At 37.8% G+C, this 144,179-nt stretch overlaps 2 protein-coding genes and 1 long non-coding RNA gene across 4 annotated transcripts; all 3 read right to left on the bottom strand.

The window, feature by feature from the left end:
* Positions 1–21,862: 21,862 nt before the first annotated feature.
* LOC107803971 (F-box/FBD/LRR-repeat protein At1g13570) lies at positions 21,863–24,250 on the bottom strand. The gene is made up of 4 exons (XM_016627773.2): positions 24,115–24,250; positions 22,596–23,455; positions 22,343–22,507; positions 21,863–22,257 (listed from the first exon to the last, which is right to left on the bottom strand). Exons 2-4 carry the CDS (start codon positions 23,421–23,423, stop codon positions 21,958–21,960), a joined length of 1,293 nt encoding a protein of 430 aa, XP_016483259.1. The 5' UTR covers positions 23,424–23,455; positions 24,115–24,250; the 3' UTR covers positions 21,863–21,957.
* Positions 24,251–76,148: 51,898 nt separating this feature from the next.
* On the bottom strand, positions 76,149–81,993 carry LOC107776974 (3-hydroxyisobutyryl-CoA hydrolase-like protein 5). 2 transcript variants are annotated; one of them, XM_016596929.2, is made up of 16 exons: positions 81,857–81,993; positions 81,593–81,659; positions 81,408–81,491; positions 80,836–80,904; positions 80,606–80,669; positions 80,440–80,513; positions 80,265–80,348; positions 80,106–80,190; positions 79,923–80,008; positions 78,314–78,435; positions 78,181–78,241; positions 78,003–78,101; positions 77,025–77,126; positions 76,900–76,941; positions 76,530–76,636; positions 76,149–76,409 (listed from the first exon to the last, which is right to left on the bottom strand). In XM_016596929.2, the coding sequence occupies exons 2-16, from the start codon at positions 81,623–81,625 to the stop codon at positions 76,367–76,369; spliced, it is 1,155 nt and encodes a 384-aa protein (XP_016452415.1). In that variant the 5' UTR covers positions 81,626–81,659; positions 81,857–81,993; the 3' UTR covers positions 76,149–76,366. The 2 variants fall into 2 exon arrangements, with proteins under 2 accessions (XP_016452415.1, XP_016452416.1); XM_016596930.2 differs by having other exon boundaries at positions 81,749–81,880.
* A 10,871-nt stretch (positions 81,994–92,864) lies between these two features.
* On the bottom strand, positions 92,865–106,006 carry LOC142162884 (uncharacterized). Its single transcript, XR_012694372.1, has 2 exons — positions 105,419–106,006; positions 92,865–105,338 (listed from the first exon to the last, which is right to left on the bottom strand). It is a non-coding gene; the product is annotated as an uncharacterized LOC142162884 (long non-coding RNA).
* Between the last annotated feature and the right edge of the window lie 38,173 nt (positions 106,007–144,179).

Below are 144,179 nucleotides of genomic sequence, written 5' to 3'. Positions count from 1 at the left end.
AAAGGAAGATAAAAGGAAAAGTAATAAAAATCAGAACAAAAGAAAGAATAGGAAAGCAATGATGATTTTTTTTGTATATTTTCTTTGGAAAGTTGGAAGACAACAATGTTTACAACTATGAATTCAAAACAACAATTGAAAAGAAGAAAACGTTCAAGTTATGTCCCGGAGATAACTTGTGATACAGGAAAGATGGCAGGACAGGTCTACCCGGACTTCCGTCTAGTCGGGAATGGCGTGGCTTCCCAGTTTTGAAGTTGGGCGTTTGGTCCCATGTACAGCATCTCAGCAGTGCTTGTGCCTTCACCTAGTTGAACCATGTGGACCTCGTAGAGCATTTCTCTCATCGCCCCACATATTTCCTCGATTTCCTCAGCTGTGAAGACCTCATCATCTTCTTCTTCAGCGTACCTTGGCCTGACGAAAGTTGCATATAAATCTGGCAGTGGTTGAGGCAACTTCCAGCCCTCATTTCTCCTTTTCTTTGCCCATTCTTCGTTTGCTGGAGTAGGTTTGAAACCTAGTCCAAAAGGTTTCTTGATGATTGGCAAAGTAATGGGTTCTGTTATTCCCTGAAGGGTTTGTCCAAGTCCCTTCCCTGGCCTAAATCCGTGTCGGATCATTTCTTTGGCCACCATAACCGAAGCGTTAGACAAGAAAGGCTGGGGGCAGGGTATTCCCTCTTCGTGCTGCTTTGCCAGTACAATCTCGAAAGCTTGATAGACCGTATGTTCGCTTCCTTCTCTTGGTTCAAGGTACGGGATGGAGGGGTCCCGATAAATGGCATGCTCATCTTCCCCATGGACCTCGATCTCTCGGTCTTCGTACTCGAACTTCACCATCTGGTGAAGAGTGGAAGGCACGGCTCCTGCCGCATGGATCCAAGGTCTGCCAAGGAGAAAATTGTAGGATGTGTCCATGTCGATCACCTGGAAGGTTACTCGAAATTCGACTGGTCCTATGACCAACAACAGGTCTATTTCTCCCATGGTGTCTCTCTTGATGTCGTCGAAAGCTCTTACGCAGACATTGTTAGGTCGGATTCTTTCGGCCCCAATTTCCATTCTTTGCAGCGTGGAGAGTGGGCAAATGTCAACGCCTGAGCCTCCATCCAACATTACCCTCTTGACATAATAGTCTTCGCATTTAACTGTTAGATGCAAAGCCTTGTTGTGTGCCGCTCCTTCTGGGGGTAAATCATTCTTGCTGAAAGAGATTTGATTGACGGCGAAGAATCTTTCTGTCATCCGCTCTAGTTGCTCCACCGAGGTTTCAACCGGTACATATGCTTCATTCAGGGTTTTCAGCAGGATCTTTTGATGCTCGGTTGACCTCATTAATAATGACAGCATGGATACTTGCTCAGGGTGCTTGCGTAGCTGATCTATCACTTCGTAATCCGGCATCTTCATTTGTTGGAAGAACACTTCCGCTTCTTCAACACTCACGGGCTTCTTTGGAGGGAAGCGCCTTTGTGTGGCGTTGTTCAGTTCTTGGGTATTTGAGTACCCTCCAATGAAAGTATTTTCTGGAAGTTCTCTCATGACCTCTTTACCTTTGTACATTACAAAGTCTTTTGATAATTCCACGGCACTGTGGACGGGTTGGTCATTGGCTTTTATGGCACGCGTCCGATAACCACTGGCTCATTCAGCCGAGGTGGTTGAATCGTCCCCCGGACCACATAGGCCTCTTTTGGCACGTACATAGGTTTTGTCTTTTTGATCCCGAAGTTCTGCGTCTTCTTGGCTTGACCTCGCGGTATGTAAAGAACTCCACCCTTTGCTGGTACCACTTTCTTCTCCACCTTCTTTTCAGGCTTGCTCTCTGCAACCTTGGCCTCCTCCCCCTTTTCTGGTTTCTGGTCCATTTCGGGCCTCTTCCCCGTGTCGACAATGGCAATTATGGCTTTCAGAGCAGGGTCGAATTCCTTGTCTTCACAAATCATTCCGATCAGCGGCCCATTATTGTGAGCAGGTAGTGGATTGTTAGTTACATTCGGGATCTCCTCGTCCCTTAGCACTATCTTCCCTTGCTCTATCAAATTTTCGACCACTCTTTTCAATGACCAGCAGTCGTTTGTATCATGTCCCTCGGCTCCTGAATGATAGGCGCATCTGACTCCGGCTTTGTAAGAAGGCGATGTTGGGTTTTGCCTCGTTTGGGGAATTGGTTGCAAGAAACCCAACTGGACTAGCTTAGGGAACAAAGTAGAGTATTGTTCACCGATGGGCGTGAAAGTCCGCCGTCGAGATGGCTCTTGGGGGCGGTAGTTATTCTGCGGGGGTTGTGGGTTATAGTGGTTGCGGTAAGGAGGCTGATTTCGGGGAGGTGGAGCTGGGCCTCGGTTGGCTTGTTGTGGTGGATGGTTTTAAGGTTGGGCATTCATGACCATATAAGGTTGATGAGCATATGCCACATTTGAGTGGGGGTAGTAGTGTTGTGGGGCCCTTTCCGGAAAATGGGGCCTGGGATGACGATACTCCCTTGCTTCAGAGGCTGCCATAGCCATTTCTTCCTTCTTCTTCCCCCTTGTCGTTCCTCCAGACCCGCTTTGGACGGCCTGAGAGGTTGCCCTTATGGCTGCTTGACTCAAAATCCTTCCCGTTTTTAACCCATTTTCCACCATCTCTCCAATCTTGATCGCTTCCGCGAATGGCTTACCCATGGCCGACATCATGTTTTGGAAATAGTCAGACTCTTGAGCCTGGAGAAAAGTAGTGACCATTTCCACTTCATCCATGGGAGGCTTCACTCTCGACGCCTGTTCACGCCACTTGATAGCATATTCTCTGAAGCTTTCCGAAGGTTTCTTCTTTAAATTCGACAGAGAGTTTCGGTCTGGCGCAATGTCGATTTTATACTGGAATTGTTTTACGAAATCTCTGGCGAGATCATCCCATATATGCCATCGGGACATTTCCTGATCCATATACCATTCCGAAGCTATCCCTACTAGACTTTCCCCAAAATACGCCATCAGCAGTTCTTCTTTTCCGCCGGCTCCCCGTAATTGGTTGCAGTATTTCTTAAGATGTGCGATGGGGTCACCGTGCCCATTGTATTTCTCGAACTTGGGGGTCTTGAAACCCGTTGGCAGGTGCACGTGAGGGAACATGCACAGGTCGGCGTAAGAGACGCTCTTTTGTCCGCTCAATCCTTGCATATTCTTCAAACTTTGTTCAAGGCTTCTCATTCTCTTGGCAATCTCATTTTGCTCTGCAATTCTGGGGTTCTGATCCTGTCCCGGTGCAAGCTCGCACTGAGGCGGTAGAGGATTAGTACTGGTAGCGAACCTAGTTGGTTCCATTGAGAACGATGGTGCTTGGAATGTAAAAGAGGATGAGTCAAAGCTTGGCTTGTACGTGGTGGGATGTGCCGTAACCGGGCAAGGCGATGCAGTAAAGATGTTCATGCTTGCATCAGTGGATGACATTCGGGGATGAGGCTCAGAGGGCGATCCAGCAGAGAAGGCTGAGGTGGCTGGGTACCCGAATGGGGTAGCAGGATAGTTTATGGGGACATTAGACGTTCCACTTGACCTGGAGAATAATTCAGGGAATCCGGGGACGACACTTGGCGGCTCTTTCCCATTATTCCAGTCGTCCAGCATTTCCAACATGCGGAGCCGTAGGATTCTATTTTCTTCCGCAGTCGCGGATTCAGGTGTGAGGACGGCTGAGATCGAGCTTTCCTCAGAAACAGGGATTGTTTGCAATGGAATTTCTGAAGACATTTCCACACTTCCTTTTGACCTGGTGAAGTAAGTGTGAGTACTGCTTCTGGTCCTAACAACAGGTAGTTGAACACTTCTCCTTGACCTCGTGAAGTATGAGTGCGAGGCCAGACTTTCACCAAACCAACCGTCTTTCCAAAAACCCTGGAAACAACTCAATGACAAACGCACGGTTAATTTGCAGCAAATAACAGATAGTTAATCTCACGTTGGGCATGATGCACCTATACAGTTAAGTGGATTACTATATGTTTGCTACGAGAGCATGCGTCATTCCGGCATTTTTTCCTCTTATTAGTTTTTCCCCTTTTTTCTTTTCTTTTCTTTTTCTCCTTTGTTTTCCTTTTTTTTTTATTTTTTTTTATTTTCGTAGTAAAAGAAATGCGACCGGATCCGATGAGGATTGCCTACGTATCACGATGCCTACGTGAATCAGATCATTACGTAGTTCGAAAAACACAAATGAGCGTAAAAGAAACAACCTCTTTATTGTTGAAACGTTCTATTACAAGCTACATTTTGCAAAAGAAAGAGCAAACTTTGAAAATAAACCTAGACTCAAAATAGACTGAAAATCACCTTGATGAAAAAACAGGCAGAAGATGCTAAAATACAGATTTGACCTATGAATGCATTATGGTTTTAAAAATTGGTTTCCGCGGGGCATCGTTCGGCCTCGCCGCGGTCCTAGGCGTGAGATCCCTCTCAAGTTGCTCCAGCTCGTGCATAGTCTGCTTAACATAAACCATTACTGCCGAGAGGAAGGTAACACTGGACATGTTCTCACATCGCAGACATCGTCTGGTGATGGCATGGGCAATGGCTTTGATTCTATCTCTAGTTTGCTTCTTTTTTATGAGTAGGCGTTTTATCTGATCGCTGCATATCTCGAATACTTGAATATCCTGTATATGCTGATGCTCCAATCGTCGTACTTCCAACTTCATCTGGGCTATTGAGTCATACCAGTATCTGCTCTCAATTTGGAAATCCTTGGCCTGACTAGCTGCTTTGATCTCAAGTGCTGCCATCTCTCTCTTTATCTTAGCAACAGTCTTCTCGTGGTCGCCTTCCAATTGATTCAGGTATCTGCGATGCTTATCTGTTCTTGTATCCCACTGTGCTTTGAGCTCTGCTATGACGTTTTCAGATTTCTCCAAACCATCTCGCCACTCTCTGATCTCGCTTTTTAGCCTTTTTATCAGGTGCTCGTCTAATCGACGCCTTGGCTGTTTATCTGCATCCAACCTTATCTGTTTGATCTGGGCTCTGAGCTTTTCATTTTCTTGAATCAACCTATTCCGCTCTCCCAGATCGGTAGCAACTTGCACGTTGTGTTCATATTTCAAGTTTTCCACTTGTTGCTTTAACCTGCTGATTTCGGCGCAATAGCCTCTTTCTTTCGCTAACCAATCCCACTGCTTTTGTGATGATTCGGTAAAATTCCGGATGTGGGGTCTCTTAGCTGGCCTTTCATGCTCGAGTTCCCTTCTGTACCATGCAAGGTAACCTGGCGCCGTTTCTCCTTTGGCTTGATCCCGCACGCAAGTATCTGATTTCAAATATTGACCCTCATTCCAGATTTGGCGAATCTTTGCTTCTGGGAACTGTCCGTTAGGACTTATCTCAACTGCTTGAGTGCTTAGATCTTCCTCATGAGGTAATGTCTGGCATCTTCCGAACTGTCTTAAAACTCGGCAGGGTGCGTAAGGTTGAATGCTCTTAAGCCCCATCAGTAAGAAATGAATTTTAGTTGCAGACATATATAGGATCTCATTAACAGGCAACCATCCCAACGTCCATTGTATTTGGCTGGCGGTAAGAGCTTGAAAGAACGAGGTCCATGCCAGGACTCCTTTGGGCAAACTGATCTCCTTGGTTCTCGTGTAAGATTCTTCTATGCGGGTCTTTTCCGGGGAACCATGGCTCAAAATCTCGGAATGATGGCAGAGGTGCTCGGTCATCCATATCTGTAGGAGCAAGTTACAACTTTCGAAGAAATTTCCCCCAGCTTTACAAGCTGTGAGAGCTCGAAAGATGTCGGATACCACCATAGGCGCGAGAGTACTGTCACTTTGCGTGAGTAAAGTGCTGACGACCCCAGATATCTTCAAATCAATGTTTCCATCTTTCCTCGGAAATACCAGAAGATCCAGGAACATTATCATGAACGCTACCCGTCTGTGCTCGTCCCACTTCTGACGAACTCCTTTGCTGCACAGTTTGTTGATTGGATTATTGAATCCCCCCTTGTGACCGTATCTATCATATATGAAGCATGGAGTACAAAATCCAGCTGCCAGATCCGGGTTGTGGACTGTTCTAGGTATCTTCAATGAATCTAGGAATCGATGTACCGTGACGACTCTTGGGGCGACCAAGTATTTTTCCCTCAAAGGAAACTCAGTATTCCCGATGTATCCGGCCATTTCTTCCAAAGTCGGGGTGAGTTCAAAATCAGAGAAATGAAAAATATTGTGCGCCGGGTCCCAATAGGTAACCAAAGCTCTTATGATATCTCCCCGAGGCTGGATTTCCAACAGACCCACAAGACCTTTCAGATATTTCTTAACCTCATTTTGTCCTTCAACACCTAGATCATTCCACCATAGCCGTAACTTGATAGGGATTTTGGTCATTATTGAAAAATGTTCATTTTGCATCGTGCTCATCCTGCACATTTATTAAGGTGATTTTAACAAAATTGACTGACTCAAAAAATATTTTTACAGAGAGGATCAAGTTTTGAACACGGCTTTTAAACACTTCGGAGACGAAGATTTTAAGGCTGTGCGGGTCTATTGGATAAAAACGCTAAACAAGACCCAAAGGTGGCTGTTTATGCAAAGTCAGCCTTCCGGCGTCCCTTTCGGGAACATTCGGCTATTTATGATAAAACAACGTCACCTGACTTATTTACGACTCTTTTAAAAATTTGACACATCTTTTATTTATTTATTTACTGATTTTTGGCTATTTAGAAAAATGGGGTTGAACCCGACGAGGGTTGCCTACGTATCTCACATCCGGTGAGAATCAAACCGGCGTAGTTCGGGATATCGTAAAATAGGAAAAAATCGAATAAACCTAGAAATTAGGAATGCGTATTATTTACATTTTTTTTTGAAAAGAGATAAAGATTAAAGAAACTATTTATTTTTTATATTATTTTTTTTTAGGAAAAATTTGGACTATTAGCCTGAATTCATAAAAGGGGTACTACGAAAGAAACAACACATTTTTTGAATTATGAATTTTCGGTTTTTTTTTTACTTTTAAAATAAATACCTTTTCTTTTTTTTTATTTTGAAAGTGATAAAAGAAAATTTTTATATTTTTTTAATAACTCTCAATAAACAAGACAGTTTTTTTTAGAAAAATTCCGGCGAGGTTTTGACACTACTTGGACATTGGTTTTATTTTCCAAAAATAAGTAATTATCTCCCCTACGCTGCTATTTTCCCCCTTTTTTAGGAACCGGTCGACATGTGGAACCGAAGCAAATAAATGCACAACACAGATAGGAATGCAGCATGATGGTCTTTTCCATTTCAGGTTGCCTGTCCTAGACGGACCCAATCCCTGTGTTGAGTCCCCTAAGTCAAATGCAATATGATGCAAATAAGCGTTCCTACTAGGGATCCGGCATGAAGTTTCGTTATACTAGGTTTAAACCTTGGTATTTGTTCTAGACTGTGTACCCGAGCGGACAACTCGAGTCGAGGAGGGGGCTACGTACCGGGGACCCGCGAGATCGTCCAGCTTTGTAACTTGTCCGACCTCTTTCTTATTTCAGGTATTGACACTAACAGAATAGGGAGTCTCGACCAGCGAGCTTCTCCCCGGAGGTAAGAAAAGAAGGGTTTCGGCACAGTTTATATACAGTTCAGATAATATCAAAAGCGGTAAAAGACAACATTTAGCACTTTTATGCAAAACATGTAATAAAGATCAGATAATAAAGCCAAATATAACAATTATTCTAAGCTCGAATTCTTGGACCCTGAACCAGTGGTTCTGGGTCATAACGTCCCCAGCGGAGTCGCCAGAGCTGTCACACCTCCTTTTTGTGCGCCCGCCCCGAAGGATAAAGATGCGCGGGTGGAGTTTTTCCAATTTAAGTGACAATATTCGAAATGGGATTATTTATTTAATTCAGAGTCGCCACTTGGGAAAGGATTGGCTTTTGGTGTCCCAAGTCACCGGTTTATCTTAAATCCCAAATCGAGGAAATTTTCGACTTTTCCAAATGAAGTCTGCGAACCAGAATTCTAAGTAAGGAATTCTGTTGACCCGAGGGAAGGTGTTAGGCACCCTCGAATCACGTGGTTCTAGCACGGTCGCTTAAATTGTTATAATGGCTAAATATCTGATTTAAATACATGTTGTGACTTATGTGCCTTTTATTAAGTTCAAACCGCTTTTATTATTATCATTTATTTTTATAGAATTGCAACGTCGTGAAAATGCACCTCGAACCACGTCACAGTCAATGCGCCCGTAGTTGTTAACACATTTCGACTCCGTTGAGATTTGGATTCGGGTCACATCAATGTGCACCCAAGTTTAATAGTGTAATTTATTAAGGGCGCCTAAGGGGGGTCTAGCGCGTTATTATTTGTGGAAGGCCATGAAATTTATTAAATGGCCTATCCTGAATTCTAGATAATTATCATGGTTATTTATTGAGGGCCCCGCGATTTACATCTCATTTGGCGAGGCTCGTCTCATTATTTTAGAAGGAACATCCTAAAGCGATTACATTTCTAATGTGTTTATCTCTTAAAAATAGAAGAAAAGATGCGTGCTATTTTTAACTATGTGTTTGGCCCAAATCCAGATTTTAGCTAATCATCCGATTAATTATTTACGGAATAAAGAAACATTGTACCTCATGAAAACATGCTTTGAACTTGATAAAAGAAACGTATATGGGATTGATGAAATGCTATGACTGTTACGAGAGCTCCCTAACTTTAACTTATTCAGACAAGATTAATTAAAATTGCTTGTTAGGAAATGCGACTAATGGTATTTTAAACTCATCCTATAAACCGCTTCACGCAAACTGAAACTCAAGAGTTTGAAACTGCATTGTCTTTAGCTAGATCTAAACAAACATTTGCCCCTACACATTCGAAACATGCTGAAATGGCGAGTTTGAGTTAGCAATTGTATTAAAATGGCTGCACATTTCATGGATTGTATTTACATCTTATGTACTACTAAACGAATAAAATGTCACAGCTTCAGATGGGCATAAACTTTAATTAAGTACAACCTTACTAATGTGTCTCTATTAGGCTAACAGACCAAGAAACTGCATATCTTAACAACATTAAAAAAAGCAATTCGTAAGCAATACAACAGGTGATTATAACTCCTTCAAATCTTTTGATTCATGCTTTCATTGTTACATCAAATGCGAGTCTTAGTATGTACCTGGATATTGGATACAACAGGAGAAGCAAGGGGTCAGTAGGGCAATAGAAGCGATACCAAACAACAGCAGTAACAGCAGGTACCAAATAGAACAGAAATCCCAGTGCAAGAGACCAATAAAGCCAATGGAGGAGAGGCAGAATGAGACAAATTCCCAGTAGTAACGGAGTCAGAAGATCAAGCAATCCAATTCCGGGAGAAGCCAACAACACAAATCCAAACAATAGACTTAACTGACACTTGAAGGAAAACAGGACTAACTTGGACAGTTTGAACAAAATGAGAATCGAACAAAGAGTAGGGAGAAAACAATTCCTGATTTTTGTGATATCCCTTTCCCTATCTCCTTTCTTTTCAAGTTCTAATGTCAGTCCTCAATTTGAAATCTATTTGGATTATCAAAGAGAAAACTTTTCCAGTTTCTGTTTTCAGAATTCGAATTCTCAGATGTTCCCTCTCAGTGTCTCTCTCTATCTCTGTATGCTTTTTCTGTGTATCTCTATCAGCTCTCTCTTTCAAAACTCCTCACAGTCTGTTTTTCTTTTCCCTTTGATTCTGTCTTTTTCTTTTTTTTTTTTGTGTGTGTGTGTATCAAAATCTTTCTATCTATCAATCCCCCCTCTCTGTGTCTATGCCTAATATCAGATGGTCTACCCCCTTTTATAAGCCTCAATCCTACTCCTTTTAACAGCCTCTTTTTAATATCACAGTACCCCTCCCATGTGCCCTTTTCATTTTCAGATTCCAATTAGTTATTTAAGTATTAACCCCCATCAACATTCCCTGGCAGATTTATTCTTTAAAAGGCTTAATATTTCTTAAACTAAAGCAAGGTATGGGGCAGTAGGATACATCTGACAGCATATGCTGTCAAACCATTTTAAAATTAAAAGCCCCTTTATGCAGAAAAACAGGCTGTGCACAAAGCACATGAGGTACACCAATGCACATGCTGTGCATGAGTGCACATGCCCTCCAATTCAGAGTTTAAACCAAACATCCCTTTCAAATCAAACAGCTATAAGTAAGCAAAACTGGTTCTTAATTGATTCAGGCAAATGTTCAACAGAAGCAAATCGATTTAACTTTGTTCAAACAGTTGAAACTAATTGACAACACATTTCGACTCGACTATATTAATCATAACACATACAACCGTAACCAAAAATCAAACGTTCAATAGTATCGACATATGATTTGAATTGTACTGGCTAAACAAAGTGGTGCTCGAGAAGCCAATTGATCAGTTCAATGTTGAGAATCAGCTAATTGCACACCACTTGCATAAACATTATCAGGGCAAATAGAAAGACTCATTCAAACAAACAGAAGTTCAAGCAAAGTGGATGGGGCACAGTTGACAAAATTCAAAGACACAACATCAAAGCATGAACAGACTTTTAACACAATCAGATGGGCCAAAACAAATAAAGAAAAGAAAGAACTCACCTTAAACTTGAAAAGTTAAAAGTTTCAACCCGGATTTGGACAGACCTTTCTTAAGGCTGAACGGACTTTAATCGAAGTGTTTCTCATATGAGAAACACTTCGATTAAGGTCCATTAGACCTTAATCTCTTTGGCTCGGACGAGCATGGGCCAGTGATGAAGAACTACAAAGTTCCAAAAACTCAGATCCGGGATTCATGTCTCCCTGGTTAGATTCGAACCAAACCAAGTATGGTTTGGTCACGAGGGGGTTGTGGGGAGTGTCTGGTATGAATTTAGGGCAGATCGGTGTAGATTGGGTCCCGACTCGAATCTTCAAATGAAGATTCGAGAAGGTGGGATAGGATTCGAGGTGTGTGGTTGATAGATTTGGGTTCAGGACGTCAAGGGGGTTCTATGGTGTTAGGGGCGAGGTCACCGGCGTCCGTGCCGCCGGTTTCCATGGTGAGGGGTACAGGGGCGGCTCTAGGGTTTGGGGGTTATGGTGAAGACGATGAAGGCTGGGGTTTGGATAGGGGGGGCAGGGTAGTGTTAGGAGTTTATATAGTTAGTGAGCAAATGGATCCTGGCCGTTGGATGAGATGAGATGAAGGGCCAGGATCCTTTGGCTAACAAGGGACGACACCGTTTCAAGGATAAAGGTTTGGGGTCGGTTCGGGTGAGACGGGTCGGGTTTGTTGGTGGGTTACGGGGAATTGATCTTGGCCGTTGATCAATTTGAGATCAACGGCCCAGATCAGCCTGTACCAAAACGACGTCGTTTGGATTCTCTGGGCATCAGGTGGTCTGGACCGGGCAAGCCTGGGTCTTGGGCTGTTTGTTTGGGCCAATTTTGTTAAATTGGCCCAAGTCCGGAAGGGAAGGGGTCCTTTCTTTATTTTTTTTTATTTTTTTCCTTTTTTATTATTTATTTTAAAACAAAACTAAGCCAAAAAATCAAATTAAAATTAAATACACGCTAAATACAATTATTTGCACAAACACTAAAATATTTCAAAACAGGTAAAGTCAAACAAAATAAAATCACGGACGAAGATGCCTATTCATGATTTTCTATTTAACGACCGGATTACGGTTCGAATTATGCAGGACACATATATTTTGAATTTTGTTTTAATAAAGTAAATAAATAAAAATGGGCCGAAGTCACAAATAAATCAACAAGGTGCCGCACAGAAATCCAAAAATTGTACAGCAGGGCCAATTATTATTTTTTATTTCTTTTTGGAGCGATTGTCGTGCGAAACAAAAATCATGTGCTCACATACACAAATTATGAAGATAATACAACTTGTCTTTATAGTATTCCTGCTCACAGGGTTCATCAATCCATACCTCAAAATTGCATGTAGGTTTTTTCGGGTTGCCTATAAAACTTGTTCATACACGCCCAGTAGCGGCGTCCAGCTTCTTCCTAACAATCGTGCATCATGCATTTTTTGCCGCACTCGCACCTTGGGACATAAAGGGGTTGTTGAGACATTTGTTAAAGTATAAAGAGAAACCTTGGTTTTATGGAAATATTTGCTATTGGTTATTGTTAAGCGCAGAAAATAACTAGAATTCGCCTATTATTTATAGGCAAGATTTCACACAAAATGTAGTATTATACCTCGCTTTACATATTAAATTTTTCTGAAACGAAACAGCTTTTGCGCAGTCGGTTCAGCTTTTTTCAGACCGACAAGACAACACATAAAACGTAGTATTATACAATGTTTTACATAGTAAATTTTTCTAAAACGAAACAGCTCTTGCGCAGTCGATTCAACTTTTTCAGACTGACAAGACAACACACAAAACGTAGTATTATACCACGTTTACATATTAAATTTTAACAAGGATAATAAAGGATGTTTTGATTTTATAGGGTTTTTTTTTAATTTTAAGATTGGTCTTCTTTACTAACACCAATAACTTGAATATTTGAACTACCATATCAACCTCCTAATTCAAAAAGATCATGTTAAGAAATAAGATATAACAAGATTGTGGAGCATAATTTTATTTGATAGATATTGCAACATACACAAGTACAGACACGTATTACAAAAAATAATACGAAAACAAATGACTAGGTGTATCTTTGATAGTTGGGTACATTCGACGAACTTGCACCGGGAGCTGGATTACCACTGCCACGCATACCAAATGAAGGACATTTACGACGGTCGGGTCCTATTTGCGAGCATATGCCACGTTTACGCGTATAAACGGTGTCACCAACATCCATTTGGTTCCGTATACGCGTTCTTTTTTGCACTTGCAGCTTGCGCAAATAGTCCTTGTTACATACCATTTTAAAAGGTTTCAGCGGCCAATAATGCTCAGCACCCAATGGCTGCAACTGCCCACTATACGTGTCTACGTATGTAGCAACACTGTATTGCCTATCAATATAGTTGGTTGCCCCTAAACCAACTTGTTGAAAGCACTTCAAAGCATGTGTGTAGGGCATGTGATAGATGGTCCATTTCTTACAAGAACACAACTTGTTGACTTCATTCACCATCTGTAGATTATTCCCCCGGTGTCCGCGGATAGCGGTCTTAACTTCAAAAACGCCCCGGTCGTGATCGTACTGTAAAAATGAATGCCAATGTGCTCGCCTCTTGTACTTTTCAAATCTTCTCATTGGTATTGGCATAAATTGAACATTCACGTCCATCAATGCCGATGCAGCTTCATGCCTTTCAACAAACCTCTCTACAATCTGTTTGAATGTCATGCGGACCATGGCAGTGACATGCAATCCACGGGCAGACTTCAACAAGCCGTTGAATGACTCCGACACATTTGTAGTCAGGGCTCCCCACCGTCTGCCGCCATCAGCATGCAATGTCCACATGTGAAGATCATGTCCTATCAGCCAAGTATAGGCTCGTGGATCTAACTTCCGGATCTCTTCCATGCGCCTCGTGAATTTGCACTGCTGGTACTTAGTAGCAGCCATCCACATTAAATCATGCAAGGTCTTGTCGTGATATTTCTTCTGGAAATTGGCCTTTAGGTGACTCACACAGTAACGGTGGTATAGATAGGGTTCATGTCATTCAAGCAAATGCCGTACAGAACTTAAAATACCACTATGTCGATTAGATATTAGACAAATACCTAAACACTGTTTGACAACGTGCTGCTTCAAGTGGTTCAAAAAAAACGTCCACGTCTCTTCGCTTTCATTGGCACAAATGGCAAAGGCTAGTGGAAAGATTTGTCCGTTGGCATCTACTGCAACTACAATCAAAAGCTTAATATCATACTTTCCATAGACATGAGTACCGTCTATGAAAATTACAGGACGACAATGTACAAAACCATCAATTACCGGTTTAAATGACCAGAACACATAGTTGAAGATATATTCCGTTATGTCCAGACTCCGCTCATGCCTCCATTCAACAATAGTCCTGGAGATAAAGTATTGCAGTGTGGCCATGTACCTAGGCAGAGATGAAAAAGACTTATTTCAGTCACCATAAATAAGTTCAAAAGCACGTTTGCGCTCGAGATATGCCTTTCTTTTGGTTATAGTACAACCATACTCCTGGTGGACGGCTGTAATACACTTTTTAATCTTGAACCTAATGGACACTTCCAAATATGGAATCAAGACAAGAGAAATCAAGTCTACATTCAGGTTGAAGTGATTCTTATTGAATGTGTCCATTTCACATTTGTGGGTGCTAATATACTTACCCACTTTCCACAACCCTGATTTCTTCTTGCTGGCACGCAACATCCAGTGATAACCCATAAAGTCTCTACGGCATACAGCCTTGTACACCTCCGTAGTTGACTCCCTTATCGTCATCTCACGGCACTCTCTTACGCTGTAGATTTTTACAGCCCTGATTAGGCGAGCTTTATCGGGGAAATACATGCCCTTTTCCAGCACCGCTGGTCTTGACTCATCCCACATTGCTGACCGTCCGGCATACTTGGCAAATTATCAAGGTAGGGAATATTTCGCTCATGAAACAGCACGTGGGACTCGTACACTCTTGGTCTAACGAGAGGTGGAGGAGTATGTTCCCTCGTCAGCTTAGGGTCGGCATCCACTTCCTCCTCGTCATCACCCTCATCAGGAAAGGGTGTGTCATCTCCAGACTCATCGGCATTGTTGTCATAATCACTATCATCTTCCTGACTCTGCACATCTGCCAAATCACGAGTCAATACGTCGTCTATGGGCAATTATGTGAGGTCAGGAACATCAAGTTGATCGTTTTCACTACGCAAAAAGAACAAAATGATAAGCTACTCAACTAGATAAATAATTTACATATAGCTATATCACTTTATTTACAAGTCGTACTATGTTGATGTTCCATGATGGACATTTTCTTGTTGGTGATGACTCCCGGATGGACCACCATGGTCCAACATGCCAGAACTACGCATATTCCAACTAGGAGCGGGGTCATAATTTGTAAAATTCATATTCGGACGGTACCCCCTATGAAAAATATGAGTGTTAATACAAATCCAATTCAAAAGACTTAAAATAAACATCACTAAAGCGTAAAAAAATTGAAATTTACCAGTGATCTTGTGGATTATATAAAGTCGAAGTGGCTGCTCATTCGCCGGTAGTGACAAGTTTAAATCAAGGCAAGCTCTTTCATCAAGAATCTGTCCGGCAAAAACTGCTCCAGAATAACCACCCGATGACTGGGGGTTATCCCTACTATGCACACCCTCATTATTGGGAACGTCTTCAACCTTGACGTACATTTCCAACAATTTTATTACAATAAATTCCTTGTATTCATCTGAAATCCGCAAAAAATCTCTAAGAGTTTCATCATCTTCGATGTTAAACTCATAATAATAAGCAAACCCCTGAGGAGTCACAGAATACGGAAATCTACTGGTTACTTTAAGGTTCACCGAACGTTTCCTCACACTCATTTTTTTACGTAACAACGATACCAATTTATCATACTCCATTATAAGCGGCAATTTAACATGACACTGTGGAGATGAACTATACCTCACAGAGTTATTCTCCATTACAACCTCACCCCTTCCTTACAACCTCACTCCTCCCCCCTCCCCAATATAATGAAACCCTTATTTTTGGCTCTTCAGACATTATAAAAAATGCTTGATAAGAAGAAGAGAAGTATGAACAGAAGTTTGAAGGAAAGTTTTGAATGGATTTCATAAAATCCTAGGCCTTTAAATAAGGCAAGTCCTAGCTTGGGGTGCAGAATTTTTTATGAAAAATGCAGTATAATACCACGTTTTATGTATTTGAATTATTGTTATGCCACTTATCCGCAAAACACTTATTAGCGGGCCCAAATATTAGTGTAAAATGCAGTATACTATACTACGTTTTACACTAAAAAATAATTATTTATGTTAGTCATGCAGAACACTTATTATTGGTGGGTCCAAATAGAAGTAAAACGCAGTATTATACTGCTTTTTCCTAAAACGTAGTACTATACTGCGTTTCCTTATAAAAAATTAATTTTTTAGTAAAACGCAGTATAATACTGCATTTTACTTTAACGGCTAACTTTTCGTTAAACTAAAACGCAGTATAAAACTGCGTTTTAGTTAGAAATGTAACTCTTTTTTTAACTGTATAAACGTGTTTTGAGTCCAAAAATCCATTATTTTAGTTTCGAACTCTAAATTATTCGGTGTCCCCAAAACACCCCCCCCCGGAACTATATTGTCCTTCGTATTAAAACCCCCTCATCGCTGACCTGGCATAACGTGTGCAAACACTCGCTTGGGAGCGCGTGACAGCTGGAAAAAACCATCAAAATGGCTCATATGACATAAAATAATGGCTAATTAGCCTAATCCTCTTTCACATTTATTTTTTTAATAAATATTCTCCATATTTCAGTTATATCCACCTTTCTTCCTCATTTTTAAAATATTTTTACATTTTTTTTACATTTCTTCTTTATTTTTCACCTTCTTCTTCTTCATTTTTAACCTTTTTTCTTCAGTTCACCATATGGATTTCCTCTGGGGGAAAAATTCCCTCTCTTATTTCCTCTGAAATGATTTATTCTCTTTTTTGTTTTAGTCTTCTTTCATTTCTTACACATATTGTCGAAAGAATACCAATTTAAATATTCTTATTAAACTCAACACCTTGTAGAGAATAAAGTTGAATATCTTGAACCTTCTTTATGTAATCTGGAATTAGAGAATGTAATTTTATTTGTTGGTCAATTGATTTTTTATTTGCGAAATTTTATTTTGTGTATTCTTTTTTATGTAATATAAGATGATTTTTAAGAAACCCTATATGCCTTTATTTATATTTTTCTGTGCAACAAAGTGAATATAAATGACTTATTCAATTGAAGTTTAACATAAAGCACAATCACAATTAAACTTAAAATTAACACAGTGCCAACAACAACAACAACAACCCAGTATAATTCTACTAGTGGGGTCTGAGAAGGATAGTGTGTACGCAGACCTTACCCCTACCCTAGGGTAGAGAGGCTGTTTCCAATAGACCCTCGGCATCCTTCCCTCCAAGAACTCCCCACCTTGCTCTTGGGGTGATCGAACACACAACCTCTTGGTTGGAAGTGAATGGTGCTTATCATTAGAGCAACCCACCTTGTCCAATAAAATTAACACAGTGCATTAAATATTATTTTGGCCAAAACTCATAAAATTAATCAATCACCCCAGGGTAATAATACATCATGAGTAAACTGTACAAAAAAACTCTTTAAAAACCATAAGTTAATATAGTTAGACAGACGCAACATGGGTTTTAATATATAGAAGAATGTAATTCAGGTGGGTTTTGGGGACACCAGATAGTTTAAGTAGGTAACTAACAAAATGGTAAAAGTTTAGGCGGGTTTTAGGCTGAGTTGAATAGCTACGTGTAGTGCTACATGACACGTTTTTTAAATAATTAGCAGAGTGTACTACACGCACCTCTAAGAAGGGGTGTACATAGGTCGAGTTGGTTCGGATTTTACAATTACCAAACCAAGCCAATTGTGTTGGGTTATTAAATCTAAAGACCAAACCAAACAATAAAACTCGGGTTTTTCACTCTAGGTTTTTCTCAGGTTTTCTCGGATTTTCGGGTTATTCGGATTTTTTCGGTTTTTTTTCCCGGTAAAATCTTCGTAGAACAAAACATATAAATTGTGCTCAAAATATTTCTTTAGTCCTAGTAGGATACAACTATATAAAGTATTTTCCAAGAAAATAATACAAAATATGAAATATGTCACGGCATTATCCTAAAATATTCAACAATAAAATTATGTAATATAAATATTGCTAATTAAAAAGCCATAATAAAAAAATATAATCTAAAAGTACTAAGTCATGCTAAAATAAGTAGACTAATAAGGGAGTATTAATTACAAGACTAAACGCTAAAGAAAAAATAAAAATAGGTTATGCATTTTATCTAAATTAATACAAAACAAAAAATAGATATTCAATACATTCTCGTTCGTAGTATTGAATTGAATGTCTTTTATTAGCATTAGTATTGATTTGATTTTGGTTTGGGCTTTGTTAGCACTATTTAATTTACTAATGTTAATGGCTATAAAACTTATTGGAACATTCAAAAGTTCTAGGTCCAATCTTAAAATAATACCTCAAAAGATAAAATTATGAATTCTTTTAAGAAATATTTATAAATTACATCACAATAAGTGTATTTATATATTAAATATATCTAAAATTTCTATATATATAATAGTTTGGTTTCGGTTTGGTTTCGGTTTGACTTTCTTTAGTTAAAACCAAACCAAACCAATTATGGTCGGGTTTTTTTTTTCCAACACCAAACCAAATCAAATCAAACCATAGTCGGGTTTTTTTTCTCGGTTTGACTCGGATTATCGGGTTGGTGCGATTTGTCGGTTTCCTTTGTACACCCCTACCTCTAAGAATGCAATGAGGGGTTTTTAATACGAAGGGCAATATAGTTCAGGGGAGTTTTGAGGACACTGAATAGTTTAAGTAGGAAATTGACAAAAACATAATAGTTTAGGGGGATTTTAGGATATTAACTCTATTTTTTTTATTATTGTTATTTGACTGACTATTATGTATCTTTTCTAAGTATTGTTTAAGCTCGAAAGCAAGCAGAGGTGTAAACATAATTAATAGTATCATCTTATTGGTGATCGTGACCGAAATATCATGATCATGAACGAAATATCATGACTATCTACCTAGTAGTCATGGGCAGAGGCAGAGAAATGAACCCATTTCATCGGAAAATTATAATACTATATAAATGGGATAAAATAAAATTTTAAATATATATAAGCTGTTAAATCCCGGGCACGATAGTAGTAGCCTAGTAGGTGCCCATGTCCCTTCGGTTCAAGAACAAGGTGTCTGTTTATGACTATACTTATGATTATCGATCCAGTGTTTTTTTTATATTGGCTCCTTATCCCGTGCATATTAAGTGTAAAATATTGATCCATGGTGCACATTTTTGTATAAATATAAGACAGTTAATTGAGCTACAAAACAATCTTGGTAAGATCTCAATCAGAAACATTCCAAGCTTTAATATTAGCTAGTGTCATAACATTTCTTTTGGCATATTATGTCTAAAGAAATGGAATTCATTGTTTTATTATAGAGGTTAAAATCTCGCATGCTGGGTTAATATCACTAAGAGCTTATATAATGTTGTGTTGGATGACTCGACCGAGGATTTAAACTTCTATAGTACACCCTACTCTTTCTTATTAATTACTGTTACATTACTTGGTTGAGTGCTATATATGTATGTACTGTTTCATGGTTTAATCTCCAAATTAGCGAGTAATAATGTGAAGAAGAAATAAATAGTATTCTCTTGAGTTAGATCTTGGTGAAAATATTTGAACTATTTTACCTTGTGGAAATGCTCATATAACTCATGATGGATTTTTAATTATTATTCTAAGTGAGAGATTGCAGTGTTGATGGGAGAAATTCAAAAATAGCCAGATTTACAACTGGTCGTTCAAAAATAGCCAAATTTCAAAAGTAATCGAAATTTAGCCACTTTTCATGTAAAGATAAATCTGAGCGAAAACACTTCAGAACCTGGAAAATACGCCAGTATATTATACTGGAGTTCCAGCATAAATATGCTTGAACTCCAGCATATTATACTGGAGTTCCAGGATAAGTATGCTGGAAGTCCAGCATAATATGACGGAGTTCCAGCAAAACTACACTGGAACTCCAGCATAATATACTGGAGTTCCAGCAAGTATAATTGTCCAGTATAATATACTGGAGTTTGGAGCACCGGTGCTTCAATCTCCAGTATATTATACTGGAGTCAGCAAAGTATACCGATCCAGCATAATATGCTGGAGTTCATACACAGGTGCACCGAACTCCAGTATATTATGTTGGACCGGTCTCTCTTACAGCAAAATAGAGGCTATTTTTCATTGACTTCGTAAACGCTGGCTATTTTTGAATGACCAATCCGAAAACTGACCATACCGTGCTATTTGTACGTGTTGATGACGTTGTCAGAACAATTATTAGTGTTTTATTGGGCTGATCTTCTTTCCCCACCTCATGTACAAATAGTATCCTTTGATCTGCTGATCATAATAGGTGAGCTTGTTGCATCAAGTTCTCTTCTTCTCTAATTCTGATGTCACAGCTCACAAGAAATTTTAAAAACCTATTAATTTGATATTTCCAAAATACCATATAATTTCTGAGCAAGTTTACAGATGGTCACTCAATTGTTGCTTTATTGCTCAAAGTAAGTAAACTATTATTTGTAACAAAAAAATTACTTAACTTTGCCTAAATATTACAAAAGTCATTCAACTTTGCATAAGTATCATAAAAATGTCTATTTTGTTTCCTCTTAGTAACTTTTATGATATACTAAGAGAGCAAGTTAACAGAAATGACACTTCTATTTTCTAACGTAAAATCATTCACTAAAAACAATAGGCACCAAGCGGAGAAATCGCATCTATTGACACCCTTACAAATCTTTACTAGGAACATGACTAGAGCTATATATATATCTCAAACCCAAGCATTACCAAACTACAACACTCTTTATAACAATTACTATATCCTTAGTTTCACTTATAAAACTATAATAGGTTTTGGACATCAGGTTATAACTGTATATACACTGGTTTGAAGTCACCCTTGAATGGTTCAGTATTTTGAACTTAAACAAGTCACTTTGCTCAAAGACTGGCAACTGAAATACAAAATAAACATATGAAACAACCAAAAATGAAGGAGAGACTAAGAATTCAAATCAGAAATGTCAGTCTTCTACTCTTCTTGTGAGCTATAGTATATGCATGACTTGACAAGGAAATTCTTTTCTTCTGCACATAACTATAAGGACCTATAAAAGAGAAAGAATCTGATTTCGTTTAAATTCCTTAGTTTAGCAAACCAAAAGAGTTGGAATGACAACAAAAACCAGAACAAGTCCTGCACTAAGAATACTTAAAAGTTAGAATAATTCTGTTACCAATGCCAGTTCCCAGTACTAATACTGTGAGTGATGAAACTTATTGCCACAAGTGATGGCGAGCTAAAGAGAGGGGACCGGATAAACTCAAACTCTGGATCGAAACCTAAGACTTTCTGGTTTATGCTTATTGTCACAAGTGATGGCAGAGCTAAGGAGAAGGAACCGGATAAACTCAAAGTCTCAAAGTCAGGATTGAAACCTAAGACTTTCTGGTTTATGCTTATCTAGACCATTTCTTATAGTTCAGGAGCAAATTTGGCACTTTTCCCTAGTTTTTAAGATGAAAGGATTTTAACTTAATTACATCTGGGCGAAAAGCTAACAGATGTGAGTACTCTGCTCTAGTTACAAACCGTTGAGGGATTATTCTCTAAATTGAATGCTTCACACATGCAGCCTAATCCAAAGTAAATACTAAGTGACTCTTTATTTGATAAAAGTAAAATAAAATATATGACTTTGAAGTGGAACAAAATACAATGGCAATTGCCACTCCAGCAGAAAAAGGAGATTAGGTAAACAAAATATTAAATACCATAGTGAATAACAATAATAAAGGAAAGATCCATATCATTATTAGTACTAGCTAGGTGACAATTAAGAGTATCAAATCTCCATGGCTGGCTCCACCTTATAGACATAAAACACTTGAGAAAAGGCTTCAGGTTTGCGATAGGTATGTGAGCAAGTTGAGGATTAACACAGAGCAACTCGTTGAAATACACAACCACATAATAATTGAAATCATAATTTGCATTGCACAGATTAGTCAAGAACATGCATTAAGTGTAAAATCCCTTACCATTGTAGTAGCATATTCTTAACGAAACAGACTAGTCATAATAACAATTATAATCAATTTCTACTTCAGGTGATGCACGCTGAAATGAGTTTAGTTTTCTGGAAATACTGACTGTTTTGTAAGCGTCATCATTAACTTCTAGACATGGCTCAATTAGCATTTTCACCAGTATGGGAGACTTAGCTAATAGAAGCTTGATAAGTTGCATCTCAGGCTCTGAGCCTATAGTATATATTAGCTTAACTTCCCTGAGGTGATTAAATGTCATATCTGAGAAAGCTTCCACTTCAAGATATTCTAGTGCTGGAATACCAGCATCTTCATCACCAACCTAAATGAGATTATCAAAGACCCAACTCTTTAAACTTATTGCGAATAGAAAGTAAGAAAATAAGAAAGAGAAGTAAGAGTCTAACCTCGATTTCCAAATATTGTAAATATGGGAAGCTTCTTATCAAGCAAAGAGCACACGAGACCACATCCGATCCACCCAGATAAATATTAGCTAGGCGAAGACGTTTGACACAATTAAGATTAAAGGGAAGCCGTTTTGGCAATTCACCTGCTCCTGCAGCCAAGAACTAGGAAGAAAATAGAGAACGACTCAAGACCCAAAAGAGATTACATCTATGAAAATGCATAACAACTAAGTGTTGAAAGCAGATGTACCCTCAAACTATCTTGATTTAACTGCAGATGCTCGAGAGCAGAAAGAGACTCAAAAAACTTGGCAATATCACATTCTCGTAGCCCCTCATAATCTTCCGTATCCGCAAGAGACAATTGTGTCAGAAGAGGGGTATACTTTAAACTAATAGAACTTATTTCGCCAGTGAAGTTAAAAGATCTCAACATAGGAGCATTAATTTCAATGATGCCACTTAAACCTACAATGTCCAGTACCAACCGCTCGAGCAACTGGCTACAAGAGATTAACCTTTCAAGGAATTTTGGTGAAATTGTGACGCTACGTAATTCCAAGCTAATTAACAGCTCAAATCCTTTGCAGGCCGGTGGAGGAAGCATTAAACAATTTTGGAGAGTCAAATACCTCAATTGAAAACATGTGAAAAATGAAGAAGGTAATTTGTAAAGGTCGCCCCTGCCCGAAAGTTTAAGATCAAGATGCTGAATTCCATTTCTAGAGAGAAAGTAAATTAAGTTGTCAATGGTAGGACACGGCATCAGATCAGAATTAAAGGAGAGGGCAAACTTAGTAATTGGTCCGGTATGATGGGTCAAAAGGTGGTAGATAATGTTGGTAAATTTAAATGTAGGGGGTACCGAGTCCTTCGTTGATATCAAATTTTTTAGATCAAGTGTCAATTCTGGAAGTCTACACCACTTATACCTCCATTTCTGTGACAAGATGCTTGTCCTCACAGCTTCTCGTAAAGGCAAACGCATAAGAATACCATCTATTACGTTCTCAGGAAAGCTGCAAAGTATGTCCAAAGGTGCAGTTTGACAACCATGCTTTTTTCCCTTAGGAGGCATCGTGAAACAATAAATCAATCGCAAATTAAAATCTGCAGAAAGTAAACAAGAATATGAAGATAAGGAACATCCAACAATAAAAAAGTGGCCTCGACATGCTACAACTGAAAGAAGTAAACGAAATGACTGCTAGCAATAATACATATAGTACATAAATACTTCAATAATCAAACGATACCCAACAAAAATGGAAAATCAAAAAGAACAAAAACAACCATTTTTATCCTTTTGCTCGTTTATGCTTTCTCGGAAGGATAAATTATTTTATTATAAATCTCTGAATGATTTCTACAAGTTCTCCACCAATCTCCACACACTTCTCCACAAATCTTCGCCCCATAAAATAACCTAACAATACCCTTACCTATTTTAACTAGAACAGGAAAAACTATTCCTATATAATTTTGACTACAAATCCTATTTAAACATGAATTAAATAAACTAACAAATATCAAATCCTAAAAATTTAAGATTCTCAACTATAACTTTGAATTAGTTTTCCAACAAACTCACGTTTACATGAAGATTAGGAGAAAACAAAAATACCCAATATTTGGTATATTTCTAACACAGGATCAGCTTAACCTAATAGTTTTAGTATTACTAAAATTTGAAGAACTAAAAAAGCATAGCATAGCTTAATCGAAACTGCAAGAAACCGAAGGAATAAAGTTGACAAAATTAAACTTACTGGACGGCTATATACGAGAGATGGTGCCTCTGTGTCACCGCTGTTGAAAGATTTCTCTCGGAACTTGGAAACCACCAAAATTCCTCTGCTTCTCTTGTCCTATTGGCTTATGCGTTCTCTGTCGATATAAAATAATCCCTCGTGTCTATGTGGCAAAGTTTGGAGTTTAAGAGAAAAATAATAATTATCCGTCCTAATTTATTTTGACTTTTGAGAGTCAAATAATTTTTTATATCCCTTTTAAATATTTTAAATTATAGTATTTTTTAGAAGAAATTATATCATATATCACTTGGGTCATACCGTCCATCCAAAAATAGCCCACATTTGAAACTCTAACCTGGTTTAGCCCAAGTTGTATATGTTTTGAAATTTTGCTTACACCTGGTAGCCCACAAATATTATTAACGGTTTTTTCTTTTAAATTTTTCTCTCTCTCTTTCTTCTCACGCATATTTTAGAGAAGTACGAAGGCAATTGTCCCCCATTGTTGGGTCTCAAGTAATTTTTCGAGCTTTCACTCTTATTTTCAGGTAATTTTCGTTTCATTGCTTTTACCACAGTTTTGGTTTTAAATTTTGTTTTATTTTTAATTTTTTTGCTTTTCTGATTTTGAATATTTTTTTTACAATGTTGTTGTGTTTTCTGTTCGATTTTGTGTTCCTTCTATCTTTGTTCTGTGCCTAAACTTGGTGTTTCAGTTTGTATGCTTTATTATTTCGAATTTTACGGTAGAATTTATTTTTTGAGTTTTGTTACAATTTGGGAAAATTGGCCTCTGCTTTGTGTTCATGGCCTTTGTTTTTTATTTGATTTTTGTGTTTTCCTTCACTTGTCTTCACTTTTGTTAAAGCTTTGTTTGTTTTATTGTAGAAAATGTGTTCGAAAATGTCTGCTTCTAAAAGTCGTACGAAGGTTGCTCGAAAAGGTGTTAAACTCGATTTTACGAAAACATTGAGGGACTTTCCCTCAAGCCCTGATTCTGAAGCGAATGGGCATATCCAGGCCCCCAATGATGATGATTTTGAGTCTCCTGCTCCTTCAAAAAAGCTGCAACAAGAGAGCAGTCGAATGACTTGTTCGCAAACGAAGAATACTCCTACTCCAGTTAAAACATTGAGGGACTTGCCCTCAACCCCTGATTCTGAAGCGAATGCGCATGTCCAGGCCCCCCATGATGATGATTTTGAGTCTCCTGCTCCTACAAAAAAGTCGCAACAAGAGAACAGTCGAATGACTCATTCGCAAATGAAGAATACTCATACTCCGGTTAACATTGTTAGAATAAGGAGTAAGAAATGTGGGAGACATGAAAAATCCAAAGAAAAGCTGAAATTTGATTTGGTTGATGAAGATGATGTAGGCCCAGTGTTAAACCGAAAGGGATAAAGATCAAGGACGTTAAGCATAAAAAGAGCAAGATCGAGGACGTTAAGCATAAAAAAAGCAAAATCGAGGACGATGGTGAGAGTGATCTTGATTGCATATCCAAAGAACAAAGGATTGTTACTCGCCGCAAATTGAAGGAGAGAAAAGCTAAGTTGAAGGTATTCCCTGTGTTGCTATTAATTTTATGCATCCTTATACAATTTCATACAAAGTTATACAGCTGTTTATATATCTTTATCCAAGTACTGTTACACTGATTTATACATGTTTATACAATATTTTAGTATAGTTTTTGTTCCAGATTTCTTTCTTGTTATTTTTTCATATGCAAGGTTGGAGACCTTCTATATATAATCAGTTGATCATTTTCACAACAGGATTAGTTCCTATACTGAGACTGATATTGTCAGCATTTTGAAGCAATATTTGACTGACACGCAACTTCAAATGTTCCGTGCTAGCTGCTTTGGCTACTTCTTGGACCTGCCTCAATTTAAAATTCAAAATCAACTTATATACTATTGAAGAAAGTCGTCCCAGGGCGAGAAATGAAGTTGTGGGTTAAAATTAATGGTTGTTTGATGCGTTTTAGCATTGGAGAGTTTGTTGTTATTACTGGTTTGAAGTGTGTAGAAGAAGACGTCACTGTCTATGACAAACCAGATGTCAATAGGTTGCTAAAAGAGTATTTTCCAGGAGATGTGGAAAAGGCTATAACGAGGGGCAGCTTCTTGATCGCTTCAAGAAAAAGGACTGGAAGTCGGACGGAGATGCGTTCAAGATGGCCTTGATGGTATTTGTCCATCATTTCGTATTCTCAGATGCCAATAATTATGGTATCAATAAGATGATTTTGATATCATTGAAAGTGGTCAATATCAGACGTATGCTTGGGGAAAAAAGTCATTTGAAGATATTTTAAAGACAATGAGGGACAGATAGTGTGACTATTTGACAATGTATAGGCTCGGAGGTTTGCCACTTGCGTTACAAATATGATTTTTTGAGTGTTGCTCTATGGTTGACAAGCATCTAGCTATTCGCATTGGCACAAATGTGCCACACATTCTTAATTGAAAAGTCACTGAAACTCCAACATATGCGGATTTGACTGGCGGGGTAATCATGTCTAGTATGGACAAGGTAAACATTTTGTACCATAATACTTCTTCATATATTATTTCAGTTTTTCTGTAAGTATGTATAATTATGAATATGTCACAATTTCCTTTTTCTACTACTGTAATCCAATTTTTCTTATTGTAATTGAACTATAGGAACACTTCCCCTACTCGTCAAGAGATGTCAACTCTGAACATCACCACGCTTTTTGAAGTTAATGCCAATAATGTTGCATCAGGGGAGGTGCCTGCCTTTCACACTGATAATTCTGTCTTTGCATCTCTACCTTGTCCTCAGAATATGGAGCAACAGTCTAAACGACCTTATCCTCAGAATACGGAGCAACAGCCTAACCCGAGTTATGATCCTTCGGCGCGCATTGATCTGTTGAATGCTGAAGTTGAGAAGTTCAGGAGTGTTGTTGGAAAGGTACTGCAGCTTTAGCTTTTCTATAGTTTATCGATACTTTTTGTATATATATGATTTTTTTGTTATAAACATGGTTGTTGATTTACTTTTGTTGTTTTTATTATTTTTTGTTGTAGTTGACTGATACAGTTATGACACTCAACAGTTATGTAGTTTCTTCCTTTGAAAAAGTGTTCAGTTTTCTGAATATGAAGGAAACCAAGCAAACGAGGGAGGAGGTTCCTTATTCTAAGGTAATGTTTTACTGATAAAACCAAATCACTCAACAGTTATGCCTTCTTTGAATCATCACTCAAAAGTTATGCCTTCTCTTTCTATTATTTTTTATTAGATTCGTCAGTGTGTGTCTGATGACAATACATCTGGTCTCAGCGAATATGATGGCTATCAATATGATGTTGTTCCTGACTTTGTCGAGCAAGTGAATCAAGATAACACACTAGCTGACCAAATAGATTTAGGTGTCAAAGCAAACGAAGGAGTTATTGATGGTGTTGATCATGGTATTCGTTCTGCATTTTATCTTTTTTGTCTGATTTTTCTTTTCTTCATTTTGAAAGTTTTTTATTATTAGTTTTCTCTGTCTAAGGGGCAACATGTGATGTCAAGGGTGATATATTTTGGGATAACATTGGCGATGAAGATTTAGCTATGCTACAGATGTCCCAAATTGTGCTTAACAGACCACCCATCATAGACTTAGAAGAGGATTACATTTCTCCTAAACAGTCGGTTTGACATAAAATACTAGGAAAATATGCCAAATCTCTGTATTTGACAGTTTTTGATTCGGGGGCATCAGGATCGGCGCACAAACTCATTTTTATATCAAGCATCATTTCACAATCGAAATTGATGATTTTGATCCCTTGTCGCCATTGGCCAAAGAGTTTTACACGTTTGTTGATAATAGGATGGATACGAGGCGAAGGTATCTTAACTTTCTTTAAGCTTTCATGTTCTGATTTTATACTTGTCAATGAATGTAGTTCTGATAACTTTTTATTTTTTGTGATTTGAAGTGCCAAAAATATTTATACTGCTGAAGTAAATAAGCTTGCGAAAGCTTTTACTTTTGGCTCGTGTCACGTGACCACGAAGGATTGGTTCCACTCACTTGCGTATTGTGGTCGACCTTTGATTGGCACGGTATTTAATAACCTCCTGTCCTAATGCCTTTTTTTATTTGTTGCGTATCTTTATTGTTTGAGACCTCTATAGTGTATACATAACTTTGTATAATCACAGTATAAGATCGTATAAGATTATATAACCTTGTATAAATATGTATAACTCTGTATAATAGTGTATAAATTTGTATATTTAAAAAATATGCATCATATATTGATTTTTTGTAGTACTTTGAATCATTTAGTAGTGATGGTTGTTTTTATTTTATTTTCTTGTCTCAACACTTGGATGTCCTCTTTTACTATTTGAGGAAGAGGGGAAAATATTGGCCGAATGTTACCATGCAGTTTACTACAATCGACTTTGCCTTTGGTAACAAAATCAACTCCTTGTATAAAGATTTCAAAGTGAATCAAGATTTAGAGGGTATTATTGTGATGCAAATGTAGCGTGGCACACTGTTGACCCCGTCTTATTCCCTATCTATGTCAAGCGCGAAAGAGCAAAATTGGGTCATTGGATTTTGGGGTTGTTTACGTTCATAGATAGGTGCATCCACATCTATGACTCTAATTGTGGAGCTATTAATAATAGACTTTCTTTGGATGCTGCATTACCTTAGGCAATTTTCATACCTTACTTCTTGAAGAGTTCTGATTTTTATGTCGAGAAGAAGGGCATTGATTGGAACAATGGTGCATATACCGATAAATCCCATTCTGATGCTTTGCAAATTAATCTGGTTAATAATGTGCCACAACAGATCAAATAGTATGTTAATCTAAGTTGTTTTACTATTTTACTATTAGTGTACCTATTTACAGTAACGTACAGAGAATCTGATTTTTTTAATTATAGTAATTGTGGTGCTTTTGTTGCTGGCTTTGCTGAGTATTTCATCCTGGGTAAGAAAATTCGAAAAGATAATTTTGACATTGAGACACTTCGCACCAGGTGGGGATCTCTGTTATGGGATTATAGAAGGAAAAAATAACAGTCCGGTGTAATTAGTGGTGATGAAATCACATGGAGACTTTTCAGGAAGAGGGGACGACGAGAAAGTAGTTCTATTTTTTCCATTTTAATGTAGTTTTGCTATGTATCAGGAGTTGTTGCCTAGTTTTTTCTAAGTACTATTTTGCTACTTGTGAGATAACCTTAAAGGATATTATAGATGTTTTTATTTTTGTGTAATATGTGGTAGTCATTACACATTGTGGCTCACTACTAGAAATCCTGAAAAAAGCGACCAAATATTAGCGACCAAATTTGGTCTGTCAAGAAAAGCGACCAAAGTTGGTCGCCAAACTGCCGAAAATAATAAAAAAAATATTTGAAATACTTTAGCGACCAAAGTTGGTCGCTATTTGGCCGCAAATTTAGTCAAATTGTTGACTGGACTGGTCAGACTTGCTTGGTCAAATATATACTGAGATAGCGACCAATATTGGTCGCTAAAGTGGGACCCACATTAAATTTGTTAATAATTTTATTATTATTTTATAAAACTTATAAAATATAAATATATATAATTTAAAACTTGCGACCAACGTTGGTCGCTAATTGAAGGATAAGTTGATAGCGACCAACATTGGTCGCTAACATGGGACCCAGTTATAATATTTTAATAAATATATATTTATTTAAAAAAAATTAAAATATAAATAAATATAATTCAAAAGCTAGCGACCAAAGTTGGTCGCTTAATGAAATAGAGACCAACGTTGGTCGCCAATGTGGGACCCAGTTCTAACGTTTAACAATTTTTATTATTAATTTAAATATTATATAAAATATAAATAAATCTGATTAAAATTTAGTGACCAAATTTGGTCGCTAAATTAAATTCATGTACTGTTAGTGACCAACTTTGGTCGCTAAATTAAATTCATTTACAGTTAGCGACCAAAGTTGGTCTCTATATGGTCAAAATTAAAAATCACTTTTGTATTTACTATGTAAATAATATAAATGTAAGTCGTTAACACTTTTGTAATACAAGGGATGAATAGTACTACGAAGCGGGCGTGTGTGTCTATATATATAATATATATATATACTTACGCTATATACTATGCACTAAGTATAAATGTATTAGGTAATTCCTTTATCGAATATAGCTTATATATATAATATATGTACTTACGCTATACTATGCACTAAGTATAAGTGTATTAGGTAATACTATATCGAATACAGCTTATATATATATAATATATGTATTTACGCTATACTATGCACTAAGTATAAGTGTATTAGGTAATACTGTATCGAATACAGCTTATATATATAATATATGTACTTACGCTATACTATGCACTAAGTATAAGTGTATTAGGTAATACTGTATCGAATACAGCTTATATATATATATATATATATATATATATATATATATATATATAATATATGTACTTACGCTATACTATGCACTAAGTATAAGTGTATGAGGTAATACTGTATCGAATATAGCTTATATATATATATATATAATATATGTACTTACGCTATACTATGCACTAAGTATAAGTGTATTAGGTAATACTGTATCGAATATAGCTTATATATATATAATATATGTACTTACGCTATACTATGCACTAAGTATAAGTGTATTAGGTAATACTGTATCGAATACAGCTTATATATATATATAATATATGTACTTACGCTATACTATGCACTAAGTATAAGTGTATTAGGTAATACTGTATCGAATACAACTAATACAGCTTATATATATAATATATGTACTTACGCTATACTATGCACTAAGTATAAGTGTATTAGGTAATACTATATCGAATACAGCTTATATATATAATATATGTATTTACGCTATACTATGCACTAAGTATAAGTGTATTAGGTAATACTGTATCGAATATAGCTTATATATATATAATATATGTACTTACGCTATATACTATGCACTAAGTATAAGTGTATTAGGTAATATTGTATCGAATACAGCTTATATATATAATATATGTACTTACGCTATACTATGCACTAAGTATAAGTGTATTAGGTAATACTGTATCGAATATAGCTTATATATATATATATAATATATGTACTTACGCTATACTATGCACTAAGTATAAGTGTATTAGGTAATACTGTATCGAATATAGCTTATATATATATATATATATATATATATATATATAATATGTACTTACGCTATACTATGCACTAAGTATAAGTGTATTAGGTAATACTGTATCGAATATAGCTTATATATATAATATGTACTTACGCTATACTATGCACTAAGTATAAGTGTATTAGGTAATACTGTATCGAATACAGCTTATATATATAATATATGTATTTACGCTATACTATGCACTAAGTATAAGTGTATTAGGTAATACTGTATCGAATACAGCTTATATATATATATAATATATGTACTTACGCTATACTATGCACTAAGTATAAGTGTATTAGGTAATACTGTATCGAATACAACTTATATATATATAATATATGTATTTACGCTATATATATATATATATATATATATATAATATGTACTTACGCTATACTATGCACTAAGTATAAGTGTATTATGTAATACTGTATCGAATACAGCTTATATATATATATAATATATGTACTTACGCTATACTATGCACTAAGTATAAGTGTATTAGGTAATACTGTATCGAATACAACATATATATATATATATATATATATATATATATATATATATATATATATATATATATATATATATATATATATATATATATATATATGTACTTACGCTATACTATACACTAAGTATAAGTGTATTAGGTAATACTCTATCGAATACAGCTTATATATATATATATATAATATATGTATTTACGCTATACTATGCACTAAGTATAAGTGTATTAGGTAATACTGTATCGAATATAGCTTATATATATATATATATATATATACTATGCACTAAGTATAAGTGTATTAGGTAATACTATATCGAATACAGCTTATATATATATAATATATGTACTTACGCTATACTATGCACTAAGTATAAGTGTATTAGGTAATACTGTATCGAATATAGCTTATATATATATATATATATATATATATATATATATATAATATGTACTTACGCTATACTATGCACTAAGTATAAGTGTATTAGGTAATACTGTATCGAATATAGCTTTTATATATATATATATATATATATATATATATATGCATTCATTGGGGAATTGTCACGACCCAAAATCCCAACCCGGTCGTGATGGCGCCTCTCGTGAGGACAAGGCCAGCCAATCAACAAAACAGTACATCTCTTTATAATTACTTAGCAGGAATAAGTCTAAATCATGGGCAATATAATCTTAAATGCGAAATAAACGTGATAGAACAAGGAAAACCCTCCCAACTCAGCCCACAACATCAGCCCCTCAGGCTCACTCCCAACTCACCACACACAAGCAACGGTCTCTCGGGCCCACTCCCAACTCACCTGGGTACTCTGCGCTCACTGGGGGTATGTACAGACTCCGGAGGGGCTCCTACAGCCCAAACGCAATATCAATAGACCTGAAAGCCTTCACACATCACACACGAGGCCTGAAAGCCTCCTCATATAATACTCGAGGCCTGAAAACCTCCTCACATCACTCAACATATCCTCACGTATGGCCCTCAGCCTCAATCAGTCCAGAAAATAATCATAAGCCTCTTGAGCATCAGTAAAACAATATTGCTCAGCTCAACAACATTATAAATATCATTCAATCTCGAGTTGAGTATAAATATAGTTGAGTTCAAAAAATAATATAATTCAATTGGATTGAGTTCAAATAATATTTCAATTTGTGAGGAAAATAGTGATGTAAATTCACAAAAGATTTCAGATAATTGGCACGAAGCCCAAATATGGCAATAAGCCCAATCATAGTGAAAAACAATAAATCTTTATCAATTACGCGGTAAAAATATCAACTGGGATGGACCAAGTCACAATCCCCAATAGTAAATGACCCCGCGCTCGTCATACAACGCGTGTCTCATCTCAACATAGCAGTATGTTGTGCAATCCGGGGTTTCAAACCCTCAGTGCATCATTTAAAATCATTACTCACTTCAAGACGGTCCAATGTCTACTCCGTTATACCCTTGCCTCTCGAATTTACCTCTTCGCGCGTCGAATCTGGTCAAAACCATAACGAATACATTACAATAGGCTAAGGGAATATAACCAAATCGAAAAGATTCGAAAATATCGAAATTCACGAAATTCGCAAAACCCGAACCCTGGGCCCACTTCTTGAAAAATTACGAAAGTCACATCACCAGATTCCTCGTCTCGCCACGAGTCCGTACATATAAAATTTACCAAAATCGGAGTTCAAATGACCCCTCAAATCTTCAAATCTTATTTTCAAATCCCTAGGCCTAAATCTTCAATTTACTCCTCAAAAACATGTAATCTAGTCGGATTATTCGATGATAATTCAATATTATGGAGTAGAAATAATCACAAGTGACTTACCTCAAGATTTCCCAAGATTTCTTGCTAAAAATCGCCCAAAATCCGAGCTTGGAAGTCAAAAAAAAATGACCAAACTCGGACTGCTGGACATTAAATCTGTCCAGAAATTTTCGGTACTGTTAACGCGGGGGCACTGTTCATGCGCGTGAGGTCACTGTTCACCCGCGCGGTTACTATACACGCGCGGGGTACTGTTCACTGCTGCAGAAAATACAACAGTTTTTAAGAAATTTGTAGCACAGCCATTTTTCACTAAAATGGCTCTAACTCCATCATACGAACTCGAAATTAGACGATTCTTGTTCCTATGAGTCACAAATAATAATACAAACACAACCCTTTAATCAAAACTCAATTCGGATATCGTTTGCCCAGTTCAATACCCATTTCTCTCGTTAAACAATTAACTCACATTTCACGTCAAAAACCCAATCGCGACTTGATAAAATTAAACCAAAATTTCCAGATCAGTCCTATAATTCATGATTTAAATTCTGGAAGTCTCGAGTCAAATTTGGATCTCTAGAACTAAAAATGAACCTTTAGATCATTACATTTATGCTCAAAACGGCAAAAATCTTCCAAAAATGACCCGTTGGGCATCCGAAACACACCCGAGGCCCCCGGGACCCCGACCAATAATACCAACCAGTCCCAAATACATTACGGACTTTCTTGAGGCCTCAAATCACATCAAACAACGCTAAAATCATGAATCAACCTCCAATCCAAGTTTTATGAACTTTAGAATTTCCAACTTCTATTTCCGATGCCGAAACCTATCAAATCACGTCCAATTGACTTCAAATTTTGCACAAAAGTCCAAAATGATAAAATGAAGCTACAGAAATTCTCGGAATTCCATTCTGACCATCGGATCAAAATTTTACCTATCAACCGGAAATCGCCAAAATACTAACTTCGCCAAAATGAGCTAATTTCTTCACCGGACCTCCAAAATTAATTCCGATTGCGCTCCTAGGCCTTAAATCATCCCCCGAAACTAACCGAATCATCAGAATTCAATTCCGAGCCCTCTAACTCACAACTCAACGTCCGGTTGACTTTTCCAAACTAATTCTTCCTTAAAGAGACTAATTGTCCCATTTCTTACCAAACTCGATCCGAATTGACTCAAATTCACCAAGTACACATATTGAAACATGAATAAGCATTTAACGGGGAATACGGTATGAAAGTACAGGAAACAACGGTTCGGGTCGTTACATTCTCCCCAACTAAAACAAACGCTCGTCCTCGAGCGAGTTAAGAAACATACCTGGAGTTTCAAATAGGTGCGGGTACCTGCTCCGCATCTCCTGCTCGGTCTCCCAAGTAGCCTCCTCCACGGGCCGACCTCTACACTGTACTTTCACTGATGCTATATCTTTTGATCTCAATTTTTGAACCTGTCGACTCAAAATAGCCACTGGCTCCACATTATAAGTCAAACTTTCATCTAACTGTACTGTACTGAAATCTAAAATATGAGATGGGCCCCCAATGTACTTCCGGAGCATGGACACATGGAATACCGGATGAACACCCGACAATCTAGGCGGCAAAGCAAGCTCGTAAGCCACCTCTCCAATCCTCCTAAGTACCTCAAATGGTCCAATAAACCGCGGACTCAACTTCCCTTTCTTTCCGAACCTCATAACACCCTTCATCGGCGAAACCTTCAGCAAAACCTTCTCGCCCTCCATAAATGACACATCTCGGACCTTCCGGTCCGCATAACTCTTCTGACGCGACTGAGCTGTGCGAAGTCTTTCCTGTATCATCTTCACCTTTTCTAAGGCATCCTGGACCAAATCTGTCCCCAACAACCTAGCCTCACCGGGCTCAAACCAACCCACTGGAGTTCTACACCGCCTCCCATATAAGGCCTCATACGGTGCCATCTGAATACTGGACTGATAGCTATTGTTGTAGGCAAACTCTGCAAGTGGTAAAAATTCAACCCAAGAACCTCCAAAATCAATCACGCAGGCACGCAACATATCCTCCAATATCTGAATAGTGCGCTCGTCCATCTGAGGATGAAATGCTGAACTCAACTTCACCTAAGTGCCCAACTCGTGCTGAAAAGTCCTCAAAACTGAGAAGGGAACTGAGTACCTCTATCCGAAATAATAGTAACTGGAACATCATGCAACCGCACAATCTCCTGAATAAAGATCCTAGCCAGTCGCTCCGCAGAATATGTGGTACACACCGGAATGAAATGCGCTGACTTGGTCAGCCTATCCACAACGACCCAAATCGAATCAAATTCTTCAAAGTCCGAAGAAGGCCACTCACAAAATCCATAGTAACTCTCACCCATTTCTACTCAGGAATAATCATCTGCTGAAGCAAACCGCCCGGTATCTGATGCTCATATTTCACCTGCTGATAGTTGAGACACCGAGCCATATATCCCACAATGTCTTTCCTCATTCTCCTCCACCAGTAATGCTGTCTCAAGTCCTGATACATCTTCGCAACACCCAGATGGATGGAATACTGCGAACTGTGGGCCTCCTCAAGAATCAAATCTCTAAGCCCATCAACATCGGGCACACAAATACGGCCCTGCATCCTCAATACGCCATCATCACCTATAGTCACATCTTTGGCATTATCATGCTGAACTCTGTCCTTAAGGACAAGCAAATGCGGATCATCATACTGGTGCTCTCTGATGCGATCATATAAGGAAGATCGAGAAACCACACTAGCCAATACCCGGCTAGGCTCAGAAATATCTAACCGCACCAACTGATTGGCCAAGGTCTGAACACCAATTGCAAGAGGCCTCTCCCCAATTGGGATGTAAGCCAAACTCCCCATACTGACTGTCTTTCGGCTCAACGCATCAGCCACTACATTGGCCTTTCCCGGATGATATAGAATGGTAATATCATAGTCTTTAAGTAACTCAAGCCATCTCCGCTGCCTCAAATTAAGATCTTTTTGTTTAAATAAATGCTGAAGACTACGATGATCAGTGAATACCTCACAAGATACGCCGTATAAATAGTGCCTCCAAATTTTTAAGGCATGAACTATAGCAGCCAACTCTAAATCATGAACAGGGTAGTTCTTCTCATGGGGCTTCAACTGACGAGAAGCATAAGCAATAACTCTACCCTCCTGCATTAGCACACAACTAATCCCAACTCTGGAAGCATCACAATATACCGTGTATGAACCTGTAGCTGATGGTAACACTAACACTGGAGCTGTGGTTAGAAATGCCTTGAGCTTCTGAAAGCTCTCCTCACACTCGCCGGACCATACAAATGGGACACCTTTCTGAGTCAACTTGGTCAAAGGCGATGCAATAGAAGAAAACCCCTGAACAAATCGGCGATAATAGCCTGCTAGCCCAAGAAAACTTCAAATCTCTATGACTGAGGACGGTCTAGACCAACTCTGCACTGCTTCTATCTTCCTTGGATCAACCTGTATACCCTCGCTGGACACTATGTGTCCCAATAATGCCACAGAACTTAGCCAAAATTCACATTTGGAGAATTTTGCATAAAGTTTCTCCTCTCTCAATCTCTGCAACACTACACGCAAATGTTGAGCATGCTCCTCCTGGCTACGCGAGTACACCAGGATATCATCAATGAATACAATAACAAATGCATCCAGATAAGGATGAAATACACTGTTCATCAAATGCATGAACGTTGCTGGGGCATTGGTCAGCCCGAAAGACATAACCAAAAATTCATAGTGACCATATCTAGTCCTGAAGGCAGTCTTGGGAATATCTGACTCCCTGATTTTCAACTGGTGATAGCCCGAACGGAGATCAATCATAGAAAATACCCTCGCTCCCTGAAGCTGATCAAATAAGTCATCAATGCGAGGCAAAGGATACTTGTTCTTCACTGTTACCTTATTCAACTGCCTATAATCAATGCACATTCTCATTGTGACATCTTTCTTCTTCACAAATAAAACAGGTGCACCCCACGGGGACACGCTAGGCCGAATGAACCCCTTATCGAGGAGTTCCTGAAGCTGCTCCTTCAATTCTTTCAGCTCTGCTGGTGCCATATGATATGGCGGAATAGAAATGGGCTGAGCGCCCGGCACAAAGTCAATGCCAAAATCAATATCCCTGTCCGGCGGCATGCCCGACAGGTCTGCAGGAAATACATCAGGAAAGTCCCTCACAACTGGGACAGAATCAATACTAGGAGTCTCAGCTCCAACATCCCGCACAAAAACCAGATATGATAGATAACCCTTCCCAACCATACGCTGGGCTTTCAAGAAAGAAATTACTCTGCTAGAGACATAATCAGTCATGCCACGCCACTCGATCCTCAGAACACCCAGAATAGCCAAAGTAACTCTCTTAGCATGATAGTCTAGAATAGCATGATATGGAGATAACCAATCCATGCCCATAATAATATCAAAATCTACCATGCTCAACAACAATAGATCAACTCGGGTCTCCAGACCCCCAATAATCACAGCACATAATCGATACACACGGTCCATAATAATAGTATCGCCCACCGGGGTAGACACATGAACAGGTAAAGTAAGAGACTCCCGGGGCATACTCAAATGACGAGAAAAATATGAAGACACATAAGAATAGGTGGATCCCGGATCAAATAAGATAGAGGCATCTGTGTGGTAGACTGAGATAATACCTGTAATAACAGCATCTGATGCAAGAGCATCTGCCCGGAGGATGGGACTGAAAAGAACCCCTCGCACCGGAGTGACTAGCTGGTGTACTCGGTGCAGAAGGACCCTGAACTGACGGGGCACATGAAGAACTCTAAGCTGGAAGGGCACTGAGTGATGACTGGCCCTGCTGAAATCCCTGATGACCACGGCCTGAAGATGGCCCGCGGTACTCTGGATGAGCTGACTGATGAGGCCTGTAAGAACGACCTCTACTCTGCTGAAACTGGCCCCTAGATGGAGCACCACTATGACTAGCTGATCCACGAGGCCTCTTAGCCTCCCGCTCCTCTCTCTCTAGACGACGATCCGTCTCAATGTCGCGAGCAACATCTACTGCATCCTCAAAAGTATGGCTCAGAATCCTTTCTCGAGCCATCAGAATACGAATGGGATAATTAAGCCCATCCACGAACCTCCTAATCCTTTCCCGATCAGTCGGGACCATCCATGGAGCATAACGAGCCAGCTCCGAGAACCTCACCTCATACTGAGATACGGTCATATCTCCCTGACGAAGATACTCAAACTACCTGTGCATCTCCTCTCTCTAAGATCGCGGTACCCACTTCTCCAGAAAGAGAGTGGAGAACTCCTGCCAGGACAAGGGCACTGAACCTACCGGCCTACGCCGCTCATATGCCTCCCACCAAGTGAAAGTTGCACCTGAGAACTGAAAAGTAGTAAAGGATACACCGCTAGCCTCCAAGATCCCTGCTGTCCTCAGCATACGTCTACACTTGTCAAGAAAACCTTGGGCATCCTCGCCCTGAGCACCACTGGAAGTAGGAGGTGCAAGTCTGTTGAATCTCTCAAGACGACGCTGCTCATCGTCTGGCATAACTGGGACCATATTATCCTGAACCGGTGCAACCGGCTGAACTGGGGCAACCTGTTGTACTGGTGGTGCCTCTGGTGTCTGTAATCCCTGCACTACTGGCTCAGATGTACGAGCAATGGGGGTCTGATTGCCTCCCCCTGCCTGCGAAGTAGCTGCTGCAGTGGTGGCTGAAACTGCCTGAGCCAGGCCAGTGCAAACTGTCAGAATCTGAGCCAGGGCCTCCTGAAGACCCGGAATAACAATAGGCACAGCTGGTGCCTGAGTAGGTGCTGCTGGAGTCTCTACAGTTGGAGCCTGATCCAAAGCCGGGGCAACTGGTGGGTCTACAGATGCTGCCCCTGCGGCTCTACCTCGACCTCGACCACGACCGCGTCCACGGCCTCTGGTGGCCTCAGTAGGTGGCAATGGTGGTCGTCCGTCCTGTCCATTAGCACGTGTTCTCGCCATCTGCGAGAGAATAGAACAACAAAAATTAGTTTTCGGACCAACAAAGTCGCACGACAAGAATTTCCAAGAATATGAAATTTTCCTAAAGATTCTGCAGCCTCTCGAGGATAAATACAGACGCCTCCGTACCGATCCGCAAGACTCTACTAAACCAGCTCATGACTCGCGAAACCTAGTAACCTAGGCTTTGATACCAACTTATCACGACCCAAAATCCCAACCCGGTCGTGATGGCGCCTCTCGTAAGGACAAGGCCAGCCAATCAGCACAACAGTACATCTCTTTATAATCACTTAGCAGGAATAAGTCTAAATCATGGGCAATATAATCTTAAATGCGAAATAAATGTGATAGAACAAGGAAAACCCTCCCAACTCAGCCCACAACATCAGCCCCCAGGCTCACTCCCAACTCACCACACACAAGCAACGGCCTCTCGGGCCCACTCCCAACTCACCTGGGTACCCTACGCTCACTGAGGGTGTGTACAGACATCGGAAGGGCTCCTACAGCCCAAGCGCAATATCAATAGGCCTGAAAGCCTTCACACATCACACACGAGGCCTGAAAGCCTCCTCATATAACACTCGAGGCCTGAAAGCCTCCTCACATCACTCAACATATCCTCACGTATGGCCCTCGGCCTCAATCAGTCCAGAAAATAATCATAAGCCTCTTGGGCATCAGTAAAACAATAGTGCTCAGCTCAACAACATTATAAATATCATTAAATCTCGAGTTGAGTATAAATGTAGCTGAGTTCACAAAATAATATAATTCAATTGGACTGAGTTCAAATAATATTTCAATTCGTGAGGAAAATAGTGATGTAAATTCACAAAAGATTTCAAATAATTGGCACGAAGCCCAAATATGGCAATAAACCCAATCATAGTGAAAAACAATAAATCTTTATCAATTACGCGGTAAAAATATCAACTGGGATGGACCAAGTCACAATCGCCAATAGTAAATGACCCCGCGCTCGTCATACAACGCGTGTCTCATCTCAACATAGCAGTATGTTGTGCAATCCGGGGTTTCAAACCCTCAGTGCATCACTTAAAATCATTACTCACTTCAAGACGGTCCAATGTCTACTCCGCTATTCCCTTGCCTCTCGAATTTACCTCTTCGCGCGTCGAATCTGGTCAAAACCACAACGAATACATTACAATAGGCTAAGGGAATATAACCCAATCGAAAAGACTCGAAAAATATCGAAATTCACGAAATTCGCAAAACCCGAGCTCCAGGCCCACTTCTCGAAAAATTACGAAAGTCACATCACCGGATTCCTCATCTCGCCACGAGTCCGTACATATAAAATTTACCAAAATCGGAGTTTAAATGGCCCCTCAAATCTTCAAATCTTATTTTCAAATCCCTAAGCCTAAATCTTCAATTTACTCCTCAAAAACATGTAATCTAGTCGGATTATTCGATGATAATTCAATATTATGGAGTATACAAGTGACTTACCTCAAGATTTCCCAAGATTTCTTGCTAAAAATCGCCCAAAATCCGAGCTTGGAAGTTAAAAAAAATGACCAAACTCGGACTGCTGGACATTAAATCTGTCCAGAAATTTTCGGTACTGTTCACGCAGGGTCACTGTACATGCACGTGAGGTCACTGTTCACTGTTCACCCGCGTGGTTACTGTTCACGCGCGGGTACTGTTCACTACTGCAGAAAATACAGCAGCTTTTAAGAAATTTGCAGCACAGCCATTTTTCACTAAAATGGCTCTAACTCCATCATACGAACTCGAAATTAGACGATTCTTGTTCCTATGAGTCACAAATAATAATACTAACACAACCCTTCAATCAAAACTCAATTCAGAGCTCGTTTTCCCAGTTCAATACCCATTTCGCTCGTTAAACAATTAACTCACATTTCACGTCAAAAACCCAATCGCGACTTTATAAAATTAAACCAAAATTTCCAGATCAGTCCTATAATTCATGATTTAAATTCTGGAAGTCTTGAAATCAAATTTGGATCTCTAGAACTAAAAATGAATCTTTATATCATTACATTTATGCTCAAAACGACAAAAATCTTCCAAAAATAACCCGTTGGGCATCCGAAACACACCAGAGGCCCCCGGGACCCCGACCAATAATACCAACCAGTCCCAAAATACATTACGAACTTGCTCGAAGCCTCAAATCACATCAAACAACGCTAAAATCATGAATAAACCTCCAATCCAAGTTTTATGAACTTTAGAATTTCCAACTTTTATTTCCGATGCCGAAACCTATCAAATCACGTCCGATTGACTTCAAATTTTGAACACAAGTCCAAAATGACATAACGAAGCTACAGAAATTCTCGGAATTCCATTCCGATCTGTCGGATCAAAATTTCACCTATCAACCGGAAATCGCCAAAATACTAACTTCGCCAAAATGAGCTAATTTCTTCACCGGACCTCCAAAATTAATTCCGATTGCGCTAATAGGCCTTAAATCATCCCCCAAAACTAACCGAATCATCAGAATTCAATTCCGAGCCCTCTAGCTCACAAGTCAATGTCCGGTTGACTTTTCCAAACTAATTCTTCCTTAAAGAGACTAATTGTCCCATTTCATACCAAACTCTATCCGAATTGACTCAAATTCACCAAGTACACATATTGAAACATGAATAAGCATTTAACGGGGAATACGGGACGAAAATACAGGAAACAAAGGTTCGGGTCGTTACAATAATATATGTACTTACGCTATACTATGCACTAAGTATAAGTGTATTAGGTAATACTGTATCAAATATAACTTATATATATATATATATATATATATATATATAATATATGTACTTACGCTATACTATGCACTAAGTATAAGTGTATTAGGTAATACTGTATCGAATACAGCTTATATATATATAATATGTACTTACGCTATACTATGCACTAAGTATAAGTGTATTAGGTAATACTGTATCAAATACAGCTTATATATATAATATATATGTATTTACGCTATACTATGCACTAAGTATAAGTGTATTAGGTAATACTGTATCTAATACAGCTTATATATATATATAATATGTACTTACGCTATACTATGCACTAAGTATAAGTGTATTAGGTAATACTGTATCAAATACAGCTTATATATATATATATATATATATATATATATTGAATACATCTTATATATATATATATATATGTATTTACGCTATACTATGCACTAAGTATAAGTGTATTAGGTAATACTGTATCGAATACAGCTTATATATATATATATATATAATATATGTATTTACGCTATACTATGCACTAAGTATAAGTGTATTAGGTAATACTATATCGAATACAGCTTATATATATATAATATATGTATTTACGCTATACTATGCACTAAGTATAAGTGTATTAGGTAATACTGTATCGAATACAGCTTATATATATAATATATGTACTTACGCTATACTATGCACTAAGTATAAGTGTATTAGGTAATACTGTATCGAATACAGCTTATATATATATAATATATGTACTTACGCTATACTATGCACTAAGTATAAGTGTATTAGGTAATACTGTATCGAATATAGCTTATATATATATAATATATGTACTTATATATATATATATATATAATATATGTACTTATATATATATAATATGTACTTACGCTATACTATGCACTAAGTATAAGTGTATTAGGTAATACTGTATCGAATATAGCTTATATATATATATATATATATAATATATATAATATATATACTTACGCTATACTATGCACTAAGTATAGACTGTTTGACCAAAATAGCGACCAACGTTGGTCGCCATTTTTGACCGTTTGACCAAAAGGCGACCAAAGTTGGTCGCTTTTGTAGGATATAAATATATATATATATATAAGAGGAAAATAATTATTTTATTTATTTATTTTCAAATATAGCGACCAAAGTTGGTCGCCATTTTGGTCAAACGGTCAAAGATAGCGACCAACTTTGGTCAAACAGTCAAAAATAATTTGGCTACCAAAATAGCGACCAAGTTTGGTCGCTATTTTTTTTTAACAGGAGCCAAAACGGTTTTCAGGTCCATTCTTTCAAAATTATTCCCCAAATTAAAATCTTTCTCCTCTAACACTCAAAACCCCTTCCCCCCTCCGACTTCCAGCAGCAGCGACGCCCCCGCCACCGGCGACTCCTGACGACAGCAGCAAATTCCGGCGACCTCCACTCCCAAGGTTAGTTTCTCTCTCCTTTCTTTTATTTTTCCGAAAAACAGTGATTTTAGGGGTTCAATTCTAATATATTAGGGTTCAAAGTTATATATTATTTTTTCAACTATGTTTAGTTCAAAGTTAATTCCATGTTAGGGTTTAATTTCTCCATGTTAGGGTTTAATTTCTCCATGTTATATATTATTTGCAATTTTTAGGGTTCTTATTAATACTTTTAGGGTTCAAATAAATTAACTATTTAGGTAGACTAATTTATATATGGGGTTAAATTTCATTTTATGAAGCAACAATAATAGGATATGAATTGGACTTTTAGTTAACTAAAAAAAGATTAGGCTATGAATTAACTAATTAATTTGTTCTTGCTTTATTTAAATAGATGGAACATCGTTCTTGGATGTACAATAGGAATTATCCTAATCGGCGGGGATTGCGGGAGGATTTTGTAGAAGGGGTTGAGGACTTTATTAGACATGCAATGTCACTTCCGTCATACATAAAAGAAGGAGTAATTAGGTGCCTTTGTGTTAAGTGCGACTGTATGAAGTTTGGAAAACCGGAGGAAGTTAAGGTTCATCTTTATATGGTGGGGTTTATAGCGAATTACTTTGTGTGGACTAATTATGGAGAGATGGATGGTAGCCATGGGATATTTCATAACATGGTTGTTGGTGAAAGTAGTAGGTCAAGGGAGAATAGAAATAGTGATTCCAAAATTCATGATATGGTTGCGAATGCTTTTGGAATGCACTTTGGGGGTGAGCCCAACGAAAATGTTGAACAAACTCCTAATGATGAAGCAAGACATTTTTATGAACAGTTAGAGGAAGTTAGTCGTCCACTACGTGAAGGACGTCCGCACTCTGAGTTGTCTGTTGCAGTTAGATTACTAAGTATCAAATCTGATTGGAATATTTCTCAAGCAGCCATGGATTCTTTCATTGACCTTATGCGTGAACTAGTTGACGAGGAAATCGAATTACCTGGTGATTTCTATAAGGCAAAGAGATTAGTTTCTAAGTTAGGACTTTCATCAATGAGAATTGATTGTTGTGAAGATGGTTGCATGTTATATTATAAAGATGATGCAAATTTAAGCAGTTGTAAATTTTGCGGAAAGTCTCGTTTCAAGAGGCTTTCCAGCGGGAAGATGGTCGCTATCAAGGCGATGCATTATTTACCTCTTATACCTAGGCTAAAAAGGTTATATGCATCGATGAGTTCTGCTCCTCATATGAGATGGCACTTTGAAAATTGAAGACCACCTGGTGTTATGTGCCATCTTTCATATGGAGAAGCTTGGAAGCACTTTGATAGGACATATCCATGTTTTGCTAGTGAACCAAGGAACATTCGGTTAGGTCTGTGTGCGGATGGCTTCACGCCTTTTTCTGTATCTGCGACACTGTATTCATGTTGACCTGTCTTTCTTACATCTTATAATCTACCACCCGAGTTGTGCATGACTAGTCCATATATATTCTTAAATTGTATTATCCCCGGTCCACGTAATCCGAAAAGTTTGATAGATGTATATTTGCAACCTTTTATTGATGAGCTAAAACAATTGTGATACGATGGTGTTGAAACATATGACATATCAACCAAGCAGAATTTTAATTTGCGTGCTAATTTAATGTGGACAATTAATGATTTTCCTGCGTATGGAATGTTGTCTGGGTGGATGACTGCTGGGAAGCTAGCTTGTCCTTACTGCATGAAAAATAGTAAAGCGTTCACTTTGAAACATGGCCGAAAGCAATCATGGTTTGATTGTCATCGTCAATTCTTGCCTGAGGGTCATGAGTTTAGAAGGATGAAAAATGCTTTCAAAAAGAATAACTGGAATATGATTATCCACCTCCAATAATTTCAGGTGATGAAATTTGGGAGAGGGTCCAGAACTTCAGTAAAGTTACTAAAGTTCCACCGCATAGATTCCTCGGATACGGTGTTACTCATAATTGGACCAAACAGAGTATATTTTGAGAGTTGCCTTATTGGAAGGATAATCTTCTCCATCACAACCTTGATGTCATGCATATTGAGAAGAATTATTTTGACAATTTGTTCAACACAGTGATGGATGTTAAAGGTAAGACAAAGGATAACCCGAAGGCTAGAATGGACTTACAAGAATATTGCAGGCGGCCTGAATTACACTTGCAGACAACAAACAATGGTAAGTTATTCAAGCCCAAAGCAAGTTACACATTCACTTTAGAGGAAAGACGGCAGATTTGTGATTGGGTAACGAAATTGAAGATGTCTAAGGGTTATGCGTCGAATTTTGAGAAAAAAGTTGATATGGAGGTAGGGAAGTTGAGCCATTTGAAAAGTCATGACTGTCATGTTTTCATGGAGACCTTAGTGCCTATTGCGTTTTCTGGTTTGCCTGAAAGAATCTGGAAACCCATCACTGAGATTAGTTTGTTTTTCAAAGACTTGTGTTCTTCCACATTAAGGGAAGAAAACCTACGCCAGATGGATCAGAACATTCGTGTAACTTCGGGTAAGATGGAAAAGATATTTCCATGTGGGTTTTTTGATGTGATGGAACACCTTCCAATCCACCTTGTACACGAGGCACGACTTGGAGGGCCTGTTCAATGCAGATGGATGTATCCATTTGAGAGGTAATATTATAGTCCATATATAATTTTCTGTTTTATTTGAATGTTCTTGGCTAACCTGAAATTATGTAGGACAATTGGAAAATGCAATCAATTTGCTAAGCAGAGGAATAGAATTGAAGGATCTATATGCGAAGCTTATCTTGCAAAGGAAACTGCTCATTTTTGTTCTTATTATTTTGAGAGCAACGTGCCATGTGCTAGGAATAGGCCCAACAAGCACATGGTCGACCTTACGAATGATCCATTATATCCGCCTATGTCCATATTCAATCAACCAGGCCGATGTTCTAAGGATGGTAGAAAGAGAAATTTGAGTGATATGGAGTTCAAGTCAGCTACACTTCATGTGTTGCTAAATTGTCCCGAAGTAGTACCATTTCTCAAGTAAGTATTGATTTAATAGTTATCAAAATATAAAATTTACTGTGATTACATCTCAATGCAACTACTAAAAATATTTGATGTGTCACAGTCACTTCGTGGGTCAATTTGGCCAAGATGCTGTATATACGACATTTCATAGGTGGTTCAAACAATTTGTAAGTATATCCTTAAAATATTCTAACATTATGTAGGTAAACAATGTTTGAAAGTTATGCTAACTTATGAATTTTGTTAACAATATGTAGGTAAATGATCCAAATAATGGTGTAAATCAATTTTTGAAAGATATATCTTGGGGACCTGGGGTTGAGGTCACAACATATTCCAAGTACGTTGTGAATGGTTATAAGTTTCATACAGAGGGTTGCTCTAAAAATAAAAAAAGCAACAACAGTGGGGTGTGGGTTCAAGGTGGTGATGGAAACCAAGTTGGAGATATTGATTATTATGGTGTGCTCAAAGAAATAATAGAACTAGAATATTCAGGTAGGCCATTTAAGAAAATTATTCTCTTTAGATGCAAGTGGTTTGACCCAAATCCAACAAGAGGTACGAGAGTACACAATCAATACAACATAATTGAGGTTAATCATACGAGGGAGTATGATCGCTATGATCCTTTCATAATTGCACATAATGTTAGGCAAGTGTATTATGCTCCTTGTCACACCTCCTTTTTACATACCCCGAGAGGGTACAAGGAGTTTTTTCCAATTAAAGGACAATCGAAAGGGGATTTATTTGTTTATTTCAGAGTCGCCACTTGGAGATTTAGGGTGTCCCAAGTCACCAATTTTAATCCCGAATCGAGGAAAAGAATGACTCCATATTACAGTCTGCGTACCAGAAATCCGGATAAGGAATTCTGTTAACCCGGGAGAAGGTGTTAGGCATTCCCGAGTTCCGTGGTTCTAGCACGGTCGCTCAACTGTTATATTCGGCTTGATTATCTGATTTTATACAAATATGAACTTATGTGCAAATTTTAACTTTTTACCGCTTTCATAATTATTATTATTATTTTTTACAAGGAATTGCAACGTTGTGAAAATGTATCTCGAACCGCGTTACAATCAATGTACCCGTGGTCGTCGACACACTTTGACTCCGTTGAGATTTGGATTTGGGTCACATCAATGTGCACCCGAGATTAAGAAAATTAAATTATTAAAGGCGCGCCTAAAGCGACTAGCGTATTATCTACTTTGGGTAGGGCCGTGGAATTTTGCTAAACGGTTCATCCCGAAGTCTAAGCAATTTAAAGCAAGTATTTATTGAGCGCCCCACAATTTTGTATTTTTATTTGGCGAGGCTCATCTCATTCTTATTTTTAAGGATAAACCTATAGTGACTACATTTCTTCTATTAAGTTTGTCTCTAAAAATAAAAGAAAATTTCTCAAAAAAAAAAACATAACTTATTAGTTATTATTTTACGGCTAATGTGAATGGAAAATTGCGATCGAGTTTGTACAAAGAAAAATTGATTTCATTCTACATTCTATTATTCAATAATACTGGAACATGAGATTGACACACCATAATATCAAAACAAATTAACTAGTATTTGATTAATTTAAACTAACATTATTAGATGAAGAAGTTATACATATGCAACCCCATTACTCATTAATTAGTCAACTACATTTTTATACAAAGAAAGAAAAAATTCTATTCAAACACGAATCTAAACAGGAGGAATTCAACAGGAACAAAGCCTGATTAATATTTCATTTCTCTTCAAGCCGAGAGTATACAAATGTGTACCTGGAAATGGCAGTACAAGAACAAAAGAAGGAGGAGTCAGCATCAGTAATAACACATCAACAACAGATTCAGCAACAAAATCCCACAGCAAATAACATCAACAAAACCCAGCAATAACCAGTGTAACAATGGTCAGAACCAAACTGAAAAACCCCGGAAAGCCTGACTGAAAAATTCAATAGCACTAAACGCAATCCACAGAAAGCAATAACAAAGTTCTGATTTCAATAATAAAGAAAAGGACCTCACTTTCAATTTTTAGCTCTCAAAGACTGACTTTTAATTCTGAAAAATTAGCTTATTTCTCACTTTGAAGTTCTGAAAATTTTTCTTCTCTCAAAATTCCAGTCCCCTTCTCTATTTCAACTCCCCTTATTTATAGGCTAGAACTAAACATTATTTATTCAAAGCTTTTCACTTTCAGCCTGTATATTCCCTCCCATGTGCATCTGTACACTTCTATCATTAATCTCATGCTTATTTTCTAATTTTCCACCCTTATAGATACCAGACAGGGTGTATTCTGCACTACTAATTCCCTTTTCATTAAATAATTCATTAATTATACACTGAATATTAACTGGCAGACTACTAACACTAATCATTTTAAATCTTTTAACACCCAAAAATACCCCTAAAAATCCCCTATTATTATTGCCTTGCCCTCACTCTTAGCAATATGTATTTAAACCTCTCTGATTTACAACTACACCAAATCACTACACAGCTACAACCAATCCTTAAGTCAAATTCACACAAAATGATTCAAGCATCAAAACATACCAACGAAGTGATTCATGCTGTATTCGTCCAAACAAAGCAGTCATAAACTAACTATTCGACGAAGTTGTTCAAATCGAATGTAGCTTATAACGCACACTCAAACAAACAGAAGAAAAATCTTGACCAAATAAAAAGGTCTTGAAGAAGAAGGAGAACTAATGAACAAAACAAGATTACAAAATAACACTTTAAACAAAGAATCAATAATTCGAAAAATAGAATAATAAAAAAAACACAAGATTAGGAACAACATTTAAAACCAAAGCCGTAACAGAAAATAAATAAAAATGAACTAAATAATCTTGAAAGAAAATCCTAAAACTTGAACGAACCCAAGTCGAGCTCGGAGTTGAACTATTGGAGGTTGAACGGACTGTTTTGTAGACGTTGAAAAAGAACGAAGCAGCAGCTGGACGTTTGGACTATGGCGGATTAGCATGGAGGGACGAGGGTGTCGTGGCGTCGAGGAGTAGAAGCGGCAGCACTGGACTCGCTGCTGCCATGGTCGACGGGGAGCAGCAGCGGCAGGTGGGTGTTGGGCAGTGGAGGTGGTCGACGACGCAGCTGGAGGTGGTAAGGAGCAGTTGCGGCAGTGAGGTGGCAGTTTCGAAGGGGTGGCGATGGTTATGGCGTGAGGTCGTTTTGGACGTGAAAGAAAAAGGAACCATGGCCAAGCTTTACATTTCTCTCTTCGTTTTTCTTCAGTTTCAAATGAGGAAGAAAGTTACTTTTCACTTACTTTTCAAATGAGGAAGAAATTTCCTCCACGTTACTTTTCACTTTTTCCTTTCTTTTTGTTTTAAAACCCACCCCTTTTCACGTTTTTTTCTTTTTCTTTTCCCAAAAAAATTTCTTTTAAAATTTTCAATCCCCCCCTTTCTCACCCGTTCTGTCCCCTTTTCCCTTTCCCAAAAGTTTTTGCTTTTTTGATTTTCCAATCCCCCCCTCCTTCACGTTTTGTCCCTTCCCTTTTCCAAATTTTCCAACTTTTCAATTTTTTAAATCCCCCATGTGTTTTGTCCTTGTTCAAAGGACATGGACCCCACGTGTGTAGGGTTCCAAGACATGTGTCCCCCATGCGCGGTGGAGTTCGGATTATTATGGGTCAGGTCCGAAAATTAGGCCTAAAAACGGGTAGTTTAAACCCAAATATTATTCTTTGCACGGACCCGAGAATAAAAGCACGATGTTATTCATTTAGTCCTATGTAAGCAAAATACTACCAAATAAGACTATTTAAAACAAACTTTTTTTTTCTTTTTTTTCTTTTAGTATTTTTTCAAGATTAAAATAGCCACAAAGCATAAATAAAGTACTATTTTTGTATTTTTCAAGATTAAAATGGCTACAAAACGTTAATAACTTTTTTTTTTTTATAATTTTCGAAATTATACAACGATAAAAATATAAAGTACTATTTCTATATTTTTAAAGTTTAAAATGACTACAAAATATTAATAAAACTACATATTTTATAATTTTCGAAATTATATAAAGTATAAAAAAATAAGGTACTATTTTTGTATTTTTTCAAGTTTATGAGAAATACATAAGCTAAAATTTACATATATATTTTTTGTAATTTTTCTTTTGCGACGAAATAAGGTAAAATAGTCAAAATAGCTATATTAGACTCAATTCAAATATTAACGTTTTGTAGCCCTCTTTTTTTCTTTTTTTTTTTGATAAAACTAAAATTCTAAATTGAGATACCAACTAAATTTAAAAAATACTAATTAAACTCCTAACAAAAATTATCATACACAATTAAACACCAATTAAAATAAAATTGCATAATTTGACATTAAATGCTAACAATGCAAAATATTCCTATTTTTGTGACTTTTATTTTTTTGTAAAACAAACTTAATTAAATACTAAATGAAAATGTGATATATTTTATTTTTTTATTAATTAAAACAAATAAATATGCACTCATAAAAATACAAATAATTATACAAAAATACCACAAAAATAACAAAAATTGCACACAAAGGAAAATTATTTTATTTTGAATTTTTTGGGAGTAATTCTTTCATAGGGCAAAAATCACGTGCTTACACTCCTTATCCATTTCGGCAGAATAAGTCCGATTGGTGGGTTATAATAAAAAATAAGCCTGTAGGTAGGGTCGAAGTCGAGAATGTGTTGGATGTTGAATATCAAAACGATATCTCCAGTGCTCACCAAATAGTGGACGAACTTTTAGAAAATAATTTGGAACATCCTGAACACATATTGGAAGAAGTTGATATAAATGAAGTAATAATTATAGAAAACGAGGAAGAAGAATCAACTGATGAAGCTCAAACTAGTGAGGAAGAAGAATTCTCCGACGAGGAAGAAGAATTCTCTGACGAGGAAGAATACGTCGATGAGCTTTAAAAAGTTGGTTTCTTCGATAACTATCGTTTATAGATAGTTTCCTTATATGTTTCAATCTAAATATGTATTATATTATGCAGATGACAGGCAAGGGTCGAGGTAACAATGAAGGTAGTGGTTCTCGGGGTCGAGAAAAGGCTAGGAAGCAAAAGAGGAGGGTAGAAGATACTACTCATCAATCTTTTCCACCATCTTCTGATTTGCCTATCACTATGCCACAGCCTCTACCCCATGGCTATACTGAGCTGCCACAACATCACCAGCCCTACACCTTCGTGCAGACCCCGGGCGTTTCTTCACAGGGCCATCGGACTGTGCGTCCGACATACAGTCCACCTGCCTCACTACCACGTGGATCCCACCCAACAACATCACATGGATCGCATCGATCCATATCACAACCACATGGATCACAACCATCAGTGTCACAGCCATTCGGGTCACAGCAGTCAGTATCACAGCCACTTGCGATCCGTGCAGCTATGTCGCAGTCACAGGGATCACATCTATCGTCATCAGCGACTCCACCTATTGGAGGCCTTCGCTTGCGGGATAGTAGCTCTGACCCCTACTCCTTACACACATGCCTCTGATACACATGTTTCGGACGATGATGTTGATGCTGTTACTGCTTCTGACGAGGAGGTGCATTATGATCAGTATGGTAGGATCATCATAGTCCCTGAGGGTGATGGGTAAGAGTTATTTGTTATTTTTATGTTTATTTTTTTGTACAGTTTTTACTAAGATATTAATTTGTTTTATTTATTAAATTGCAGGTTCCTCCCGAGTAATATTACTACGAGGATAATCACCAAAGCAACCAGAAAGCTTTATGATGCCCCTTATGCGTCTTGGCGTGAATTCTCATTCTCACTGAAGGAGGTAATTTTCAATGAATTTAAGGTATAAATGTTCTTTTAAGCAGTATAATTATTTATATTTATGATATTTCCATATAATATTTAACTTTGAAATACAGAGCAAGTGTGTATGGGAACACCAGTATAGCGCGGACGTGGCTGCAAATTTTAATCTCAAAGCTCGCAAACGGTTGTCGCATTCTTTCTCCATAGCTAGACAGCTGAACCAGAAGCCTGGCTGGTTGCTTCAGGAGTTTTGGGATGATTTGCAAAGGCAATGGCTTACTGCAGAGTTCTTACAGAAGAGCAAAAAGGGAAAGAAAGCTCGCACATCTGAGAAGGGAGGATCATTGCACACTGGAGGTGCGGTCAGCCAGGGGACAATAAAAAGAAGAATGGTACGTAATTGCTTAATTTATTTTAATTTTCAAAGTATATCTATTCTATTTATTAATTAAAATTTATGAGTTTTCAGGAAAAGAAGTTGGATCGTCCGATGAACCAAGATGAGCTATTCAGGGAGACTCATATTGTGAAGAAGAAGAAAGAGACGGATCAAGAAAGGTGGGTCGAGAGACGTGCCTCGACTGTACATGTAAGTTTTTACTTTTCATTAAGTATTTTCATTTACTTTTATATAAATTTTGAAATACTAATTCAATTTACTTTTTCTTATAGGATCGCTTCAGAGTTGAAGTTGAGGAATTCATACGCAGCCAGCCACCTAATGAGTCGGGCGCGCCATTCCAACTTTCGGCCGAGGATGTTGAAAGACTATGGACGCGGGCTGCAGGCGGTCCAAAATGGGGGAATGTATACGACCTTCCTACTAAGACATTCCATCGCTATAGGTGTGGAATGCAAGGAATAGGGACTTCCTCGCAAGCCGAGCAACTTGATGGGGAGAGCCTCTCCGCTATGCGGGAGACTGTGACAAAGATCACATCCGAGCTAGAAGCATCCAAGGAAAGAGAAAAGCTTAGAGATGCTCAGTATATTGGCGTGGTCGCTCAGTGCCAGAGCATGCAAGAGCAGATCAAAAATCTCCTAGCTGGATCTTTTTCGATTCCCCGGTCTCAGCCATCATCGCCAGAGGCTGCCCGTCCCCGTGCTCGTTCGTCCCATCCTCCAAGTGGCCGTTCCTCCCGTCCTCCCCGTGATCATTCTTCCCGTCATCGACAAGTATACCCTTCTCAATACCGAGATGATGATGAAACTTCATCAGACGGTGATGATAATGATGTACCAAACAATGAATGAATTTTAGACAATTTGAACTAGACAAATACAATTTGTTTTCCATTGGGTTGTAATAAGAGTTAACTTAGTTTGGTAGTTCTATTGATATTTACACTTTCTTAGTTTTAATATAGCTTTTAATGTTGTTTTTGTGTTGTTGTTGTTTTTGTTGTTGGGTTGTTGTTTGGTATTGTTATTGGAATTGTTGTTGTTGTTGCTTGTTAGAGTTTTGGTATGACTGACAGGTGGTGTAGCTGCCAAAACAGGCAGTTTCTGCCAAAATAATATACAGAAAAGCGACCAAAGTTGGTCTCTATTTGGTCGCTTTTCATGTTAAAAAAATAATTTTCTGGAGAATAGCGACCAACGTTGGTCGCTATTTACCCAGATTTCTACAAAAAGCGACCAAACTTGGTCGCTATTTCATTAAAAAAATAAAATTTCTGGTGATATAGCGACCAAAGTTGGTCGCTAATATTTAAAAAATAAATTAAATTCATGTATTTAGGGACCAAAGTTGGTCGCTAGTTTAATAAAATAAATAAATAATTGAATAAAAAAGCGACCAACATTGGTCTCTAGTTTCCAGATTTTAAAATATAATATTTGGATTAGAGACCAAAGTTGGTCGCTTTTTAATGATTAATAATAAATAAATAAATAACGTATTTTATATTTAGAGACCAACTTTGGTCGCCAAATTTATATTATTAAATTAATAAAGCGACCAAAGTTGGTCTCTATAGTCAATATCCGGAAAAATTGGTCCATTTAGCTTAGAGACCAAAGTTGGTCGCTAATTTGGTCCCTAAATAAAAGGGACCATCAATATAGCTACCAGGCCCTTTTGATCGCTTTTTAGCCCAATAGCGACCAACTCTGGTTGCTTTTTGCGGTCGCTTTTTCCCGGATTTCTAGTAGTGGCTGTGAATGAATTACATTTTAATGAATATTTCAGTTGTTTTTGTCCTTTAACAAAGTATGTATTTTTGTTATTGTTGCATTTTTGTTAATGTTGCAGGGTTTATACATATGTATTCAATAATATACATAGTTATACAATTTTATACAAACTTATACTTTCATTTATACATCTGTATACATATAATAACATTGATTGTTTGCAGTTCTGTTTTGCATTTGTACAATCTATCAATATATTTAGCACCATTAAAAATAGCAATACACTATTATTGAATAATTAAAACATTTATAATGAAACATATTTAACATAATTGCAACATATAGTGTAAATTGTAATTCTTTATTGACATTTGTAACTCAATTGCTTGTGAAACTTAACTACTCAATATTTGTAACTCTATTATTTGTGAAACTTAACTACTCAACATGACAACATATGTAATAGGAAGTGTAATGTTTCTAACTATTTATTTTGGTCGATTCATACATATTTTTCTATTGTGACCACTTTGTCCACACACAGAACATGAAAACGTCTTCTTAGACTCTTTCTTTGAAGGAGGTTTGAGTCTTTCCTTTTTTGGCCTTCCTGCATTTCTTCTCCCTTTAGGTGGTAGGACCACATCTTCCAGCACCTCTGTTGGGATTACCCATAAACTCTCATCTAGCATCAGATTTACTAGAAATGTATAAGTTCTAAAGAGGTTATCCTTCTTGTAGAAAAAAGAGCAATACTGGCCAGGTTTTAGCTGTTGGTTCTTCAAAACCGCCCAAGCATACGAACATGGAAGTTCATCCATTTGAAATTTGCCGCAACTGCATGTTCCTTCTTCAAGGCACACTATGTTTCGCCTTACCCCTTCAAGCACAGTATATAACTGCTCTGTAGCAGGCCTCACCCCCAAAAGTTTTTTTTAAAAAAAAAAGTTAAAGCACATTATACATTATCATATAGAGTTATACATTCTTATATAAACAGTAAAATGCAAGTCAGCAGTGCCATGCATCATTATATTTGATTAGTTTTACCGTCACTTGCTCTGATGCAATCAAATTTTCCCGAAGGAGTTTGTCGTACTTTTCTCCAAGCTCTGTAGATGTCTCCATTGCACTTTTTCTATTTTTGTTGTTCCACTGTTGTAGTAAATTTGTCATGTACTCCCGTAATCGCATTACTGGTAACTCTCTAGCATCTTTGTTTGTTGCATTAATTGACTCTACAATATTGGAAGTCATTACCATGGACCTTTTCACTTTGGAGTATGCCCTAGACCACCTTTCGTAGCCAATTTCAAACAAGTAAGGCTACACCCTCGGATCAATTTTGCACATCTCTGTCATATGGTAGTCAAACTTCTCTATCGTGTAAGCTCTAGCCAAAGCGAAGAAGATATCCTTCAATTGTTTGTGATATTTCTTAAATGTGTGCTTGACATTCTGCCACAAGTGAAACATGCAAATACAATGTGGTACTTCTGGGTACACAGCTTTTGTGGCATTCAAGATGCTTTCATTTCTATCTGAAACTATACGCATCCCTTCCCTAACACCAAAAGTACCCTTTATCTGGACGAAGAACCACTCCCAAGATTTATTATTCTTTGAATCTACAATTGCATATGCAAATGGAAGGATTTTTCCTGTTTATACAAAATAGATATTAGGATTCAGACAATTATACAAATCTTATACACAGTTATACACGATTATACAACTTTATACATACTGCAAATTTATAAAAACAACAGCTATGAAATCCTATACACGTTTATACATGAAACTACAACATTATACAAGCTGTAAAAACAAGGTAGATGCAGTCAACTCACCATCTCCATCCTGTGTGCAAGCAGTCAATATGGTACCCTTATATGTTGCTTTAAGGAAACTTCCGTCAACAACCATTATCGGTCTGCAATGCTCCCAACCCTTGATAGATGCATATAGTGAAACATATACATAAAGAAAGCATCCATCTTGTAATTTGTGCAACTTTGTAACCGTTCCTGGATTTGTATGCTCCAACATATACAAATACCTCGGCAACTCCTTATATGAATCGTTTGGATTCCCTCTTATTATTGTCATTGCTATCTCTTTAGCTCTCCATGCTTTCATGTAGCTCACTTCAACCCCGTGTTGCTTTTGTATGTCCTCTATTATATCATTTGCGATGTAAATTTTTTTTGGATTAATATACTTGTCCTTGACTATACTAGCAATTACACCCGAAGTAGCTTGACGTTGTGTTAAGTATCTTTCACCATAGCCGCATGTGTGATTATTATTGTAACTTCTCACCTTGAATATGTTTGCCTTGTAAATGGCAGAAGATTTGAAACTCCAAGCATAATTGTCATCCACACACATAAGGTGATACCTAGGATTAAAGATCATTCAACTTCTAAATACACTTGTATACAAAAACATAACTAGATATATACTAATTTTAGTACCTATATACAAATATATACTACTTTATACATATATATAACAGAATATACAACTATTGCAATACCTTGTTGCGCTTGATCTCTTCACCTTGAATTGGGACCTCATGCGTACAGCCAAGTTCTTCATCATACTAACAAATGTCTTTTTATCTTTATAAACTTGATCCTCCTCAGCAAATTCGTTCAACATATTATCTATTATACCCGTGGTTTCACTAATTTTTGTGATTTCAATAAATTCGATACCAGGCATAATCTTTGTGCTATCAATTCTGGATACATCTATACAATTGGAACTTGTAGTAACCAAACAACTAGAACTTGTAGCAACCAAACAACTGAAACTTGTAGCAACCAAACGATTATCATAAATCTCTTTCATAGTCACATACAACGGGTATTCAGAGAAATTTAAGTTTTTCTTCTTTAATTCGATATACACCTTAACACCTGTATCATTGTAAATCAGGATCAGTGGCAAACCATCCTTTGGAAGAAAGTTAATCTCTAATGTGTTTAACTCACAATCGATTCTAATTTGTTCCAGAATAGTTGCAACTAAATTGTTGTAGCTGAATGTCGACTCTATTATTACACAATCGCTGACGAAATTGATAAACTTGTTTTCTTCCCATTCACCACTATGAAGAACGTAAACTGAAAAAAGCTCCATCGAACAAAAAGTTGAAATCAAAATTGCAGCAAAAATAAAAATTGCGCTGATTGCAGCAAAAAAAATTCACTTTTCGTGTTTGATTAGCTGTTAATTCGAGATGAAGAAGAATTTCTAGGGTTTTTGGAGTTGCATTGACTGCAAGATCGCATTTTTGTAGATTTGGGAAGAAGAATGGAAAGAATGAGAGAAAATACTGCTGAAAGATACAAAATTCCGCTTCTGAATCCCAAAAAATGGAAGGAATTTTTACCTCCTATAGCAAAGGTTAACACCTTATTTATTGTAAATAAATACCATTTAAAAAAATTATATTCTATAGATACCTTTTGTCACACCTTCTTTTTTCCTACACCCCGTAAAGGGTATAAGAGAGTTTTTTCCAACTTAAAGTGACAATCGAAACGAGATTCATTTATTATTAAAAATTCAGAGTCGCCACTTGGGATAATTTATGGTGTCCCAAGTCACCGGTTCAAATCCCGAATCAAGGAAAAGATTGACTCTGTTTTACAGTCCGCGAACACAGAAATCCGGGTAAGGAATTCTGTTAATCCGGGAGAAGGTGTTAGGCATTCCCGGGTTCCGTGGTTCTAACACGGTCTCTCAACTGTTATAATTGGCCTATTATCTTATTTTAATACATGTTTTAGCCTATGGTTCAATTTTAACTTATTAACCGCTCTTATTCATTTTTAGGAAGATTGCAACGTCATTTAAAATATGTCTTGAATCACGTCACATAAATGCACCGGCGGTCCACGACACAATTTATTTAACGTTGTTGGGATTTGGATTTGGGTCACATGAAATGCACACCCGAGTTTAGGAAGGTAATTTCAAATTACGCGCCTAAAGTAACTACGCATTTTTTCAACTTTGCGAGGGCCATAGAAAATTCGCTAAATGGCATGCCTCGAATTCTAAGGATTTAAAATTAATTAAATGAGGGCCATGAGTTTTGATGTTTTGTTGTGGATGGAGTGGTATAAATTGATAAGTACAAAAGGCCTAAAGAAATGGGTTAGCTACATGTATATTACTAGAACCTTTTGTTATAGCATACTACAATTCAGAAAGGTGGAGTTGGCATTTATGTGAAAATAACAAAAGACAGGTGCCAACTTTGGGTTCATCTCCATATCATCTTCAAAAGACCGACTTTCGTTTTCAAATTCTAGAAAGAAACTAACAAAATTTTATAACAAAATAATGAATCTTAAATGACCATATGATCACAAAAAAAAACCATGCTGAGAACTATTCGGATGAACCAGAAGGAACAAAACAAACATGGACATACAAAAATGCATTTTAAACTTGATTATAACAAAGAACACTTAAAGTAGTTAATTTATTTAACACTATGCTAAAGAGAAAGTTGTAGTATCACCACTATAACTTCTACAGTACCATTTTGAAGCAGAGGAAGTAGAATCTTCACATGGTTAATTTAAGAAAATATGCAGCCAATAACATAAACTGAAGATAAGATCCTTCCACTAACGCAATCTATTTTTTTTTACATCTTAATGTTGACAAATTGTTCAACTTCACATACTTCTTTAAATTTCAAAATATGAACATGGTGCTACATGAGCTTGAAATTTAAATGTAAACAAAACAATACCTGCTGGTTACAAGTCATGAGCCAAGAAAAATAAAAATAAAAAGTAAAATAAAAAAAGAAAAAAAAACGAGACAGAGTCATGAACATACTAAAATAACGTTAACATTTGCAAATCTCAATTCACTCAATCAAAGAAACATCATTCATGCGAACAGATTAAATACGAAAGAAACTTTATCAAAAGAACCAAATCAATTTGCTTCTACTTCAATAAAGATGCTCCGACATTTTTTTTTAACTCAAGAGCTTGAATTACATACCTACAAGAGAGTGAATTCAAATGAATAAAATCTGAAAGTTGTAGAGTCAATACAGCAGCAACAACAAAATCTCTATCAACTCTTCTTCAAACCCAAGATTCAAGGCCCGAAATATTGAAAGAAAAATTTAATGAAAATTTTCAACCTAAATTTCTCTCCTCCCCCTCTCTTCTTTTTTTTCCTTCCTCTCAAATTTTTTCTTCTATTTATAGCAAAATTTTCGAGATTTTTCAGATTTTTTTTTTAAAAATATTTTATAATTTTATTATTTTTTAATTAAAAAAATCCCACTTACAAATTGCTTTTATTTTTTTTATAAAAAGAAATCTCACCTTTCTTTACTTTTATTTTTTAAATTCCAACTTTAATTACTTTTATCTTATTTAAAATCCCACTTTTTTTTACTTTTTAAAAGAGAATTCCACTTATTTAACTTTTCTTAAAAAAACAATCCACTTTCTTTTGCTTTTCTTTTAAAAATGCTAATTTCTTTTAATTTAAATTTTTTTAATTTTTAGATACCTTTATTTTATTTTTTTTAATTCCAACTTTCTTTCACTTTTTATTTTTTAAAAATTTCCACAAAACTTTACTTTTATTTTTTAATTTTCTACTTTCTTTTACTTTTTAAAAGAGAATTCCACCTACTTTTACTTTTATTTTTTATTCAATACTTCCCTTTTTCTTATTTTTAAATCACTACTGAAAATTAAAAAAAAATTAATATTTTTTCGGAATTTTTTATTATTTTAAAATAAAAATAAAATAATATTAATAGTAATAATTCACCTTTTAAATTTTGTATTTTTACCCTATAATAAAAAGTGTAACAAAGCTAAAAATTGTAGGTTAAAACCCCTAAAATATTTACATAGAAGAAGTGATAAAAAATTAAATATTATCAAAAATTAGGTGCTCACAGCTGCCCCTCTTTGTTTGGAAACATGAAGAGTTTTCAAGCAAAGATAAGGTGAGCCATGTGACTAATTTTTGAACATATTTTTATTCAAAAGGGAAGAAATAAGGATAAGAGAAAGGAGAAAGGGTGCAACCGAGTCTTGGTTTTGGACAGCCTACATATCCTAGGTTATAGGGGAATTAGGTTGCGTGTAGTTCAAGAAGTTTTGGTAGCTGGTATTACCGAAGAGCTGTGATTTTGCTGCTATTGTTGCTGCTTCTTCTTACCGAACTCCTTATTACACCGTGACAAAATAAAAGAAGCTAGACTAAACTATGATATACGAATTACAAGAATCCTATCTATATCTTGAACTTGCAGTTTCTGCTGCCCTGCTGGCTTGTACTCTCTGAGTGAGATTCCTTTGTTGCTGACTTGAATTGCATTCTGAGATGCTTTCCCTTTGTTCTTCAAATGGGCTCCTGATTGTTGTCTTCCTTTAAACCTTGCTGCTTCCCTTCGTTCTCCAGGTGGGCTCCTAATTACCAACACTTGCGCTGCTTTTCCTCGAAACTTGAACTGCTTCCCTTTGTTTTTCAGGTGGTTTCCTGATTGCTGAACTCCTTTGAACCTTGTTGCTTCCCTTCGTTCTTCAGGTGGGCTCCTGATTGCCAATACTTGCACTGCTTTTCCTCGAAACTTGAACTGCTTCCCTTCGTTCTTCAGGTGGGGCTCCTGATTACCAACACTTGACTTGCTGCTTCCCTTCGTTCTTCAGGTGTGCTCCTGATTACCAATACTTGAACTGTATTCCCTTGCTCTCCAGGTGGGTGCCTGATTGCCAAAACTTGAATTGTATCCCCTTGCTCTCCAGATGGGCGTCTGATTGCCAAAACTTGAATTGTATTCCCTTGCTCTCCAGGTGGACGCCTAATTGCCAAAATGGAATTGTATTCCCTTGCTCTCCAGGTAGGCTCCTGACTGCTAAAACTCGAATGTATTCCCTTGTTCTCCAGGTGGGCTCCTGACTGCTAAAACTTGAAATGTATTCTCTTGTTCTCCAGGTAGGTTCCTGATTGCTGAACTCGAAATGTATTCCCCTGCTCTCCAGGTGGGCTCCTGACTGCTAAAACTCGAATTTATTCCCTTGTTCTCCAGGTGGGATCTTGACTGCTGAAATTTCAACCGTCTTTCCTTGTTCTCCAGGTGGACGCTTGATTTCTGAAACCCGGTCCATCTTCTTCTTGAAACTGCTTTTCTTTGACTTATTCTCCGTCGTTCCTCCAGGTGGGCGCCTGATTACCAATACTTATGCCAATCTTCTTTGAAACCTGATTTGTTTTCCCTTGTTCTCCAGGTGGGCTCCTGATTGCCGAAACTCGAACTGTTGTTCCTTGTTCTCCAGGTGGACGCCTGATTACTGATACTTCAACTGTTGTTCCTTGTTCTCCAGGTGGACGCCTGATTGCTAGTACTTCAACTGTTGTTCCTTGTTCTCCAGGTGGACGCCTGATTGCTAGTACTTGGTCATGCTCTTATCTTTAACATCCGTGTTACTCTCCCTGTTCTTCAGACAGGCACTTGATTTCAACAAAAATAGACAAAACAAAAGAAAATTTTCTGCCCCAGTTTGGTAGTTGGGCGCATCTGTGAGTGTTAAACTGAATCATATCACCAAATATTACTAAGAATTTGAAAGTTAGGTCCCATTATCAAGGGGGGGGGGTCCTGACAACTCTTAACTAAACGACGATTTTAAATCTAAGCTATATCATGTTATTTAAGGAGGTCTTAAACTACTCCCCATCATCCAGGAGGGTCCTGCCAATTCTTAATTAAACAACAATTTTAGAGCTAAATTATATCTACTGAAGGGTATGTCTTATGCTAAATCTTGTTATTCAAACCAGTTTTAAACTACGTCCCATTATCTAGGCGGGCCCTGACAACTCTTAAATCAAGTCTTATCTTAAGAGTGACAATTCTACGGCTAAATTATATTACCCTACAACAAGAACTTATGCTAAACCTTGTTATCTAATGGAGATCTCAAAGCTAGGTCCCATTATCCAGGAGGGTCCTGAAAACTCCTAATTGAATCATATCTTAAACATGCGAACTTTAAAACCATCTTATTCCTTGGGATACATTTATGCTAGATTTTACTACTCATAACTGTTTTAAATTTTAAACTAGGTCCTATTTTCCAGGAGGGTCCTGACAACTCCTAACTAAATTCTATCTCCAGAATGAAAATTTTAAAACCAACTTATATTCTTTTGGGGTACATTTATGTCAGATCTTGCTACTCAGTCGTGTATTTTGAATTTTAAACTAAGTCTCATTTTCTAGGAGGGTACTGAAAACTTCTAATTGCGTCCTATCTCGAACATGCAAACTTCTAAACCGACTTATATTCCTTTGGGATATATTTATGCTAGATTATGCTATTTCTGAACTTTGAACTAGGTCCCATTTTTCAGGAGGGTCCTGAAAATCAAAAATCAAACCTGTTTGGTGACTGCCTTTCTCCACGGAGGGTTTCTCCGAAACAAACAAACTTTTCTGGCCCTGTTTCAATCAAAGAAAAATCTTGTTAGTTTAAAATGTGGTGGTTGGTTTGTGGCCTTGACTTTGAGGGCGATTGCTCCTTCACTTCCTATGATAACTGATTTCCCCTCGAGGACCTTGCTTGCTTATGGACTAGCTACTTTCTCTGTCATCCTTATCACAGAACATGCCCCTTCTCTGTTCAGACCCAATTCCTTCTATCTGTTACATTGCTCATGAACTGACATTTACCAACCTTTGGGTTTTACCGAAAATACCTTTGATCCGTCCACCTAACACCCTCCATCTGTTGCATCGTGCTCTTGTGTTGACATGTACTGCACCTTTATATTTCTCATGAATTCCAAAGCACGTTAATTTCCATCCACTTAGTGTGCATGATGTTCTTTCCTGACTTAAATCACTGACCTTGGCCTTGAAGTCTATTGTTCCCTCACTCGTCACGATAACTTTGATTTCTGCTTGGAAGACCTCGCTTGTCATTGGTTAACCACTTTCTTTGTTGATCTCATCACAGAGAATACCTTTGAGGCTTTGACTCATTCACCCAACATCCTCTATCTGTTGCACTGTTCACGAATTGAAATATACCAAACCTTTGTATTCCTCGTGGACCCCAAAGCATGTTGATTGATACCAACTCAGTGCGCTTGTTGTTATTTCCTAACTTATGCCACTTTGTTGTGCTGGCCAGATCCCGTTTTGTGCGATTGGGAAGCTGGTGGCAAATTTTAAAGTCATTTCTCACTTATTTTGACCAAACAGACTCAAGAGGAGGAAGTAAACAAGACAAAAGGAACAGAGTAAAGGACAAAGGAAAGAGATGACTCCTAACAAGAAAACTACAAAGTAGAAACCTATCAGATGTGGATACCAACTCTAATGACCATGACATGCACCTGTAGCCTATTCTGTTGAGCAAGTCTGATGTTCGACTCTTGTTGTACCTTTAAACCGTGAAACTGGGCTTCAATGCTCCAATTATCCAATCTGATTCACAATCCTTATTCGACTTGTAGTGCCCTGAGAGTTTTCACCATCAAGCCTCTCTTATTTGTTCTTTCTCTCAACTCACTGTCGCCTCAAGGTGCCCGCGAAGGTTTTCACCAATAAGACTTTCTTATTTTTTATTTCTCTCAGCTATCGTCGCCTTACGGTGCCCCTGAGGGTTTTCACCAATAAGACTCTCTCATTTTCAATATTTTTTGCTTGGACCAGAGTGTTGCCCTTGATATGAATCCTCCACTTCTTTGACTTGGCATCTCTCGAAGACTGATCGGAAGGTCTTTCTTTGGACCGTAATGTGGGCTTTTGGATAGGGTTAGAAAGAAAGGATATCAAAGGCTTAAAACAATTTGAATGGGTTCAAAATTACAACTTTCAGAATCAGATTTCCTACCACAACCACCACTTCTGCCCCAGTTTCTTTGCTTGGGGACTTTTGGATTTTTATTTTGATGAGACCGAACCGTGAGGCTGCCTACGTATCCTTAAAAGGAATCAGGTCGAACATAGTTCATGACATAGGAATTGCTCTGTTGTTGTGATTTTTCTTTTCTTTTTCTTCTTTTCTTTTCTTTTCTTTCTTCCTTTTTCTCTTTTTGTTGTTTTGTTGTTTTTTCTTTCTTCTTTTCTCTTTTGCTTTTCTCTTTTCTTTTTATTGTTCTTCTTCTTCTTTTCTCTTTCCTTCTTTTTTCTTTTTTTTTCTTTTTCTTTCTTCCTTTCTCTTTCCTTTTCTTTCTCTCTTTCTTTCTTCCTTTTCTTATCTTTCATGCTTGTTTTTCTGATATTCGCTACTGATTCCGAAAGAGGGGTATGAAAGAAAATAAATAAGGCTCAAAAGGGGTGACGAGGGATAGAGTGTTTAGATAGCGGAACAAAATGCCTTCGTCATTCCAACCTTCAAAACCTGCCAAGTACAAACAACACAATTAAATAAATCAAGAAAAACATTCGTAACATCTTTTGGCTGCGCCAGACTTGATGACCATACCTACACATTCGCCTTCTACATTTGTTATATATAAAACACCATTGGACAACACTCTCACTCTCATTACCGTGAATGGCCCCCTACAAATTTGAGGCAAACTTGCTTTTATCTTCAAATTGATGCGGCAGTATGCATTTCAATAGGGGTTCTTTATGTTCTATCTGCCCCAGTTTCACACAATTCGGGCTTGAAGTGATCTCAAAATGCCTTTACTTATTTCCCTCAAAGGTCCTTATATCTTCAACATTGTTTCATTGCTTCGTGATTAAACTGACTTTTAAAACCAGGCTGAGAATTATGCGTGCATGTCACGTCACTAGAGTCAACAGAAAAAGGACTATAAAAGGAAAAGAGAACTAAACAAAAATGACTAGAAATAACAGAAAACAGAAACTTGCATTAGACAGATGGTGAAAGGGTTTAGACAACAAAACAGACAAACTAGACTGGTGTTACAAACCTAGAACAAACCTAGAAAATACTAAGCAGGCTACTAGACTAAACAAACTAGGCAAAATAAGAGGATAGAATGGTTTGAGTCACAAGACAATATCTGGATTACAACCTTGAAATAACCCGGACAACAGAAATGACAACAAAATAAACCACCAAAACTCCCCCTGGCTAACCAAGACAGGAGCGTCTTTCCAATTGCCAAGCTCGGCATCTTAGCCACTGAATTCTGCATCAACATTACTAGGACCTTCACAAACTTCCATCACATTGTTCTTAACAAATTGCTTTTGGGTTCCCTTTGCTGGCTCGTTCTTAAGATCAGCCTCTGATAGCACTGAAAACTTTGCAGTGCGTGGACCTTCGAGGATATCAGAAGAATTTTCATATTCCTTTTCAAAACAAATCATACTCACCATATGCGTCTCATTGCGAGCAGGCGATGGACTTTGGCTAGTGTCTGCTGCATCTGGATTTTGCACGACAATGTCACCTGCATCAATAAGCTTCTGAATTGCTTTCTTCAGATTCCAACACTTCTCTATGTCATGCCCCGGGGCATCTGAGCAATATGCGCACCTTTGAGAAAAATCAAACTTCTTTGATAGAGGGTTTGGCATTTTTATATGAATCGACTTCAACATGTCCAATTGCTTCAACTTTTGGAACAAACTGGCATATGACACTCCCAATGGGGTGAAAGCCTTTTCTTTTTTTAGCAACCTCTCATTCTTAAATGCTTGATTGGGCCGGAAACCTGATCCAGGAGGTTTTCGATAGGCTCATGGGGGTGGATAGGCATTTTGTGGAGCTGGGTAATGAGAGAGTGATGTACGATTTTGGAAGTTCCGTGGAGAGAAGTGGCATTGGTGAGGATCATATGGTGCATCAGGATATCCCCGGGGACGATGTCGAGGCTGGAAGTGTTGATCGGGAAAGCCCATCGGATCACTTTTCGGTTTCTCTTTCTTCCACCCGAGCTTACTGGGATGTTCTGAATGTCTTTCGAACAGCTCATGATTTTACCTGATTTGATTCCCTCTTCTACCATCTCCCTCATTTTTAACACATCATTGAAAGGCTTTCCCAAGGCCGGGATCAAATGACTGAAGTAGGTGGGGCCCTGGGCTTTTAGGAAGAGCTCAGCCATTTCTTCTTCCCCAATCGGGGTATTGACTTGAGCAGCCTGCTCCCTCCATCTGAGTCCAAATTCTCTAAAGCTTTCCTTCGGCTTCTTTTCCATTTTAGATAGGGAGGAGTGGTCTAGGTAACACCTGATCTGTATTGAAAGTATCGAACAAAATCTTGAGCCATGTCACCCAATGTAGACCACTTACCAACATCTTGACGAGTATGCCAGTCCAAAGCTTCCCCAGTCAGGTTCTTACTGAAATATGTCATCAACAAGTCATCTTTCTCTCCAACGCTTCTCATTTCACTGCAATAAACCCTCATGTGGGCTACCGGATCTCCACACCCATCATACAAGTTAAATCTTGACACTTTGAACCTCCCGCGGGCAGACGAACGTCAGGGGACACAGACAGTTCTTTATAAGCCATGCTACCCTGGTCTCCCATTCCTTGCTTGTTCTTTAAGGACTGTTCTATGCCTTTCAGCCTCCTGGGTATCCCATCTCGCCCTTTTCTTCCTGTGAACTTTTCATTTTCAACACGAGGCTCATCTCGCGGGCCCTGTTTGTATGAGTTGGGAACCTTGTAGGCAACCTCTGAGGGGTAATATTGGGCATCGTGAGCTTTGAGTGGGTGTTCATTATTGGGGATGGTGGATAAGACAGGAGGGAAATTTTTGGAAAAGGTAATTGGAAGATGAGTGATGGAGTTACTAGGGTGGTTGGGAAAGCCATGATAAGCGGGTGGATCTGGAGAGTATGGGGGATCATCTGCCACTATGACCGGTGTTTGGGTAAGGGTAGTATTTAAGAAGCTAGGTGGTGGCGGAGGTGGTGCCTTCCCAGTCATCCAGGCCTGATGCATGTCCTCCATATGTTGTCTTAACATCTTCACCTCTTCAACCAACCCATTGTCATGTTCAACCAATTTCTTTTGGGCACCTGTATCAACCAACTCAGTTTTGTTGTTGTCTGCCATTGCCTTTTGACTTTATGCTTTGGAGCGGAGTTACTACTTCGAGAACCACAAACCAACCACATTTCTGCTATGAAGATATCAAAAGGAACAAAATGGGGTCATCCCGTTAGCGTTAGGGCATTTAACAACAAAAATATCACATTGCGTGCAACACACCTATCAACAATTAATGATTCTAGAATGACTTCGAAGGTCATAAGGTCACTTAGCATCATCCCAATTTGTCCATTTGAATCTTCTCTTTTGTTTTCTTTCCTCGCACTTCTTAGCTCGCTCATTTTCCTTCCCCTTTTTCTTTCTGATTATCACTCTTTTTCTTCCTTCTCATTTCTCATATCCCATGACTTCACCTTTTTTTCGTTTCCCCTTTTTTCCTTTTTTTTCCTCTTTTTCTTTTAATAATGATAAAAAAAATGATTCGATCGAACCCTATGTAGGTTGCCTACGTATCATGACCCTGCATAAATCAGATCTTTGCATAGTTCTGGGAAGATCGGGAATAAAGTAAACAAACTAACGCTTCCATTTTTCTTTTCTTTTCTTTCTTTTTTTTCTTTTCTTTTTTTAAAACATGTACTCTATGAGAAATTATCAAGGAAAAACCCTAAAAGAGAAAAATATTTTTTGGTTCTTTTTTTTTTTAAGGAAATCTAAGGAATAAACCACAGAAAGACATTTTGAATTCTCATTTGATATCCTGACGCAAGATCTCGAAGCAAGCAATGAAAAAGATAAAACAGAATGTTTTTGGATTTCAATTTTGATTGCCTAAAGGAAAAATTTCAATGATAAACAAAAGATAAAGTATTTTTTTTATGTACAATATCCTAAAGTTCTAATGAAAATAAAAGATTTTTTTTTCATTTTTCACTAATTTCCCGAAGAAACACCTCAAAAGAAAATCTTTTTGGATTTTGAAATTAACACCTTAAAGAAAGCTTTTAAAGAAGTATTAAAAGAAATTTTTTTTCATTTCTAGAATTAGTATTCTAAAGAAAATTTATAACGAAATATAAAATGCAACATCTCTTTTTTTTTGGATTTTTACTTGTAACACATTTCCAAATGCAAAATAAGAAATACAGTAACAAAAGACTATACAAACTTAACTAGACAATACAAACTCTAACATCACCTAAAAGACTAAATACTACTATACAGGACTAGAAAAATAAACAAAAATAATTGACTCAAAAACATAAAATGGCTCCTCGAGCAGCTCCTAAATGCAGTGATCCTGGGGTATCTGTCATGTTCAAACTTCGGTAAATAAATCCACACATGTATGAGAAAACTTTAAATCAACACTATGTGAGACAATAACACTCCCTACTGGACACATGGAAGACATGGTTGAGGCTATTTTTGCAAACTGACTTATTTGGCCAAAAGGTGGCTAGAAGTGCAAAATTTGGCTATGACCCCGCAAAGCCAAGAACCTAAGATTTACTAGGAAGACCGGACCCTATGTGGGTTGCCTACGTATCCCGCCCCGAAAGACGAGAATCAGGTTTGCGTAGTTCGGGCAAATTGGATACGGGCGAGAATTAAAACAAAAACAACTAATTTAGAGAATATATTTTTTTTTCTTTTCCCTGAAAATGATGAAACATGCAACATCTTTTTTTGGATTTTCTTTTTCCTTCTTTTTTTTTGATTTTTCGGAAAATAATGAAAAAAGTGCAAAATCTTTTTTTTTTTCAATTTTCAAGCTCTCTTTTTTTCTTAACAAAAATGTGACAGAAAACATAATTAGGCCCCACTCGCTTTATCTTCACACTTCACCCTCTCTTTTTCTTTTTCTTTTTCTTTTTTCTTTTTTTTTCATATGCCCTCAACTATCATTGGTCCGCCAAATGACCCTTTTACCCCTGAATAGATGCAACATGTAGCACATAGAATGCATCAAGATGGTCTGTTATTTTGGGTATACCTGTCCTAGACGGACTCAACCCCTGTGTTGAGTCCCCAAAGTCAAAATGCACATGATGCAAACAAGTGTTCCTACTAGGGATCCGGCATGAGGCTGAGGTATTCTAGGTTCAAAACCTGGGTATGTGTTCTAGACTGTGTACCCGAGCGGACAACTAGAGCCGAGGAGGGGGCTACGTACCGGGAACCAAAAGGCCATCCGGCTTAGTAACTTGTCTGAGCCTCTTTCTTATTTCAAGGTATGACACTAACAGAATAGGGAGTCTCGACCAGCGAGCACATCCCCGAAGATGAGAAGAGAAGGGTTTCGTAACAGTTTATATAAAATTCAACCAAATATCAAAGCGGTAAAAGCAACATTTAGCACATCAGGCCCAAACATGTGAATAAAATCAGATAATAAATAAAGTCAAATATAACAATTCATCTAAGCTCGAATTCTGAACCCTGAACAAAAGATTCTGGGTTCTCGTCCCCAGCAGAGTCGCCAGAGTTGTCACACCTCCTTTTTTCCTACACCCCGGAAAGGGTATAAGGGAGTTTTTTCCAACTTAAAGTGACAATCGAAACGGGATTCATTTATTAATAAAAATTTAGAGTCGCCACTTGGGATAATTTATGGTGTCCCAAGTCACCAGTTCAAATCCCGAATCGAGGAAAAGATTGACTCTGTTTTATAGTCCGCGAACACAGAAATCCGGGTAAGGAATTCTGTTAACCCGGGAGAAGGTGTTAGGCATTCTCGGGTTCCGTGGTTCTAACACGGTCGCTCAATTGTTATAATTGGCCTATTATCTGATTTTAAAACATGTTTTAGCCTATGGTTCAATTTTAACTTATTAACCGCTCTTATTCATTTTTAGGAAGATTGCAACGTCATTTAAAATATGTCTTGAACCACATCACATAAATGCACCCGCAGTCCATGACACATTTTATTTAACGTTGTTGGGATTTGAATTTGGGTCACATGAAATGCACACCCGAGTTTAGGAAAGTAATTTCAAATTATGCGCCTAAAGCAACTACACATTTTTTCAACTTTGCGAGGGCCATAGAAAATTTGCTAAATGGCATGCCTCGAATTCTAAGGATTTAAAATTAATTAAATGAGGGCCATGAGTTTTGATGTTTTGTTGTGGATGAAGTGGTATAAATTGATAAGTACAAAAAGCCTAAAGAAATGGGTTAGTTACATGTATATCACTGGAGCCTTTTGTTATAGCATACTACAATTCAGAAAGGTGGAGTTGGCATTTATGTGAAAATAACAAAAGACAGGTGCCAGCTTTGGGTTCATCTCCATATCATCTTCAAAAGACCGACTTTCGTTTTCAAATTCTAGAAAGAAACTAACAAAATTTTATAACAAAATAATGAATCTTAAATGTCCATATGAGCACACAAAAAAACCATGCTGAGAACTATTCAGATGAACCAGAAGGACCAAAACAAACATGGACATACAAAAATGCATTTTAAACTTGATTATAACAAAGAACACTTAAAGTAATTAATTTATTTAACACTATGCTAAAGAGAAAGTTGTAGTATCACCACTATAACTTCTACAGTACCATTTTGAAGTAGAGGAAGTTGAATCTTCACATGGTTAATTTAAGAAAATATGCAGCCAATAACATAAACTAAAGATAAGATCCTTCCACTAACGCAATCTATTTTTTTTACATCTTAATGTTGACAAATTGTTCAACTTCACATACTTCTTTAAATTTCAAAATATGAACATGGTGCTACATGAGCTTGAAATCTAAATGTAAACAAAACAATACCTGCTGGTTACAAGTCATGAGCCAAGAAAAATAAAATAAAAAAGAAAAAAACGAGACAGAGTCATGAACATACTAAAATAACGTTAACATTTGCAAATCTGAATTCACTCAATCAAAGAAACATCATTCATGCGAACAGATTAAATAAGAAAGAAACTTTATCAAAAGAACCAAATCAATTTGCTTCTGCTTCAATAAAGATGCTCCGACATTTTTTTTAACTCAAGAGCTTGAATTACATACCTACAAGAGAGTGAATTCAAATGAATAAAATCTGAAAGTTGTAGAGTCAATACAGCAGCAACAACAAAATCTCTATCAACTCTTCTTCAAACCCAAGATTCAAGGCCCAAAATATTGAAAGAAAAATTTAATGAAAATTTTCAACCTAAATTTCTCTCCTCCCCCTCTCTTCTTTTTTTTTTTCTTTCCTCTCAAATTTTCTCTTCTATTTATAGCAAATTTTTCGAGATTTTTCGGATTTGTTTTTTTTTAAAATAATATTTTATTATTTTATTATTTTTTAATTAAAAAGAAATCCCACTTATAAATTGCTTTTATTTTTTTTATAAAAAGAAATCCCACATTTTTTTACTTTTATTTTTTAAATTCCAACTTTAATTACTTTTATCTTATTTAAAATCTCACTTTTTTTTACTTTTTAAAAGAGAATTCCACTTATTTAATTTTTCTTAAAAAAAACAATCCACTTTCTTTTGCTTTTCTTTTAAAAATGCTACTTTCTTTTACTTTAAATTTTTTTAATTTTCAGATACCTTTATATTTATTTTTTAATTCCAACTTTCTTATACTTTTTATTTTTTAAAATTTCCACAAAACTTTACTTTTATTTTTTTAATTTTCTACTTTCTTTTACTTTTTAAAACAGAATTCCACCTACTTTTACTTTTATTTTTTTTTATTCAATACTTCCATTTTTATTATTTTTTAAATCACTCCCGAAAATTAAAAAAACTAATATTTTTTCGGAATTTTTTATTATTTTAAAATAAAAATAAAAATAAAATAATATTAATAGTAATAATTCACCTTTTAATTTTTGTATTTTTACCCTATAATAAAAAGTGTAACAAAGTTAAAAATTGTAGGTTAAAACCCCTAAAATATTTACATAGAAGAAGTGATAAAAAATTAAATATTATCAAAAATTAGGTGCTCACACCTTTTAAGGTTTATAGCAAAATATTTAATTTTGATTACCTTCTAACCCTAAGTTACTGAATACGCTAATCAGTTACACTATTTTTTTTCTCTCTCTACTTTGATACATCCTATTATCTTCCCTCATCCCATTAAAATTTTCGATCTCCTCCTCCTTCCACCGGATTTGTGCAAAGCCCACTTCAGAAATTGCTCCGGCTCCCGCATCCGACGACTGCAACGGCATATTCCTACTGTACGTTTTCACTTCCGGATCCAAAATCAAACACTTTCGGATCCAAAAATTATCGCTTACAACTTGATATCGCAGGGGAAGGGGAGAGGAGGAAGTTTGCAGCAAAGGGGAAATTGTTGTGGGACTTGGCCAGAGAAGATTGCCGTAATTAAAAGGAATTTCAGTCCATTTTAAGCATAATAAACAACGGGCTTGATGAACAAAAGTTATTGTGAGTCTTTGTTGGGTTTCATCACGATGAGCTTTTGGTCTCTACTCTAATGTTGTTCTTGGTGATGGGTCTTCTTTTCCTGTTAATATATGTCAAGGCTTGTCATTTGTCGTTTTCCTGCTTCTAATGTTGTTCTTGCTGATGTATTTCATGTATTTCATTGTAATTCAATATATCTTGTTGTATTCCATGTATTTCATTGTACTCGTTGTCTTTTTTCTCTCATTGTATTTCAATGTATCCCGCTGTATTCTATGTATTTTATTGCATTCACTATCTCGCTATATGTCATGAATGTATTCATAAGTTTTTTTTAATTAATATAATTTGTGTATTCAGATGTATTACATAATTTCTCTGAAGATTGCTATGTTTTTGGGGGTATTTTCGGTTGAGAATTTCTTTTATAACTGAAAATACAAAATTTGTGTGTTATAATTGAGTTTGTTGAGTTATATTAGGAGTCTATTATGTTAATTGATTCACTTTCCCTTTTAAAAATAGTGTAATCCCCTATTTCATACAGTGAATACAGTCGAATACAATAATCTGTCCAGCTGTAATCTCATGTTTCACTCCATGAATACATTCGAATATAACAACTGATTAGCTGGACTTCCCTGATTCACGCCTATTTTTGCTACTGTATTCATGAATACAATAGCTTGAATACATCAAATACATCTTATAACCACGTAGAAGGTATCTATAATCCGTGATATAGCAAATGGTATCTATAGATGACTAATTACCACTAAAAGATAGTGTTTTATGAAAATTTTCCAAAATGAAAATAACACCCCTTTTCGTATATATGCCTGTTATTTTTAGACTACTCAACTGTAAATTGAAATATGAGCTATAAAGTTGAAAAGTAGGCCGCCCAATTGTTTTAATATGAAATTTTCCCTATTTTTGATGTATTTTCTAATATGTAAATTTTATTTTTTAAAAATTAAAATTTTGTGTCAAATTTGCAGTCAAAATTTAGAAGTTTAACTCTCACAACTTAAAATGCATCAAACAAATTGGGACAGTTGGAATTTTTTTTTTTTTGGAACAAATTAAAAAAGAAATGTTGCTATATAAAGTAGAACGGAGAGAGTACATATTAACTGTACTATCGAAGAGAGTAAAAAGATGAGTGTTTTCATTGATGGAGCTTGAAGAAGAAGAAAGAGGAGGAGGTAAATAGTTCCGGATCGGGTAATGGGTCAAAAATAGGAGTGAATTTTAATTAGAATTGGGTATTAAAAATGGGGTTGGGTTTATGTACTGCAGCAATGACGTGCGTTTCTTCATTTAAAGTAGGATAAATTTGGGGCAATTTGGTGAAGGATTTGGGTGGTTTCGAGTTGGATTAAAGCTTTAATAGTCTATTGCACTATCTGTGAAGAAGAAAGGGACTAGGGGTGAGAAAGAAGGAGAAAGAAACTTTTTTATTTTCTGTTATGTACGCGCTTTTAATTTGTTTTATTTTTTATTTTTTTGCCACATCAGTTGTTAAGGAGGAAAATAATTCACTTTAGAGGTGTTTAGGGGTAAAAGAACACTCGTTTAATTTAAGTGTTTAAACCTATTTTTTGGACAAATTTAATGGGGTCCCTTTCAAATATGCTCTAATTGTTGGTGGACTGACTCAGATTGCTCCTCAACTCTAGGAAATAGAATAAATTTGTTCTCCGCTTGAATTTGGTAAAAAATATGTAGCTCAAATTTATCCCTAAAACTAAACAATTACTACCCAAAAAAAATACTCTAATGTTATTGGTGAATGGTGATTCAGGTTACTTATGAATAACTTGGGAATTCAAAGATTACTTATGAATAGCTTGGGAATTCCAAGATTTGCCAAGTGATGATGGATGCTTTGGCAATAATTGGGCGAAGACTCCTAGTAACATCTTTTTTCTGGCGGTTGTTTCTCCTTCGAGGGATTCGTGTAATACCAATGATGTAATAATATCTGATATCATCTGATAATATATGAATATTTTATTCAGCCAAAAAAAAGTGTAGAAGAAATTATGTTAAAAGAACTAATTTTGTTTCATTGTCAAAGTAATAGCTAACAAGTGGTGCAAGTATATGCGTATGCTACATTTTTTTTGGTTTCCCATCCGACGTCCGGTACTCATATTGGGGCCCGATTAAATCCTAATTCGCGCCGGAAAGTCCCACATTGAGGGTGGTTTCCCATCCGATATCCGGTACTCACATTGGGGCCCGACTAAATCCTAATTCGCGCCAGAAAATCTCACATTGAGGGGCACAGCGCTCCCTAACAAAGGCGACTCCATACCCAAGGGCTCGAACTCAAGACCTCTGATTAAGGATGAAGGAGTAGTGGAGTAATTTTTTGGGTTGAAGAAATTGATGTTGTACTTGGTGGTATTAGTAGGAAAGATGTACTTATAAATTTACCTCTTACTTCAACAAGTACAAGTGCATATATTGTGAAGTTCAAAAAAAAATGTTGCATCTTCAACACTTCATTAGGTGTCAAGTAAATGCCAAAGTACACATTAAAATAACATGTTACTTATCATTTATTAAAGATTACCAATTAATGCTTTAAATGGCCTAATTGTATAAGTATTTTTTACATTGTATTTTTTCCCGGACCCAGCGTGTTGCGTGAACGCGGATGCTTTGTGCACCGGGCTGCCCTTTTAGTGCACCAAACTTAAACTCCCGTTAGAACTATAATTGTTCCACTCTTCCCATATTACTATAGAAGGACCAAGATCTTATTATAATTGCCTTTGCCATGGGCAAGAGCAGGATTAAAATCCCTCCAACCACAGTTCCACAGTCTGAATATGAAGAACTTTATAAACTTAAAAATGATAGCAGAGCATAATTAAGCCTAAAACATCATTGAAATGTCAACAAGACAGAACAGAACAAGATCTTCCAAGGATCAGTTTATTGATTATCGATGTAACATTCAGTAGACAATCTTGGTGGAAGAAGCATAGCACACCGGCAAAGGATATATGAGAAAACAACAAGGACTGTTAAAACCAATGCTGATGCTAAAAACTGACAAGTATTCTGATTTTTCACTGATGGCAATATGCTGAATCCTCATATTTTCCATCCCACCTGTTGATCATATCACGCGCAACAAACTTGAAGTTACTCACCAGTCTATATTTTAGATACTTTTTAAGCAAGCATAATCATATTTATACAGCATGCAAAACAAAATTGAACCATCCAAACCTGCATTGTTCGTTTTCTGAGACCTTGAGCTCCAAATCTTCTTCAAATGGCTCGAAGACGAGGTTGACTCGCTCATCGTCCAACTTTTCGAGAGTCGGGGGGGCCCACTGAGCATGATTGCAGGTAGACAGTAACGTCCCAGGGCGAGGAGGGGCAAAGAGAGAGCAGAGTTAGTGTAAGGCTCTTAATGATACTAAACCTCAACTCTTTAATAAGAGTTGCATTATGGAGTATAAATCATCTTTAAAAATGTTTTGATTTCACAAAAATTAATAATGTAACATACTCACAAACACAAAAATGTCCCTAATATAAGAGTGTGCGTGTGTGTGTGTGTGTGACAGTGTGAGAGAGGGAGAGAGAGACATACTTTTGGAGAATTATCTTTGTCAATGGTAAGAGCCCTGATACCCTTCATAAAATGAGACGAAATGCATATAAGATACAAGAGGATCAAGTATATGTCTAAAACTGAACAGCTATTCAGATGATTACCTCATAGACATCACCAGATATTTTTGTTCTTAGGATATTGATTGTAAGTCTGAATTCTTTCTTCAGACATTCAGACAAAGATTGCTTCCTCCCTTCCCGAATCTGGAAATATTTGAGCATATATAATCAGATGCCAGACTACACAGCATGATAGGAAGACTAGAAAACTATGTTACAAACTTAAACAAGAAAAATGCAAGTGAACGTGCTTTGCTCAATTTCATTTTATAAGCTAAAAAGACCAATGATATATTTTCATGTTACTCGTTTTGATGAAAAGGATTAGCAAGAATCACAAGGAATTTGAAAAGCTCATCAAATTGAAACTGAAAATGGATCACAGAATTTTGGTTAACAATACCAACAAGCTAAACATATCTACCTTTTTTACACACTGATTCTTAAGTCAAGCAGGTCTATTGGAAACAGCCTCTTTATCCTCACAAGGTAGGGGTAAAGCCTGCGTACACACTACCCTCCCCAAACCCCACGGTGTGGGATAATACTGGGTATGTTATTATATTCATAAGTCAAGCACGGCAGTCCACATGAGTGGAAAAACTCAAAAAACTGTACAACTAATGTTAAATTTTTAACATATCTTTCAAAACAATTACTGTCTACAACCTACTAGGAGCACAGATGTTGTTAGCACAAAATCCTGTCTAACAATAAACCTAGTAATAGCAGAAAAAGAGGAATGAGCATACTATGCAACATAAGTATTTAAATGAAACAGCAATGCTTTTGTCCTAATTCAAAGTTGGGCGCTATTTGCATGAGTTTGAATGTCTTGGATCCTTATACGGGGAGTAGTAGTTTGAAGTAGATAGAGTATTTCAGCACTAGAGAAATTGAGAAGTGCTGCGTCATATACAAAGGGTATCGGTCAATTTCAAAGTTCTACACTATTATTGGCTACAAGGAACTGTGCACAGTATTGGCTGCTTTTGTAGGGACTATATTGGAGGAACTAACCGATCTTAGAGTAATTTTTAGTCCTGTTGGAGATGATCTTTTTAAGCCTTTAAGCACCGGCACGATCCAGCTGTTTCCTTCTTTGCCTGCCTCAGCTTCCTGAAAATAAAGTAACGGTCACATTGTTTGTATATAGCACAAATCATCATGTGAACAATGCCATGAAAAATTGTCTTACAAATGAACTAATAATCTCTGCAACAGAATCCTTGGAGAAGCACTCATCAATTATTGCCTGCCTGCATATTTATCTAATATAAATCACTCTTGATTTACTCAAGGAACAGAGTGCATTAATTAAGACACTTTACTTCTTCAAGACACTTTCTTCATCGATCTGAACATCGGTTGACAACTCCTTGATTGCAGAACTGACAACAGCCTCATCGCCAGTGTTTAAGCTTAATAAGTGCTTTTCTAGCTCCGGCAGTTTCTGACATTTTAAAAAAAGCGAATAGAGTTAATATATCTCCACGCTTGGTCATATAACCAAAACAAAACAAAAATACAATCTCAAGACATTAAAAAATTGAACACCGTTTAATTTTTTTTTATGTTTTTCAATTTACTTTTGTGCATTTCATCCATCTAGCGGAGGCCATGTTAATTTTCTCAGTATAGTTGGATGTGCCCGAGTTGCTGCAAATCATAAGTCCTATTCTGAGCTATTATGGAGACAGTTTTTAACTTTTTATGTCATTCTGGATTTGAAGAACATCAAATTAATAATGTACATAAATTCATCAGTATATAGTAGAATCAAAGAAACTTCTGTCCCTCTATCCCGGCAGAGGAAGAGAACCAGAGGCGGAGTGAGAATTTGAAGTTTATGAGTTCGAAATGCCACTATACCCACTGACTATTTGAGTTACTGGGTTCGGAATCCATAACTTGTACATATTTTCGTAGATTTTTTAAATACATACAAATTTCGAACCAAACGCTATTTGGTTCGGTCGAACCTATTGCTTATATGCTACCTCAGCCCCTGCAGAAACCCCGTCACTGTCTAGGTTGTGCTATCGTAGGCTCTGGGAAGTCGGAATAGGAGATGTCACGAAATTCCCTGCTCTTCGGGGTTGCGCTCAGTGTCAAGGAACATGTACTAGGGTGTATGCGTGACTTTGTAACTCACTAGAGGCCCGAAAAACAAAGAGAAGATGTATATGAATGAGATATCCAGCAGAAAGAAGAAGGAAAAGGATTATCGATTCAGGAAAGTAAGGTGTCCCAAATAAGTCAATTCGCAGGGTTTTTCAAATCCGCCAGTGAGATACACACAAAATACAGAAAGTATTATAGGTCGTTCCAGATTTGCAGGATATCAAATTGAACATGAAATATATCTCTGCTTTTGAGCTATTAGCCAAAAGTTTTTGACTGAGCTAGAATGCCAAAGAATTATAAGCTATCAAAAGAATTATAAACTTAATTTCCAATGAGAAGTAATAGTCAAAAAGAAAATACTATAAGGATGTAAAGACAATGCTAAAACCTGGAGATCCACGACATAATCTGCTGGAACTTCCAGGTTGAAAAGCAGTGTTAGTTTATGCATAAAGAGGATCTATACAACGAAACAGAGTTATTGGTATTTCGTCTATCTGATGTATCTTAATAGCCAGAGGAAAAGGAAACAAAGCGTTTCCCGTAGTAGTGGCGATGGAAGCAGCCTAAGTTGAGGTGGTTTCTTTTTCCATTTTGCTATTCTTGTGAAACACGCTATGCTGATGATCGTCGTGATATTCCATTTAACGCTTATGAATGGTCTATTACATGACAGTATATTCCAATTAAAATGTATGCATGGTCTATTATGATTTAAGGATAATAAAGCGTTTCTAATCCATGAAATAAAAGCTTGCTTTTGCAATTTATTTGAAGAAAAGAATGAAAAAGAAATTTGTCCCTTGGACTCACCTCCAAAGGTACAAAATGTGTTGCAAGTCCAGCAGCAACCAACTCTTTACCGTTCAACCTCGCTCCTGTTAACCCCAAGTATTCCCCTACATAAAGCAGTAAACGTATCATTCAATTCTCCTTTTGGTTTTCAACTGACATAAATAAGATCCTTCCTTGTTCCAATGCTATTTGAATGCTTACCCAATCTACCAGGAAGCCGAGAAAGAATGTATGAGAAACTACAGTCCGTATGGAAGCCTATACTTGCTTCAGGAGTGGAAAAAACCTATAAAAAGAAATAGCTCATGCATTGCCTGAAAATTTAAAACTACAATATGCACTTGAGATATTTATACGAACCGTTTTTTCAGTCACGACGGAGAACTTCATCGGAACCATTAAGGATGCCCCTCCGCCCATTGAGATGCCATGAACAAGAGCAACCTGTTCAGGACATAAACAAACAAGATTTCAGAATCAAAGTGCTCTCTTCTATTTCAATATAAGGATTTCAGAAGAGCATCGGAACACTCACCGTGGGTTTTTTATATGTATGAATGTGATTGCAAAGCCAATACATTCGATAAACAACTTCGAGGCAGGAATCCTCTATGCAGTACAAGTTCCAAATGCAAGTCAATAAATAGTAATTCAATAATTTAAAGTAAACAGCTGAACATTCTCCTGTAACAAAGTATTACTTGAATTTCGTCCATCATAGAACATTTTCAAATCCCCACCAGCAGAAAAGGCCCGACCAGCTCCCTACTTATTTTTAAAGAAAGAGAAAACAAGGTTAAACAACATTTTCATAATCCCCAAATCAATCATTTGTTAGCAGTATCTATTATGCTAATCTTATGCTTAGAAAATATCAGAATCTAAAAATTAATCAAATACCAAATTTTGGAGATCGGAAAGAGATATGAACCTTGATGATAACAAGTTTTGCATTCTCATCTTTCTCCCACTTCTCCAGATTCTCTGCCAGCAGTTTTACCTACTTAAAAGAAATTAAGACAGTCAGGTTATAAAGATAATTAAGTAAATTTCTATGATAAGTACTACTGTACTAGTACTAATTAGTAACCTAATAAAAATGGTACCAAACAACTTGTTTGGATGGATGTTATGTATCGTTTCATAATGTATCTTATGGTATTGTATTGTACTGTATCGTTTTGGTGTATATAATGTTTGGATAGATTGTACTGTTAGTTGTGTTTCATGATGTCTTGCACCAACAATATGAACGAATAAACTTGCAATATCACAAATAAAAGGTAAGGTACGAGGTATTATACAAAAAGGTAGGATAAAGTATAAAATAGGATTATTTAAAAATTTGAAAAGGCGATACGAGAGAAAAAAATAAGGTAACGACACGACACTGTCTCGTGCGTATAAGTTAAATCCAATTAAAATGGTGTGAACTGGAAATAGATCATTTCAAGAATTATTGACTAGGGTAAATTATAACTCATCTCTGATTCTTCAACATACCACTTTGGATGAAATGACATTCAACTGCTTGGGGCGATTTAAGGTCACCACTCTGGCATTTCCAACTTCTTCGGCCAGAACAACCTGAAGAAACAATCAAGATTAACAAGATCCACCACCAGATTATTAACTGCAACATGTAAAGAAACTTAACTTTAAACATTTAAATTGAAATATGTAATAACCTCTCCATCTGGGGTTACTGTTTCTTGAGCCATGATTAATCAAAAAGTTACAGCCCAAAAGAGAAACCTTTACAAGGAAGCAGAATTTAATCAAAAAATTATGCAAGATAAAGAAATATGGTGTGATAGCTGATTTAAGAAGATTAAATTGAAGACCTTAGTAATTAATAGGTAGTATATTATGCCACTAAATTACAGTTACAATACGAAGTTGAAATGAGTTAAAAAAGCTATGTGAAGAAAAGGGTGTGATTCTCTGCTTACAAGGATCAAATTAGGATGTGACCTAAAAATGCAAGAAAGGAGAGCAGCAAATACAAATAAGTTGAGTTGGTTGGTGGGTGAGTTCCTTCCCAGTGTTCGGTAACATCATTACCTACCACTGTCCCTTTAACCTTTTCTTCTTCTTTTTTCTTAATTTTTTTTTTAAATTTAGCTTTTTTCTTTTTTTACATTTGGTATTGGCATTCGTAATATGACCTTAACTTATTTGGATTCGCGCCACATACGGGAAAAGTATTTTTTATCGGAATTTTTATTAGTATGAAGGTGATTTCGAGAGTTCGATTAAGGGTAAACCAACCATATTCATCTCACACTTGGTGGTTAATAATTTGGTATATATTATCCATGTTCTTGAATCGATTATAATACATTATCTACATTATCCATGTTCTCATGAATTCGTATTATGGCCATGACTTATTTGGATTCGCGCAAAATAAGACATAGTAAAGAAGAAAGTGTTTTCTATCAAAAAAAAAAAAAATGGTATACATTATTCATGTTCTTGAATCGATTATAACATTTTATTTACATCAAGTTAGAAATTATTATAGACAATTACGTATTATAGCAGGCCAATTAAACTAATCATGTAAAAAGCTGTATACAAATCGGTCCACAAATGGTAAACTTCTTCTTGTGTGGTATTTCTAGTACATTTAACTACTTTTTTTTAATCAATGAGCAACTCTTTTGTTCCTACCAGCCCGTTTTAAATTAGAGAAATTTTCACAAACCACTATTGTTTAGTGGTTATTAACTAGTTGTAGCTACCATTTACTATATTACTTTCTATAGTTATGTTTTCAGGTTTTTTAGAGTGTATTCGATGTATTTAAGCTATTGTATTCATGAATACAGTAGCATTTCTCGGCGTAAAACAGAGGATTACAGCTAGACAGATTATTGTATTTGACTGTATTCGACTATATTCACGGCGTTAAACAGGGGATTACAGCTAGACAGATTATTGTATTCGACTGTATTCACGATATGTATTTGTGAATACAGTGACGTTAATAGCGCAACTCATGGTTTATTCAGCTGTTTTTAAACGGAAAGTAAATCAATTAACATAATAGACTCCTAATATAACTCAAACTCAATTATAATGCACAAATTTGTATTTCCAGTTATAAAAAAGATTCTCAACCGAAAAACACGCCAAAAACATAGCAATCTTCAGAGAAATTATATAATTACATTGAATACAGTTAAATACATAAAAATACATCGAATACATGAAGTATAGCAGATCATCCATAGTGCAAAAATATATGAATACATACTACAGATACATTTGAATACATATATACATCTGAATACATAAATTATATTAATTAATAAAACATATGAATACATTCATGGAATATAGCAAGACAGTGAATACAATGAAATACATGTAATACAACGGGATACATTGTAATACAATGAAAAAAAAAGACAATGAATACAATGAAATACATAGAATACAGCGAGATACAATAAAAAAAGGTAACAGACTCTTCAAGTTGCCCCGCCCCAAACTCGTCGTCTTTGTTCAAGAACAACCCTAATGTCGCCTCGTCAAGAGGGCCGCGATTCTGACTCGAAACTCTCAAAATTTGGTGCAAAAACGAAAGAAATTCTTTATTTTCAATAGCAGATTGTCTTCTTTTGTTAGTAATTGCGAATTTGGTAGATGAAGAAAAGTAGCAATGGAGGTGGTGAGAGGCAAGAGTTGCAATGGCCATGTCGAGATTTCATTGCAAAGTAACGACCATCAGAATGGTGTGGATCTTTCTCTCTAGGGCTTGATTTCGACATTGATTCAGAGCCCCAGGCCACTAACAATGAAAATCGCGAGACAATGGAGATGAATCAATAGAGAATAGTGGTTGTATTCATGGAGAAAGACTGGCGTTAAGAGAGAGATGGGGTGAAGAAAAATCGAAAAGAATGAGAGAGAAAATTAATACAAAGAGTATTTTATAACTTAAGAGTAGGAAGTAACCATAAATAGATATTTGACTATAAAAATCAAAAGGTAACTGTGGAACATTTTTAAAAGGATATTTATTTAAAATAAATAAGGTATCAAGGTAAAAATTCCTTTAAATTTTGTGGAGTGGAGTAGGAATCTAGTCTAATGATAACCTCAATATGTTGAATTAGTAATGACTAGCCAGTAGCCAGTGAGGCAGTAACCAGCAACCCGTAAGGCTGTGATATCCCATTTGATTAGCTATTTTAATTAATTTTACTATTTTAGTATAAAAATAATTTTCGGAATAAAATAATCTTGTAATTGTTATCCCGTCCCACCTACCGAATGACAATATATGAGCGGACGATAAAAAAAAAACAATTTAGCACGTTTTTTTATTTTATGGAAACAAAATAAATGTGTTGGCATCATATATTATGAATCCGTAGTCAAATTTTAAATGGTTTTTTTAGCTGCCAATGCAAAATTGTATCGGCGCATTTTCGTAAAAATTGCACAGGGCGTCCTATTTGGTCGCCCCCATTTAACTTATACCCATTTTTTTTAAATTTTTAACTTGTACTCACTTTTTAAATAATGTCTCCTCCTCTTCCTCCTCCTTCTTCTTCTTCTTCTTGTGCTGCTGCTACTAGTCATGTTTGATCTTATTTTCTAGTCAATGCACTAGATAGAAAACTCTTGCATATTTATTCAGACATGCTTTTCGTTTTTTAGCAGAAAAAATAGTGTATGTTTTTTTCTTTTGCACAAGTTATTACATAAAATTACAACTTCTATTTTCTTAATCAATGATAAGCACCTTTTCTTTGCAACAATAAAATCTTAAGTTATTACATAAAATTTGACGTGGACCATTTGAGGCAACAATAAAATCTTTAAGTTACTTTGTTATTCGTTTTCGTACTTTAATTATTTGGCAAACTGTCATTGATTTCGTGAATACCGTACCATATATATATAACCAAGAAAACTACAAATGAAGTTATTTAGAAAGTGGAGCCATAACTATAGCTGAAGTTATGTGAAAAGAATGTCATTTGGGGTAGTAAACATAAGTTTCCCAGCTCTAGAGCTGAAATTTTTATTTTGTAACTGGCGAACTTCAGCTCTAGAGTTAAAATTTTTATTTTATAACTGGCGAACTTCAGCTCTAGAGCTGAAGTTTCCCAATTACAAAACAAAAACTTCAGCTCTAGAGTTGAAGTTCGCCAGTTACAAAATACAAACTTCAGCTCTAGAGCTGAGGTTTTTCTTTTGTAACTGGGAAACTTGATTTAGTTCATTGTATGTTTACTACCCCAAATGACTTCAGCTCTTTTTAACGTCTGTCTCTTTGCTGTTTCTCTGGGCATTCTCTTGTGAAAACGAAGTTAATTACTTTTGTGAACTGATTAGGCCTTTGTACGTAGTTCACATGAGCCATCTCAAGAATATTACTATCTTCTTCTTGTTCTGTTTCTCATTGGTCATAATTATAGCTTGCGACAGTAATATTGGATTTCACTGGAGTACTGTTAAGTCTGGTTATACGAAACAAAACTCTGTCCTTCCCTCCTTTTCAGGCAAATTCTTGCATTTTTCCTATCAAAATAGTAGCAGAATCACAAGTACTATAACATAAAAGGCGTACTTCAGCAACAGAAAACAAAAACAAAAGAGAGTTTTGTTTTCCCGGTTACAAAACAAAAACTTCAACTCTAGAGCTGAAGTTCGTCAGTTATAAAATGAAAACTTCAGCTCTAGAGCTGAAGTTCGCCAGTTACAAAACAAAAACTTCAGCTCTAGAGCAGAACTTCAGGCCCGGCTACTAAAATGCTGAAGTTTTGCGTGATTGTCTTTGCTACTTCAGCCCCGTATGCTGAAGTTATGCGAAAAAGCGGGTACGCTTGCAATTTTTTTTGCAAAGCGGACACAAGTTAAAACGTGACACAAAAAGCGAGTATAAATGCAAATCCCCCGCATTTTCACAAATGATCCTTTTAGACCACAAGAAAGTGAACTGGCCCAGACCTCAAAACGGAACGAATTCTCCTTGATTAGTTCACACTTCACGGCATTTTGGTAGGTCGGGTTGGTTCGGGTTTTTCAAATATCAAATCAAACTAATTATATTGAATTTTTAAATGTATAAATCAAATCAAATCAATAAAAGTCGGGTTTTTCAATCTCAGATTTTTGGGTTATTTGAGTTACTAACATAAAGTTACATTACAATAAATATTTTTATGTATAAAATATGTTAAAAACTTGTATACATGTCATGTCAAGATGATTTGGCTTCGATTTGACTTTTTTTTGGTTCAAATCAAACCAAATCAATAGTTACCCCGGCCCACCCAATTTCCTTTTCCTCTTTAATTTTCTGAAGAGACATAGCCTTACTACACCCAAACAGTACCTTCCCCTTTCATAAACGCCACAACTTGTCTTCTAAGTGGATGAAAATCCAATACAAGCCCATACATTTCCCCGAAACCTTTTTTTTGTTAGAATTTTCTACATAAATTTGAAGTACAAAATTTTATATTATTTTAAATCACTATCACTCTAAACTTCTCTTTCTATAAAAGTACATTTCAAAATTTTCGTTTTATATTAGTGTCATTTTTTTCAATTTCCTTTTTTGTGTATTTGCTTGTGTAACTGAACCCATGTGTTGCTGTAGTTATAGATTAAGCTCCCCAAATTTGAATTTTTATTTGTTTTTGAGGACCCACTATTTGTTGAGCTTAAAGCTGTCGAATTTGAAATTTTATTTTGAAGATTTGTTATTTGATCCGAAGGGGGTGATATAAATAGCAAGATTATTCTGATGATATTGTTCTGATGAACGAGACGGAGAGTAACGTTAACGGGAGGCTGGAGGTTTGGAGACATGCCCTTGAGTCTAAGGGTTTCAAGTTGAGCAGGACGAAGATAGAATATCTTGAGTGCAAGTTCAGTACCGAGCCGAGGAAAGAGGGCATGGACGTGAGGCTTGGATCGCAGGTCATTTCCAAGAAAGGCAGTTTCAAGTACCTTGGGTCGGTTATCCAGGGGGTGGGGTGGATGAAATAAAGGTTAGCATCTGGAGTCCTGTGCGACAAGAAAGTACCTCCGCTACTCAAAGGTAAGTTTTATAGAGCGGTGGTTAGGTCGTCCATGTTGTATGGGGTTGAGTGTTGGCTAGTTAAGAACTCACATACCCAGAAGATGAAAGTAGCAGAAATGAGGATGTTGAGATGGATGTGCGGGGACACTAGGATGGATAAGATTAGGAATGAAGATATTCGGGAAAAGGTGGGCATGACTCCTATTGATGACAAGATGCGGGAAGCGAGGCTCAGATGGTTCGAGCACGTTCAGAGGAGGAGATTGGATGCCCATGTAAGGAGGTGAGAGCAGTTAGTGTTGGTGGCAACGAGGAGAGGTAGATGGCAGCCTAAGAAGTATTGGGAAGAGGTGATCGGGAGGGGATATGGCGAGGCTTCACTCCGAGGACATGGCACTCGATAGGAAGCTGTAGAGATCGAGTATTAAGGTTGTAGGTTAGAAGATAGTTGAGTATATTTAGTCTACCAGTGTAAGTCTAGGCTGATAGGATTTAGTCTTAGACTGCTAGTGGTCAGTGTTGTGTTTATAGTACTCTTCCATTTTTATAGTGTCGGGCCTTATTTACTAGTTATTATTTCTGCTTTCCATCTATTCACTGGTTTTTGTGATGTTGTTATTATTTCTATGGTTTTTTGCTGATAGTACTTATATATTTTCTCTTTTCGTCTTTTGTTCTTCTTGTGCCAAGGGTCTATCGGAAACAACATTTCTACCCCATCGGGGTAGAGGTAAGGTCTGCGTACGCACTACCCTCCTTAGACCCTACTTATGGGGTTATACTGGGTTGTTGTTATTGTATAGCACCTTCAAGAAGTTCATACTAAAATTTCATTGTATTTGGAGCTGATTTAAGGTGATTGAGATTGAATTATTCAGCTGAAAGTCAAATAAGAACACAGTTATTCAATAATATACCGCTACAGCATATAATATACAATAAGAGTAAAAAGGTATGCATCGGTATACTATAATAATATGCAATATTGTAACGACCCGACCGGTTATTTTGGGCATTTGCATTCTGTTCATCTATTTGGAGTCTTGATTTGCCTCGTATGTTGTATTATGACTTGTGTGCACCATTGGTTTTGATTTTTAGATGATTCAGGACCGATTCGGAAGAGGGATTCTCATGTTAGAAGCTTTGAGTTGGAAGAGTTGACCGAGTTGATTTTTTACGTATTTGACCCCGAATTGGAGTTTTGATGGTTCCCTTAGGTCCATGTGGTGATTTTGGACTTGGGCATGTGTCCGGATTTATATTTGGATAATTCTAGGAGGTTTCGGCATGAATTGACGAAAGTTAGAAATTTGAAGGTTTGAAATATTCATAAGTTTGACCGAGAGTTGACCTTGATGATATCGAGTTTGGATTGTGGTTCCGGGAATTGGAATAGCTTCGTTATGTCATTTAGGACTTGTGTGCAAAATTTGAGTCCATTCCGAGTTGAATTGATATAGTTCGACACGAGTTTTGAAATTTGAAAGTTTAAAAGTTCATTAAGTTCGATTCGATGTGCGATTTGCGATTTTGATGATGTTAAGTGAGATTTGAGTGCTCGAGTAAGTCCGTGTTGTGTTATGGAACTCGTTGGCGTATTCGGACAGGGTTCCTATAGGCTTGGGTGTGTTTCAGATTAACTTCGGACCATTTCGGAGTTGCATGAGATTGTTGGTTTTCTGGTGTTTCAGTTGTGCTTTGCAATCGCGAGAAACGGAACGCGGTCACAGTGGTTTTTTTTGTTAGTGGAGCTATTTTTTCTTCGCGTTTGTGCTTCAGAGATCGCGTTTGCACTAGGTTGAAGTTTTTAGTCTTCGCGTTCGCGTCCATGGCTATGCGTTCCCGTAGTATTGAGCGGGGCTCGTTAGTCTCGATGGGTTCTTTATCGCGTTCGCGATGGTTTGTCCGCGATCGCGGGGCTCTAGCATTGTGCTTCATCACGTTTGTGTGGGTATTGCCACGAACACGTAGAGTAAAGTATGGCAGTGTGATTTGTGCTTTCCGGACACGAGGATGTTACCGCGTTCACGAAAGGTATTGCTGGAGCAGTGATATAAAGTACTTTGTTTTGAAGATTTCAGTCATTTTAGCATATTTTGAGCTATGGAGCTCAGATTTGGGCGATCTTGGAGGAGATTTTCACCACATGGACTAGGGTAAGTATTTTCTACTCGGTTTTAATTATATTATGTGATTCCATCTTCATTTTTGGCATTTGATTGATGATTTCAAAAGAGAAATTGGGGGGTTTTTGTCTAAACTTTTCTGAAGTGAATTTTTGAATTTTGAACATCGATTCAGATTTGGATCCAAGTGAAATTGGTATGATTGGACTCGTAATTGAATGGATTGTCGGATTTTGTGAGTTTTGTGGAGTTCCGAGATGCAAGCACATATTTGACTTTTTGGTTGACTTTGAGTAAATGTGTAAAGATTAGACTTTTATCGATTGGGTTTGCTTCCTATGACATTATTTGATGATTTTGAGTTGCTTTTGGCTAGTTTAGAGCCGTTCGGAGGATGATTTGAGCGGGATGGCTCTTCTAGTGTATTGATTTGGCTTGTTTGAGGTAAGTGTCTTGCCTAACTTTGTTGTGGAAATTTTTTCTACTAATTGCCCATTAATTGCTACATGCGGGGGTGATGCATATATGAGGTGACGAGTGTATATGCATGTGTCAAGATTAATCATGTTCGGAGGTAAATTATACGATTAATTGTGCCTTGTGACCTTCTTGTTTCATGTCTTATTTGACTTCTAGACTACCAAGAATATGAAATTAAATGCTAGAAACCAAGACTATGACTTGACTAAAATTTAATGGATTTTTGTGAAATCATTGGTGTTTTTAATTCGGCCATCACTATGCTTAATCACTAATACATCACTACGGTCGTTATTCTTGAGGTATTAGATTCTATACTCGAGTTCAAGATCATTTTGAGACTTGTCGAAATACTTGAACAATAAAGTACTTGAGGTTTATTGAATTGTTATTGGCTTGAAAGCTGTGATTGATGTTCATTCGGAATATTCGCTTAAATACTCTCCTTGATGTTATTCATGCTTCCTACCTTGCTTGTTATTGATATGCATATGCTTGGTGAGGAAGAATGTAAAGCACAAAGGGTGATGCCGTGCCATTTCATATACATTATCATGTGAGGAAAATGTAAAGCACGAAGGGTGATGCCATGCCATTTTATTTACATTATCACGTGAGTATGAAAGTAAAGCACGAATGGCGGTGCCGTACCATTTCACTTACATTATCATAATATCATTTCCATTATCATGTGAAGATGAGAGTAAAAGCACAAAGGGTGATGTTGTGTCATTTCATTATATTATTGTGTTCTCATTTACATTAACATGTGAGGATGAGTATAAAAGCACGAAGGGTGATGACGTGTCATTTCATTTATATTATCATGGGTTCATGGCATGAAGGGTGTTCCGTGCAAGCGAGGACGAGGGACATATATTATGTTGTAATATCTTTTCCTTGTGTATACATTCATGCCTTTACCTTGAGCTGTTACTGTTGTACCTATGTTTTCTATGTGACTTGTCGTTGTTGTTCTATCTTTGTTCTCTATCTCAATTGTTGCTGTGTTGTCCATGTCTTCTATTTGTTTAACTTGCAAATATCATGTTTTCCTTCTTGTTGTTATATCTACAGCCATGTTGTTCCTCGTTTGTTGCACTTTTGTATAAGCTTTCTATCATGTTAGTTATTCATGCCTTTTAGTTGTTAGCTCATAAAGATCATGCTTTCTCTCTTCTTTGTTATATCTACACCTAAGCCTTTTACCATGCTAGTTAGTGAAATTTATATTCTTCTTTCCTAATTGCTGTCATTATTTCTATGCCTTTTACCTAGTCTGTTACCGTTGTCCATATGTACTACCTTGTTTGTTATTGTTACCTGTGTATTTTTCACTTTGCCATTACTGTTATTGGCATTTCTTTCACCCAAATGGTACTGTTATACGTATATTTTTTGTGAGGATGAGATAAATGCACAAAAGGTGTTGTCGTGCCATTGACTTGATATCTTGAGTGCATTTCTCACACTATGAGAGTTATGGATTTACTATCGTGGTTTATTGGTTATCGTTCTAAGGAAAGGATTGGTCGAGATATTGAGGAATAATAAATCGTGATTTCTTCTAGTAATCATTTACTACTTCACATATTCGTTTCTTGTACTCTTTTGTATTATATTCTAGTATTGTTCTATCGTTAGTCTTCTGCACAGGTTATATCAGTGAGTATCTTTAACTAAAAAGCCTCGTCACTGCTTCAACGAGAGGTTAAACAATATACTTACTTGGTATATGGGGTCGGTTGTACTCATACTACACTTCTGCACCTTGCTTGCAGATCATGGAGCGGAGTTGCGGTGGATGTCGGGAGCTGACACTGAAGATGTTCGAGCCTTCCGGGTGTAGCTACCACTTGTCCCTAGGTAGTTTTAGAATTGAATTCTGTTTATGTACATTTCAAATAGAAGTTGTATTGGTTTTATATCAGTTTTTTTTGTAATAATCCAGTCTTAGTAGCTCATGACTTGTACTACCAATTCTTGGGATATTGTATGGAACCCAAATATATCATTTGTTGGTCACCTTTACTTTACTAGATTTGTGTTAACTGTTAATTGGCTGACCTAACGAGTTGGGTTAGATTTCATCACTACTAGTGGATTTGGATCGTGACAAATGTACTGTAATAGTATACAATATACTACAATATACACTTTGACTGTCATTTATTGAATCATCTGAGTGTTATTGTACAAAGCTAAAATCGTGATTATTGTTCGAATTTGGTTGCTAATAATTGAATAGTTTGAGCCACCTTAAATAGTTTCAGTAGAGTAGTATGTGTAAGAATTTTTATTTCCTGGCGCTCATCTACATCTAGTCATAGAACTTGTGTTGCAGGTTCTCAAATGATATGAAAAGATCAAGTGTTATATCCCTTTTTCTCAAATGTATTATTCTAAATTCCACGCATGAATAAAGTTTGATCCATTGATTTAAAAAAGCAAAACGAAAATGGTCTGCAACTGAAAAGGCTTTGAAGCTTGGGTTTGGAAATTAAAAGCTTAATATACTATTGCAGGTAAGAATTAGAAGCTGAAATTAGAGCCAGTTCATTCAGAACTGATTTAAAGTGGTTTTGGTGGCTGCTTGAGCGTGTTTCAACTTTAATACGATAGCAGCCTTAGGGCCATATTTGGGGAGAAATTCAAAAATACTAGATTTGTTGACACGTGATTTTTGTCCCTCCCCAAATTTTTCACATTTTAGTATATAAATATTTAATTTAGCGTTAATGTAGCTATTTCAATTTATTTTGACTCTTTTACTTTATTTTCGTCACAAAAATGAAAATTACAAAAAATATACATAAATTTTAGTTTATTTATTTCTCATAAACTTAAAAAAATACAAAAAATAGTACTTTATATTTTTATCTTTATATATATATATATAAATAAAAAAAACGAAAATTGTAAAAATAGTTTAATTAATGTGTTGTAGCTTTTTTTTTTTAAAAAAAAACTTGGAAAAATATAAAAATAGTTTCGTTTTAATTGTCAGTCTTATTTTTATAGTTATTTTGCTTATGTAGGATTAATTAAATAAATTCATGTTTTCATTCTCGATTCCGGGCAAAGAATAATAGTCGGGTTCAAACGACCCATTTTTAGGCCTAATTTTCGAACCTAGCCCGTAATAATCCGAGCTCACCACACGTGGGGGACACAGACAAAACACAAGAACATGGGCACATGGACAAAGTAACATGGAAAGGCTTTTAAAATTGGACCACTTAGATTTAAAAAAAGAGAAAAAAACATATAAAAACACCCTACATTTACATATACACGGATGGAGCACATGAGGGAGGAGGACTGAGACATTTTTTTTGAAAAAAGAAAGAAAAGGACCAGTACTATTGGTCTTCTTCCCCATTTTTGGAGAAGAAGAAAAAAAACCCACCACGACCCTTCCACCTCCAGCAACCACCATCGCCCCAGTTTCCTCTCCGTCTCATGACCACCATCAACAGCCCACCATCCCTCACGAACCAGCAGCAACGTCGTCAACCAAACAGTCCGTCAACCACCCTATCCCCCAGCCAACGAGCTCCAGCTCCACCAAAACAGCCATCGCTGCTGCGCCATTACCTTCCTCACGTCCAAACGACTACCCTCTTTACGTCATAACCTTCCTCACGTTCAAACGACTACCCCTTTACGTCATCACCTACCTCAACGTCCACCCAGACCACCCTCATCGTCGCCATAGACTCCCTCCGTTCGTCGCTACATCCGTCAACCGGACGAGCTCAACCTCACTATCGAGCAACTAGATCGTCCCCGTCATCCTCCTTCCAGTCGACAACCAAACAACCAGCCCCACGACCACCGGAGCCCCGTCGAGCAACAGCTGTTGCTGCTGCTGTTGCTTCACGTTCTTCTCCTTTGAACACCATAACACCAGCCCCCAGGTCTCTAACCAATCAGCCCAGTTACCGTTGTTTCTTCACTGTCGTCCAGCAATCTGTCTGAGGTCGTCGTTTGGGTTGTGCTCGTGGCTTCCGGTCTGAGATCTTTGAGCTTGACATCGAGGTTCCGTCGTTGGAGAGGTTTCCGATAGTTGTCGGTCCAGTTTGGTTGTTGTTCTTGCTTCAAACAGGTGCATACACATTTCTAAACTTGTGATATTTGCTTAAATGGAATGAAAATGATATGGATTTCCTATGAAATGTTTGTGTGTCGTCTTTGTTGCATTGCTTTTGATTTTACCATGGATATTATTACCTATTAGAATTGTTGTTCCACATTTGTTTAACCTCAGATGACTTCATTGTTATTTTGTTTATTTCGTTTTTTTGTTTGAATTTTGTCTTATAAGATATGTTCCACAAAATGGATACATGCAAGAAATAAGTTGCTGGATTTAGATTATAGCTTAACTATTAGTCTTCATGATTTAATCGTTAGTCTAATTCTATAATGCTTGCTTTACAATAGTCACAAAGTTTATATAAAAGAATAACCAACACCTAGTATACTTAAAGGCGCGCCTTTAATTTATTATCGTGATTACGGGTACGATTCCCGTGACGTAGTTGTGATGCTTAATTTCTAAATTCGAGGGTGCATTTCATGTGACCCGGCTTCAATTTCGCACAAGATTAAATAAAGCGTGTCGTGAAGCACATGTGCTATGGTTTGAGATGTTTTAAATAACCTTGAATTTTTCCGAAATGTTAAAAGCTATTAAAATAATAACACCCTTTTTTTTTGCTTTAATTTTTGTTTTAGCTTTTGCTTTTGCTTTAACTTTTGTTTTCCCTTTAAGCTTTAACTTTTGCTTCTGGCTTTAGCTTTAGTTTAAACATATGTACAGCATGTGCCTATTGTTATTTGAAGTATCTTTAAGTTTGTTGTCAGACGAGTCTCGCCAAAAAAAGGTGCACAAACTGCGGGACTCTCATAAATGTATATATTAAAAATACTTAGAATACGGGATGAGCCGTCTAGCGAACTTCACGGCTTTCCCCAAAGATAATAACGAGTTAGACTCTTTAGGCGCGATTTTAATTAAATTACATTCTTAAATTCGGGTGCGCATTTATGTGACCCAAATCCAAATCTCAACGGAGTCGGAATGTATTAACAACCACAGGTGCATTGATTGCGACGTGGTTCGAGATGCATTTTCACGACGTTGCAATTCTATTAAAAAATAATAATAAAAGCGGTTTAAACTTAATAAAAGCACACAAGTTATAACATGTATTAAAATCAGATATTTAGTCATTATAACAATTTAAGCGACCGTGCTAGAACCACGAGATTCGGGGGTGCCTAACACCTTCCTTCGGGTCAACAGAATTCCTTACTTAGAATTTCTGGTTCGCAGACTTCATTTGGAAAGTCGAATATTTTCCTCGAATTGGGATTCAAGATAAACCGGTGACTTGGGACACCAAAAGCCAAACCTTTCCCAAGTGGCGACTCTGAATTAAATAAATAATCTCATTTCGAATATTGTCACTTAAATTGAAAAAACTCCCTTGTGCATTTACCCTTCGGGGCGGGCGCGTAAAAAGGAGGTGTGACAGCTCTGGCGACTCTGTTGGGGATTACGAACCCAGAATCTCTGGTTCAGGGTTCAAGAATTCGAGCTTAGAATAATTGTTATATTTGCCTTTATTATCTGATCTTTATTACATGTTTGGGCATAACGTGCTAAATGTTGCCTTTTACTGCTTTGATATTATCTGAATTGTATATAAACTGTGCCGAAACCCTTCTCTTCTTACCTCCGGGGAGGAGCTTGCTGGTCAAGACTCCCTATTCTGTTAGTGTCATACCCTGAAATAAGAAAGAGGTCGGACAAGTTACAAAGCCGGACGATCTCGCGGGTCCCCGGTACGTAGCCCCCTCCTCGACTCGAGTTGTCCGCTCGGGTACACAGTCTAGAACAAATACTCAGGATGAACCTAGTATAACAAAACCTCATGCCGGATCCCTAGTAGGAACGCTTATTTGCATCACGTTGCATTTGACATAGGGGACTCAATACAGGGGTTGGGTCCGTCTAGGACAAGCAACCCGAAATGAAAAGATCATCCTGCTGCATCCCGTTTGTTTTGCGCATTTATTTGCTTCAGATCTGCATGCTGACCGGTTTCTGAAATCAAAAAAAAAAAAAATTTAGCAGCGTAGGAAGATAACTACTTATTTTTAGAAAAATAAAACCAATGTCCAAGTAGTGTCAAAACCTCCGAAATTTTCTTGAAAAAAAAATGAAAACAAAATTTGTCTTTTAGTTTGATTTATAAAAAAACAAAATTTGTCTTTTAGTTTGATTTATATAAAAAAAAACAAAAAAATATATTTCCTTTTAATTGCTCTCAAAATCAAAAATATTTGTTCAAATTTTTTTTCTTTTGTAGTATCTCTTTCATAAATTCAGACTAATAGTCCAAATACTTCCTTAGAAGATTTTTCGAAATTTCAAAAAAAAAGAGTGAAAAGAAGTTAAAATTCAAAGAAAAATATTTCTTTAGTCGTCGTTTCTTTTCAAAAAAAAAATAAATAAATAAAATAATAAAAAAATCGAAATCCAAAAATATTTCCTCCTTTTCTTTGTAAGTATTTTATTCAAAAAGGGGTTAGTTTATTTACTCCATTCATGTGACCGAACTACGCGGGTCTGATTCTCACAGGATGTGAGATACGTAGGCAAACCTCATCGGTTCCGACCCCAATTTTGAAAAAATCCAAAAAAATATTTTTCATTAGTTCCTTCTTTAGAAATCTTTCCTTAGAAAATTCAAAAAAAAAAGAAGAAAGAAGAAGTTTTTAAAACTCAAAAAAAAGGGGTAGTTTCCTTCTTTCTGAAGTATTTCATACGGAAAAAAGAAATAAAAGAAAAAAATAATAATAGTAAAAGAAATAAAAATCAAAATCCAAAATACGGGTTTCCTTTATTTTGAAGTATTTTTCCAAAAAATCAAAAAAAAAAAAATCAGAAAAAAAAAATCAATATATATATATTCGTTCTTTTAAAGACTTTCCTTCTTTAAAAGTTTTTCTTTCGTAAATGTCATAGAATTAAAAAATTAAAATCCAAAAATATTTTTATTTTTCTTTAGAAGTAATTTTGTAAATTTTTAAAAAAAAAACTAGAAAATCCAAAATATTTTCTTAAAAGTGCATCTTTCGAAAATTAAGAGACGACAGCCAAAATCCAAAGAAAATATTTTCTTTCTTATTTAGAAAAAGAGAGAACAAATTAAAATTTAAACAAAAATATTTTCTTTTTTTTACTTTTAAAATTCTCAAAGTTCCAATCAAAAGAAAAGGAATTATTTTTTTTAGAAGTCTTTCTTTCAAAATAAAAAATAGAGTGAAGTTCAAAAATCAAAAAAAAAATATATATCCTTTTCTTCTTTTAAAGCATTGTTTTTAGTAAAATCCAAAAGAAACAAAAATCCAAAAAAAAAAACCTTTATTCTTTTAAAGCATTTTTAAAATAAAAAAAATTATTCCAAAAAAAAAAAAAAGAGTTAGTTTACTTACTCTATTCACGATCGTCCGAACTACGCCGGTTTGATTCTCACAGGGTGTGAGATACGTAGGCAACCCTCATCGGGTCCAACTCCCCTTTTTACAGAAATAGCCAAAATGTCAGAATTTTAATTTATGAGTCAGGTGATGCCGTTTTATCAAGAATAGCCGAATGTTCCCGAAAGGGACGCCAGAAGGCTGACTTTGCATAAACAGCCATTTTTGGTCATTTTTTAAAATTTTGACCAAATTGCCCAATGACCTTAGGATCCTCATCATCGAGGCTCTGCGAGGCCATGTTCCCAATGTCGGGTCATCATTCTGAAAAAAAAGTCATAAATAAATCAAGTGATGCTGTTTTTTTCAAAAAATAGCCAAATGTTCCCGAAAGGGACGGTGGAAGGCTGACTTTGCATAAACGGCCACTTTCGATCATCCTGTAGAGTCTGGATCGATTGACCCTCACAACCTTAAAATCTTCATCCCCGAAGTGCTGAAAGGTCGTGTTCGAAAATCGGGTCTCTCTTTTCTAAGAAATAGTCAAATCATTTTTCGAATCAAATCATTTTTGCTTAAATCACCTTAATAAATGTGCAGGATGAGCACAATACAAAATGAACACTTGTTTGTCCCGAACTACGCAAGATCTGATTCATGCGGGGTCATGATACGTAGGCAATCTCCATCGGATTCGATCATAGCTATAAAATAAATTGAGTGAAAAAATAAACTGAAAGAAAAGGAGAAAGAAAATTGAGTGAAAAAGAGAAAAGAAAAATAGTGAAAAAAAGGAAAGAAAAATAGTGAAAAAAAGGAAAAAGAGTGACAAAATAAAAAAATAAAAAAAATAAAAAGAAAAAAAAAGAGTGCAAAAAATGAAAGAGCGGCAAAAACAAGATCAAGAGTGGTTAAAGAGAGGCAGGAATAAAAGAAAAGAGGTACATAGTGAAGAGGACTAGTTTAAGGCCGGGATGAAACATGCAACCCGTTCAAACACATGGTAGAAGCGTTTAACTGTTTAGGTGCATTGCATCCCAACGTGCGATTTCCTATATGTTAAATGCCTCAAAACTAACAAAGTTGTGTGTGTGAGTAAATTAGCCAGGTTCTGTTCAGGTGATTGGTTTTGTTGGTATGCGGTGATGAACATGCAGCCTTGCACGCGGCCACAACATTATACACAAAACTGAGCTCCACCTCCCAGAAATGCCTATCCTTACCAAGCTCCATTAGTCCCCAATCAAATGTTCCTCAGTACGATCCTCACCCAAGAGAGTCTTTCAAAAGGAATCAGTTTACCCCTATTGGTGAATCATACTCAGGCTTGTTCCAAAAGCTAGTCAGGCGAAGTCTGCTGCAGCCAGTGGCCCCCAATCGGCCAAACACCGAGTCCCCCCTCCCCGCATCGAGATGATACTAGATGTGAATGCCACTCTGGAGCAGTGAGGCACGGTACAAAGGACCGTTGGTCATTGGACCCTCAAAATGGCAGTTGAAGACTTGATTGAAGTTGAAAGAATCGTTCTCCGGGACGAAAAGGTTCCTAATATGATGAACATTCCCCTGCCTACTCTCACAAACGGGCCAATAGACAGAATGATCTGTGAAGCTGAGGAATTTGATCCGGCACTGAAGGCTATTGCAGCCATTGCCGAGACAAAAGAAAAGCCAAAAAACGATTGCCAAGCCTGAAAGTTCCCCATCAGACGGGAGTCTCGGTAGCCAGTCTTGCTATCCCTTCTGCATCTGGATTGTCTCAGGGTGTGATCCAGATGTTTTACTTTATTGTCTTACTTTCTGATGTAAACCCTTCTATCTTCAAAAATTAAAAAAAAAAGAAAAAAAAATCAAATGAAATTGATATTTCATTTTCCCGGAATGTCTTTTTTTTTTTAAATCTTGTTAATTTTCTCATTCTCTTTTAGTTCTGTTAAATGCAGATTTCAATAATATGACATGCTTGCGGACTTCATGCCCGGATCTTAAAACTCTGTCAGACCTCGAAATAATGAATCAAGAATTGGGTCGCAATGAAGAATAGCTTAAGGAAACAAGACAAAGAGTTGGAACAACTGAAGGAAAATTGGTTCCCGAAATTGGAAAGGTCCATACATTACAACAAGAGTACTGCCAAAAAGAGTGCGTTGTACTTGGGACACATCGAAGGAAACGTCCTTGAAATAACTGTCAATGTAAATGCAGTCAAAAGGTACTATGTTGGATCCTTTATATAATAAAATCTTTTCCGGTTGAGATGACAAAGGCTTTCATTCTCGCTACTCAAACACTATCAACCCTTTGCAAACCCATTTGAGCTGGTTACTCTTCTTTGATTACCCTCTTTGGAACCTGAAAGTATTATTGAAAAATAAAATGAAAAAAAAGAAATTGAAATGAAAAGAAAAATGAAAAAAAAAGAAGAAGAAAGAATTGGAAAAATAAGAAAATATATATACAAAAAAAGGGAAGAAAAGACAATGAAAATGAAAAAAAAAAGGAAAACGGAAGGGAAGAAGAAAGTGAATAACAAAGCAAATCAGAAAAACAAAAAAAAATGATTTGCCTGAACTACGTCTGACTTGATTCCGAAAGGATACGTAGGCAACCTCTCCTTGGGGTTCAGTCATACCAAAATAAAAATCCAAGATCCCCCCCCCCCAAAGTGAAACTGGGGCAAAAGTTATAGTGGTTCGGCGACAATTCGCCAGAAAGGTTCTAAAGTTGTAATTCCATCCAAGCTCGTTTTGCCCCAAATCCTGTTCAAGTCTTTTCGATCAATCAGTAAGAATGTTCAAGGATCAGAGAATGTAGTTACTTAGATCCTCGCAAGCAAATGTTCAAGGATCAGAGAATGTAGTTACTTAGATCCTCGCAAGCAAAATAAGAGAAATAAAATGAGAGAGTCTTATTGGTGAAAACCCACACGGGCATCGTAAGGCGACAGTAAGTAAAGAAAAATGAAAATGCGAGAGTCCTGTTAGTGAAAACCCACACGGGCACTATAAGGAGATGGTAAGAAATGAAATGAAAAATTCCAGCTCGCGAAAACCCACAAAGGGCGCCCATGATCGAAAATAAGATCCTCACAGCCATCGGCATCAACAGAGTCCTGGCAAGGTTCCTCGGTATTCAAGGCAAAGTTGTGATGAATTTTTGAGAGTCGGACGGTTTACACAGATCAGGCATCCAGTCCAAAAGGCATGTCATGTTCATTGAAGTCCGCATGTACTCCAGATAAGTCCTTCTCTCCTTTCCCCGAAAGGGACACTTCTAGTTTTAAACTCGTTCTCCATTCAATTATCTGTTTCTCTTTGAATCCCTTTTGGTCTAACACTGTTCCAAAACCAATACAAAGAAAGGATTGCAAGACTAATTTACAGGGCTTTTGTTTGATACACGCTAATGTGCAAAAGGCACCAAGCCCCAGCAGGTGCATCAAGTCGACCTCGACTGGCCTTGGCGGCCGATGCTCAGGAATCAAAACTCTTGGAAGGAGAAAATCAAATTAAAGCACCTATAAAGGCAATTGAATTTAAAAGGGTTGAGTTTAACATGGCTAATCGCCTCAGCGAAGTTGAAGAAACCAAGGTACCCCCAAATGCACTAAAATTGAAGTTGGAAGAAAGAAGACAGAAAAGAAAGACCTACAAAGGCAAAATAAAGTTGGAAAGGTTAAGTCCCACGCGATTAGCCACTGCAGTTAGGTTTGAGGATAAAAAATTCCCTGATGCTCCGAAAAAAAAAATGATTTGCCTGAACTACGTTTGACTTGATTCCGAAAGGATACGTAGGTAGCCTCTCTCTGAGGTTCAGTCACACCAAAAGAAAAATCCCAATTCCTCCAAAGATTGAAACTAGAGCAGATGATATAATGGTTCGGCCATGAGACCGCCGAAAAGGTTCCAAAGTTGTAGTTCCGCCCAAAATCATTTTACCCCAAAGACCTTGTCCAAGTCCTTCTGATCAATTGGCAAAGACAGGAAAGTGGAAAACGTCATTGTTGGAATTTGATACAAGTCAAATTGAGAGAAATAAAATGAGAGAGTCTTATCGGTGAAAACCTTTGGGCACCATGAGGCGACGGGAGTAGAGAAATAAAAAATGAGAGAGTCCGCTTGGTGAAAACTCGTAAAGAGCACTATCTGGCGACGGTAAGAAGAGAAATGAGAGAGGTTGATTAGCGAAAACCCGCAAAGGGCGTTGTCGGCCGAAAAGAGGATACTTCATCACTAAAAGTCCTGGCAAGGTTCTCTGGTTTGGAAACACGGATCAATAGGTTCATGAGAAGCTGGAGTTTGGTGCGGGTCGGGCATCCAGTCCAAGAAGCATGTCATGTCAGTTTGAAGCCAGCATGCACCCCAGATAAGTCCTTCTTTTCCCCCGAAAGGGACGCTTCTCTCTAAACTCATATGCTTGCCTTTTGCATAGTTTTCTTTGAATCCCTTTCGGTTTAACTCTGATTCCGTAACAATTACAAAGAAAAGGTGGCAGGACCGGTTTCACAGGGCCCCGCCTGGCAAGAGTCAAAGAAAATACCCAGCCTCAGTGGTGCGTCAGTCCAATCCCGACTGACCATGGTGGTTGATTGCTTCCAAAGTAAAGACGTTCGAAAGGAAAGAAAGTCAAAGGCAAAGTTCCTAAGGGCAGAATAAAGCAAAAGGACAGAGCCCACATGGGCGAGTCATCATGTAATCCTAAGGCTGAACCCGGTCAGTGTGAAAGAGATTCACCCTCAAGGCCAACAAGCAGCACCGTTCTCAATGGAAATGGGGACCAGATCAAGCGATGGAGATGATCAAGGCCACAAAACCAACCACCGTTTCAACTAATAAATTGTTCTTTGTTGAAAACAGGTCTTACTCAAAGCAACCGTGCAAAAAGCAGGTGTAGGCCAAAAAGAAATGAAATGCGCGAGCGTTGAAACAGCTTTGCAGCAGGAAAACGACCAAAAAGGAAGTTTCCCCAGAATTCTTTCATGCATTTTGATAAATAAAAGGAAATATAAAAGGAAAACCAAAGAAAAGAAAGAAGACAAGAAATAAAAATGAAAATCCCAAAAGAAAAACAAATCATGGTAGCATAGGACCTCATTCCTCAACTATCCCGGTATAAACCGCGGATCTCCCTGGCATAACCCAAGGAGCTTTTTCTATCCAAATCCCAGCCAAAAATCGAAGATCTCCCAGCCAAAAGACCGCAGAGCTTTTTCTGTCTAAATATCCCGGCCAAAAAACTACGGAGCTTTTTTTGTCAAAATCCCGGCCAAAAACTGTGGACTTTTCCTGGCATAACCCGTGGACCTTTTCCGACATAACCCGATGATTTTTCCCGGCATAACCCGTGGACCTTTTCCGGCATAACCCGATGATCTCCCCGGCATAACCCGATGATTTCCCCGGCATAACCCGTGGACCTTTTTCGGCATAACCCGATGATTTTTCCCGGCATAACCCGTGGACCTTTTCCGGCATAACCCGATGATCTCCCCGGCATAACCCGATGATTTCCTCGGCATAACTTGTGGACCTTTTTCGGCATAACCCGATAATTTTTCCCGGCATAATCCGTGGACCTTTTCCGGCATAACCCGTTGACCTTTTCCGGCATAAACCGATGATCTCCCTGGCATAACCCGTGGACGTTTTCCGGCATAACCCGATGACTTTATCGGCATAACCCGAGGACTCTTTCCCTTTTCCGGCATAACCCGATGACTTCCCCGGCATAACCCGAGGACTCTTGCCCTTTTCCGGCATAACCCGATGACTTTCCCGGCATAACCCGATGACTCTTTCCCTTTTTTCGACATAACCCGTGGACCTCCCTGGCATAACCCATGGACCCTTTTTCTTTCCTCCTCGGCATAACCCGAGGACCTCTTTTCTTCACAGCATAACCCGTGAACCTCTCTGGCATAACCCATGAGCCCTTTTTCCTTTTCTTCCGGCATAACCCGGTCAGTTTTCCGGCATAACCTGACAATCCTCCCAATTTAGGGCTCCAATCCCTAAGTTGAGCGAGTTTCCTTTAGCCGACATTAGGACTCCAATCCTGAGTCGAGCAATTTTCTTTTAGCCAGCATTAGGGCTCCAATCCCTGAGTTGAGCAATTTTCCTTTAGCCGACATTAGGGCTCCAATCCCTGAGTTGAGCGATTTTCTTTTAGCCGACATTAGGGCTCCAATCCCTGAGTTGAGCAATTTTCCTTTAGCCGACATTAGGGCTCCAATTCCTGAGTTGAGCGATTTTTCTTTAGCCGACATTAGGGCTCCAATCCCTTAGTTGAGCAAGTTTCATTTAGCCGGCATTAGGGCTCCAATCCCTGAGTTGAGCGGATTTTCCTTTAGCCGACATTAGGGCTCCAATCCCTGAGTTGAGCGATTCTTCTTTTAGCCGACATTAGGGCTCCAATCCCTGGGTTGAGCGATTTTCCTTTAGCCGACATTAGGGCTCCAATCCCTGAGTTGAGAAATTTTCTGTTAGCCGACATTAGGGCTCCAATCCTTGAGTCGAGCGGTTTTCCCTTTTAGCCAATATTAGGTCTCCAACCCCTGAATTGAGCATTTTTTACCTTTTGCAAGCATTAGGGCTCCAATCCCTGAGTTGTGCCTTTTAGACTTGAGGTTTCCAATCCCCTCATCAATTCTGTAGATTTTTATGGCAATTAACTCACGAAATTTTCCTAGTGAAAACTGGGGCAGAAAAATTTCGTTTGTTTGTTTGTTTTGATATTTGAGCAGGTTGCCTTCGAAACACAAGGTACAAGATAACTGATGGAATGAGTCTCAATCCAGACTAAAGAAAAGAAGAAAAAGAACAAAAAAGAAGTGAATTCATAATATTGAAGTGGAGAAAGATGCGGACTGCTCAAGATACGTTTGAAGTTACAAGTTTTCGCATGTCCCGCTTTGATCCAAAGCTGAGGAAAGAATCAACACCTACAGCTAACAACCATCAAGATTCAGATCGAAGTCTGCAGCAAGACCTAGCCAAGACTCAAGATCAAGCTTCAAGAGATTTATAGATAGGAATCTTGTAACTCGTAGCTGATAGGCTTAGTTAGTCTTTTTAATTTTGATTTTTATGTAATAAACAGGACATCGGACCGGAACTTCGACGGAACCTCGCGCGGCTCTCAACCTCGGCACTCCATTGCCCCATTCACTTCTAAACTACAAGTGACCTGATTCCTTTATAGCCAAGGATATGTAGGCAGCTCAGATACCAGAGCTCTGTCACATTCTCCTTTCTTCTTTCTTTTGGTCTCCTTAAATAAGGGTCGGGTCAAAAATCTGTCTAGTCATTCTTTGTCTGAAAACTCTTCGCGTTTCCAGTCAAAGAGGGGCAGCTGTTGACATGTGATTTTTGTCCCTCCCCAAATTTTTCACATTTTAGCACATAAATATTTAATTTAGCCTTAATGTAGTTATTTCATCTTATTTTGACTCTTTTACTTTATTTTCGTCACAAAAATAAAAATTACAAAAAATATACATAAATTTTAGTTTATTTATTTCTCATAAACTTAAAAAAATATAAAAAATAGTACTTTATATTTTTATCTTTATATATATATAAAAAAATAAAAAAAACAAAAATTGTAAAAAATAGTGTAATTAATGTGTTGTAGCTTTTTTTTTTTAAAAAAAACTTGGAAAAATATAAAAATAGTTTCGTTTTAATTGTCAGTCTTATTTTTATAGTTATTTTGCTTATATAGGATTAATTAAATAAATTCATGTTTTCATTCTCGATTCCGGGCAAAGAATAATAGTCGGGTTCAAACGACCCATTTTTAGGCCTAATTTTCGAACCTAGCCCGTAATAATCCGAGCCCACCACACGTGGGGGACACAGACAAAACACAAGAACATGGGCACATGGACAAAGTAACATGGAAAGGCTTTTAAAATTGGACCACTTAGATTTAAATAAAGAGAAAAAAGCATATAAAAACACCCTACATTTACATATACACGGATGGAGCACATGAGGGAGGAGGACTGAGACATTTTTCTGAAAAAAGAAAGAAAAGGACCAGTACTGTTGGTCTTTTTCTCCATTTTTGGAGAAGAAGAAAAAAAACCCACCACGACCCTTCCACCTCCAGCAACCACCGTCGCCCCAGTTTCCTCTCCGTCTCACGACCACCATCAACAGCCCACCATCCCTCACGAACCAGCAGCAACGTCATCAACCAAACAGTCCGTCAACCACCCTATCCCCTAGCCAGCGAGCTCCAACTCCACCAAAACAGCCATCGCTGCTGCGCCATCACCTTCCTCACGTCCAAACGACTACCCTCTTTACGTCATCACCTTCCTCACGTTCAAACGACTACCCCCTTTACGTCATCACCTTCCTCGTCGTCCACCCAGACCACCCTCATCGTCGCCATAGACTCCCTCCGTTCGTCGCTACATCCGTCAACTGGACGAGCTCAACCTCACTATCGAGCAACTAGATCGTCCCCGTCATCCTTCTTCCAGTCGACAACCAATCAACCAGCCCCACGACCACCGGAGCCCCGTTGAGCAGCAGCTGTTGCTGCTGCTCTTGCTTCACGTTCTTCTCATTCGAACACCATAACACCAGCCCCCAGGTCTCTAACCAATCAGCCCAGTTACCGCTGTTTCTTCACTGTCGTCGCGCAGTCCGTCTGAGGTCGTCGTTTGGGTTGTGCTCGTGGCTTCCGGTCTGAGATCTTTGAGCTTGACATCGAGGTTCCGTCGTTGGAGAGGTTTCCGATAGTTGTCGGTCCAGTTTGGTTGTTGTTCTTGCTTCAAACAGGTGCATACACATTTCTAAACTTGTGATATTTGCTTAAATGGAATGAAAATGATATGGATTTCCTATGAAATGTTTGTGTGTCGTTTTTGTTGAATTGCTTTTGATTTTATCATGGATATTATTACCTATTAGAATTGTTGTTCCACATTTGTTTAACCTCGGATGACTTCATTGTTATTTTGTTTATTTCATTTTTTTTTTGAATTTTGTCTTATAAGATATGTTCCACAAAATGGGTACATGCAAGAAATAAGTTGCTGGATTTAGATTATAGCTTAACTATTAGTCTTCATGATTTAATATTAGTCTAATTCTATAATGCTTGCTTTACCATAGTCACAAAGTTTATATAAAAGAATAACCAACACCTAGTATACTTAAAGGCGTGCCTTTAATTTATTATCGTGATTACGGGTACGGTTCCCGTGACGTAGTTGTGATGCTTAATTTCTAAATTCGAGGGTGCATTTCATGTGACCCGGCTTCAATTTCGAACAAGGTTAAATAAAGCGTGTCGTGAAGCACTTGTGCTATGGTTTGAGATGTTTTAAATAACCTTGATTTTTTTCGAAATGTTAAAAGCTATTAAAATAACAACACCCTTTTTTTTTTGCTTTAACTTTTTTTTTTTTTTAGCTTTTGCTTTTGCTTTAACTTTTGTTTTCCCTTTAAGCTTTAACTTTTGCTTTTGGCTTTAGCTTTAGTTTAAACATATGTATAGCATGTGCCTATTGTTATTTGAAGTATCTTTAAGTTTGTTGTTAGACGAGTCTCGCCAAAAAAAGGTGCACAAACTGCGGGGCTCTCATAAATGTATATATTAAAAATACTTATAATACGGGATGAGCCGTCTAGCGAACTTCACGGCTTTTCCCAAAGATAATAACGAGTTAGACTCTTTAAGCGCGATTTTAATTAAATTACATTCTTAAATTCGGGTGCGCATTTATGTGACCCAAATCCAAATCTCAACGGAGTCGGAATGTATTAACAACCACAGGTGCATTGATTGCGACGTGGTTCGAGATGCATTTTCACGACGTTGCAATTCTATTAAAAAATAATAATAAAAGCGGTTTAAACTTAATAAAAGCACACAAGTTATAACATGTATTAAAATCAGATATTTAGTCATTATAACAATTTAAGCGACCGTGCTAGAACCACGGGATTTAGGGGTGCCTAACACCTTCCCTCGGGTCAACAGAATTCCTTACTTAGAATTTCTGGTTCGCAGACTTCATTTGGAAAGTCGAATATTTTCCTCGAATTGGATTCAAGATAAACCGGTGACTTGGGACACCAAAAGACAAACCTTTCCCAAGTGGCGACTCTGAATTAAATAAATAATCCCATTTCGAATATTGTCACTTAAATTGGAAAAACTCCCTCGCGCATTTACCATTCGAGGCGGGCGCGCAAAAAGTAGGTGTGATAAGATTTACAACTGGCCATTTAAAAATAGTTCAGTTTCAAAAGTAATCGAAATTTAGCTACTTTTCATGTAAAGATAAATCTGAGCAAATACACTGTTCAAAACCCAAAAAATATGCTAGTATATTATGCTGGAGTTCCAGCATAAGTATACTTGAACTCCAACATATTATACTGGAGTTGCAGGATAAGTATGTTGGAACTCTAGCATATTACTAGAACTCCAGCATAATATACTGGAGTGTCACCAAGTATACCGGTCCAGCATAATATACTGGAGTTTGGAGCACCGGTGCTCCAGTCTTCAGTATATTATACTCGAGCCAGTAAAGTATACCGGTCCAACATAATATGCTAGAGTTCATACACTGGTGCACCGACCTCCAGTATATTATGTTGGGCCGGTCTCTGTTGTAGTAAAATAGTGGCTATTTTTCATTTACTTGGTAAACACTGGCTATTTTTTAATGACTAGTCCGAAAACTGGCTATACCGTGCTGCTTTTACCCATATTTGGTTGTTTAAAATATGGTGCAACTTTCAGCCTTTTTAAGCTTAAATAGGTAGTTATTGTAATTAGGGATGGCCATTTGGGCAACTCGGATCGGATATAAAAATTTCGGTTTGAATTTTTGGTTTTCAGATTGAAGAAATGACAATCCAAATCCAATCCAAATAAACTCGGATAGGATCGAATTTTTTAAGTTTGGATTCAGATCAGCCGGTATGAATATTTTGAATTTTCAGTTTTGAACTTGTAAGTTGAGATGTTTCTTTTTTTCTACGATAATGAACATCCAAATGAAGTATTCATGTTAAATTGCCTAAAAGGTTCCTCATTTTCACTGCAATAATCCAAATAAAGTATTCAAGTTATGAAATCATCATCATGAAAATACAAAAAAGATATTAGTAAGGCCGATAAGAAGTAGCAATAGTAAAATCATGTCCATATAGAAAATATTCAGATTGTAACTAAATAATTGGTATTGAATATATGAGATTATGTCTAATGTTTAGGATATTGGACTTGTTACTATTGTCATATAAATAATAGACAAATATCAAAAACATAAAACTTTGAATTTTCGAATATCTAAAAATCTGAAGTACCAAATTCAATATCTAATCCGAAATTCAATCCATAATCTGAAAATTCAAAAAATTCGAATTTCGGTTTGGATTTCGTGTTTGCTGAAACTATGTCCAATTGTTTCAAATCCCTAATTGTATTTATTTAGTGGGTCGGATTCTCAATGGGTAAATCATGGCAATTATTTTGACTCCTACAGTATTCTTGATTTTTCCCCTTGATTAAGCTATAGACTCGAGTCGACCACTGGATAATATGGACCCAATTTTCACTGGAGTCATTAGGCTCAGTCATGGATTCATAACTCATCATGGAAAAAATTAGGTGGGCTAGGCATTTCCTGGGCCGGGTCTTAGAGTTTGGCCGGGAGAAATTAAAAAATAGCCAGATTTATAAGTGGTCATTCAAAAATAGCCATAGTTTCAAAAGTAATCGAAATTTAGCCACTTTTAATGTAAAGATAATTCTGAACGAATACACTATTCAAAATCCGAAAAAATACTCCAGCATAATATACTGGAGTTCCAGTATAATATACCGGCCCAGCATAATATGCTGGAAGTTCATACACATGTGCACCGAACTCCAGTATATTATGCTGGACCGGTATCTGTTGCAGCAAAATAGTGGCTGTTTTTCAATGACTTGGCAAACACTATCTATTTTTGAATGACCAGACCGAAAACTGACTAGACTATGTTATTTTAACAGTTTGGCCAGCTTTGTAAATGTACTAGAAAAGTAGTTACTAATCCATTTAAATTAGATAAAATTTATGTTTTTACCCCAACAATAGCACTAAATAATTCTATTAATCGTACTAGAGTTCCTAGATATTTCAAGTACACTACAACATATTTTATCAGACGTCAACAATGTGCTAGAATATATCACGGGGTTCAAACCTTTATAAGTTCAAAACCTAACAATAAGTCATGGAGTTCTTTAGAAAACCAACAATGATTCATGGAATTTAAACATTTATAAGTTCAAACTACCATTTATCTTTCTTAAACGTCTCAAGAAATGAGGGATGCAGGGGAACGACTATGTAGAAGTTTCGAGAGTTACAAAGGAAGCTTTGAGCTCATGTTGGTTATGGTTTTTCAATTTGCTCAAAAAAGTCTTTATACCACAGTCTAAGAGATCCATCAATTAAAATAAAAATAAAAATAGGACCATTTACTAAAGGTAAAATACATCAACATTCTCTTAAAATTATCCACACTTTTTACTTAGACACTCCATTTTAACTCTATTCCATTTGAACACTTCAGTCGGGCATTAACTGTGTCATTTAGACACAATTTGGTGATGTTGCATAGTGCGTGTGTAGATAATAAATTGCGTCAAGAAAATAGTCGAGACCAAAAAATATTGCAACAATCGTAGTGGTTGATTTCAAATGATATGAGTGTTACAATCTTTATGAATCCTATTATTCTACTTTTCTAAAATAAATTTAATGGCCTTTAAGCTTTGTCTTGAATTTACATTTATTGCCACGAACGATGATCTTGAATTCAAATAGCACGAACTTTGAGTTGAACTCATACTCCTTAATCCTTGATGTTCTTCGTTCTTGAGTTTGAACTTGATTTCTTGAACTTGAATTTGATTGCTAGAAGCTTGAAACTTGTAGAGAAATTTGCGGTGTTTGATTCACGAGTTCTCTCTTGCTTCTTGTTATAACTTTTGGTGTCTTTTTTGAGTTATGAATACTCTATTTATAGTTGTGAGAAAGAAAAGTTGTGATAAGAACAAACTCTTTCCGACCAATCAGATTGAAGAGTGACAAGACCGCATTTAATTGGCCAAAACATGTCACTTGCACATGTGACAAGGTTTCATTGGCCTTTTAGTTTGACTTGGCATGTCTTATCATTTTGACATGTGGCATAATCCTATTGGTTCTTTATTTGACATGGCGTGCCACGTCATTTAACATGTGACACCAAATTGGTCCTCTAGGAAGATGACATCTTGGGCTTAATGAAGTGGACATATCACTTGTAGTCCAATGGACTTGGACTTATTTATTAAGTCCATGTATATTAGACTTATATAATTAATCCAATTATATTAGCCCAAAATATTTGTTTGGACCAAAATATATTTGGGATTAAATACAATTTTTTTATGAATTTAAATTTAATAAAAATTTAATTGCCTATAGGGTGTATTACACAATTTTTCAGAGCGTGAGAGATTTGGGCTTTTTTTTTTTTTTTACTTTTTTTTCCCTCCTATTCTTTCACACACCATGGTATGCTTTAATTTCATTGCCGGAATAAATGAAGAATGCCGAAATCATTTCACACATTTATTCTTCTTCGTTTCTCTCCTCTTTTCTCAACTCAAATTCCTTCTTCTCATTAGCCACTATTAAAGATCTACTTCCCTACCTCACCATGCCCAGATCCCATTTTGCCAGTCCCTGCACCCTCTTCATTGTCTAAATTTATCAAAAACTAAAATCCTTGATTCAATCTGTAGGCCGTTTGTGCTTCCCATACAATTCCGATCCTTCTCCCTTCAGATACAAGGTCAATATCCGCATAATTCTTTTTGAACAGCTTCTTCGGATCTGAAACACGTAGGTTCGGGCACCGGCGAGCTTGCTGGATTAGTACTTTTATTTTAGGGCATCACTAAAATCTTCATTACAGACTCTATTCGAGCGATATAAGTATCTCTGGAAGCTCCAAATTTAGCCATTGGATACAAACTAAACCACTAATGTTCGTTACCGGTGGATTTATTTTCCAGCAATTTGGGGTTAATCATCCATGACAGAGAAATTGTTACTAGTTTATTTCTATGTTTTATGTTTGTTCTTAATATTGTAGAGGGTTGGAGGTAGTGATTAAGAGGAAGAACAATAATGGCAGGATTGAAGATATAGAGAAGACAACATGGGGTGCCTTCGTTAGGGGTCCGTCTGTTTGGTACAATATTTAGTCATTTCGGTTAAGGATTTTTGGTATTTGATTTCTTAAAATGTTATACCATACCATACCTAATAACATTTGGTATGGTTCGGCATTTCTCCTTCCGATTTCGATTTATTCGGTCTGTAATTTTTGTTTATTCGGCTTGAATATTAACTAGTGCATAAAACCATAGACCGTAATAATCTTAATTAAAGACTCAATGAAAACATTCTAAACTCACCTGACTGTTGACAAAATCTTTTTTCAAAACCGTCAAATATCAACTAAGAGAAAAAAGGTACATAAAGGAATACATTTAATCAATGGAAATATCATGTCACTTGCTTAGAGTTAATTGTTGAAACTAGAGAATACAACAAGGACTAATCCAACATATGTAATGACAATACAAGAATAAGGGAGTAAGAAACACTCCAAAAACGTTGAAATATTATGTTAAACTACTTGGCAACCTAGAGAGTAAGAATTAGAATCTGCATCCTATCTTGTTCCTCCATTTTCCTAAAGAAGTACATGGGCTTTACTGCCAATTTCAACATGAATTCCAAAGAAAAGTATTGTGTAACTTAGTATGTTAATCAATAATATTTGTAATGTGTAATTTAGTATATATTTTGGTACGGTATCGATATTTTTGTATAATTTTTTTAAATATCAAAGACCATACCTAATACAAAATTATTTTAAAAATTTAAATCAAATGTCATACCAAATACCAAAATATCGAATACCATATACCAAAATTTTCGATTTTGGTACGGTAATTCGATATTTACCATATTATGTACAGCCCTAGCCTTCGTTCCTTTTCCTTTGGCAGAAGAACACGGAGGGGCAAGGGTCATGAGGAAGATGACGAAGTGGGAGTGGGGTTCTTGTTTTTATTTTTATTTTTTCAAAACTTTTTTTTTAATTTGTTTAAGTTACATCCTCGTGTCTCTGTCTTATTTGTCACCCCTGGTGTGTGAATTACATGTATCTTTTGTGTTGGGTTGCCTATCAATTTAGTGTTTAAATGGCACAATTAATGCCCGGTTAAAATATTCTAATGGGACAAACTTAAGATGGAGTGTTTATATGAAAAATGTGAACAACAATTAGGGGTTGTCGATGTATTTTTCCTTTACTAAACAACTGATAAAAAAGAAACAGCCTGCGAAAATTTCTACTAAGAATTGACTAGTCAATAGTTTGTGCTTTCACTTAAACCTGGAGAGAAGGGCATAGGGACTTAGGGAGCAACATGATGGAGACAAGAAAATTTGTTAGATGTAATAAATATAGGGGCGATTTGCAGCCGTACCCTATATTTATGTCACCTTTTAACCTATACCCTATTTTAAAAAACTATTAATTTCGTAACCAACTAACAAAAAATCCATAATAATATGACCATTATACCCCTTCCAAAACATATAAAAGATGGTATCAATCATACCAGATTCAAATTCCAGATCGCCTCCGTATCTCCTCCATCGCTCCGTCTCTCCTCAGTTCGCCTCTCGCAAACCAGATTTGAACCAGATTCAAATTCAAAATTACAAAATATATTGTAAGTATTCAAATTCATCTTCAGAATACAAAATAGTTTTGGAATTATATGTTTTCTGATTGATTGATTGAAGTTGTTTGATGAACTTCACTGATATGCAGAATTTGCATTCTAAATCTGTTTGATGTTGAATTCTAACATTCTAATCCGACAAATATGCTGATGTTTTCCACTGCATAATATGCTGAAATTTTTGGTTTATTTGCTAAACAAGCTGACTTTTTACATATGTTGAAGTATATGTCTTGTTTATTTGCTATACAAGCTGAAGTTATTTAGTTCATATTTAAAAATTCAGCAAAACGAGCTGGCAAATAACACAATGAAGAAAATATTATATTAAAAAAGATAATATTGTGAGAATGAATCACGGGAAAGATTATATGAGTATTATCATTGTTTATTTGCTAAACAAGCTGAAGTTATTTAGTTCATATTTAAAAATTCAGCAAAACAAGCTGAAGTTTTCCTCCTACACTGGATAAAAAATAAATCATAAATTAAAATTTAATATTGCACAAAAACTTAAGCATTAGGTGCTGAAGTTTTTTAGCTAATCTTTAAAAACTTCAGCAATACGAGCTGAAGTTTTCCTCCTACACTGGGTAATAAATAAATAAAATATAAATTAAAATTACATATTGCACAAAAAACTTCAGCATAGGTGCTGAAGTTTTTTAGTTAATCTTTAAAAACTTCAGCAAGACGAGCTGAAGTTTTCCTCCTACACTGGGTAGAAAAAATAAAACATAAATTAAAATTACATATTGCACAAAAAACTTCAGCATAGGTGCTGAAGTTTTTCTCCTGCACTATGTATTTTATTATCATTTTTTGGGAAAACTTCATACCAAAAAATGCTTATGTTTTCAGGAATATGTAAAATATTTTTCATATAATTTTTTGTATGCTGAAGCTTTTTTAGTTCATCTGCTAAAAATGCTTAATATTTTGTCCTACAATATGTAATTTTCGGATAAATTTTTGTTAGTTGCTCTGTTATTTTCTAAGTTTAAAAAGAATTTTTAGTTCATGCTTGAAAACTCAGCAAAGGGAGTTGAAGTTTTCATCCTGCACTGTATATTTTATTATGATTTTTTGGAAAAACTTCATACCAAAAAATGCTTAATTTTTGTTAATTCCTGCTGAAGTTACATTTCCTCTGTTATTTTCGAGTTTGAATAACATTAATATTAAAAAAAACACACAAAAAACTTAAAACAAAAATTGTATATTTCATTAAATATTAAAAAAGATAAATTAAATTACATAAATAAAAAAATAACAATATGATCCTTTAACTAAAAGGATTATAGAAAAAAAGAAAAACTAATCGTCCATATCATCATCATCATCATCATCATCATCATCATCATCATCATCATCATCGTCGTCACTACTAGATGGACGAGCATTGTCACGACCCTACGGATCCCAGTTCGCCCTCCGTGAATTGTCGTGACGGCTACACTAGGTAAGCCTAACGAGTGCGGAACATAAACGAAACTCGCAGAAGAAATAATAAAAACCCAAAATATTTGAATGGAAACAATAGTTAAAATGCCGCTTGGCATATACAACACAACATTCTCAAAACCAAGTACACTATCCCAAAATCCGAAAACTCACGGAAACACAAGCCTTTGGAATATCTAACAGTCTAACTCCAGAATATCTAACCAGAAAGAAAATAAAATACAGAAGGGCAATGTTTAGCAGCTAGAATAGAAAGTGACTCCTCGGTCTGCGGACGCGATAGATGTACCTCGAAGTCTCTAGAGCAGTCGCCTCCCTCAAGGATGGTAGGCCTGAATAGCGGTACCTGGATCTGCATATGAAAAACATGCGCAGAAGGGGAATGAGTACACCACAGCGGTACTCAGTAAGTGCCAAGCCTAACCTCGGTTGGGTAGTGGCGAGGAAGGTCAGGGCCCTACTGAGGTTAAACAAAAATATAAGTTCAACAGTATAGAATAGAACAATATAAATAAGTACAACAGTGAAGATAACATAGGATATACAGGACATCAACAACTATACCGAAGCAAGGTAAACACGGAAAGGAAATACAACTCAACACCAATAATAACAATCGGGAATCTCCCAGGATATCGTCCTGTAGTCCCATATGTGCATATCCAATGGGTCTCCCGGGATCCCGAGTTGTAGTCCAACTCATAGTGCGTGGGGATCTACCGAAATCCCATTATGTAGTCCCAAATGTAAATACCTAATACTGGGGGGATCTACCGAGTACATTCCCGTAGTTCCATATAACTGTGCAGGGGGATCTACCAGAATCCCACATCCGTAGTCCCAAAATAGACAGACAAAGGGGAGCTACCAGAATCCCACATCCATAGTCCCAAAATAAATACACAGCAGCAACATGAAAAATATACAGAAATGGCAAAATTCATATTAAGGCAACAAGTGATTCTAGCCTAGCATGCTGCACAAAATTTAGGTAAGGCAGATTGAGCAAATAAAGCAATTAAGTCACTTAGATATGCTTTCCTAAACTAACAACATGCTTAATAATGCAAGTAATAAAAACAAGAAAGGAAACAAACTAGTGATTACTCAATGAAAATCGGATTTCCAACAATTAGTACAAGTACGCACGTCACCTCACGTACAAGGCATTTCAATTACCAAATATACCAATCCTAAGAGGAAGGTTCCCCACACAAGGTTAGACAAGCCACTTACCTCGAACCGGCTCAAAATCAACCCGAAAGCATGCTCTTGCCACGAGTACTCGACTCCAAATGGCCCAAATCTATTCAATTCAATTGCATAATGCAAATAACACTTCAAGTAACTGATTCTACAATTAAATTCTAAGATAACACGCGAAATTAGGTAAGATGACCAAAACGCCCTTCGGGCCCACGTCTCGGAATCGGGTAAAATTTATATTTCCAGAAACCTCGCACTCTCACGAATTCAGTCATATCAAAAGTACCAAAATCGGACCTCAATTTGTCCCTCAAATCATCACTCAAAGGTCTCCAATTAGACAAGCCCTAACCCCCCAATTACCACCGATTTTCCTTAATTTTTCATGCTTAAATTGATAAAAATCATTCAAATAACGAGTTTAGGGACCAAAGACCTTACCCCAATGAACTCCTCTGAAAATCCCTCTTGAAAAGTGCTCCCCAAGCTTCTTCCCGTTTTGAAAAGATGAAAAATGGCTAAATTTCGCGAAGGCAAGAATTTATATGTTCTGCCCAGCGATTTCCACATTTGTGGCTCTGGGACCGCATATGTGGTCCCGTTTCTGCGATTTTTCATTAAAGGACAATTTCCGCATCTACGGTTACACTTCCACATGTGCGGTTCCATTTCTGCGGTGAATTACCCACATATGCGGAACCTGCTGATCCTCCCCAAATTCGCATCTATGCTTGCTCCGCCGCTTCTGTAGCTCCGCCTTGCGGGACCCAAACCTCAGGTGCGGTTATGACAGTAAACCAGCTGCTGCAGCAAACTTCAAACTCCAAATCCTTCCGTCAACCATCCGAATTCCTCCCGAGGCCCCCGGGACCTCAACCAAAGGCACCAATAAGTCACAAACCACTATCCAAACTTGTACCAATCCTTAAAACACCTAAAACAACATCGAAACCTCGAGTTAACCATGGATTTAAGCCTAAGAACTCCAAAATTCTCAAAATACGCTTTCGATCAAAAAGTCTATCAAACCTCGTCCGAATGACCTGAACTTTTGCACAGACGTCACATTCAACACTACGGAGCTACTCCAACTTCCGGAATTCCATTCCGATCCTCAGATCAAAATCTCACTATCGGACCGGAAACTTCAAAAATTCAACTTTCGGCATTTCAAGCCTAAATTAGCTACGGGCCTCCAAAACTCAATCCGAACTCGCCCCTAAGCCTAAAATCATCCGACGGAGCTAACGAAACCATCGAATTTCCATTCAGAGGTCGTCTTCATACTGTTCCAACTACGGTCAACTTTCTAGTACTTAAGCTCTCATTTAGGGACTAAGTGTCCCAAAACTCTCCGAAACTCAAAACCGAACATCCCGACAAATCAAAATAACAGAAATAAACTCGGGGAAAGCAGTTAAGAGGGGATCGAGGCATAAATTCTTAAGACGACCGGCAGGGTTGTCACAAGCATCTTCATCACCAAGACTATCAAATTTCACCAGCATCTCAATCCTATCAAGCTTGTTGTTGATTTCTTCCAGCTTCCTGTCTTACTTGTCTATGAGCTCATCTAATTTCAGCTCAAAAGCCTCTGTAATGTCTTGCTTGATTTCGTCAACTATTTGCCTGATGACAACATCCATTTTTCTCAGTTTTGTATTTTATGTCTGCTAAAATATATGTGTTTGTGTGAATAAACTCACAAGGTATAACGTGCTTATATAGGCGAAAAAAACTTTTGCACGGTATATGAAAAGGCAAAGAGGAATTTTAAATGTTGTCTACTGAAAAACGTGCATGAATGTGATAGGAATGTAATTATTATACTAACACATACCCCAACGCAATATAATTACTACTTTAATTGTATTTGTTATGTTTACTCATGTATACTATGCAATTAATGTTGAAACATGCTCAAGTTTGTTGAATTCATTTGCTAAAACTTCAACCCAATGTGCTGAAGTTATTTAGTTCATTTCTAAAATTTCAACACTTAATGAGCTGAAGTTTTTTTCTCTGGATTCATGAATCATGTCATACAACTTTTTCAAAAAAACTTCAGCTGATATGCGTAAGTTATTTAGTTTATTTCTAAAAACTTTAGCACTTAATAAGCTGAAGTTTTCTGTGTAGGATTCATTAATTATGTCATATATCTTTTTTCAAAAAATTTCAGCAGAAGATGCTTAAGTGATTTAGTTCATTTGTAAAAACTTCACCACAAACAACCTAAAGTTCTTCTGTTCACTTTCCTAATACTTGCCACTAAACATGAATCTGCAGGATGAGTTCGATTTGCTTTGTTATAACTTTCAATGAAAGGTGGACTCTTGATTTCAAATACTTGGATCATGATACAAAACTTGTTCTTCTTAATAAGCACATATCATTCAATACTTTCCTGAAGAAAATTAGTGAAGTTGCAAATATTGATTCAACCAGATATTAACTAAAAGTATGGTTTGATATCAAACTAAATACAAGCAAAGGAATGCTTGTAACTTTAGATGAAGAACTCAGTACCTATATATGCGATAGATTCAGAACCTTTTCCTGATTATCAACATAAAGTAGGACATCCAATAATGAAAGTAGACAATGAGCAACAACCTTCTAACATTACAACTGCTTCAGAATATATAATGCTGCAACAATTACCCGCTCCTCCAATAAATTTATACCAGTTTGTCAATGATCAAGAAGAAGAAGGACAATTAATAATGCAAATTGACAACCAACACACAATCCAGTAAAGTTTTTTGTTACCTTCTTCAATGATAAGCAACAACGAAGATGAAGTAAACATGAAGCTTATACCGATAACATCAAATAGAATTGAAGAAATTGCTGAAACTTCTAGTGCTTCTCAGAAATCAAGAAAAAGAGTGAGGAGAAAGCTGAAAGAATATCCACCATGCAAAATACTTAGGCACAATGCGTTGCCTGAGGAAGTAAGAGGTGGATCAATTTTTGAGAACAAACAAAACATGACTAAATTTTTTTGCAGCTTGGAGATAAACCAGAAAGTTGAATTCACTGTTGTTAGATCATGTTCAAAGAGATACGAGCTGAAATGCATCGTGGACAAATGTGGTTGGAATGTACGTACTACCAGAATAAAAAATTCCACACTATTCACGGTGATAAAATATGATAACAACAATGAATGCTCGGTTGATGCAAGAAAATCAGATCAGAAGCATGCTACATCAAATTTTATAAGTGAACAAATTATAGAACATGTTCGAGACAAAAAGATAGAGGTTACACTAGCCTTTGTAGAAAACGAAATGAAAAAAAATTTGGGATTGACATTGGTTATCACAAGGCATGACGCGCTATTCAAAAAGCTGTTGCTTGCATAAGGGGAACACCTGAAGAGAACTATCGGATTCTTCCTTTATACCTACACATGATGGTGCGCAAAAACCCAGGAACTTACACAAGCATAAAAAGAGATGGGCAGAATAGGTAAGCAAAATAATACTAACCATCAACCTGAAGTTTCAAATGTTCCTATTTGAAAATTTTTACACCTTATGATTTGTTTTTTTGTGTTTCACTGTACAGATTTGCTTACATGTTCTTTGCTCCTGCGACATCACTAGCTGGTTTGTCCTACTGTAGACCCGTTATTGCAGTAGATGCAATGTTTTTAAAGTCAAAATATTGTGGTGTTCTATTTGTTGTTGTATCAAAGGATGCAAACAATCAAATCTTTCCTCTATGTTTTGGTGTAGCAGATTCAGAAAATAATGAGGCATATATTTGGTTCTTCGGGGAAATGAGAAAAGCAATTAAAGTCCGCCGTGAACTGGTTTTCTTGTCAGATAGTGTCACGACCCCAAATACCCGGTCATGATGGTGCCTATCACATTACTAGGCAAGCCAACCCAAACCATTAACTACAACAAATTCCTTTTATAAAACCATTTTTCTAACACAGGTTTAAATACCAAATTTCCATAATAAGTGTTTCAAAACAACAAAATATAAGCGAAAGTCAAATAAACATGAACTACACAGCCCCAAATATCTGGTGTCACGAGTCTAGAGCCTCTACTACATAACTGATTGTTTGATACAACAAAAGTCTAGAAAAATGCGGAAAAGAACAAGATAAGAAGGAGAAAACAAGACTGTAGACGCCATGCAACTACTTTGAAATCTCTGGCAACCTCTGGATCAGCTGAGGACCCTCACTCTGCCACTCAGGCACCTGGATCTGCACACAAGGTGCATGGAGTAATATGAGTACGCCAACTCAGTAAGTAACTAGAGTAAATAAGGTCTGAAAGCAGTGACGAGCAATTAAAAATCATATAACTGAATAAACAACAGGATAACAAATCCATTTCACAGTTTAAAACTAGTTTCTTCATAAAATTATCAACTTCAGTTTAAACACTTGAAATCATATACTTAGCAATTTTTCCAACAGAGGCTATTTTTAAAAGAAGAGTGAAATTAGTAAAAATATCATAAATGGGCCCTTCGGGCAAGGTATCACACAGAACATGGCCTCTCGGGCAGCCTCTTAGTCACTCGTGACTCACTCTAGTCACTTAATACTCACTTTCAGCACTCAGACTCATTAATATCTCATAATAATAGCAATCATTGTAAGTGCTGCGGCGTGCAGCCCGATCCGTAATTTATAGTCGACTACGCTCACTGGGGGTGTACAAACTCCGGAGGGGATCCTACAGCCCAAACATCATATCGATGCAGTGCGTAGCCCGATCCAATACATATATTGCTGCGGCGTGCAACCCGATTCAATATATATATTGCTGCAACGTGCAGCCCGATCCAATATATATATCACTGCGGCGTGCAGCCCGATCCATAATATATACATATAATATTCTCACTATTAGGTTCTCAACCTCTCTCAGTCATTAACCTCACATCCACTCGGGCACAACAATAGAAATTGGGGAACTCAGCCCAAACAACCCTCACAATTAGAAGTGGAGTGATAAAACCATTTTTTAAACATTTAAACAGGTAAAACTTGACTGAGGATATGCTTTCAACAAGTAAAGTGAGGAGAAACAGTAAAAATGCCCCTAAGGGTCTTAGCAGGTCGGCACAAGGCCTCAAACATGGCATATAACCCATAATACAGTATAAATGACTAAAGTACGGAATAATATAAGATTCCAAATCAAATACGTGGCTTAATAGTCGCTACGGGACGGATCAAGTCACAATCTCTACCGGTGCACGCCCACATGCCCGTCACCTAGCATGTGCGTCACCATATTTATCAAAACAAGTCAAATACCGGGGTTTTGTACCCTCAATTCCAGATTTACAATTGTTACTTACCTCAAATCAGTGAAAATACTATTCTGCGATGCCTTTGCCCCTCGAATCAGCCTCCACTTGTGTCGAATCTATCCAAAATCAGAATCACGGCGTCAAAATATGCTAAGGGAATGAAGCCCAAACGAAAATAATCAAATTATACCAAAAATCCTGAAATTGGCCAAACCGACCCCTGGGACCACATCTCGAAACTCGATAAAAATAACATCAACGGAATCCTTATCCTCCCACGAGTCCATATATACCAAGAACACTGAAATCGGAGTCCAAATGACCCTCAAATTCTCATTTTAAAGTCTCTTAATCTCAAGCCCTAATTCCTCCATTTTAGGCTTAGATTCTATGATTTATTAGGTAGATTTCACAATAGAATCGAGTTTTAACGTCTAAAATTCTTACCTTCAAGTGATTTCCCTTGAATCCCTCTTCAATCTCCTTCAAATAGATCCAAAAACGACCAACAATGAAAGAAATAAATCACAAATTCGCGAACAAGATGACCTTTTAAACCTTCTGCCTAGGCCTGAAATCCTTCTTCGCGAACGCGGTCAAAACCTCGCGTTCGCAAAACACAAATTAACTTTGACCAATTTTCCACTTTTACGATCGTGACCTGCCCATCGCGAACGAGATGCTTTGCTCAGACTAACCTTCGCGATCGCGTTCCGCCTCTCATGAATGCGATGAATAAAATCCACAAAAGCCCAGCTGCCCTTTTTGCTCTATGCGAACACGACACCTCTACCGCGAACGCGATGCAGAGATCCTTAGCCCTTCGCGAACGTGTAGCCTTCCTCGCAAACGCGAAGGTTTAAATTCCACCTTCCTCAACTGACTCTTCGTGAACGCGAGGGTCCTCTCACGAACGTGAAGGAAAATACCTGCAACAGCTGAAACCAAAATCTGAAATTTTCTTCAACTCAAAATGATCCGTTCAACCCTCCGAAACTCACCCGAGGCCCCCGGGACCTCAAACAAAGGCACCAACATATCCCAAAACCTTATTCAAACTTGTACCACTCTTCAAAACACCTCAAACAACATCAAATCAACTAAAACACATCGGATTCAAGCCTAAGTTTCCAAAATCTTCCGAATTCCGCTTTTGATCAAAAACCCAACCAAACCACGTCCGAATGACTTGAAATTTTGCACACACGTCCCAAATGACACAACTGAACTACTTCAACTCTCGGAATTCCATTCCGACCCCTATATCAAAATCTCACCTACCAACCGGAAATCGTCGAAAATCCAATTTTGCCAATTCAAGCCTAAATCTACTCTGGACCTCAAAAACCCATTCCGATCACGCTCATATGTCCCAAATCACCTCCCGAAGCTAACCGAACCATCAAATATTCCATCCGAGCCCTTTAACACATAAGTCAACATCCGATTGACTTTTCCAACTTAACCTTCCTCAAAAGAGACTAAGTGTCTCAAACCTTACCAAAATTATTCCGGATTCGATCCGGCCAATCCGATACCACATAACATGGATAAAAAAGCATAAATAAGTAGAAATAGGGAAGATGGAGTGGTAACTCATGAGACGACTGGCCGAATCGTCACATCCTCCCCAACTTAAACAAACGTTCATCCTCGAACGAGTCAAGAAATATACCTGAAGCCTCAAATAGGTGAGGATATCTGCTCCGCATCTCCTGCTCGGTCTCCCAGGTAGCCTCCTCCACGGGCCGACCTCTCCACTGCACTTTCATTGAAGCTATATCCTTTGACCTCAACTTTCGAACATGACGATCCAAAATAGCTACTAGTTCCACATCATAAGTCAAATCATCATCCAACTGAACTGTGCTGAAATCCAAAACATGAGACGGATCCCCAATATACCTCTAGAGCATAGAAACATGAAACACCGGATGCACACTCAACAAGCTGGGTGGCAAAGTAAGCTCATAAGCTACCTCCCCAATCCTCCGAAGCACCTCAAAAGGCCCAATGAACCGAGGACTCAATTTCCCTTTCTTCCCAAATTTCATAACACCCTTCATGGGTGAAACCTTCAACAGAACCTTCTCGCCAACTATGTAGGACACATCCCGAACCTTCCTATCAGCATAGCTCTTCTGCCTCGACTGCACTGTACGAAGCCTCTCCTGAATTACCTTCACCTTTTCTAAAGCATCCTGTACCAAGTCTGTCCCCAATAGCCTAGCCTCACCAGGCTCGAACCAACCAACTGGAGATCTACACCGCCTCCCATACAAAGCCTTATAAGGAGCCATCTGAATACTTGACTGGTGGCTGTTGTTATAAGCAAACTCTGCAAGTGGTAGAAACTAATCCCAAGACCCTCCAAAATCAATGACACAAGCACGTAACATGTCCTCCTATATCTGAATAGCGCGCTCGGACTGCCCGTCCGTCTGAGGGTAAAATGTTGTGCTTAACTCCACCTGAGTACCCAACTCTCGCTGCACAGACTTCCAAAACTACGAAGTAAACTGAGTGCCCCTATCTGAAATGATGGAAACTGGGACACCATGCAACCGAACAATCTCTCGGATATAGATCTCTACCAACCGCTCTGAAGAATAAGTAGTACATAGAGGAATTAAGTGCGCGGACTTGGTCAGACGATCCACAATCACCCAAATAGCATCAAACTTTCTCAAAGTCCATGGAAGTCTAACAACAAAGTCCATAGTGATCCGCTCCCACTTTTACGCTCCCATTTCCACTCTGGAATATCCATCCGCTGAAGCAAGCCACCCGGTCTCTGATGCTCATATTTCACATGCTGACAATTAAGACACTGAGCTACAAATCCCACAATGTCTTTCTTTATTCTTTTCCACCAATAATGCTGCCTCAAATCCTTATACATCTTCGCGGCACCCGGATGAATGGAATACCTCGAGCTATGGGACTCCTTCAGAATCAACTCCCAAGACTCATCCACACTGGGCACACATATCCGGCCCTGCATCCTCAACACCTCTTCATCACCAATGGTCACATCTCTGGAATCATCATACTGAGCTCTGTCCTTAAGGACAAGTAGATGTGGATCATCATACTGGCACTCTCTGATGCGATCATATAAAGAAGACCGAGAAACCACACAAGCCAATACCCGAACTGGGCTCCAAAATATCTAACCTCACGAGCCGACTGGCCAAGGCCTGAACATCAACTGCAGGAGGTCTCTCCCCAACTGGAATATATGCCAAACTCCCCATACTCACCACCTTTTGGCTCAAAGTATCGGCCACCATGTTGGCCTTTCCCGGATGGTACAATATAGTGATATCAAAATCCTTAAGCAACTCCAACCACCTCCGCTACCTCAAATTGAGATCCTTCTGCTTGAACAAGTACTGGAGGTTACGATGATCAGTAAACACCTCTCAAGACACACCATACAAGTAATGCCTCCAAATTTTCAATGCGTGAACTATGGCAGCCAACTCCAAATCATGAACGGGGTAGTTCTTCTCATGGGGCTTCAACTGACAAGAAGCATAAGCAATAACTCTACCCTCCTGCATCAATACATAACCAATACCAACTCAAGAAGCATCACAATACACAGTATATGAACCTGAAGCTGATGAAAAAACTACACTGGTGCTGTGGTCGAAGCTGTCTTGAGCTTTTGAAATCTCTCCCCACACTCGTCCGACCATACAAATGAAGCACCCTTCTGAGTCAAGTTGGTCAATGGCGATGCGATAGATAAGAATCCCTGAACAAACCGGCGATAATAGACTGCCAAACCAAGAAAGTTGCGAATCTTTGTGGCTGAGAACGATCTGGGCCAACTCTGAACTGCCTCTATCTTCTTTGGATCAACCTGAATACCCTCGCTGGACACCACGTGCCCCAAGAAAGCCATTGAACTAAGCCAAAACTCACATTTGGAGAATTTTGCATAAAGCTTCTCCTCTCTCAATCTCTGTAACGCAACTCTCAAATGCTCCGCGTGCTCCTCCTGACTACGCGAATACACCAGAATATCATCGATGAAGACTATGACAATCGAGTCAAGATAAGGCCGAAACATGCTGTTCATCAAATGCATGAACGCTGCTGGGGCATTGGTCAACCCAAAAGACATTACCAAGAAATCATAATGACCATATCGGGTCCTCAAAGCTGTCTTAAGAATATCCAAGTCCTTGATCTTCAACTGGTGATAACCTGAACGGAGATCAATCTTGGAAAACACTCTCTCCCCCTGAAACTGGTCAAATAAATCATCAATGCGAGGCAAATGATACTTGTTCTTAATTGTTACTTTGTTCAATTGCCTATAATCAATGCACATCGTCGTAGTGCCATCCTTCTTCTTCACAAATAGAACCGGCACACCCCAAGGTGACACACTAGGCCGAATGAACCCTTTATCAAGGAGTTCGTGAAGCTGCTCCTTTAATTCCTTCAACTCCGCTGGTGTCATATGATACGACGAAATAGAAATGGGTTGAGTGCCCGGCACCAGGTCAATACCAAAATCAATATCCCTGTCCGATGGCATGCCCGGAAGGTCTACAGGAAACACATCGAAAAAATCCCTCACAACTGGAACAGAATCAATACTGGGAGTTTCAGCTCCGACATCCCTCACAAAGGCTAGATACGAAAAACATCCCTTCCCAACTATATGCTGGGCTTTCAAGAATGAGATCACTCTACTGGGAACATAATCAGTCAAACCTCGCCACTCAATCCGTGGCATGCCCGATATAGCCAATGTGACTATCTTGGCATGACAGTCCAGAATAGCATGACACGAAGATAACCAGTCCATGCCCAAAATGATATCGAAATCCACCATACACAATAATAAAAGATCCACTCGGGTCTCCAGACCCCCAATAGTCACCACACACGTGTACCACCCACTAGAGTAGATACATGAACAGGTGAAATAAGAAACTCACGGGGCATATCTAGATAACGGGCAAAGTATGATGACACATAAGAAAATGTGGAACCGAGATCAAATAATACAGAGACATCTCTATGGCAGACTGAAACAATACCTGAAATCACGACATCTGAAGCAACAACATCTGGTCTACCTGGGAGGGCATAGAAACGAGCCTGACTACCACCTGATCGACCTCTCCCTCTAGGGCGACCCCTAGCTGACGTTCTCTACCCCTAGCTGGCTGGGCGGGTGGTGAAGTAACTGGAGCAAAGGTCGAAGGCTGGCCCCTCTACTGAGACTAAACATCATGAAGACGAGGATACTCCCTCCTCATATTCCCAAACTCTTCACACTTATAACAACTCCCCGGTGCTGGAGATGGGGACTGAAGGGAACCCCTAGCACCGGAATGACTAGTAGAAGGACCTGGCATGGAAGAACCCTGCACTGATGGAGCACGGGACAAACTCTGGGATGAAAGGGCACTAAGTGATGATTGGCCCTGATGAGAACTGTGAGAACCATGACCCGATGATACCTCACGATAACCTGGGCGAGCTGAATGAGCCTATCTGAATGGACGACCTCTGCCTTGTTGGAACTGACCCCTCAAAGGAGCACTACTAAAGCTACCAGATCAAAACACACTCAATAACTCATAACACATATACTCTATTACTTCTATAATACCATAGTGAGATTAAACTCAACCCTTCATACACTCGTGAAACATAGACCACCTGGTACTTTAAATCTTATGCAAATCTCGCATTCACTCTCATAACGGTTGAACCCCACTCTCTTAAGCGACCCAAATTTAAATTGCAACATATATATTACACTTGTAAATGAGATCTCCTAACAGACAACATAAGGATCACACAACTTCAGAACACTCCGCAGGAGATAATCCCACCTGCTTTGCCTCAAACTAACATTTCTGTATAGCTTCCACCGTCATAAACATTATGCAATCACTTAATCTTCCTGAGTCTGAACTCATACTTCAACATGAAATTTACTTCACTCCCAACTAGAACACATGAAAAGATTCTTCACACACTCATAACTCGGGGTTATACCTCAAATCGAGATGAAAATCAAGTACCTAATAGTTCTTCTATCCTCCAACAGACCCTTCTTGCCGCTTCCAAATCATATGGATACATCTCGCAGCCATAACATACTCATTATATAGCCATTCAGCCATCACTTCTACCAATAGGGCACTACCGAACGTATAAGTTCAAAAACACTTGCTCACACAATCAACACCTTGGTGCTCAAGCTATAGGCAAATATCCGGCCTCAAGTCCTCTAGACTAGCCCAACATCAACATCAACACACAGAGATCATATCTCGCCCCTCGATCAGGGAACCACAAGCCATCGATGCATATCTAATACTAAGCGCTCGTATGCGTATACAAACACGTGGAGGGAATTCAAAGAGTTACATCTCAAGCTGAATCAAGGACGCACGATAATAATTCAAGAAGGTGAAGTTTTTCCAAAAGGTTCTGCAGCCTCCCGAGGATAAGTACAGACATTTCCGTACCGATCCGCGAGACTCTACTAAATCGACTTATGACTCGCGAGACCTATATAACCTAGGCTCCGATACCAACTTATCACGACCCCAAATACCCGATCGTGATGGCGCCTATCACATTACTAGGCAAGCCAACCCAAACCATTAACTACAACAAATTCCTTTTATAAAATCATTTTTCTAACATAGGTTTAAATACCAAATTTCCATAATAATTGTTTAAAAATAACAAAATATAAGCGGAAGTCAAATAAACATGAACTACACAGCCCTAAATATCTAGTGTCACGAGTCTAGAGCCTCTACTACATAACTGACTGTCTGATACAACAAAAGTCTAGAAAAATGCGGAAAAGAACAAGATAAGAAGGAGAAAACAGGGCTACGGACGCCATGCAGCTACCTTGAAATCTCCGGCAACCTCTAGATCAGCTGAGGACCCTCACTCAGCCACCCGGGCACCTGGATTTGCACACAAGGTGCAGGGAGTAATATGAGTACGCCAACTCAGTAAGTAACTAGAGTAAATAAGGTTTGAAAGCAGTGACGAGGAATTAAAAATCATATAACGGAATAAACAACAGGATAACAAATCCATTTCACAGTTTAAAACCAGTTTCATCGTAAAATTATCAACTTCAGTTTAAACACTTGAAATCATATACTTAGCAATTTTTCCAACAGAGGCTATTTTTAAAAGAAGAGTGAAATCAATAAAAATATCATAGCTGGCCCCCTCGGGCAAGGTATCACTTAGAACATGGCCTCTCGGGCAGCCTCTCAGTCACTCGTGACTCACTCTCATCACTCAGTACTCAATATCAGCACTCAGGCTCATTAATATATCATAATAATAGCAATCATAGTAACCGCTGCGGCATGAAGCCCGATCCGTAATTTATAGTCGACTACGCTCACTGGGGGTGTATAGACTCCGGAGAAGCTCCTACAACCCAAGCGTCATATCGCTGCGGCGCACAGTTCGATCCAATACATATATCGCTGCGGTGTGCATCCCGATCCAATATATATATATCGCTGCGGCATACAGCCCGATCCAATATATATATCGTTGTGGCGTGCAACCCGATCCATATAAGTATCGTTGCGACGTGCAGCCCGATCCATAATATATACATATAATATCCTCACTATTAGGTTCTCAACCTCTCTTAGTCATTAACCTCACAGCCTCTCGGGCACAACAATAGAAATTAGGGAACTCAGCCCAAACAACCCTCACAATTAGAAGTGGAGTGATAAAACTAGTTTTTAAACATTTAAACAGGTAAAACATGACTGAGGATATGCTTTCAACAAGTAAAGTGAAGAGAAACAGTAAAAATGCCCTAATGGTTTCAGCAGGTCGGTAAAAGGCCCCAAACAAGGCATACAACTCATAATACAGTATAAATGACTAAAGTATGGAATAGTATAAGATTCAAAATCAAATACGCGGCTTAATAGTCGCTACGGGACGGACCAAGTCACAATCCCTACCGGTGCACGCCTACACGCCCGCTACCTAGTTTATTAAAACAAGTCAAATACCGGGGTTTTGTACCCTCAGTTCCAGATTTACAATGGTTACTTACCTCAAATCGGTGAAGATACTACTCTGCGATGCCTTTGTCCCTTGAATCGGCCTCCACTCGTGTCGAATCTATCTAAAATTAGAATCATAGCGTCAAAATATGCTAAGGGAACGAAGCCCAAACGAAAATAATCAAATTATACCAAAAATCCCGAAATTGGCCAAATCGACCCCCGGGCCCACATCTCGAAACTCGATAAAAATAACATCAACGGAATCCTTATCCTCCCACGAGTCCATACATACCAAGAACACTAAAATCGGAGTCCAAATGACCCTCAAATTCTCATTTTAAAGTCTCTTAATCTCAAGCCCTAATTCCTCCATTTTAGGCTTAGATTCTATGATTTATTAGGTAGATTTCATAATAGAATCGAGTTTTAAAGTCCAAAATTCTTACCTCCAAGTGATTTCCCTTGAATCCCTCTTCAATCTCCTTCAAATAGATCCAAAAATGACCAATAATGGAAGAAATAAACTGCACATTCGCGAACAAGACGACCTTTTAAATCTTCTGCCCAGGCCTGAAATCCTTCTTCGCGAACGCGGTCAAAGCCTCGCGTTCGCGAAGCACAAATTAACTTTAACCAATTTTCCACTTTCACGATCGTAACCTGCCCATCGTGAATGCGATGCTTTGCTCAGACTTACCTTCACGATCACGTTTTGCCTCTCGCGAATGCGATGAATAAAATCCATAGAAGCCCAGCTGCCCTTTTTGCTCTATGCGAACGCGACATCTCCACCGCGAACGCGATGCACAAATCCTTAGCCCTTCGCGAACGCATAGCATTCCTCGCAAACGCGAAGGATAAAATTCTACCTTCCTCAACTGACTCTTGGCGAACGCGAGTGTCCTCTCGCGAATACGAAGAGTAAAATACCTGCAACAGCTGAAACCAAAATCTGAAATTTTGTTCAACTCAAAATGATCCGTTCAACCCTCCGAAACTCACCCGTGGCCCCTGGGACCTCAACCAAAGGCACCAACATATCCCAAAACCTTATTCAAACTTGTACCAATCTTCAAAATACCTTAAACAGCATCAAATCAACCAAAATACATCGGATTCAAGCCTAAGTTTCCAAAATCTTCCGAATTCCACTTTTGATAAAAAACCCAACCAAACCACGTCTGAGTTACCTGAAATTTTGCACACACGTCCCAAATGACACAACGGACTACTGCAACTCTTGGAATTCCATTCCGTCCCCTATATCAAAATCTCACCTACCAACCGAAATTCGTCGAAAATCCAATTTCACCAATTCAAGCCTAAATCTACTCCGGACCTCCAAAACCCATTCCGATCACGCTCCTAAGTCCCAAATTACCCTTGAAGCTAACTGAACCATCAGAACTCCCATCAGAGCCCTTTAACACATAAGTCAACATCCTGTTGACTTTTCCAACTTAACCTTCCTCAAAAGAGACTGAGTGTCTCAAGCCTTACCAAAATTATTCCGGATTCGATCCGACTAACCCGATACCACATCACACGGATAAACAAATCATAAAGAAGCAGGAATGGGGAAAATGGAGCAGTAACTCATGAGACGACTGGTCGGGTTGTCACAGATAGAAACCAATCGATCGCAAATGGGATTAGAAAAGTTTTTCTTGAAGCTCACCATAGTATCTGCCTCTATCACTTTGAGAAAAATTTAAAGCAAAGACATGCAAAAGCCACGGTAATAAATCTTTTTCAACGTGCAGCAAGGTCATACAAATGTGAAGATTTTAATCAGTTAATGTCCCAACTCAAAAGTGTTGACAAGAAAACATACAATTACATAATGGAAGAGCCTCCAGAGAGATGGGCTCGATCGTGGTTCCCACGACGACGTTATGATATGCAAACAACAAACATGGAAGAATCAATGAATTCCATTTTACTAAAAGGGAGAGAAATGCCTATTTTAAGAATGTTAGATTTCATCCAAGAAAAGTTGGGAGAGTGGTTTTACGAACGGAGAAAAAATGCAAATGAAACTTTTCACAGAGTATCAATATGGGCAGAAGAAGAGATGACTAAGAAGATGGACTTGACTTGCAAAATATTTGTGAGTATAATTATTAACTTCAGCTTTTTATATCTGTTGCAGTGATTTACTGCTTACATTTAAAAAACTTCATACTATTTCTTTTTGAAGCAACAATACACTAATATAGTTTATCTTAATTTTTTATTCCTTGTTAGGTGTTCAACCTTGATTCAATGTTGTTTAGAATTAGTGAAGGAATTGAATTTATTGTGGATTTAAAGAAGAGAACTTGTGACTGCCTGGAATTCTAACTTGATGAATTGCCCTGTCCACATGCAATTGCTGCTATTAATAAGAGATATTTGCAGAAATCTGACTACTGCTCAAATTGGTATTCAAAGGAAACATGGTTGAAAATATATGAAGGACATGTGAATACCGTGGGAGATCTAAAATCATGGGATATACCACAAAATGTACAATCTGAGATCACAAAACCTCCCGATGTAGAGATTTTACAAGGAAGAAGACAAAAGAAGAGGCATATCCCTGCGACTGAATCAGTACCATTGAAGTCTACCAAATGCAGTCGATGTAAACAAGTTGGGCATAACAGAACAACTTGCTTGTCTTCTCCAGCACCTCATCCATATTCCAAGAAACACACTGAAAAATACTTCAACCTTCAATAATCCTTGGTCAGAATTTAGACTTTCATTATTATATGACATATTTGAAATGTGATTTTTTTCATAGGAATAAAAAAAGTAAGCTCTTGGACTATTTTATATACTGCTAAAGTACAAATCACTCATTTTTGTTGCACAGGCTTACAAGTTTGGTTGCATTTTAAAAAAGTACGCAATGACTTCAGCGAGAAAAAACTTCAGGTGACAGTACGTGAAATACATATCCTTAACAATCACACACACACACACACACATACACACACATATACGCGTACAACACAAAAAAAAACGCATGTACAAACAAAATCTTCAGCATCTATCGGCTGAAGTTATAGAAAATGAACTTAATAACTTCAGCACATTCTCTAATGGATATGCTGAAGTAAACAAAAAAGAACAGCATAAAAACATAAAAAAGGATTACAAAAACTAAACATAAAAACCAACTAATTGCATTAACTTCACCAAATACCAACAATAATAAGGATAATGCAACATAAAGCTAAGAAGAAAGAGGATGAGAATTACATTATTACAGAAAGAGATGAGGACAACACACAAAGTACAAACAATAACTTCAATGTCTCTGGGCTGAAGTTATACAAAATGAACCTAATAACTTCAGCATATTCTCTAATGAATATGCTGAAGTAAACAAAAAAGCAAATCATTAAAACATAAAAAAAGGATTACAAACACTAAGCATCATCACCATGATCATCATCATCATCACAGTATTCCTGAATTTCTCTAAATATCTCATCATCATCAGTATCGGAGATAACTATAGGGTACTCAGGCAAAAGACCACAGAGTCCAACGAGATCATTCTTCAACTTGTTGAATTCACCACACAACTAACTTTGTTCGATGATTACTCTGTCCATAAGAGAAAGAAGAGTCTTCAGGTTGTTTTGCAGCTTGGAATAGTCGTCCCCGATGGGAAACTTAAAACTATCAAACTGCTGCACAACCTTGTCAAACGAGGTTGACAAACCTCCACAACTATGTTCCAGGTTAAGCATGTTCTGGAATGATTCATTGGCAAAAAACTGTGGTATGATTCTCTCCCAATCAGCCTTTATTCGATCCCACAAAAGCATAAGATTAGACATCGGTTTGTTATTGTACCACTCACACTTCAAAGTCTCCCACTTCTGCATAATTTCATCCATATTAGGCTTCCTACTTCCGCTTGCACCAGACATTCTTTCTTTAACAAAAGCTAAAACACTAAGGATGAATATAAATTTAAAGAAATATGATGGAAGTCTATGAATTGCTATGAAATTTTCAAGTGAAGAGATTGTTAATATAGACAAAGAGTTCACCTAATTAATTTAATATCTATAAATATAAAAGTAACTTTTCAGGCGTTTTTACTATTTTACGTTTAGAGAAATTGAATGAAACAAGATAAGTAGGTGGTAAATGCAAAAAGAAATGTAACTTCAACCCTAATAAGCCCACAGTTTTTCCATAGTAAAAAAATAACTTCAGCCTGAAAAGTAACTTTTTGGATCATTTACTATATGGTCAAACAAATTTAAATGAAAGATGAAGTATGTGGCAAAAGACAAAAAGTAGCTAGTAAATGCAAAAAAATGTATCAAGTTAAAAAAATACCAAAACATGCTGAAGTTTTTGTCATAAGCTTTTTTAAAAACTTCAATCCAATGTGTTGAAGTTATTTAGTTCATTTATAAAAATTTCAGCACATCATAAGCTGAAGTTTTTCGTCGTGGATTCAATAGTTTTGTCGTAAAGCTTTTTCAAAAACTTCAGCCCAATGTGCTGAAGTTATTTAGTTCATTTCTAAAGACTTCAGCACTTGATAAGCTGAAGTTTTTGTCCCGGATTCAATAGTTTTTGTCGTAAAGCTTTTTAAAAAACTTCAGCCCAATGTGCTGAAGTTATTTAGTACATTTCTAAAAACTTCAGCACTTTATAAGCTGAAGTTTTTGTCTCGGATTCAATAGTTTTTCTTGTAAATTTTTTTCAAATAACTTACGCAGAAACTGCTGAAGTTATTTAGTGTATTTCTAAAAATTTCAGGTACTCTATAGTTTGGTGGACTCATATAAACTAACAAATTATTACACAGTAAATTAAAGTTTTATATCTCAAATCTTATTAGTTTACACACATTCAGAAAGATATAGAAAAACCTGAACACTAGAAAAGGAAAAAATTGTTGATGTCTAGCAAGCTAAATTAGGATATATAAAATTATCTAAATCAACATGATGAAGTTATTTAGTGTATTTCTAAAAACTTCAGAACATTATGAGCTAAAGTTTTTGTCCTACAGTTGACACTTTTGTTATGACTTTTAACCAAAACTGTAGCTTAAAAAGCAGAAGTTATTTACTTAAAATTCATGAAAAAAGACACAAACATATTTGAATCAATCCAAGTCAACTAAAAAAGCGAATAGAACCAAAATTTAAAAGACATCACATAATTCACACAAAATAATGTATATTCACAAAATCCAATTTTGTTTTCACTTACATCTTTGAAAAAAAAGAAAAAAATTAGTTCTTTGTTTACAAGTTATTCTCTATTCAAAAAAATCATAGATTGTCTTCATATTCTCCATAGTCATGTCCTAGTTGCTCTTCTTGGGTTTCTTAACCACATTCCATGAGTCCAAAGATTTGCAGCCAATTCTATGTTGAATACCAATGCATGCCTTTGGTTATAGAACTCTAAAATTCGCTTCCAACTGAACTTTACTACTATGATTTTTTTAGGAACTACCGTCTTCTTTCATAACAACTTTACTACTATGATTTCATGCTTATAGATGAGACCTAGACACTAGCAAATCTCAGTGTCAAATTTAAGAGATATGCCCATACTGAAGAGCTCCTAGCATAATAACTTTGCACTATATACACATCAACCTTCACTATATCTTCAACTGATTCACAGAAGTGACAATACGAGCCCCTTACTTTACCATGTTATACTGATGTGACGACCCGACCAGTCGTCTCATGAGTTACCGCTCCATTTTCCCCTATTTTAGCTTCTTTACGCTTCGTTATCCGTGTTTTTTGTGATTACGTTGATTAGTTCGAGTTCGGAGAGGATTTGGTAAGAAATGAGACACTTAGTTTCTTTTAAGAAGGCTTAAGTTGAAAAAGTCAACCAGATGTTGATTTATGTGTTAGAAGGCTCGGAAGTGAGTTCCGATAGTTCGGTTAGCTTCAGGAGGTGATTTGTGACTTAGGAGCGCAATCGGAATGAGTTTGGGAGTTGTAGAGAAGATTTAGGCTTAAATTGGCGAAGTTGATATTTTGGCGGTTCCGGTTGATAGGCGAGATTTTGATATAGGGGTCGGAATGGAATTCCGAGAGTGACAGTAGCTTCGTTGTGTCATTTGGGATGTGTGTGCAAAATTTTAGGTCATTCGGACGAGATTTGATAGACTTTTTGATCGAAAGCATAATTTAAGAGTTCTTGGAGTTCTTAGGCTTGAATCCTATGTTAAATTGGTGATTGATGCTATTGTGAGCGTTCTGAAGTTTTGAACAAGTTTGAACAATGTCATGAGATGTGTTGGTACAATTGGTTTGAAGTTCCGGGAGTTCCGGGTAGGTTCCGGGAAGTTTTAGGCCAAAATCATAGTTGTAGCAAGTCCAGAAGGGTTGCAGGCCTCGAAACCCACCCGCGCGGACCACACAAAAGAAAGTGCGGCCGCGGTATGTGCTGTGCGGACCATACAAAATGAAGTGCGGCCGCGGTGGTTTTGTGCGGACCGCGGTGCTTTTGCGCGGACCGCGGTGGTTCTGTGCGGACCGCGGAGGCTGAGATCTGAGGGGTACTCTATAAATACGAGGTTTTGAGTTTTATTTAATATTTTGACCTAGAGAGCTCGGATTTTAGCGATTATTTGAAGGTTTTTCAAGAAATTCATCGGGGTAAGTGATTCTAACTCAGATTTGGCTAGAGTACATGAATCTATCATTGAATTCATCATTTAATTCATGATTTGGGATGGAATTTGGGAAGAAATTGTGAAACCTTTCAAAAATATAAAATGTTGATTTGAAGGAACAAATGATATCGGAGTTGGATAATTTTGGTATGGTTAGACTCGTGAGGGTATGAGGATTTTGAAAATGTAAATTTTACCCGATTCCGAGACGTGGGCCCGGGGCTCGGGTTTTGCTAATTTCGGTATTTTTGATATTTTTCGAATGTTTTCGCTTGGGCTTTGTTCCCTTAGCATATTGTGACGTATTCGTTCTGATTTTGGATAGATTCGACGTGCGTGGATGCCAATTCGAGGGGCAAAGGCGCCGCGAGCTAGAGAATTAGCCGGTTCGAGGTGAGTAATGGTTGTAAATGATGTCCTGAGGGTTTGAAACCCCAGATTTGCACATCATAGTGCTATATTGAGGTGAGGCACACGCTGGATGATGAACATGGGGTCTTTTACTACTGGGGATTGTGACTTGGTCCGTTCTGATTGATGATTTTACCGCGTATTTGACTAAAATTTATTTGTTGTCAGCATGATTTGGGCTGATTTCCATATTTGGGCTTTGTGCCAACTATTTGAACCCTTCGGAGATTTTTATCACTATTTCCTCACTGCTTTGACTTATTATTTGAACTCAGTCCTGTTGATGTCTACTGTTTTACAAACTCAACCATTATTACTCAGATTTGAAAACTTATATGATATTTCTAAATGATGCTTAGGGCTGAGAACTACTGTTTTACTAATGCCCGAGGGGCTTGTGATGATTTTCAGACTGTGTGAGGCCGAGTGCCATATATGAGGATATGTTGAGTGATGTGAGGCTGAGTGTCGAGTGATGTGAGGCCGAGTGCTGAGTGATGATGCCACGAGGTGGCTTGATATAGCGCTTGGGCCGTAAGGGGCCCCTCTGGAGTCTGCACACCCACAGTGAGTGCGGGTACCCATTATGATCTAAGAGTGAACCCGAGGGGCTGATACTGTTCTGCGTGATTGATACTGAGCCCGAGGGGCTGATAATGATCTGAGAGTGAGCCCGAGGGGCTGATACTGTTCTGAGTGATTGATACTGAGCCCGAGGGGCTGATACTGTACTGAGAGTGAGCCCGAGGGGCTGATACTGTTCTGAGCGATTGATACTGTGCCCGAGGGGCGGATTTCTACTTGTGATTTACCTATTAAATTACCCGTTTTACTTGTTTTAAAAAGGAATATCATTTGATTTCTTCACTGATTTACTGTTTTAAGTGATTTTACTGCTTGATATGGAATTGCTTTGTGCCTTTACGTGTTTTCATACTTTAAGCCATTATTTATAATTATTACTCACTGAGTCGGAGTACTCACATTACTCCCTATACCATGTGTGCAGATTCAGGCATCGCAGAGTCCGCTCCTGAGTGCTGATTCTCCAAGTCCAGGCAGTGATTCGGAGACTACGAGGTACCTGTTGGCATTCGCAACCCCGTGCCTCCCTTATCTTATCATTTTCATGTTTTTAAAACTATTGTATCGGATTTATTGTTCAGTAGACTTGTATCCGAATTTCTTAGTTGCTCATGACTTGTGACACCCCGGTTTTGGCTGTGTCAGGATGGTTTCTACTGTTGTTATCGTTAATTCCGCAAATTATGGTTATTATATCATGTTTTAGAACTACTTATGGTATTTAACTGTTTAAATGAGGTGGTCTGTTTTGGTCTGGCTGGCCTTGTCTTCACGAAAGGCGCCATCACGACCGGGTTCGGGGATTGGGTCATGATAAGTTGGCATCAGAGCCTAGATTACATAGGTCTCATGAGTCATGAGCGGGTTTAGTAGAGTCTCGCGGATCGGTACGTAGGCGTCTGTATTTATCCTCGAGAGGCTGCACAACCTTTTTAGGAAAAACTTCATATTCTTGAAACTCTTGTCGTGCGAACTTGTTGGTCCGAGTACTAAACTTCTGTTATTCCATTCTCTCACAAATGGTGAGGACGCGAGCTACCGGACGAGGTGGATGACCACCAGTGCCACCCACTGAGGCCACCAGAGGCCGTGGACACGGTCGTGGTCGTGGCAGAGGCAGAGCAACGAGGGCAGCACTTGTAGATCCACTAGCTGCCCTAGCTCAGGATTAGTCTCCAACTATGGATACTCCAGAAGCACCAGTTCAGGCACCACCTGTGCCTATCGTGATTCCGGGTCTTCAGGAGGCCTTGGCACAGATCTTATCAGTTTGCACTAGCCTGGCTCAGGCAGTTTCAGCCACTACAGTAGCAGCTACTTCACAGGCTAGGGGAGGCAATCAGACCCCCACTGCTCGCACACCTGAGCAGATAGTGCAGGGACTACAGACACCGGGGGCACCTCCAGCTTAGCCGGTTACACCAGCTTAGGAGTTTGTTGTGCCAGTTATGCCAGATGATGAGCAACGTCGTCTTGAGAGGTTTGGTAGACTTCAGCCTCCGACATTTAGCGGAGTAGAGGGCAAGGATGCACAAGGTTTCTTGGATAAGTGCCAGCGGATGCTCCATACAACAGGGATTCTTGAGTCTAGTGGTGTGGCATTTACTACCTTTCAGTTTACTGGGGCTGCCTTCACATGGTGGGAGGCGTATGAGAGGCGTAGGCCAGTTAGAGCAGCGCCCCTTACTTGGCATGAGTTCTCCACTCTCTTCTTGGAGAAGTATATACCACGGTCTCACAGAGAGGAGCTGCGTAGGCAGTTTGAGTGGTTGCAACAGGGGGATATGACTGTGTCACAGTATGAGTTGAGGTTTTCTGAGTTGGCTCGTCATGCTGTCTGGATGGTTTCGACAGATCGTGAGAGGATCAGGAGATTTGTTGATGGCCTTAACTACAATCTCTGTATTCTGATGACTAGGGAGAGAGTGTTGTGTGCTACGTTTGAGGAGGTGATTGATATCGCTCGCGAGATTGAGACGGTTCGCCATCAGGATCAAGAGGAGAGGGAGGCCAAAAGGCCTCGAGGATCTGACAGTTACAGTGGTTCTCCTTCGAGGGGCCAGTTCTAGCATGGTAGAGGTCATTCTTTCAGGCCTGCTCAGTCATACCGCCCAGGTTATCGTGGGGCATCTTCGGGTCATAGTTATCACAGTACTTAGTAGGGCTAGTCATCACTTAGTGCCCTTCTAGCCCAGAGTTCATCTTGTGCCCCGTCAGCTCAGGGTTCTTCTATGCTGAGTGCATCAACTGGTCACTCCGGTGCAAGGGGTTCCCTTCAGTCCCCTTCTCCAGCACCTGGGAGTTGTTTTGAGTGTGGAGAGTTTGGACATGTGTGGAGGCAGTGTCCTCATCGTATTGCTAGTTCATCTCAGCAGAGGGGTCAGCCCTCGACTTCTGCTCTAGTTACCTCACTACCCACCCAGCCAACTAGGGGTGGAGGTTAGGCAGCCAGGGGTCGCCCCAGAGGGGGAGGTCGATCAAGGGGCAGTCAGGCCCGTTTCTATGCACTTCCAGGCAGGCCAGAGGCTATTGCTTCAGATGCTATCATTACAGGTATTGTTTCAATCTGCCACAGAGATGCCTCTATATTATTTAACCCCGGTTCCACCTTTTCTTATGTGTTATCATACTTTGCTCATTATTTGGGTACGCCCCGTGAGTTTCTTGCTTTATCAGTTCATGTATCTACCCCGGTGGGTGATACTATTGTTGTAGACCATGTGTACCGGTCATGTGTGGTGACTTTGGGGGTCTGGATACCCGAGTAGATCTATTGCCATTGAGCATGGTGGATTTTGATGTCATTTTGGGCATGGATTGGCTATCTCCATGTCGTGCTATTCTAGACTGTCATGCTAAGACAGTCACTTTGGCTATGCCGAATGTACCGCGGATAGAGTGGCGTGGTGTGATTGATTGATTATGTTCCTAGTAGAGTGATATCTTTCTTGAAGGCCCAACGTATGGTTGGGAAGGGTTGTCTTTCATATCTAGCATTTGTGAGGGATGTTGGAGCTGAGACTCCTAGTATCGATTCTGTCCTAGTTGTGAGGGATTTTCCCGATGTGTTTCCTGCAGACCTGCCGGGTATACCATCGGACAGGGATATTGATTTTGGTATTGACCTAGTGCCGGGTTCTCAGCCCATTTCTATTCCACCATATCGTATGGCACTAGCAGAGTTGAAGGAATTGAAAGAACAACTTCAGGAACTCCTAGATAAGGGGTTCATTTGGCCTAGTGTGTCACCTTGGGTTGCACCGGTTTTGTTTGTGAAGAAGAAGGATGACACGATGAGAATGTGCATTGATTATAGACAGTTGAACAAAGTAAAAATTAAGAACAAGTATCCTTTGCCTCGCATTCATGATTTATTTGATCAGCTTCAGGGAGCGAGAGTGTTCTCCAAGATTGATCTCCGTTCCGGTTATCACCAGTTGAAGATCAGAGATTCAGATATTCTTAAGACTGCCTTCAGGACCATATATGGTCATTATGAGTTCCTTGTGATGTCTTTCGGGCTAACCAATGCCCTAGTAGCATTCATGCATTTGATGAACAACATGTTCTGGCCTTATCTGGATTCGTTAGTTATTGTATTCATTGATGATATTCTGGTGTACTAGCGTAGTAAGGAGGAGCACGCGGAGCATTTAAGAGTTGTGTTGCAGAGATTGAAGGAGGAGAAGCTTTATGCAAAATTCTCTAAGTTTGAGTTTTGGATTAGTTCAGTTGCTTTCTTGGGACACGTGGTATATAGCGAGGGCATTCAGGTTGATCCAAGGAAGATAGAGGCAGTTCAAAGTTGGCCTAGACCGTCCTTAGTATAGAGATTCGTAGTTTTCTTGGGTTGGCAGGCTATTATTGCTGGTTTGTTCAGAGATTCTCATCTATTGCATCGCCCTTGACCAAGTTGACTCAAAAAGGTGCTCTATTTTTATGGTCGGACGAGTGTGAGGAGAGCTTTCGGAGGCTCAAGACAGCTCTAACCACAACTCCCGTATTGGTTTTGCCATCAGCTTCAGGTTCATATACTATATACTGTGATGCTTCAAGAGTTAGGATTGGTTGTGTATTGATGCAGGAGGGTAGAGTTATTGATTATGCTTCTTGTCAGTTGAAGCCACATGAGAAGAACTACACCATTCATGATTTGGAGTTGGCCGCCATAGTTCATGCATTGAAGATTTGGAGGCATTACTTGTATGGCGTATCTTGTGAGGTATTCACTGATCATCGTAGTCTTAAGCATTTGTTCAAGTAGAAAGATCTTAATTTGAGGCAGTGGAGATGGTTAAAGTTGCTTAAAGATTATGATATCACTATATTGTACCATCCGGGAATGGCCAATGTGGTGACCGTTGCTTTGAGTCGAAATGCAGTGAGTATGGGGAGTTTGGCATAAATTCCAGTTGGGGAGAGACCCCTTGCAATTGTTGTTCAGGCCTTGGCCAATCGGTTCGTAAGGTTGGATATTTCGGAGCCCAGTCGGGTGTTGGCATGTGTGGTTTCTCGGTCTTCCTTATATGATCGCATCAGAGAGCGCCAGTATGATGATCCGCATTTGCTCGTCCTTAAGGATAGATTTCAACATGATGATGCCAGAGATGTGACCATCGGTGACGATGGTGTGTTGAGGATGTAACGCCAGATTTGTGTGCCCAATGTGGATGGGCTTAGAGAGTTGATTCTGGAGGAGGCCCATAGCTCGCGGTATTCTATCCATCCAGGTGCCGCAAAGATGTTCCAGGATTTGAGGCAGCACTATTAGTGGAGAAGAATGAAGAAAGATATTGTGGGATTTGTAGCTCGGTGTCTCAACAGTCAGCAGGTAAAATATGAGCATCAGAGACCAGGTGGCTTGCTTTAGCAGATGGTTAATCCCAAGTGGAAGTGGGAGAGAATCACTATGGAATTTGGGGTTGGACTTCCTTGGACTTTGAAGAAGTTTGATGCTATTTGGGTGATTATGGATCGACTGATCAAGTCCGCGCACTTCATCCCTGTGTGTACTACCTATTCTTCAGAGCGGTTGGCAGGTATTTATATCTGGGAGATTGTTCGGTTGCATGGTGTTCCGTTTTTCATCATCTTAGATAGAGGTACTCAGTTTACTTCCCAGTTTTGGTAATCTGTTCAGCAAGAGTTGGATACTCAGGTGGAGTTGAGCACAGCTTTTCATCCTCAGACGGACGGACAGTCCGAGCGTACGATTTAGATATTGGAGGACATGTTGCGTGCTTGTGTTATTGTGTTTGGAGGTTGATGGGATGAGTTTCTACTGCTTGTAGAGTTTGCTTACAACAATAGCTACCAGTCGAGTATTCAGATGGCTCCGTATGAGGCTTTGTACAGGAGGCGGTGTAGATCTCCAGTTGGTTGGTTCGAGCCTGGCGAGGCTAGACTACTAGGGACATATTTGGTTCAGGATGCCTTAGAGAAGGTGAAGGTAATTCAGGAGAGGCTTTGTACAATGCAGTCAAGTTAGAAGAGTTATGAGGACTGGAAGGTTCGAGATGTGTCCTACATGGTCGGTGAGACGGTCTTGCTGAAGGTTTCGCCCATGAAGGATGTTATGAGGTTTGGGAAGAAAGGGAAGTTGAGTCCGCAGTTCATTGGGCCTTTTGAGGTGCTTCGGAGGACTGGGGAGATGGCTTATGAGCTTGCTTTGCCACCCCGCTTGTCGAGTGTGCATCCGGTATTTCATGTTTCTATGCTCCAAAAGTATATTGGGGATCCGTCTCATGTTTTGGACTTCAGCACGGTTCAGTTGGATGATGATTTGACCTATGATGTGGAGCCAGTAGCTATTTCGGGTCGTTAGGTTCGGAAGTTGAGGTCAAAGAATATAGCTTCAGTGAAAGTGCAGTGGAGAGGTCGGCCCGTGGAGGAGGCTACCTAGGAGGCCGAGCGGTAGATGCAGAGCAGATATCCTCACATGTTTGAGGCTTCAGGTATGTTTCTTGACTCATTCAAGGACGAATGTTTGTTTAAGTTGGGGAGGATATGACGACCCGGCCAGTCGTCTCATGAGTTACCGCTTTGTTTTCCCCTATTTTAGCTTCTTTATGCTTCGTTATCCGTGTTTTTTTTGTGATCGGGTTGATTAGTTCAATTTCGGAGAGGATTTAGTAAGAAATGAGACACTTAGTTTCTTTTAAGAAGGCTTAAGTTGGAAAAGTCAACCGGATGTTGACTTATGTGTTAGAAGGCTCGGAAGTGAGTTCCGATGGTTTGATTATCTTCGGGAGGTGATTTGTGACTTAGGAGCGCGATCGGAATGAGTTTTGGAGTTGTAGAGAAGATTTAGGCTTAAATTGGCGAAGTTGATATTTTGGCGGTTCCGGTTGATAGGCGAGATTTTGATATAGGGGTGACAGTAGCTTCTTTGTGTCATTTGGGATGTGTGTGTAAAAGTTTAGGTCATTCAGACGAGATTTGATAGACGTTTTTATCGAAAGCATAATTTAAGAGTTCTTGGAGTTCTTAGGCTTGAATCCTATGTTAAATTGGTGATTGATGTTGTTGTGAGCATTCCAGAGTTTTGAACAAGTTTGAACGATGTCATGGGATGTGTTGGTACAATTGGTTTGAAGTTCCAGGAGTTTCGGGTAGGTTCCGGGATGTTTTAGGCCAAAATCATAGTTGTAGCAGGTCTAGAAGGGTTGCAGGCCTCGGAACCCACCCGCGCGGACTGCACAAAAGGAAGTGCGGTCGCGGTATGTGCTGTACGGACCACACAAAATGAAGTGCGGCCGTGGTGGTTTTGTGTGGGCCGCGGTGATTTTGTGCGGACCACAGTGCTTTTGCGCGGACCGCGGAGGGTGAAACCTGAGGGGTACTCTATAAATACGAGGTTTTGGATTTTATTTAATATTTTGACCTAGAGAGCTCGGATTTTGGCGATTTTTCGAAGGTTTTTCAAGAAATTCATCGGGGTAAGTGATTCTAACTCAGATTTGGCTAGAGTACATGAATATATCATTGAATTCATCATTTAATTCATGATTTGGGATGGAATTTGGGAAGAAAATTGTGAAACCTTTCAAAAATATAAAACGATGATTTGAAGGACCAAATGGTAGCGAAATTGGATAATTTTGGTATGGTTAGACTCGTGAGGGTATGAGAATTCTGAAAATGTAAATTTTACCCGATTCCGAGACGTGGACTTGGGGCTCGGGTTTTGCTAATTTCGGGATTTTTGATATTTTTTTGAATGTTTTCGCTTGGTCTTTGTTCCTTTAGCATATTGTGACGTATTCGTTCTGATTTTGGATAGATTCGACGGGCGTGGAGGCCAATTCGAGGGGCAAAGGCATCGCGAGCTAGAGAATTAGCCGGTTCGAGGAGAGTAATGGTTGTAAATGATGTCCTGAGGGTTTGAAACCCCGGATTTGTACATCGTAGTGCTATATTGAGGTGAGACACGCGCTGAATGATGAGAGTGGGGTCTTTTACTATTGGAGATTGTGACTTGGTCCGTCCCGATTAATGATTTTACCGCGTATTTGACTGAAATTTATTTGTTATCATCATGATTTGGGCTGATTGCCATATTTGGGCTTCGTGCCAACTATTTGAACCCTTCAGGGATTTTTATCACTA

This window comes from Nicotiana tabacum, chromosome 8 (genome assembly GCF_000715075.1).
Source record: "Nicotiana tabacum cultivar K326 chromosome 8, ASM71507v2, whole genome shotgun sequence".
Taxonomy (NCBI): Eukaryota; Viridiplantae; Streptophyta; class Magnoliopsida; order Solanales; family Solanaceae; genus Nicotiana; species Nicotiana tabacum.
This window is presented reverse-complemented; position numbering and strand designations above follow the sequence as displayed.

Excerpts from the sequence above, each read along its gene's own strand:
- LOC107803971 (XM_016627773.2), bottom strand. The coding sequence starts at position 23,423 with ATGCCTCCTAAGGGAAAAAAGCATGGTTGTCAAACTGCACCTTTGGAC. Across the intron at positions 22,508-22,595 it reads TAAATCAAGATAGTTTGAGG|TTCTTGGCTGCAGGAGCAGG; the intron begins GTACATCTGCTT and ends TTTTCTTCCTAG. Across the intron at positions 22,258-22,342 it reads TACAATATTTGGAAATCGAG|GTTGGTGATGAAGATGCTGG; the intron begins GTTAGACTCTTA and ends AATCTCATTTAG.
- LOC107776974 (XM_016596929.2), bottom strand. The coding sequence starts at position 81,625 with ATGGCTCAAGAAACAGTAACCCCAGATGGAGAG. Across the intron at positions 78,242-78,313 it reads GAAGAAAGTGTCTTGAAGAA|GCAGGCAATAATTGATGAGT; the intron begins GTAAAGTGTCTT and ends ATAAATATGCAG. Across the intron at positions 76,410-76,529 it reads TCAGAAAACGAACAATGCAG|GTGGGATGGAAAATATGAGG; the intron begins GTTTGGATGGTT and ends TATGATCAACAG.